The following is a 144,179-nucleotide window of genomic DNA, read 5'->3' on the forward strand; positions in this document are numbered from 1 at the left end:
GCTCTAAGAGCCTGAAGTATTTACTATCTGACTCTTTGCAGAAAAAGTTTGCCAAACCCTAGTGTAGTGGGTTTGTGATTTGTTGGTCCAAAAATGTTGTCTTTAATTGTTGAAGGCTAATTAAAACAAGAAACAGAATTCCTCAGAATGAGAACAAGTTTTAGTCTTTACAGCTTCTGTTATAACCCAGTTTCCATCTCTCCCCCTTCTCCCTACTTTCTAAGAGAAAGATTCTCTCTTGGCAGCTGCGGGGTGATGGAAAATGGTTTCCGATAGATCCACATTTCCCCTGTATTATTCTCAACATCTAATCCTGGATTATCCTTCATACCTATAGAATCGTACATTGTCCTTTCTTTTTCAACCACAGGGAAGAAACAGTGTGTTACGTCATTTAACTTGACTAAGTTACAAAACTTCTTGACAGATACACCTGTTAGCTGTGCAGCCTGGTGATTCCTCCTTGATTCTATTCCTTAGTGATCGTAAAATAAATCTCACACCCCCTTCACTTAAAATATTAAATAATTAAATCATTTCAGCTTTCCAGTTTCAGAGCTGGGAGCATGTTTGGACAAGTATTTTAACATGGTCTGGTTAACCATTTTAACCTTCCTCATTTAAACTGTACACGATGAATGATGAGACAGAAAAGAAGTAGAGATTCTTCAACAAAGAATGGTTGAGTACAGCACTGTCATTATCTGATAAAATCCTCCTACCCTTGCTGATGGAGTTGGGGGGCGGAGAGTGGCAATGAGTGTCCCTTGAACCACAAAATACTGATTAAGCAAGCACCTGGCTTCCTGGCTGAACTCTATGACATGCACTCTAGAATAACTTTGTGTATGGAAGGAATGCCAAGTAGATCTCATTGAAGACGGGCTGTCTTGTTGAGAGGTAAGGGGCATTGACATCTGACTTTTGAAGATACCATTTGGACTTATGTTCTCGATGAGCAGTGGCTTGCGTAAAGGCTGGAGGGAAGGGTTTTAAGCCTTGCTGCTCAGCAAGGAAGAGGCTGGGGTAAGCACGGAAATGACCACAGGCGGGAACTTCCGAAGCCTTGCGGAGTGCACAGCACATACCTTCGAAACCTCATCCATGTTAGGTTGCAACTGACTGTCTCCTGTAAGCTGCTTAGGGGGGGAGACACGCACCGTTTGAAAAATAAGAGTGATAATTTGGAAGATAAATGCTTTGGTTTCTCCTTGCATTGCAGGAAAGGGGGAATCTGAACATCCTGCTGCCACAAAAGTTGCATTCAAGGATACTGAATATTGATGGGGAGGAGAGACATGGCTCCACCCATCACAGGTGAGCCAAGCTCACTTTGTCAGTGGGAAAGGGGGTTAAATGCTCCTAGGTGCGGGGGTTACTACCAGGAAGCATCCAATTTAATGTGCTACCATGAGTTGACTATGTTTACAGGTAAAAATGATGAGAAGTAGATAACGATATAGTGATTTAAGGAATTCTAGGGCATTTTGGAATTAAAACTTAAATCAGAACTGATAGGCCATATCGTGGGCGTTAGGCCAATTACAAGATTGCTACCCAGACTCCTTGGCGTTTTAAAAACTTTTCATTTCAAAACATCCTTAGCATTTCAAGTTTGAAAAGTGAACGCGTAGGGGCGCCCGGGTGGCTAAATTGGTTAAGCCTCTAACATGGGCTCAGGGCATGATCTTGCGGTCTGCGAGTTGGAGCCCCGCGTGGGGCTCTGGGCTGATGGCTCAGAGCCTGGAGCCTGCTTCGGATTCTGTGTCTCCCTCTCTCTCTGCTCCTCCCCCTCTCGTGCTTTGTATGTCTGTCTCTCTCAAAAAATAAGTAAACATTAAAAGGAACTTTTTTAATTAAAAAAAAAAAGAAAATTGAATATGTGTTTTTCTTCGTCCTCTCTGGGGCTATTATTCCCCATTGGTCTGGCTACCTAATACTCATGGTATTTTACCAGGGGGTAGGAAGGACTGGGCCAGTGTTTGGTGAGTACTCATCTTGTGGTGCACCTCTTTGGTGAATCAAGAGGTGGCTGGCTTCACAGTGGGCACCACAAAGCAAGACAAAGATGGTTGGAGCCACATGGATACGTGGCGACAGGAATCCAGGGTGACCGATCTAGCTGGAAAAAATTAGGAGCCGTGTTCAGTGATATCCTCACATGAAATTCCTTGTCCCCGTCTCATGGTGTAACTTAAAAGTCCCCGTTGACCTTCTGGTTCGCCTTTTACCTAAAGGTCCAAATAAATTAATTCGAGGCTCCCTCCTACTTCAAGTACTTCAAGTAGTACCCCGTCCTCCTTCAAGTTCAGTACCTTTCTCCAATATATCTGAGGAGTCTTGGGTGGGGGCAGATGTGTTGAGAGGTGGTTGCTTTCTGCCCCCTCTTGCTCCCGACTGTGACTCCATTCCTTCCCTGGGTCCCTTCTGGCTTCCCAGCAGCGCCCCACCAAAGAGCTCCAGTCTTTGACGTTGTGCGTTTCCCTACAAACATGGACCCAGCCTCCACATCATTTCCAAGACAGCATGCTGCAAGGCTCTACTTCTCCTTGCCGTTTTTTGCCCTTCACTAAGTGACCTTGGGAATAGGGGAGGGGGAGAATGTGGGGGTACCACAGAGGGGCACCGAAGCACAAAGCGTCTCTAATTAGGAAGCAGAAGCTCCTTTCTAATAGTCCACCATCGGAAGTCTTCTCGTGGTAATTTCTCTGCCTGGAGTCTGTTCTGCAGCCACATTGCTGGGTCCCACTGTGTTTCTCCCACATTCTCCTTCCTCTGTCCAGGGTCCCACCTCCAGTTCAAACATGTAGACTTCTAGAGGAAATAGAAAAATCCCTTAAAAGGCATACACAACTTTAATGGCCTAGGTTGATGGTCTTTTGCCTTATTAAGCAGATTCTGTTTAGTCCCTCTCTTCCTTCGTCTCCCTGTCCTAGAGAGAATAAGAAAACCCTAAAACACTCTATGAATAAGAAAACCCATAGACATCCTATGAGTGAGAAAAATAAGAAAAAGTTTTCTGTTTAAAATGAATCCTGCAGCCATCTCTTAGACCAACCCTCAATCAATAGCCAAATTTGATTTTCTTCCATTAGTCTGCAGATTAGAAAGATAACACTGGTTTGAAGGTTATGGACCCAGCCTTTTTGTCCTGACTCTGTCTCTAATAACTATTGTGATCTCGGGAAAGCTTCCTTTCCTTTCTGACCCTAGGGCTGCCCATCTGTCAGTAGAATAGGTAGGGTTAGACCAGCATTTTCCAAAACATGCTCTTCATGTACTAGTTTGGCAAGATGTTAATGAGTGTTCCAGGGAAAATGTGTTCTGGGGTTGACTCTTGAAGACTGCATACTTCAACAAGATTGAAGTTTTCTTTGCTGCAGGACTTCTCAGATCTCTTACTAACTTAATGGCACCATGACTCTGCAGGAGAGAGATACAATACACAGAATTTCCCAAATACATTTGAGAGAGCTCCCTCCAGCTGCCTTTTTAAGTAAGAAACTTATTAATATCTTGTCAAAATGCTGCTTATTGAATGTTGTCATTCTAGAGAATAATTAAGATGAGGAAATTTATTCTCTTCAAGTTCACATTCAGTTGCAATTGTTTCTACCTGCTCAGCCTGAACGAAGCAATACCAAGTCAGCAAGAAAGTCTTAAATTTTTTTAAAAGTTTATTTATTTTTGAGAGAGAGAGAGACAGAGACAGAGCATGAGTGGGGGAGAGGCAGAGAGAGAGAGGGAGACACAGAATCGGAATCAGGCTCCAGACTCTGAGCTGTCAGCACAGAGCCCAACACAAGGCTTGAACCCATGAACTACGAGACAATGACTGGACGCTTAACTGACTGAGCCACCCAGGTTCCCCGAGGACTGGTTATTTCTTAATGGCTTTATCTCTCTTTGGTCAATTTTTAAAATATTGCTGAAAATCTTCTCACCTTCTGAAAAGTTGCAAAGCAGAGCTCTGGGAAGGTGCAGTGTTCTTTGTTCCGATGGCTCTGGCTTCTATCATGGCCTACCGGAAGCCTGCTCTTGCTACCTACTACACGAAGCTCAGGGTTTCCAGTTGAGGTAGGGCTCTAACAAAGAGATTAAGGAGCCAAAGTCCTAGAAAGTTTAGGTTACTCCCCCGGCTCAGTGTCATTCTCCCACATGGCAATTCAAAGTATCAAATTTTATTTTTCAAAATGATTCAACACTTTTATTCATCCTGAAATGAAAATAGTTCCTTTCTAGATTGTCTGATTGCAAAATTCTAAGTAAGTATATCAAAGTGGACTTTCTTTGTGTGTGGGTAGACGCATGAGGGGTGCATAGCTTCTCCTGTGGGACTGGTTCTCTAAGAATGTCATTGGTCTGCTAGTTGGGTTACTCATTACTAATTAGAAGCAAGGACCAAGGTGGATTCTGGAAAACACTGTGAAGCTGTAAAGGAATCTGGTGTTGTGTAGCCCTTACTTAATGCCCATGACCCAGCAAATGTTCCCTCCCCAGCTCTCTTCAACCAAGTTGCTTTAGGTGCTGATTTCCTTCCTCTCATTTCCTTTTCAGCACACCCATATCTAATGTTCTTTTGCCACCAGGTTGCCCCAGCCCCAAGAAGACATTGTATTCAGTCTAGAGTGTGATGGACTTTGGTGGATGCTCTGATATGCCATCCAGATTTCCCTTCAGGAATGAGAACATATACCCCAGCTGCTGGAAGTATTGTCAGCAAACGTCTCCTAAATGTCAGCCCCCTAAACGAATTACTTTGACCGACGGAAGCCATCTTGCCCACGGTCAGCTGCTTGCAGTGACTGGTGGACAAGGCATTAAAGGCCAAGATGCCATAATTTATAATTCTAAAGGCCATCCCAGCCTCAGAACCCTGTGGCATTGGCTGGGGCCTTTGTTGGACTGCATCACAGCTCAGCTTCTCCCTGTCCCAAACCTGCCTCCTTCCCTTCCCTGACAGCTGTCAACCCCAACAGCCCTCCTTAATAAGATTCCTGCACATGAATTTTTGTCTTAGAGCTAATGTCCTGGGAAACCCAATGTACAGAAGAGGCTTGATACCTTAGTAATATCTGGAGGATACTTGTGTTTTAAAGGAACTCCATCAGGGTTATGTTTAACTTAAAAGGAAGAGTCGCTGATGGTTCAATTGCTTGGCAGTGTGACATCTGGAAAAGAGTGGGAGGGGGTTGGTTTACGTGTATAGAGGGAGTCTTTTAAAAAAGTTACTAGTGCATTTTAGGGGTGCCTAGATGGGTCAGTCAGGTTAGTGTCTACTCTGGGTTTTGGCTCAAGTCATGATCTCACGGTTCATGAGATTGAGCCCCACATCAGGCTCTGCACTGAAAGCATGGAGCCTGCTTGGAGTTTCTCTCTCCTCTCTCTGTCCCTCCCGGCTTGCTCTCTCTCTCTCTCTCTCTCTCTCTCTCTCAAAATATAAATAAATAAATAAATAAATAAATAAATAAATAAATAACATTAAAATAAATAAATAAAATTCTTAGCGCATTTTATGTCTTATTTAAAATGTTGTCTCCCAATTGGAAGTCATAAAGATATTGTTCTGCCTTTCCTTCCAGAAGTTTGGATAGTTTGCCATTGGAAAGTCCCATTTGGAGTTGATTTTTTATGAGTGATTTTCCATTTTCATAAAGCACAAAAAGTCAGGTAAAGGTAAATACATGCTGTTTGGAGATACAAGCATTTGTGACAAAACTGTTTCAAAAAAAAAAAAGGAATGATAAATACAAAATTCAGGTTTATTACTGACTGGCTTCATGGGGGCAGGGGAGGAATGAAAAAGAGTATCCGAATTGCTTCAGTGGAATTGGTAAGTTCTAACAGATGAGTTGGGCGGGATACTCATGTGGTGTCCACTTTCATCTGTAAGCTTTATGATCTACATATACATTATATGTATTCTTCTTTTCTTTCAGACAGAGAGAGAGAGAGAGAGAGAGCGAGCATGGGAGAGGGACAGAGAAAGAGAGAGAGAGAGAATCTCAAGCAAGCTCCATTCTCGGCACAGAGCCCAACCTGGGCTCAATCCACTGATCCTGGGATCATGACCTGAGCCAAAATCAAGAGAGGGATACTCAACCGACCAAGCCACCCAGGAGCCCCTATGTATTCTTTAGTGTATCAATACTAAGTGTTTTAAGGCATAAAATGAGAAGAAAGGAAGTGGGCAGTGCAAGGACCAACGACTCACTGCTTTGTTGTAAAGGGTACTAGAAAAATGGGCCAGTGACAGGAATAGAATGGGGATGTCCTGCAAGGTTATTTTTGAAGACATGGGACATTACAACAAATTGGTATGTAGATAAGAGAATCCAGCAGAACAAGAAAAAATTTAAATTCGGAAGGGAAGGGGGCATTCGGAGGAGTGATACCCAGCTTTCTTTTGCAAAATACTTTTCTTGGGTTATAACTTTTGCCCCTGTTGGGTCATCCGTGCCTTTGAATCGCATGTCTCATCCATTTATTCATTTGTGCTTAATCGCAAGTATTACTGAGTTCCTTCTAGGAGCTCATCCAGGGATGCAGTCAGTAGTGAGATTTGCTTGACCCGCTTATGTTCATGAGCTCCCTACAGTGGTATCTTCCCTCGCCTTCCCTGATAGAACCACCAATGGCTGGGAAGCCCAGATCTGGCTCCGCCCACCTGTCCCTGCTATCTAGGAACCAGCGGCTTTGCTGACTGGGGTCCGGTCCTGTCCACCTTCTCTCTGGCTTTTTAACTTCTCAAACCACTTTCTGCCTCAGGCCCATTGCACTTGCACTTGCTTATGCCTGGGGTTCTCTTTGTCCTGATCGATTCTCATGCTTCCTTTGCAAGTCTCAACTTGCCTGTCACCTCTCTCAAAGGCCAACACTTCAGCTTCACCCTCCTAACTCCACCTGCACCATCGACTTGTATTCTTGCTTGTCTGGCCCTCATTCACAACATGTATTACAATTTCAATGGCACCCGTATATTTATTTGTCAATCTCCCTGGTTGAATAAGCAAACTCCACAAGAGTAGACCTTGACTGCTTGTTTCCTCTGGTGTTAGCGTCTGAACTTTTTACACGGAAAGTGCTTAGCAGACATGCTGTGGGCTCTGTCCCCCTTCGGCTTTCCATTTCGCATTGGAGACAAAACCAGACTCAGCCAGCTGAGAAAGTTGGACACAGACGAGGAACTAATTCTTAATCCAGTTTTGCTTCTATTATAGTTATAGGGTTTGGGTTAGTGGCAACTCGGCTGGTTTAAGAAAAATGAACTAATTGTCAAATCAGGGCATGTTAACGCTGGAAGGGACCCAGGAAGGCCTCATGGAAATCTCTCTAGGGCAGGGAATGACAGACAAGAGGGAAAAGAGCAAAAAGCGAAAGCTAAAAACAACTATTTACCCAGTGCTTAATGTGCATTAACCTCGTGCTAAGAGCTTTACCTACATGACCTAATTTAATCCCTTTGAATTTCCTGAAAAAAGGATCTGTTTGTGTTATCCCCCTGTCAAAGAAACTGAAAATCCAAGAGTTATGTACTTGGTCGAAAATCATACACGTAGAAAGTGGTGGAGCCCAGACGAAAGCCCAGGTCTGTCTGGCTCTGAAACATTGCTTTCCCAGCTTCCGTGTGGGTGCAGATCACCTGGGGAATTTCATTAAGATGGAAATTTGGATGCAGTAGACTGAGACTCTGCGTTGATCACAAGTGGCTGGTGATGCCGGTGATGCTGGCCGCTAGAGAGACGTTTGGAGGACCACAGGTCTATTTTGGCACTTTTCCAACTGTAACACACAGATCAGTACAAATCATCTGGGGCTCATATAAAAAAAAATGCAGATTGTAATCCAACAGGACTGCGGGTTCTCTCTTTTAAAAAAATTTTTTTAAGTTTATTTATTTATTTTGAGAGAGAGAGAGAGAGCAAGCACAAGCTGGGGAGGGTCAGAGACAGAGGGAGAGAGGGAATCCCAAGCAGGCTCCACACCATCGGCGCAGAGCCCCATGTGGGACTTGAACTCATGAACTGTGAGATCATGACCGGAGCTGAGATCAAGAGTCGGACGCTTAACTGACTGTGCCACCCAGGCGCCCCTGGGGATCCTGTATTTTTTGCAAGGTCCTATTTGAGGCCCATTCTGCTCATGGTGGACCATACCTTGGGGTACATGCTCTTATGGACCCCAAATCCAAATGGTATATTTAGGTAGAGCCCGGGACGGGTCTTGGAGCTTCCAGCTGCTGACATTCATTGCACGTGGCATCTGACGCTGCTTTTGAAAATAACAAAAATCCACCCTTGGTTGCTAACCACCTCTGAAAGAGGAGAAAGGCCAGGGTGGCCTATAAAGCTCATGAAGCCCGAGTGGAGACAAAGTTCTGTGTGATGTCAGTGGGAAGTCCTGTAAGACACGCGAAGTTCACGTGTGTGTCGAGCGTAGAAAGCAGCCCCCCTTCCCTTCCCAACGTTTCAAAGCAGTGTGATGTCACTGGCTCTAAAAAACCCAAGGTTCATAATGAAACTTGTCATCAGGTGAGTCTTGTTTTGTTCTGAGTCCATTCACACTGTTTCTCACAGTCCCTCACTCAGTGACTTCAGGGGCACACTCTGGGGGTGAATTCTGGGAACTGTAACTGATCTTTCAGGTTTACATAAAGTGGGTTTACTCCCCTCAGAGAACATCACTTGCTTTCTTGTAAATCTGCTCCCTTGCTCAGAGGGGAACCTGACTTTCATGACTGATGAACGTGTTTTCGGAGATGCCTCCCCAGGGAAGATACCTGGGAGGCTGGTCATGCATGCTCTTGAACGTCATGTCCCATTATCCCGGCCCTACTGTCCACAAAACCTGATTAGAAAAATGAGCTGTCCGACCGTAGTCCAATCGAGCCCAACCTAGCTTTCCATGGGGGGTTACTTTTTGAATAAGCTAGATTCTCCTTCTTGAGCATCCAAGCAGACAAAGTGAAAGGGCACTTGCTAAAAGCCAGCTCCTCTTGACTACTCAGAAGCCACCAGCGGAAGAGGGCTCCCAGGATTGGGATGGAAGGAAGTGTCACCCCCTGATTTACACCACGGCGTGGCAACAAGGCAGGTGGGACGGTGTGGGCTTTAGGGACTGGAAGACCTGGATTTCAGGTCTGGCCTTGTCACTGATGCGCTGCGTGGCCTTGGGCGGGTTATTGGGTCTCTGAAGATTTGCTTTTCTCGTCTGTGAGTAGAGATCATACACCTTAACATCATATTGTGACCCTTAAGGATTAGATCCCAGGACATATGCAAAGCCCTCGGCGCCTGGGGCCTAGGATGTGCTCCATGAAAAGAAACCTCTCTCCTCCCGTCTTCCTCACTCTTGCCTTTCTAGATTCCAGACGCAACCAGCAAAAATCATCAGGCTCTGCAAAATGGCAGTCTCAGAGTGTTTTGTGCCAAGGTCCATTTAGGTTCCAAAATACTCCCGTTCCGCTGCTTATTTCTGCGCTCTTGCCGTCTGATGTGTATCTGTGCGCCTCTCTGATTACACACTGCTGTCACTCAGCACGCCGCCGACACCAACAGATTCTGTTACAACAGCTGATTGTGCAGGCCTGCCTCAGCATTCGATCAGCGAATATTCCTCCCAGACCCTGAAGGAAACACACGCTCTCGGCCAACTTTCTGCTAAGAAGCTGGTTGCTTTATTTACAGAGACCCTTCCCGAAGGTTTCCCGGCAGAACGTCAACCGGTGATTTCGCGCCAAAGAATTAAGACCCGGGTTCCAGCCGTGTCGTTAACGGAGGCCTGTCGCCATGTGCGATACAGACAGCGCGAGGCCTTGATGTTTTCTTAGATTGGAATCATTTCTGGCACTTAAGCGTTTTGATGAAATTCGTTCAGTGTTCTGGGTGTGTTTTATATGAAAAAATTAAAGGTTTTTTGGCAGTTCTGTTAAATAGACGCCGGTAACATCTCCGCATAGTTCAGTGCTCAGAAATCAAGAATACGACGTTTCAGTTAATCCACCAATTGAGAACTGTATTGTGGTGATTCTTTGTCCTCTGGGCCGCACGCGATCATCACGACTATAAATGAAAAGCAAACCTGAAGAAGGGACTTTTTTTTTTTTTTTTTTTAGCTAGGCAAATAGGACCACACCAAAATCCATTCTGTCTGTGGAAATTAGCAAAAGGCATCACATCTGGGCAGATGTGCCTCGCTGGCTCTCCGCTTGGCACGTAGAAAGGGCCAAATTCTGTCACCCACCCATGCTTGACTAGTCCTTTGATTCAGTGCACCGACTGAACAACAGTACACGGTGTTCCTTAGGGACGCCTGGGGTGCACTGTCCTTACCCAAATGAGAAAAGTGCCTCTGCTTTGAACTTGCTGTTCTTTCCTCCTTAAAGCTTTAGCCTCTGCATTAATTGCGTTCTCCCCACGAATTGGCCACGTACATCTTGATCCTAAGAACAAGATGTATCTTTCAGCTTCTCAGCTTCTTAGGTCATGAGTGTTTACTGATCATCTCATGTATGCCAACATATAGAGGATCTTTGGTCAGTGTTTGTTGCCTGATTCATTGTGAGTTCATCTTGCTCAAATGGATTGAAATATTATAGTAAAAATGAACCCTGTGTTCTTCAGTGTCTGGAGATGACATTTGTTATATTGTGGGCAGAGGGAAGAGGTGATTTCTCTCCTCCATCCATACACTTCATCAGTACCTGGGAGGGTAGGTATTTGTTTCATAGTCTACAACTGCTGGGCAACAATTCTCTGTTGAGGACAGAGGTGTAACTGGTGTACTTACAACAGGCTGAATTTTCTACAAATTTAGTGAGCAGTTACCTTTATCCTTCAGTTCCTCTCTTTCCAGATCCGTCATTGAAATCCTTCATTAGAAGCGATTTGGGGCTGCTTTAATGCTGAGGTGACTCTGGAAAGGGTTTGCCCTTGTGTTTTCACACTCATCCTTTTAACTTAGAAAAAGCGGAAAGAGGGAAATAGGACTCCGTGGTAAATTTTTTTAAGAAGGAGGGGAAAATGTAGAAAAGCTTGCAAATTTCTGAAGACTTTTGTAAAAAAGTATTTCAGTCTTGGGGACACATCTCAGCCCAAATATCCAAGGAGTGAATGACCTATTTTTCTTCCTCTTCCTGGAGGAGGATGCATGAAGGAGCAGAGGACTGGACAACGCAGAGGCAGGGTTTTACATTAACTTGATCCCCGAAGAGCACTTCTCAAAAGTTAGCGCTCGGTTTTTCTCTTGGATGGGATGGTATGAGGGTGAGGGACACCCCTGCTGCATATTGAGTGTCCAGGGAGAAGGGGCAGTTAGTTGAACATCTTCCAGTGGTTCCTGGCCATTGTTGAATTCTGGAACCACTCGCCCTGCCCGCTTTGTCCCGTCTTATTCTGTTTTCAACTTGCTCTCGGCTGCCTGTCTCTACTTTTCCCTCCACCCGTCTACTTTTCATGAGTCACGTCGGTGGGAGGAGGAACTAGGGACACCCAAGAACCAAGAGAATCTTTCATCGTTGGATCACAAAGTGGTCTTAAACAAGAATGAATCCTCAGAACTTCCCTCTGAGGTTAGGAAGCTTATTAACACCTTGGCTTCCTGGGAGATGCAGAGGTTAAGTGTCTTTCTGCCCGGCATCCTGGCAGGGCAGAGAACTTCTCTCATCATTAGGGGCCTCTCCCTAGTTTCTCCCCTTCTCGCTTTCCCCTCCGTCAGAGCTCCTTTGAGGAAGGAGGCGGATTGTTTGCCTCCAGTGGCTGGCACTGGAGAGCTTCACATGGGAGAATAAACCCCAAGCCTCCTATTTTTTTCTGGCAGAAAAAGCTCTGACTTACAACCAGCAGGCCTGGCACTGCTATGTATTATGTATGACAAAGTCCTTCTGTTCTCTGAGCTTCATTTTCCTCATCTGTAAAATGGGAATAAGAGATGCCATTGACATACACACCAGAGGCATTTTCAGCAACCTTAGTGAATGGCTATGTATAGCTACAGTGTGTGGATTTGAAAAACTCTCAAAAGGCCACCCTAGTCCCCAAGTGTCTCCTCAAGGTTCCTTTCCTGGGGGGTGTTCTGAGGCTTAAAAGAAACAGCATACACGTAAGGGCCAAGCAGAGGCTTAGGGCATGCTATACACCCAGTGAAGAGTCCCTGGAGGGGCCCCTGGGTGGCTCAGTTGGTTAAGCGTCTTACTCTTGATTTCAGTTCAACTCATGATCTCATGGTCCGCGGGTTCAAGCCCCTCATCAGGCTTTGCATTGGCACTTCAGAGCCTGCTTGGGATTTTCCCTCTCTCTCTGCCCCCCCCCCCCGCCCATCTCAAAAATAAATAAATAAATAAACATTATATTAAAAAAAAGAGTCATTGGGAAGAAAATAGAAGAGTGAACAAGACATCCCAAGTGAGACCAAGCAAACCTCTTTCCAGGCACATAATGGAAAATTATTACCAAAGATATTTCAATGGAAGGAAATACCTTTATAATGTTCAATGACCTTCTCTCCCTTTAGTCCTTGTGACTAAAATCCTTGTGGCCTGTGACAAAGCTTAACCTCCCTCTACTCCCCGATTTGAAGGAAGTATCACAAAAATCATGGATGATAGCAGAAGACCGCTGAGGGAAGAGACAAAGAAACCAAGAATGAGACAAGGCCAGGAACGCAAGGAAACAGGGCACAGAGAATGGAAGCAAAGGATGGGGGGAGGGCAATTTGATAAGAACTACTCACTACTCACTACTCACAATACTGCCCCGGGCTTGCCCAAAGCAGAAGGGTCAGGATGGTTAGGGCAATGGAGAAGCACTGCCATTATAACCGGACTTTATACCCGTCTGTAGACACCGAGATACTCATTATGGGGCAAACCTTTATAATGGGACCTAGTTTTATCTATTAGGATTAGTGGGTTTGGCTCCAAGCACAGAGAAGTTTAAATGAGAAAGGGCTTTCTGTCCCATGCCACAGACATCCACAGGTTGGGGGGGGGGGCAGGACTCAGGCGATCACTGAGGAAGTTTTCAAAGTCCCAGCCCCTCCCCAGCTTCCGGAGGGGCCAACCTCAGTGTATGGCGATCACATTTAAGATGGCTGCTATGTGTGCGGGCGTCATGGACACACGCCAGGCAGAAGAAAAGCAAAAGAGGCAAATAGGAAATTGTCCCATGTGGGAAAGGAAATTGCTTGTCCAGTAACCCTCAGCTCTTCTCAGATTGGCCAGACTTATGTCACACGGCCACCCCTAGCTGCAAGGGAGTCTGGGGAAGAGCATCTTGTGCCACGTGCAATGTAACCTGTTCTATCTGCGCTAATACAGTTTCAGGAAAACTGGCACTGCTCTCTGTAGACCTGCACTGCCCAGGAGGACAGTGAATAGGCACACGTGGCTCTTTATGTTTAAATTAATTAAAATTGAATCAAATTAAAAGCTCATTTCCTCAGTGGCGCTAGTGGCACTAGATGTAGAAGTCATCTCCACGCTCTGAGAAGGTTCTATTACATGTTGGCAGGCATGGAAAACAGACGGCATAAAAAACAGCTGATGTGAGGGGTGCCTGGATGGCTCAGTCGGTTAAGCGACTGACTCCTGATTTTGGCTCCGGTCGTGAGCTCACGGTCTGTGGTCTGTGGGATCCTGCCCCACGATGGGCTGTGCTCCTCTGCGAGGAGCCTGTTTGGGATTCTCACTCTCCCTCTCTCTCTGCCACTCCCCTGCTTCTTCAGGCATGCACATTCTCTTTCTCTTTCAAAAATAAATAACTGCAGTTTGAAAACACACACACACACACACACACACACACACACACAGAAAAACCAGCTGATATGCTTTGCAATGACCACAGTTGTTAACTGTTGATAGCGTTGGAGGAGGGAGGCTGGGGCTCCTGGATAAAGATTGAATTCCAGAATATTTGTGATCAGTTGCAGCAAAGCCAAGCTAATAAAGCCTGAATGTTCTGGTCTCTTCCTCAAAAATATCTGAGGTTGCCTTTTCAGTTTTGGAAAACAGAATCAAGTTTAATTCCTTTTTTTTTTTTTTTTTTTTACATTATCGATGGACAGAGAGCATGTCCTTTCTTTGAAACCATCATGATGAATATATTTTGGATTTAATTTTCCCCACAGCTAGCTCAGTCCCATCTTCAGAAGCTCCTGAAAGCTGAGGGGTGGAGACATGGTTCGATTCCCAAGAATTTAGCAGCATTATTTGTCTAAGCATTAGAGGGAATTATTCAGCTAAGTCCCAATGACTTGCATGTAAGTTTACCTCTGAGAGTGTATTTCCCTCTTCTTCAGCACTTCAGCCTCATTACTTGTACGATATCTTGGGTTGAATCGCATGCGATGCCCATCCGTCCAAAGGCTCATTCTGTTGGCTCACTCGGAAGGGCTCGAATTTTAACCTTACTTTGAACTTACTGTCTTACCTCTTCCTGCTTTTCCTGGGCCCCCCTGTGCAGTTAAATCACATGCTTATTTCTCTCGTAGATACTGTGAACCCAGAGAATGCCACCATGTTTCATTTATTTTCTTCTCCTGGTTCTGTTTGAAATGGCAGCCGATTCCCTATCTGTGACTCACTGGGACTGACTGGCTTGCGGAGAGAGAAGCTCTCCTGATAAATGCCGTGTATGGTAACACAGCTGAAAGTTTTCCTCTTCCAGCTCTGGTTGAAATTAATTACACTTATTGCTTCTCTTCTCATTTGTCTTCACGTCTACAAAAGTGATAGAAAGTTCTGATCTTCCTTTTGTGGTTCCGCAGCGGTCACAGTTACCAGTAATTAAAGACGCAGGGTCCCTCGTAGCCATGCAGTCGGGATTGGATTGTGAGCCCAGTGAACAGGGACCGTCTGCCTCTGCACGATGCTTTTGTAACTCCCTCTCCGCGGTGGGGACCCAGTTGGCACCCAATAAGTAATAAATAATCATGATAAGTAGTCTCGGCTTGTGCTTTCCAGAATGGTGCCTTGCTTTTTCTAATTTTGTAAAATGGCTTCCTGATAAAGTGGAATGTCTATGTCACCGTCACAGAAAATATGGATTGGTTTTCAATGAAATATTAATGATTATCAACTCACTGGGCTTTTCCTTTGTGAGGACTGAAATAAAAAAAGGAACTGAATGTCTTGATCATGAGTTAAAACATGATCGCTTCAGTGTGAACTGTGTCTGATCCGAGCTTTTCTCTTCTTTCTTTCTTTCTTTCTTTCTTTCTTTCTTTCTTTCTTTCTTTCTTTCTTTCTTTCTTTCTTTCTTTTTCTTTCTTTCTTCTCTTTCTTTCTTTCTTTCTTCCTTTCTTTCTGTCTTTTTTAACTTGCTGTCTCCACTTCCTCCTCTCTCTCTTCTGACTGCCCTCCTTTTGGGCATTTTCACCGGTCAGTAAAATTTCAGACAAATAAGGACGTGGTACTGATGGGTGGGGTTGTGGTGGTAGAATGAACCAGAAGTAGGTCTTGCCTCCATCACATGCCCGTTCTCTGTTACTAAACTTTGGGAGTCGTGCTCATCTGTGAAATGGGAATACTGCTACTGCTACCTACTTCATAGGTTTGTGGGGAGGCTAAATGAAAGAAGGGGTGCGGAGGGCCTTAGCATCGTGTCTGGCCCACAGTTAAGACTGTAAGAATTGTTCATTTTTATTATATGGTGGGAGGGGGCAGCCAGAGAGGAGGTAAAATCCAAATCTGCCCATTCGGTTAGCCGCTTGGGTGAGATGTGGTGGAGAAGTTTGTCACAAGAAGCGGCTGAAATGAGATTTGGGGATTATCTGTGGGTTTCTGCTTCCTGCCCTCTTCTGTTTCCTGATACTATTTGAGAGTTCCTTCTGCTGACTCCGGGCATGCTCTGGAGCTTTCTCCTTCACCTTTGCTGACTCTGTCAGGATTAGCAGCAGAGTAAGAGTCATTGGGTCCTGAATGCCTGAATCCAGGCAGGAAGGGCCCACTAGGCGAGGAGGTACCTCTGAGTTCTGGAAGGAATGGGTGTTGGCTTCGAAATGGATTCAGACTCTGGGAAGTCACCGTGCTGTACTTTACTCCCTCAGCCACTGCCACCTGCAGCCACCAGCCCTATTCCCTCCGGTCCCCCGGCCCCCCTTCTTAGGCTGTCTGCAGCCTTATCTGGAAACCCACGGAGGGCTGAGGTGCGATGGAGCGATAAGCAGGAAGTGCAGTGGAATTTCATTCCTGGAAAAAAAAAAAAAGGGGACCTTGGCATGAGTAGCAGAATAGAGGGTTCGGGATGTTAATCACTGCTCCTTTTATCAGACAGCTTTATTAAGATCAATGTTTTTTGTTGCCAAATTAGAGTGGACCTAGAGCGAACTTCCCAGCAGTTATTAACACAAGTCCACATTTGCTGGAAGGATTGGGTACCTCCACGTGTTCAGCCATAGCTGGAAGTTACACAATATCTATATCATTTTTCACAGCTTTGTCATTAGCTGGTAATGATTTGATTATTTTGCAGATGAATCACAGTATAAATCTCTTTCACAAACACTACCTCCAAGTATTAATCAAAACCATTAAGGCAAAGCAGTCGGTGCAAATTAAAAAATTTGCATGTCTAAATTAAAAATTACAGTAATACATCATAAATAAATCTTTTAAATTCTCTATGGCCTCTATGCACATCCTTTCTTTGGTGTGTGTATTCTATAATGAGACCACGAATACCAAGCTTTTCTCTCACTTCTTTCTCTCTCTATATATATTATACGTATATAGGAGCATTATCTAATTTTAAAGATAGAAATCGGGTCTTTAGGTGGAACCTGGTATTAGAACATGAAAGGGAAGGGGGCGTTTCCTTTCCCTTTTTCCCACTTATTTCCTTTTTTCCTCGCAGGAGATTCAAAGATGGCACAAAAAAGAAGATAATTTGCAGTGTCTTCTGTTGTCGCAAAGTAAATATTTGTAAAAGGTGATGCTTCTTTTTCAAATAACTTTGAACTGTGAGGAAAATTACCAAGTTGTGTTTTAGGTAATATTTCATTTTGGAACTATTAACACATTACTTGCAATATGGGAGGAAATTAGAGGGCTTTGAGTGATGAAAGCCACCTTTGGCATTAAAAAACTATTATTATTCCCTTGAAACGCTGAAGCAAATTAAAACAGGAAAATGAAACTTTCAAGTGCCCTGGATTTCAAAAGGCATTTTTTTTCCCCTTTCATTTGTCAAAAAAAAAAAAAAAAAAAAAAAAAAAAATTTTTTTTTTTTAAATGACTTGTTTCACTGGAAACCTGGAAGAAATCATTTATAAAACAGAAAGGACTTCTTTTCAAAATGCTTTTGCCAAAGAGTTTAGGGGAATGATAGAGCCTTGTGTGTTAAGGCAGTACCACGTATCGTGTTTAGATAGGCCTCCACTGAGCACAGTGCAGACTCTCATGTACTGAAACTCCAGCTCAGCTCCGGGTGATACAATGGCGGCAGCAGTTAGAAGCACTTTGCCTCTGCCCAGGATTTAACCCAATTAACCTATCTGTAACCTATTAACCTAATTAAAGAAAAGCGCTTCTCTGGGAGGGAGGTAGACAGGACTTTATCCATTCGGGGGTAGAAGTTGGGAAGGAGGGCATAGTTTAGGGAATATTATAATTTGGAATCAGATTTTTTTTTTTTTGGTAACAAAATTGGGACATCAAAACACCATTCCATGGTGCTTGGTGTTTCCCTAACAGGAGGCTATGGCATTAAACTAGAAGGGTAGCTCTATACTTCCAATGTCCGTACCTTGTGGAAATTTGACCTGAAGTTATTTCTTACTCACATAGAGAGATTTGGAAGGAGGCAAAGAGAGCCAGCCTGCTTGAGACTGTCACTTGTTCCTTGCTTTATACAGACTCAGAACGAAAAAAAAAAAAATCCTTCTATTGTTTTCCTTAGTTTAACTCAATTATGTGTGATTGTTTTAACATCACAGCTAGGCTTAACATTCACGAAAAGGTGGAATTTATATCTGGCCCCTTACTAGCTTGCGCAACCTTAGCAAATTGCTTACTATCTCTGGGTCACAATTTATTTATCTCTGTAGAATGAGTGGGTTGCCTGTGATGGTCTCGTTAAAGTTTTTCCCAGCTGTAAATATTTTGGGATTTTGTATCATGTCTTCTCCCTCCGTTTCTTCCCCTTTGGATCCCGATTACCAATAAATTTTGTTTCTTGAATGACCTTGCCTAGAACCGTGCCGTGCCATGTGGTAGCCCCGTGTCTCTTTAAATTTAACTGAAATAGATGAAATAAAAAATTCACTTGCTAATCACGCTAGCGACTTATCAAGTGATCAGTAGCCACATGTGGCTAATGGCTACTGATTGGACCACACAGAGGTAAAACATTTCCATCAGTGCAGAAAGTTCTATGAGCTGAAGGGACCTGCAACTGAGTTCTTTTCTTTGCCTTTCACATTTACTTGACTGTGTGGAAGCCGGTCTTTTATTTATCTAGGATGATATGAGAAGCCAAACTCTTGTGGAAAATTTATCTTTGTTCAGCTGAACTTTGGTAATATTTATAGCTTCGATAATGCATTCAGCTAGGTACTCAGCCACTTACGAGCTGTATGATTGTGTGCGAATTATTCATCCCTTTTGAGCCCTGCGTCCTTATCTGTGAAGTGGGTGTACTGTCACCTTCTGGAGGGTGGCTTTCTGGAAAGCAACTATCATAGTGCTGGGCAATAGTAGATGCCTACTTTGTAGGAAGATACAAGTATTTTGCTTCTGAAAAGAAAGATAAGTTGGAAAATGTAGCAGAAGGATAGCCAAACCCCTGTATCATAAATCATATAGGAACTAGTCTAAAGGAGAGAGAACTGGGCATATAAACAAAGACGAGCAGCTCCTGCCGCTTTACCCTTCAGTGCTTTTGTGTCTCCTTCCCTCATCCCCTCATTCAACACCTGACCGGGAACAGAGTACAGTGAGGTCTGCCGGTGGTCTCCACTGGTTTCTGTGAGGATCCTGCTCTTCTGATAGGTTTCTAGAAGATTCTCACTATAGAAGGGGAGCCGGTTTCTACTTCCCAGTTCTAACTTCAGCCCACCCCCGCCATGCTTTCCTGAAGGCTATGGCAGGTCAAAGCATTGATATTTCGGTCTCGTGCAAAACGGTAGTTTTTATGCTGGGAAGAGAATGATACCAGGGAAGGCTCCATAGAAGCAGGGGCCTCTCCCGTGTATTGAGGGCCAGGAATGAAGACGGCGGTGAGATGGATATTCTGGGGTTTGTTTGTTTGTTTTAATATATTGACATTCATCATGGGTGTGTTCTGTGCTCCCACAACCCCTTATACGTATTTCTCTTATTCTCTTACTAGAGGGCAAGGAATGGCATCCTTTCTAATTTCAAGACTGTAATAAACATTTGGGTGCATGAATGGCTCAAATGCTAAACATCTGGAAAAGAAAGAGATTATGCTTCAAAGTATTTCATCGTTATGATTTTGTAAGCTTGGAACATCGCTTAACTTGGGCTTCCCATTTTGTCTTCCTCACACATAGCTCTCCCCACCTTTTATAATATTTATTACAATAATCCAACCACATAGATAACCTCTGTTGACATTTTAAAAATTTATAACAGGAGCACATGAACATATTTAGAAAATTCAAACAAGGCAAAAAGGTATAAAACAGAGAGTAAAAACAACCCCTGTCCCTACTCTTCTATCCAAACCTTCTAACAACGACAACTAATGGTCATGGTTTCTGGTGTGAATTTTGTTGTCGTTGTTAATTTAAAAAATTTTTTAATGTTTATTTGTGTTTGAAAGACAGAGAGAGAGACAGAGACAGAGAGAGTGCTAGTAGGGGAGGGGCAGAAAGAGAGGGAGACACAGAATCCTAAGCAGGCTCCAGGCTCTGAGTGCAGAGCCCAAGGTGGGACTCGAATTCACAAACTGTGAGATCACGACCTGAGGCGAAGTCGAAGGCTTAACCGACTGAGCCACCCAGGTGCCCCATCTGGTATGCTCTTAAAAACCCATATAATCATAATACCTGTAAGTAACCTCTTAACAATGTACAGAATAAAAACATAGTATACACAGTGTTCTGACCCTGCTTTTTTTTTCACCTTAATAATATGTTTTTAAGGTTTTTCCATATCAGAACATACAAAATACCAATGTTATTGTACTGGCTACACGGCACTACTGTATGGATATCCCACTCTGTAATGTATTTAATCCCTCCCTAATTGATAGACATTTTGTTTTTCTCCAGGTTTTTGTTTTTGTTTTATTTTGGTTTTTTTGCAACGCCAGGCCATGTTACTTGTATATATGTTTGCCTTTGCAAATATCATGTCAATTTCTAGCTGTGTTTAATCATTATGTCAAAAACAATATGTGTTTTCATTTCGATAGCTATTGTGTAATGGCTATCTAAAAAGTTTTAGCCTGTTTATATATTTATCATCAGTGTTAAAAATGACTCTCTATAGTCTAACTAATATCAGCTATCCTATACGTTAACATTTGCTTGTCCGTTAGGTGAAAAATGGCTTTTTGTCTTGATTTACATTTCTTTAATTAAGAGTGAGATAAGCATTTTGAAACATTTTTACTGGTCATTGCCATTTGTATATTTTCCCCTATACGCTGCCTGTGCAGCTATCCTTTGCTCATTTGGGGAAGGCTCATCTTTTCCTCGTTGTTTTGTTCAAGCACTTTTCTTTAAATTTTTTTTAAACGTTTTTTTATTATTGAGAGGCAGAGAGAGATGGAGCGTGAGCATGGGAGGGGCAGAGAGAGAGAGAGAGAGAGAGAGAGACAGAATCCAAAGCAGGCTCCAGCGTCTGAGCTGTCACCACAGAGCCCGACGCGGGGCTCAAATTCACAAACCGCGAGATCGTGACCTGAGTTGAAGTCGGACGCTTAACTGACCAAGCCACCCAGGCGCCGCAAGCACTTTCTAAATTGACCGAATTACCCACCGTCAGTGTTCTGCAAATAGATTTTTTGTCCAGTTTATTGTTTCGCTCTGGACCTCACTTATAGTATTTTTCACCTCCAATCCCTATTCCAAATTGTAGTTTCCATTTTGTGCAGCCAGTTTCCTTTACTGCTTCTGGGAAATTTGAACTTCTGATCTTCCTAAAGTTGAAAGGAATAATTTGTAAAATATGTTGCCCCAGTGCGATCATTAATAGTGCCTCCTTTCATTACTAACAATGTCCTAGTTTGCATGATGAATTAATGGTCACTCTTAGCTTTGGTCCTTCTCCACCTCTACTTTAATTAGACCAGTTCCTCTTTGACTTATTTAAAATATTGGGGTGCAAATAAGATTTAATTTAAACAATGCTTGTAGAGATTAAAAAATATGGAAATTCACTGATACAGGGACTTCATTTATTTGTCCAACAGGATTTATTAAAATATGCCAACTTAGGGGCGCCTGGGTGGCTCAGTTGGTTAAGCGTCCGACTCCGGCTCAGGTCGTGATCTCGCGGTTAGTGAGTTCGAGCCCCGCGTTGGGCTCTGTGCTGACAACTCGGAGCCTGGAGCCTGCTTCGGATTCTGTGTCTCCCTCTCTCTCTGCTCCTCCCCTGCTTGCTCTCTGTCTGTCTCTCTTTCTCAAAAATAAATAAACATTAAAAATAAATAAATAAATAAAATATGCCAACTTAAAATCTTGTTCTAGGCAATACGAGCAGTTCAAAGACAAGCTTATAATCTATGAAGAAAAGCAAGACAACCACTGACCTAAGAAGAAAAGTGTGTTTAAACTGAAATACGATTCTCAGCCCAAGGGCACTTTATACGAGTAAATAAATGCAAATTTGCCCTTCCCATAAGCACCAACTCAGGGGAGGGCCTTTTCCCGTGCAGTCAACCCATGAAGTAAAGAACTTGGTTAAGAAGATCTTTTTTTTTTTTCTTTTTCAAGAAGATAGCGCAAAACTGGCAATCAGCTGTTACCAACAGAGAGCAGGTAGAATGACAGGCAGCATCAGTTGGAAGTACTTAGATGTACGAGATATAAAAGCTGTTTGAGTGACGAAGAATTGGTTGGGCAATAATGACTACTGAGTCCTGTATGTCACTGTTTTCAAAGAAAAGCCTTGTTCAGTGTTGCCCATCGGAGTATACATTAGTACCTTCACAGTCAGCTTCCAGTATCTTCTGTCTACTAACCAACAACCAATCATGATTTTGCAAAAAAAAAAAATAAAAAAAATAATAATGATAATAAAAGAAGAAGACAGAAGTACAGAAAAGTGTGGATGAGTAAAAAAACAAATTTGTTTTGTTCTTATAAACAATGTTGATGACAGCAGACTATTCCTTTCCCGTGGGCGCACCAGAACTAATTTAACCAACCGCTTATTGTGGAATATGTAGGTGCGTTCTTTTTATATTTATATTATATTTCGCTTTTCCTTCTGGTTATAGGCACAACTAGGATAAACATCTTTGCACACGAGTCTTTCTTTGTACTGCTAAACAAGCCAGTGGGAGAAATTTCTACAAGAGTAAACTGTGGAGTGGAAGAGTGTGAACTTTTCTAAGGCTCTCACATCCAGAAGCCAATTCTGGGTAGAGAGCTGGCCGTTCCTGCTGCTGGAACCATGATGTTACCTCTTGCTGCAGTCCCACTGTGCAAAGATCCGGGCACTGAAGACGAGGAAACAGAGTCCAACCAATCCGGTATCTTAAAAAAAACAAAAACAAAAACAGTGTTTCTGTGACAATTAAGGGAACAGCTCCCAGTTCTCTGTTCCCATTATGAAATCACTTATCCATGTGAAAGGGGATTTCATTTTTGTCATTTCTGTTGTAAATCTTCACTGTGTGGTACGAACCAGAAAATTGTAATCTGTGCTGACATATGATTTGAGAGCTGTTTGGATAATTCCCGATTTCCTGGTGTAGGTGCTGGGTTAGCTAGGCTACAAAGTCAGTCAAGTGCTTCCTTCCAAATCAGTCCCTGTATATACTCTCTCTGTGGTTTGCCCTACATTTACTTTCGGCTTGCCCCAACTCTCTGGGGAATTTGGCCACAGTCTTTGTAGTATTCAGAAAAATGAGAAGAATCCATAACAATTCTCCCCACTTCGTACAGTGGGGCGTGTTAAGCCCATGTGGAGTTTTTAAGGGTGAGCCAGGACTTACAGAGGTAAGTAAGATTTGTATTTAAACAGGAATAAATGACTGAGTCACTTGGGATGAAAACCTGTTTGGCAATCCTCAAGAAGGGGCAGATTACTTCTGACAGGTCTAAACAGCCCAGGCAGATAGGATCATTTAACTATATTTAACTAACACTGACAAAGGAATGCTTGATTAATGTCTCCCACCCAAATATCCAGGGACGGGCAGGTCACCTTCTCAAACCAATAGGCAGTTGAAGCTACTTCAGAATTCTCCTTTATTATGCATGACTGCAGCGTGCTTTAAAAGGTCTGATGAGGACACGCTCCACCAGGATCTCAGGTTTTCCTTAGCTTTCTGGAGGGGGCTGAGATGCTGTCTGAAATTTCGGGCAGGCCTTTGGGGAACATATACCTATGCTAGAACAGTATTACGCTTATGATGTGAGAATAACATAAATGAAAATCAAAACAACCCTGCCCCCCAAATCATTAGGTGCTGGAAATCACAATGAGTTTTTTGACATAAACTTTTAAAAAGTGCTGTGGACGTTTGCACAGTACATTAACAATGTTTATGCTGAACTATTTTGTGTGGCGCCACTCATTTCGGTGATCTCTTTAGTGTCTATGAGTTTCTCGCTTTTGAGATTGACAATAATACCTACTCTTGGGGCGCCTGGGTGGCTCAGGCGGTTAAGCGTCCGACTTCGGCTCAGGCCATGATCTCACGGTCCGTGAGCTCGAGCCCCACGTCCGGCTCTGTGCTGACAGCTCAGAGCCTGGAGCCTCTTTCAGATTCTGTGTCTCCCTCCTTCTCTCTCCTCCCCGGCTCATGCTCTGCCTCTCTCTTCTCAAAAATAAATAAACGTTAAAAAAAAAAAAGAAAAAAAAATCTGCTCATTTGGAGAAGAACCTACTCTATTCTTAAATCCAGAGGCCAGTTGTGTGTGTGGCATTTGTAATTCCTGGAACTGGAGTGGCAATTCTCTGTCTTGCTGCAGTAACCATCGCTCCAACACTGTGGCAAGAAACAGGACACAGCAAAGTCAATTCATTCTTCTGGCTACCTAGAATTTTGTTCGTGAGGTCTCTGTTGCACCCTGCTCATTGTTTCTTGGCATTTTTTAGACTGTAGAACTTTTTTTTTTTTAATTTGAGAGAGAGAGAGACAGAGAGAGAGAGAGTGGGAGAGAGGGGCGGAGAGAGAGGCAGAGAGAGGGAAAGAGAAAGAATCTTAAGCAGACTCCTTGCCCAGTTCAGAGCCCTACATGGAGCTTGGTCCCATGACCATGGGATCATGACCTGGGTTAGAAATCAAGAGTCAGATGCTCAATCGACTAAGCCACCCAGGTGCCCGAGACTATACAGCACGTTTTAAGATTACATCCATTTGTTTCATGTGTGGGTCTGCTTTTCAACAACTTATGACCAAATAGAGTTCATCTTTTGCATAAAGATGAACCCCAGTTATATGCCACCAACAAGAACATTGACTCTCTTTTTGTCTGCCGTATACTCAGCATGTAGAACAGAATTGGCATATAGTAGCGTTCAATACATACTTGTTGAAAGAATGGTAGAATGCACTATGGATGGGTGGTGGGAAGAGGTCCTGATCAGAGCTATGTGGCCTCATGGAGCCTGCCAGCAATGTGATCTCCTGGACCGGTTGTCTCAGGAGAACACAGCTGCCACCAGAGAAGGCCATGGCCATCAGTGCCAGGCTGAGGGGTGTGAAATGAGGACAGTGGGACAGAAACTAGCAGGCCAGCCACTAGAAGTCCAACTCAACCGTCAAGTCTCAGCTACAGTCCTCAAAGAGCCTTCCACTGACTATTCCCACCCCCTGACCATGAAGTGTAAGACTGTATTAGGTTCCTATGGCTGCTATAACAAATTACCAGAAATTTAGTGTCACAAAATCCCATGAATCTATTATCCTGTTGTTCTGTTGGTCAAAAGTCTCGCTGGGCTAAAATCAAGGTATCCGTGGACTTTCCTTTCTGCAGGCTCTAGGGAGTGTTTTCTTGCCTTTTTCTGCTTTTGGAAGCACCTGTATTTCTTAGCTTGTGCCTCCACTCTTGTCTTTAAAGCAGTTAACGGCAGATTGCGTCCTCCCCACACCGTATCATTCCATATCATTCCTCGTCTGCAATCAAACGTGCCTCTGTCTTCCACTTCCGCTTTTCAAAACCCTTGAGGTTATAGCGGGCCCACTTGGATAATTTAGGATACTCTCTCGCTCTCGAGATTCTTAACTTAATCACATCTGCAAAGTCCCTTTGGCCATGTAAGGTAACATATTCACACAGGTTCAGATTAGGACATGGATGTCTTCTGGGGGACTGTTATTCAACCTGCCACAGGGAGCTTTTATTATATATCCCCATAGCACTCTGCACTTTATAGAGTTCTTTAGAACATTTGACAATCTCATTCCGAGATTAGCCTGCTTGTTTAATGTCTGGTTGCCCCACTACACATAAAGGCCTGCGAAAGCAAGGGCGTATCTGTTTGGTTTACTCGTGTCCCCTCCAGTGCCTGTCATAGCATTTGGTTTACACTAAGTGTCTGATGACGTTTTTGTTAAACGAATGAACATTATACCAACCTTATTTCATGCGTGTTACCATGCTCTTCTGTGGCAGGGCTACCATTCCCATTTGACAGAAGATATTAAAGTTCAGCGAGCAAATACTCTTCTAGTTTCTTCCTAGTCCATACTCTCATTCCATATCTGAATTGTTTCATATTCTGGTATGTTGTAGGTTCTACGAGCTGCCACACCCCTGAAGCCAGTCAGTAGACAAAAAGGAAGCTTCCAAGAAGGGCAGCGGGGATGTCAGCACGAGCTGAGGTCACTGCCAGGGACTGCTTGACTCTTCTGACTGGAAATGGTTCAGCGTTTGCAATTCAGTAAGCGTCAGTATTCAGTACCCAACAGGATTGCTCTGTGGGTCGGGTTTGGCCTCAGGTGCTCCGAATAAAGGGCAAAAATGTGTGGTTAACAGAGTTTTAATCATACGCTGGTGCTTTTCTGCTATTAATATACATTTTGAAAAATCTCAGTGGTTAGAAACAAGTTTCTTTTTCAAATTCACCAAAACTCCTATGTTGTCCATCCATCTATTGGGTTTCTTGGCCATTGTGCAACGAATGTGTTCGGTGATCAGGTCAATCTGTGGCAAGAATTTTGTATAAGGCTCAGCACAAGTGGTTGGCTTCCAGTAGGTACTGGCTAAACATCCGCTGCATTATTTGAATGAATATTGACTGTAGCTGATGTTCGTTGGTGACTACGAGGGAGTGAGGATGGCAAGAAGTTAACGGAAAGGTCAATTTATCTATGTTGTTGGTCTTTACCCTATTCCAGAAAGTATCAGACACAGCTATGGGTATGACGGTGAGCTTATGAAATCTAAAACCAAAAACAAGCTCTGAACCAGATGTTTTTCATAATAATGCATCAGTGGCTTTAAGAGTCACCAATCTAACTAGCTAACTGGTGTTGGAAAAAAGGCAACACAGTATGACAGCGTGAGATCAGACTGCGCAATAAGGTGCTGGATTCACCACTTACTGGTTGTGAGAACTTAGACAAGTTACTTAACTCAGCGGAGTTTCAGCTTTCAGCTCCAAAATAAGTAGCTGCTTTGAGGTTTAAACTAGATACTTTGTGTGGAAAGTACACAACACAGTGACTGGCTTCAAAAATGTTGTTTCTCTGTCTCCCATCTTTCAAAAGGCTTAAAAGATTCATCTTTTTGCCTTGCAAACATTTCTTCAAAGAGCAACCATTAGCCTAAACTGCCCCAGGTCAACATAAAAAAAAAAAAAAAAAAAAAAAAAAAAGAAGCAGGCAATTGCTAAAGGGCCAGTTCAGGGTGACATTAAGTCGTTGAGCACAGTCAGCTCTAAGTTGGGAGCGCAACTCCCAACAGTCCAGGTGTACTATGCCTTGCAGAGTAGACCAGACAGGGTCAGCAGGGCCAGCAGCTTTGGAAGGTGGAAGATGGAAGAAAGAGAGCTGTGCGTCCCAAATCAGAGAAAGAAGCGTTCAGTTTTATTTAGCCACTGTCACTACCCAGCAGGATTTTGATGTGTTTATTGATGTGGTTACCTGTATAAATCAGGATTTGATAAGGTTTTAGGGCCTCTAAATGAGCTCTTTGTCTACATCCCTGAATAGGTGAACACATGCTCGTGGCACCAAATGAGCTCCTGAGGAAGTAATTACTCACATGGTGAGGTGCATGACAATGAGAATAGCTGAATCCTCTCTCAACTTGTGTGAATGAAAAAAACCAAAATGCCATCAACTCCTCTCAGTTGAACTTGAAGACTACAGAGGGATGCCCTTGAAAATTAAGAAAGAAAAGCAATAGATGAGAACAGATCTCGACCTAAAGAGACAGAACAGACCCAGACGGGAGACTGGGTTTGCAAAACTTGACTGCAGCCCTAGTGAATAGATTCAGGTTTCTAAAGAATGAATGTGTCCTAAGAAGGGAGGCTGGCAACACTGTAAAAGGAAGATTATAGGGGCAAACCCTAGCACTGCCTATCCACCCGCTATAAGAGTTCATGGACTCTGGAACTCTGGTTCCATTGACCAGACTACCCCAGTCTGTATAAGACAGCTCTCCATCTGCTGCCATTGCAATTCACTTCAGCCCCTTCCTCGGATTCTCTGGTCGTCAAGCAGACTTCTGATCATCAACTTGGCTATGGCTGCCTCTATAGGGGTGAAGTGGGGACCGGAGAGTCATAGGATCAGTGGTCTGGTAAATGAGACACACTTTATACACACATCAATTTTGGGATCTTCAGGCGATTTTCAATCTAGTCCTGGGCGATCTGCTCCCAGGAGGTAGACTGAGCTGGGAAGTTGTGCTCATAAAGGTAAATTAACTAACTGAGTAACCAATGGCTATCTAACTCATTAACCGCCATTCTGTGAGGCTTCTTATGAGATTATCAGCCTAATTTCCCAGGTAAACGCATACCACTTACACACCATTTTTGTACTTCTGCCTGGGTGTAACACTCCATTAATCTCTGGGCCGTTGCTCTCTATTGCAACCACATAACTCTGCCACTGTGGTGGGAAAGCAGTCATAGATGATGCATCAGTGAATGAGTGTGGCTGAGTGCCAATAAAACTTTATGCATCCTGGTATAGACAGACTAAGAACAAATTTAATGAACAAGCAAAAGAGGAGAACCTCCCCCAAACTGTTTTTGAGGATGTGTTAATCCAAGAAAAACAACAAAGTGGTCATCATGGCGAAACAATCGGAACCCAGCTGGATTTCTTTAATTTCTTAAAAATTTAAGCACTTTTGTTTTGAATTATGTATATATTATAATTATATATTATAATTATATTATATAATTATATTATATAATTATATTATATTATATAATTATATTATATTATATTAATTATATGCCATTATAGTATATATACTATATAATAATGGAGGGAGGTGGGTATCACTGTAATCTCTTTGGGGATTAGGGCCTCTAAAAATCTTAATCTGGCCCTGATTTCAGGGTACTCATCTTCTGTTTGCAGGTGTCACTTGCTTCCGGAAGTGCAGAGCACATCACAATCTCTTCCCTAAAGGCATTCTCCCCAATTGCCTCCTTCCCGCATGGATGAGACCTCATAGTTTCTCTCTTGTGACACAGTTATTTGTGTACTTACTTTATAGATGCATTCTAGATCCACCACATTTCTTATCTTTCTCATGATCAGTTTTCTAATGCACAAATTGGGACCACGGTACATACTTTACAGCCCTGAAGGCGATAGGCTGTGTACCATACCCCCCACACCTCTCCCTGCCACCACATATACACTCTTGTGTGTAGTCAATGCTTAATCAATTTTTAATGAATGAATGAATTTGATCTAAGGTCTCTGGTCTCTTCAGTTTTGAATTTTGTTCTTTCCCCTCTCTGCAAGTGAATAGCCCTCTGTCTTGTCTCTTTGGGTCCTAGAGTTCTCAGTGTGTGTGGGCCAGACTCACTCTGCCCCAGCCTTTCTTGGGCACTTGCCTACCTGTCTCCGAAACTTAAAGAGAATGGAGGAATTTTGCCAAAGCTCTGGGGTTATTTAAATACATAGTACAAGAAGAGCCTGCCTGGGATTCCCCTTTCTTGCAGTTTCGTTTCAAGTAGAAAATAGTGCTAGAAAGATAATTTACAGAAAATGTACTTTAAAAGAGAGAGATGAGGGACGTTACTCACAAAAAAGGAGTGATTCTTATATTAGAAAGATGTGCAAGTCTTTGTAAATCATTTTAACTGCATGAGAGTGTTTAAGCGATATAGCGATAGAACAGTATGTCTGTATTTATCAACTGTGTATGTATGTGATCAAAATGGACTGTCTCACCAGCTGGGGTATACATGCAGTCATTATATTTTGCATTTTTTCTGAACAATCATTCAAGTACTCACCTGCCCAGGTGTATCAGTCAGGGTTTATTAAATATATATAATATATCTGATATATATATATATCTATATATATATGTGTATATTCTCAGAAACTGAGAACTGCAGAACCAAAAAAAATAGAAGGCTATTCACTTAAGGTGGGGGATATATATATATATATATATATATAGAGAGAGAGAGAGAGAGAGGGAGAGAATGATTTTAAAGAATTGGCTCATGCTATTACAGGGACTGGCAAGCCTGGCAATCCACAGGACTGGTTGGCATGCTGAAGCACAGGCAGGATTTCTATAGTACAGTCTTGAGCCAGAATTCCTTCTCCAGGAAACCTCAATTTTTGCTCTTCAGGCTTTCAACTAATTAGATTAGATGTAGACCCACCCATATTATTGAGGGTAAGCATTACGTCAAGTTAACTGACTGTAAATGTCAAGCACATCTACAAAATACCTTCACAGAACATCTAGACTAGTACTTGATCAAAGAGCTGGGCACCATAGTCTAGACAAATCAATACACAAAATTAGCTCTCATACCAGGTTAGGAGAAAATCCAGCAACTTCTCTTCAGTCCATCAGCATGCCCAAAGTGTCAAGACTTCTTGTGACTTACACTCTTGAGAGACTTCATCTTATTTCCAAACTGCACCTTGGAGAGCACTGGAGAGGACTTCTGGATCTCTCTCTGGTGCCCCTTTTAATAGATATGTATTACTTCAGTTGCAGCCACGTGGTTTACTAGCTGCAAACTTCTTACTTGCCTGCTTCCTACTGCATGCTTGCATGTTAGGCTCTTAGTTCACACGAACATGCCGGATCATTGCCCCAGAGCATCACGCCCGTGCCTACGGAGTCTCCAGCTGTGGAAAGATGCTGGACAAAATCTCATGACCCACCTAATTCCAGGCATTATATCAAGCCTCAGTCCAACTTCCCATTTCCATCACCTCTGTTTGGCAGAGACCTCAGTTGCTAAGCTCATCATTTGCAGAGGTTCTTACAATATTCAACCTTCAAAGAGAAGGGACTGTTTTCTTCCAACAAGCATTTTGCTCCAATGCCAGTGTACCCAACTTCCTTTCCAGTTCTCAGCTCAGTATTCTGCATTGTAATTGGGAGGCAGCTATAAAGGGTTTGCTACACCAGGGCAAGAGTGACTCCCAGCCTTATGTTTAAATTACTAACAAAGACCACTTTTGTCTTTAGGGAAGAGCCAAAGATCTGCTTCCAGCCAATTTCTGAATATAAAGCTTGGCTGGTGGCTTCTCCTGCAAAGGTTTAAATTTCTTCTCACTAGGAGCTCCACCACATGCAAAAATATAACGTGTGTGTGTGTGTGTGTGTGTGTGTGTGTGGTATTTTTGGTCTATTTTTGCATTATGTACTCTCTAATTGCATGGACCCTGTTCTGAATTCTCAGAATATAGTACCCTGGTAAGAAGAGTTGGTATTTTGCTCCAAGTTTCAAAGTGGAACTACATATATAAGTAATATATACAAGGGTTCCCTGCTTCTAAATTGCCCCAACATAATCTATAAATTTGAATCACCTCAGTTAATGGAGTCTCTTCCCTCGCCAGATTGTTCTTTGTGTGACATTATTTCGAAGTTACCTGAAATCCTGGTGCCTCATGAAAGAGCCATGACATTTCTAGCTTAGGTAGTTTGTCCCATTGTCCTTGGCTAAATTTTCTTTGTAGCCTAGTTAAAACCTGGACACCTGGGAGCTTAAATTATCCCTGTAGGATATTAGTATATTAGCTACCTATAAAAATGAAGTTTATATGAGGCATCTGTTTACATTGAGCATCCCATAAAACTGTGGCAGAGAATTCAAAAGAAAAGGCTTTCAGATGAAGGTTTCATAGCCAAGAGCAAAAGGCTCTTAGAGTGGCATCTAGATAACGAATTTCCATTTTATATATTACAAAGATTTTTTTTAATAGATTTAAGAGATTTTTCCCCCAAATGGCAATCTAGAATATACAGAAGATTTCAAGAATCCTTCTCTATTTATATTATATATTTCAGTGCCATTTCTTTTATAGTTATTGTTGGTTCCAAGAGCAAATAAAGGAAAAGAATTTTAAGCAGTCATCTGTTGACCTGTCATTGAGCAAAAGGAGCAGCCGCTGATTCACAAGGCATTCCAATTTGTAGCCAGTACTGAGATTATATCCAGCCAGTGAGAAGAGTAATGGAAAAACCCTAAAGTTGTATATGAGGGCAGATCCAACCTACTCATAGGTGTGTTTAAAAATAAGTCATTTGGGGGCACCTGGGTGGCTCAGTCGGTTGGGCATCTGACTCTTGATTTCTGTTCAGGTCATTTTCCCAGGGTCATGGGATTGAGTCCCGTGTAGGGCTCTGGGAGTGGACTGTTAAGATTCCCTCTCTCTCTCTCCCTCTGCCCCTCCTGCTCGCTCTCTCTCTCTCTCTTTCTGAAATGAAATGAAATGAAATGAAATGAAATGAAATGAAATGAAATAAAATAAAATAAATAAAAAAATAAAAGTCATTGCGAAGTTCAACAGTAGCAATTGGGTTTCCAGACTAGTCCAGTCTCTCTCTACCATTCTTTGGTTGCAAATATATGGCAAGTAGCTGTGCTTAACTTAATCTACAAGGAAAAAAAGAGGGAAAGGGAAGTGATGTTTAAGATATGTAACTCACAGATATGAGGCAAGAGCTGAAGAACTGAGCCTTGGAATTAGCAGAGACCAGGGTATCTTAGAAGTGATACTGCAAAATCTTAATGGCAGGTAGAGCATGGATTTAGACCGAATGGAGCAGATAGCTGTGTGAACAACTGGTACAGTCATAGCAGAGCACACCCACTGACCATAAGCCCTGAATGTGAGAAGCGAGTCCCAATAGACCAGCTCTTGAGGAAATTTCCATGACAAGAAGACAATAGCAATCCTTTCCCCTCCTGGTGCCACTTCCATCAAGAGAAAGAGGTGATTGGTTCACCTTGTGACTTCTCCTAAGGCTTCCACTGAGCTTGTAGACAATAGAGTAGTGATAGTTTCCAGGGGACTACTACCAGAAAATGGAGATTGGACACTGGGTAAATAAAACCAACAGATGCTTGTCACATCCACCTAATCCTGTATCAACTCTGGCTATTGCCGGGGAGTTATCTCATTCCTTCCCATTCAGATCAATCACCCATTGCCCCTCATATAGGACTTTTCTCACTTACTTCGTCACTTTCCCTTTCTGCTGGTTTTAGCATTTCCTCTAGTTTTTCTCCTCTTCTCCTTTGCATAGTATTTCAACTGTCATGTGAATGAAATACAGTTGAGGAATGTGGGAAGTCTTAAGCTAAGGAGATAAGCCTCACCACGGCATTCTCTGGAAAAATACATCAGTGTAGTATCGAGGAGGGAAGGAGGCATTTCAGGGAGAGTATGTGTCTCTCGGTGCAGGTGCACCGGCTCCAAAGTGGTTATTATAGGCCACCATGGTAACGCTCCTTGGTGTTGTTCCTTGAAATAGTGCGTCTGCCCCAACGTAGTAAAAAGGAGATTCCACAACACAGGGGAAGACTTTCCTTTGAAGTTGAGCTTCCCCATCCCTTTCAGGCATAGACCAACCTTGTCGTTTATATCTGCAGGTACCTACACGTCAGGAAGTATCAATAGACAAGGTGCAAAATGGGAAGATTACCAAGCGCAAACATGGGTTCTTGGGGAGTGCAGATAATACTAGCTACCAAGCCTTGCTCCAAGAGCTTGACGTACATAATATCAACCCTCAGTCATACTCTAATTTCTTCCACATCAAATCTGCCGGATTTAACTCCCCTTCTCAAAGCAGCTACCACTCCGTTTCGTTTCTCCCTTTTACAGCAAAACTCCTTGAAAGCACATCTCTGCTCTCTCACAAATTCCTCACAAATTACTCCTACTATCTCTTAAACTTGGCACAGTTAAGCTTCCCCCACCACTGCACCAAAACTGCTCCTGTCAAGGTGGCAGTGGGATGTTCGTGTGGCCAGATCACTCCTCGCCTTACATGACCTTACGTTGGTAACATTTGTAGTCATTGATCATCCCCCCCTTCTTTTAGATGCATTTTTTTGACTTGGCTTCCAGATGTGTTCTCCAGCCTTTCCCTTACCTCTCTGGTCACTGGTCTGTTTTCCCGGTCCTTAGTTCCCTGCCCCTCTCTAGCTTTATTCACTTGCCTGTTGGTCTTACTTAGTCTCACGGCTTCACATATCTCTAAGTGCTGATGACTCCTGAATGGAAAAAGCCGCCCAGGCCTCTTCTTGGAGCTCTAGAATCATAGATCCAACTGTCCTTCGGGCATCTTTACTTATGTATGCTGTAGACATGTAGGGGAAGCTTGCTATGCCTAGATTGAACTCCTTCTCTCTCTGCCTTGAAACTGGCTCAACCCATAATCTTCCCCACCTCAGCTGATGGCGACTCTATTTTTCCTGTTGCCTGGTCCAAAAATCTAGAGACCTCGTTCAGCTCCTCTCTATCTCTCACTCTTAATATTCAATTCACTAAGAAAAATCTTGTGGGCTTTCTTTCAACTTAAATCCAGACTTTTACCACTCACCATTCCATTGCTATCACTTGCTTTATTCCTCTCCCAGATTCTCCTCCTAACTGGTTGTTCTGCTATTAACCCATGTCGCTACAGTTGAGAAATCTCAACACAGCAGCTCAGAGATCCTTTTAAAGCGTTTATTAGATCATGCCATGGCTTTGCTCAAGACCCAAGGGGTCTCCATTTTGCTTGAAACTCAAAGTCCTCACAATGGCCTTTAAGCCTCTATGTGCTCTGGTCCCCGTTGCCCCTCTTGTCTCTCCTCTACCGTCCTCCCTGTTGCTTCTTTCCAACCGTATTAGCCTCTCAGTGGTTGGGGCTTTTGCTTTAGCTGTTCTTGCTGCCGAGAATGCTCTCCTCATCACACTACCACTTGACTGACTTATTGAACCTCTTTGAGTGTTTAGTCGAATTTTACCTTCTCAGTGAGCCCTGCCCTGATCATCATATTTAAGCCTCTAACATACTTTCCCATCCCTTCACCCCACAAAACTTCTTGCCAAACTCCCAATCTCCTTTACTTCTACTTTCTGCTACAGCACTTATTTTTTTTTAATGTTTATTTACTTTTGAGAGAGACAGAGCATGAGTGGGGGAGGGTCAGAGAAAGAGGGAGACACAGAATCTGAAGCAGGCTCCAGGCTCTGAGCTGGCAGCACAAAGCCCGACGCGGGGCTCGAACCCACAAGTCATGAGATCATGACCTGAGCCAAAGTTGGCCACTTAACCAACTGAGCCACCCAGGCACCCCTGTCCTATAGCATTTATAACTTTTAGCATATCATATACATTGTCCTATTTGTTTTTTAATCTCTATCTTATCCCACCACAACTAAAACCTGCATGCGACAGAAATTTCTACCTGTTGGTTGATTTCTATCTGTTCACTGATGTATTCCCAAGTGCCTAGGACAGTAGCTGTCAAAAACTATTTTGGTGCATGAATGAAACAATACATTTTAAGTAAATGATCTCATGTAATATGCAAAGAAATCTCAGTGGATCTGAAGAGAAGACTGAGACTCAGAGAGATTGAGAATCAGAGTTCACAGAACTCGTAAGTATGGAGCTGGGATTCAAAACAGATTTATTTACCTCCTAATCTTTGTCTTTATTCGAATTTACTATGAATGTGTGTGACTTCTATCTTTAGGTGATTTTTTAAAACACAGAATGGTTTTGTTTTCCTCAATGGTTTTAGATGTAGTTCTTCTCATAAATGGATTAAGGAGTAATGGGTAGGTAGGCATGATGCTGACATTTAGTGTGTGTCTTTTCTGAAATTTAATTACAACATCCCACTTAATTCCCAAAATGACCCTTGAAATTACAGGCTTATTCCTATTTGCAGATAAGGGAGCGATCTGAAGTTCAAAGAACTTAAAAAGTTAAGTGACTCAGGTAATGCCATCATGAATGACATAGGATTTTGAGTTTGGGTTTCGATTCCAGCTCCGTAATGGGTAACTTGAAATGACCCTTCAGGTCATTCCAGCCTTATGAATTTGTAAAACCTAGCTGTGAGACAGGACATCTGAATGCAAGGAGTGAAAATATGGAAAGCCTTCCTCCTGCAGCTTCTCTTAATGAGCCAGAGGGAAAAATGTGAACCTTGGCTTGAAAGTGGACATATGTTTAACCAAAACAAAAGCAAGAAAAGTTAGATTGGAGTACAAGGTTTGAGGACCAAACTTCAACATTGCACAGCGAGGCAGTCTGGAGTGACTCATTTTCATTAAAACAGTACTATGACAATGTTTGCTGCAGGAAAGAAGGAATCATAAATTTTAGAGCTTTTATGTCTTTCCGTTATTTCGAAGGAGAGTGTTAAAGAAGGTGGGAGAGAGAAAAGATCAGATCTCATTCAGAATTCAAGTAGTAAAGTACTCGGCTACATTTGCATGGTGGCTCTGTCTCTCTCTCCTTCTCTCTTTCTCTCTCTCTCTCTCCCTCCCTCTCTCTTCTCGCCTCTCTGGTTATCTCAGCTGTAGGTGACCCTGCGGTGGCCACACTGCAAATCTTCACCTGCTCTGTCATCTCTGAATTCAGGTTGCACTTTTTGGTATCGGCCCCAGTGATCTTCTCTTTCTTTTTCTTGCCTAGCACCTCTTTGCTCACTCACTTCCTGACAAAATAAAACGAATTTTCATTCTGAAACTGTATTTAACCCTCTTCACTATTGCCAGTAATTCAAAACCAATAATTCCCCAGCCTGTTTATATTCAAGGAACTTTATTAACTTTCCAGGTTACCGTGATTTTCTTTGAGAACACTAAGAGGAACTTTCTCACCATGCTTCTGCACATGGAACCGCCACCTTCTTGCATATTCCACCGTCTCTGCAAACTCTTAATCTCTCCATAGATCTATGGCAATCACTACTCTCAAGTTTATTTCCTGGCAGTGAACTCGATAAGCAAAAACTCCCTTCATTGTGGAGGCTGTGGGAAACCTGAAAAATAGTCACTTTGCCGAATGGAAAAGGTTTAAGTTTTGGACGGCACGGGGTTAATAAAGGTGACCTTTGAAAATTTGCTCTCTCTTTAAATTATCGCCATCACAGTTATACTGCTTCCAGCAAGGAAGATTTCTCAACTGCTGGGACACAGGCGAATAGCAGAACATCCAGATTTCATATCTTTCAGAAGATACGTCCATATCATGCCCTTAAGCAAGTCAGGGACACTTAGGTGTATTGCACATCGTAGCTGTTAGCTTGCTAACTGGGCTACCAATACCGGTTCTGGGTTAGGTAGATGTGTTTGAGTTGTAAACTGACCAACCCCAAATCCAAAAAGTCCACAAAAACTCTGAAGTGAATAGAATATTATAGAATTTCAATACTCCTGGGAGAGCAGAATTATTTAGGACAACATAAATAAGGAAATAATAATTAGTATATTAATTGCATCATGCTCAACAATTTTAAATGGTTTTACATAATTATTTTACTTGATTTTTACAGTAACCTTGGGGAATATCTCCAATAGGCTTTATTTGGGTTCTAATTTTACTGAGGAGGAAATGAAGGCTCAATGTGTAAATGACAAGCCTAAGGTCACACAGATGTCAGTACCAAAGATGAGCACAAATAGATATGTTCTTAACTCAAAATTCAATGCTCTTCCTATTACATAAAATTGGCATTTTTATGAACCAAAATGAAACAGGGCATTAAATGAATAATAATAAATATCAAATTAGAGCAAATACTTGTTATTATAATTATTATATTATTACTCTCCCAGAAAAATCCAAACATGAACATTAGTCTTTTGAAAAGACTGACTTCAAAATGGACTTGAACAATATTATTCCTATGGATTAAGTACGAAAATGCACAAAACAATAAGGAATGGTCAGGGCCTTTTTCTATAGTTTGGAGAAAAGGATGCAATCATGTTCCTTTGGCCTTTGGAGAAAGGAGAGAAAGAAATTGCATTTTTCCCATGGCTAGCAAAACTGCTGAAAATGGATGAGTCGCCAATTTTGATAAGATCCATGACTGGTATCATAATTTGCAGTGATTCATCTGTGATTTTTTTTCCCTTTCCAAAATAAGGTCTGAAACAAAACCAAAGCCTTAGGAAGAAGATAACAACTGGCATTTTTATCTCTTGTGTGTGTGTATGTGTGAAATGGAACTTACTTACGATAGATTTAGAATACATTTGATTCTGGCACAGTAAGCAATCTTAAAGATCATCTGGTCCACCCCCTCACGGCGCTTCTTCCAAATTCTAGGGCTGAAGAAAATGAGGCCTCGGGGAGGGTCCTTCAACTAGTTTACGGTAAATCTAGCACCAAAATCCAATTCCCTCTCTGCTACGTTAATTGTCCTTGTGATACAATATTTCTTTTTCCTGGCTCATTTTTAAAAATTAGAGAAAGTAGGGGCTGCTTCCCTCCACCCTGTGATAATTCTTTCTTATTGTTTGCCCAACATTATTAGTCATCCTTTATTATTCTAACTGGTATGCAATTTGACGTTGTAGTTTATACATAAATGTGCGGTTCCCAAAAAATAGAAATTGTTCCATATCATGATGCTTTATTCTCTCTTTTTATTGAGCCCGTATTTCTTATAAAACTAAAACCAACATCCTCATGTGAACCTAGATCTTCAGGCATTTAACTCTGTGGCATACAAGTTTGTAAGCCATATATATATATATATATATAAAATGTATACATAACGAAGGCTTCCCTCTTCATTCAATTTACAGATAAAAATAAGTTCTGGATCCTTGTGAAGTTTTAAAAAGAAATTTCAAAGGTCAGAAGGATAAAAACAATAGTACTATGTTGTTTTTCTTGTCACTTTTTGGACACCAGTTGGCCAAAGTTTTAAAGGAATCTTTCTGACTGCGGGTGATTATTTCTATCGCAATATTTCTCAAATGAACTTCTCTGTTGGGATATCAAGTTATCAGATTCAATTGCATTTTTGAGCAGGGTCTTATCTGTTTTCCTCATGTTTGGGGATATAATTTTAAATTGCTTTTAATATTTATTTATTTTTAGGAGAGAGACAGAGCATGAGTGGAGGGGGGGCAGAGACAGAGAGAGAGGGGGAGACCCAAAATCTGAAGCAGGCTCCAAGCTCTGAGCTGTCAGCACAGAGCCTGACATGGGGCTCGAGCCCACAAACCGTGAGATCATGACCTGAGCTGAAGTCGCAAGCTTAACCTACTGAGCCACCCAGACGCCCCTGGGGATATCATTTTAGATAGGGACAAATCTCAATCAGTGCTGAGGAATGTCCACACTCTGGATTTGTGTGTGCACGTACTAGTTATTTGCTCTCTGCCGGCCACCTCTGCTTTTCATAATCAGAAAAGATAAAAGAAAATGGGAAAATAAACATTGAAAAGGTGAATTTTTTCCTTAATTTTTCCTTCTTATTTGATTTGTGGCTTTTAGGAATGAAAGTTTTTTGTAATCAACTATTTTTGCCTTTCTAGACACTTCATTCAGCACCAAGAACCCTTTGGATGTCCAGAGACCAACAGTGGCACTAACGTAGCCATACTAACAATTACTTCTCTGTAACTTTGCAACAAAGCAAATCCCCAGCTCCACATTTCTATTGGTTAGAGTTTTGGACCCATTTTGAAACTATTAATATTTATTGGCTCACTGAAGTTTTAAAAATCTTTCTCTTCTGGATCATGTGGAAAAGATTAGGAAACTTCTCTTATCAATGCTTATTCATAACTACCATATGTGGTGCTAAATTATTATAAGAAATTGAGCTGAGTATGGGCAGTGAATATTAATTTGCTGCCTAAAATCTCTTCATTTTTGGATCTCAGTATTACCTTGACAAGCATGTTTTTTTCCTTCCGTGAGGGGCTGACAAGGTGGTAAAACACAAAAGCAGAGAAAAATCAGGGGATTGGTGAGTGGGATACTTCCTGAAGCCAAACAACATGCGAGAAAGTAGCAAGTATGAAATATAAGTTCATAAATAAAACTCAGGAGGCTTGTGGTGATTTGTTCACAACCATGATCTACAGCCAACTGTGGCTTCAGCACTTCTAGGAATATATATTTCTAAAATGATAACATGAAAAGTAAATAATTTGTAAGACAAAGACCAGGGAGCTGGTGGGAGCGGACATTGTGTAATGGATTATGACAATGAACGCCTACACTGGAACTTCCTGGCCCTCCAGGGATTGGACCAAAGTCTTAGTCCTCAATTGCTGAGTGGCAGAAATGGGAGTATTTCTGGAAAAGAAAGAAATAGCACACTCAAGCAGGGTAATTGAGAAGCATTTAATAAAGGAACTCTTTACTGAGGGCAGGGTGAAGGAAATCAATGAAGGTAGACTACTCAAGGACTAACAATACTGGGGAGCCATTGCCACCCTTAGATCCTAGGGACAAGTGGAGGAAATGATTGATTGGAACCCAGAGAGAGCACCTGTAGCTGTGGAAAAGGTTGACATAAGAAGAAATGTGGCTTCTCAAAGAAGGTGCAACAAAACTTTGGTGACCCAACAAGGATGGAACCAAGGGACTCTAGTCCCTTGTCCCCAGTGGCGCCTCCTATTGGTCAAACTCAACTGGAATCCAGAGGACAAGAGAACTAGTTGATGCAGTCCGTATAGGTCAGCTTCCTGGGACACAGAATAGGATATATGGATCTGAGGAACAAAGATAGTATGTTAAAACCAGCTCAAGGAGTCTCTGAAGGATGTGGTGAATTCCAATGCAGGCGGAGAACTTTGACAGCTTAGATCTTTCAAAACACCATGCAGTGGCACAGCAGTGGGTTTGTATTTCTTGTCATGTAATTGAGAGGGCTGGATCAATTCATCTCTAAAGCCTTCAGTGACTCCTTTTCAGGGGTAAGATTTGCCCAAGCTAAGGATCATGCTGGGTGGGTACGCATGCTATATAGGACGGTGGTCCTCCAATTTTAGGATTGCATGTTCTATGTGTTTCTCTGCTACAGATCCTGGATCTTATGATGAAAAGGATAGAAGAAAAATAAAGCGAAAAGAAAAACCCCAGAACGTTTTCATATTCACCAATATTCTGCTTTATATTAATCATTTTGTACAGCATGTTGAAAGTCACTTTTACTAGTGTGCCTTAAAAATACAAACAAAACTAACAAATTAATAGTTAAAAAATTGTTATAATGCTGCTGAGTAGTTTTTACTGCGCTGATACTAAAAGTCAAAGATGATAAATAAAGCATTCAAGTTATATTATTTGTAATGGATTTTTATTGCTCAACTAAAATCTAACAAACAAAAATAATAACTATGATACATGAACTATAGTCATTAAAGTGGGATTGGAAAAAAGTGATGTAAGGGCTGCTAAGAATATTCTTATCCAAATATTAAAGCATCTCTGATAGATGCACCACGCATAAACACAAATTTATAGTAACAACTACTTTTCATTCATGACAATTAAATGAAATGTAAATAATTAGGTTTTTTGGTTAACATTAGTATTTACTTTGTTAGCCCAGGTGAGCTTGTTCCAGGAAGAAAGAAGTCACATATCCCTAATTAAAGAGAAATATATGTCTGCTTTATCAACAAAAGTATATACCAGAAGACCCAATTCAACATAACCACTGACACAGAGATGATTAGGACAATAATGTCATAATGCCTCAAATAATCTGTTTTTAAAATTTTTTAAATGTGTATTTATTTTTGAGAGAGAGAGACAGAGAGACAGAGCATGAGCAGGGGAGGGGCAGAGAGAGAGGGAGACACAGAATCTGAAGCAGGCCCCAGGCTCTGAGCTGTCAGCCCAGAGCCTGACCCAGGGCTTGAACTCACGAACCGCGAGATCATGACCTGAGCTGAGGTCAGATGCTTAACCGACTGAGCCACACAGGTGCCCCACCTCAAATAATCTTACAGTTAGGTCGCACCTCTCGCCTTTCAAGTCGTATTGCAGAATTTCCCGAGGAGTCCTTTGAGACTCTAACACGTTCAAGTTTGTCATCAGCAAGGAGCACACCACAGTCCCTTCTCCACTTTTGGAACCATCCAGCCCTATGCAAGCAAAAGCTGGGTGAACAAAAGTTTGGGATGCTGCAAAGGGTCTCAACTTGTATATGGCACCATCACAGGTTAAATAAGCAAGGCTGATCAAAAATGGCCGGTGAAATAATGATTAAGGCTGTGCTGGTAGAAGAGACGATGTCAGTGACTCTAGTAGATGGGGAGAAGGATAGAGGAGTAGAAACTCAAAGGACGGACTCAGGCCAGCAGGGAAAGAACCATATCAATGATATGTATGGGTGGGCAAGAAAGGCGGTCATTGGCAAAGACACAGTGTCCATGTTTGTTTTCTGCTGGTCTGCTGAAGGCCAGAAGGCTAATTCTTTGCGCATAGGCTCAGCAGAAGATTTTTTTAGGTTATCATGGGAACCGAGTAAGAGGATTCATCATCGTTCTTAAAAATGAACAAACAAAACAAAACAAAACTGTGTTATATGGATGCCATTTCCCTAAATGAAAGTCCAATTCCTGTGCCATAGGCTGGGGAGAGAAAGTAGAAGCTGCCCTTTGCTGAACTCATTTTCTCCTTCCGTTTGCTTCACGAATCCTGCCCATCCTGTTTCCCCTGTGCAATTTTTTTGTTTTGTTTTGGCTACTTTTCTTGATTCCCAAAGAGGCCACATCCTTTGAGTAGCTCAGTCTGCTCAGCCCATCACATACAGTTATTTATTTCCTCCTTTACTATCATTTTATTTGACCTCCGGAAGGAACAGAGATAAACACTGTGAGGGTTAATTTTATGTGTCATCTTGGTTAGGCCGTGGTACCCAGGTGTTTTGTTAAGCACATCTGGATGTTTCTGTGGAGGTGTTTTTAGGTGGAATTAACATTTAAATCAGTAGGTTTTGAAAAAAGAAAACCCTCCCGTAATGTGCATGGGCTTCATCCAATCAGTTGAAGGCCTGAAGAAAACAGACTGACCTCCCCTGAAGAGCGAGGCATTCTGCCAGCAAACTGCCTGTGGACTTGAACTGCAGCATTCCCTCTTCCCTGGGTCTCCAGGATGCCAGCCTAACCTTGCAGCTTTTGGACTGGACAACCTCCACAGTCACGTGAGCCCATTTCTTAAATTAAGCAATCAGTCGATCTCTATTTTTATTGATTTGTTTTTGTTTTTGCATTTTATTTTATTTATTCTTTTTTTAATATGAAATTTCTTGTCGCATTGGTTTCCAGACAACACCCAATGCTCATCCCAACAGGTGCCCTCCTCAATGCCCATCACCCACCCTCCCCTCCCTCCCACCCCCCCATCAACCCTCAGTTTGTTCTCAGTTTTTAAGAGTCTCTTATGGTTTGGCTCCCTCCTTCTCTAGCTTTTTTTTTTTAATCTTTGTTTTGAGATTTATTTTGAGAGAGAGAACATACACGTGCATGGAGGAGGGGCAGAGGGAGAGGGAGAAAGAATCCCAAGCAGGTTCCATGCTGTTAGCACAGAGCCCCTGCCACGGGGCTTGATCTCACCAACTGAAATCAAGACCTGAGCCAAATCAAGAGTCAGACACTCAGCTGACTGAGCCACCCAGGTGCTCCTCTCTGTTTATATTTATTTCACTTATTAATATATAATATAATATATAAATGATTATAGTATAGAAATTAAAATGATAAATGATAAATAAACACATAAATACACAAACTAATATATACTATATAGTAATATTATACATTTATATGTAATTAAAAATAAATATATTTCTTTTTTTTATTTTTATTTTTTTTTAATTTTTTTAATTTTTATTTTGAGAAACTCTGAGAGAGAGAGAGAGAACAAGCAGGGGAAGGGCAGAGAGAGAGAGAGAGAAAGAGAATCCTGAGCAGGCTCCATGCTGTCAGCACAGAGCCCGACGTGGGGCTCGAACTCACGGACGGTGAGATCATGACCTGAGCCGAAGTCGGCCGCTTAACCGACTGACCCACCCAGGCGCCCCTAAATATATCTATTTCTATAGAGAACCCTAAAACAAACACACGTGCTCATTCCTCCACGTTTAACTGAAAGTCACACTTTGTCTTCCTTTAGCATGATAAAGATGTCAATTCTCCTTCGATTTATTATATTTGCATGGATTTACATATTTCTTTTACTGACATAAACGTGGCATATTTACTTTTTTTGTACCTTTTTCAAACCTAAAAATCTGTGAAGGATCTCTCCGTCTCAGTGTGTAACAATTTTTGTTTCTTATGACTGCCTGCTATTCCCTTGTTTGCCTGTGTCCTAAAGAAGGACATCTGGGGGTACTTGGGTGGCTCAGCTGGTTGAGTGACAGGCTCTTGATTTCAGCTGGGGTCATGACCTCAGGGTCATGGGATTGAGCCCTATGTCAGGCTCCACACTGAGGATGGAGTCTGCTTGAGGATGGAGAGATTCTCTCTCCCTCTGCTCTTTGCCCCCACTTGTGTTCTCTCTCTCTCTCTCTCTCTCTCTCTCAAATAAATAAAAAGGGGGCACCTGGGTGACTTAGTTGGTTAAGCATCCGAGTCTTGATTTTGGCTCAGGTCACGATTTCACAGTTCTTGAGTTCCAGCCCTGCATCCAGCTCTGTGCTGATAGCACAGAGCTTGCTTGGGATTCTGTTTCTTCCTCTCTCTCTGCCCCCGCCCCTCAAAATAAGTATATGTAAACATTTTTAAAATATTACAAAATAAAAATAACATTAAAAAAAGAAGAACATCTGGGTTGTTCATAATCTTTTGATATGATAAAAATTTCTGCAAGGAATGACTTTGTGCATAAATAAGGGGGGTTTTCTGGCAGCTTAACTTTTGGATAGATTTTTAGAAGTGGAGTATAGGGTTGGAAAGATAATGCATGTTATTTTTCTAGTTATTAACAACACTGCCTCCATTAGCCTTTTACCAGATTAGATTTCCATTGGTAAAGTAAGAAAATGCTAATTTCTACAGTTTTCTAGCCTGTATTTGTCAAACTGTGATTTTTCCAAATCCAGTAGGTAAGAAGGAGAACTTGATGCTCTTTTATTTTTATTTCCCTGATTAGGCATTAAGGTTGACTATCTTTTCATATATATATTAAAGAGTATTTTTATGTGTTAACCTGTGAGCTTTCTGCTGTTGGCTTTTCCTCGTTATCTATCGGTTTGTTCATTCTGTCCCTCAGATTTTAGCAGTCCTTTGTATATTAGAAATACCGATATTAAGGGGCGCCTGGGTGGCTCAGTCGGTTAAGCATCCGACTTCGGCTCAGGTCACGATCTCGCGGTCCGTGAGTTCGAGCCCCGCGTCAGGCTCTGGGCTGATGGCTCGGAGCCTGGAGCCTGTTTCCGATTCTGTGTCTCCCTCTCTCTCTGCCCCTCCCCCGTTCATGCTCTGTCTCTCTCTGTCTCAAAAATAAATAAACGTTAAAAAAATTTTTAAAAAAAAAAGAAATACCGATATTTTGTGTTATAAATTTTCCAATAGTTTTTGTTTTTTATATTTGCTTGATTTGCCTTCACATTTTTTTATGTAATAATATTTACCTATCTTCAGTTGCTTGTAGATTTGAGTCATAGTTAGGAAGAATTTCCCCATGTCCAAATCACAAAATTCTCTCCCAGGATTGATACTTATGTGGGCCAAATGTATCCATGGTGTTTGTATGAGGTATATATCTAATTTCACATTTGCATTTTTCCAAAATGGCTATCCAGTTAACCCAACACTGTTTATTAAAAATTCCATCTTTCCTGCACTGATTTATGTTGCCCTTTTTATATAACACTTCATTCCCATAATCATTTGTGCCTTTTTCTTTATTGATCTCTCCATCTACTTATGCAACAATATTTATGCAACGATATTTACTATATTGTTTCAAATGTAGAAAGTTTTTAGAATTTTACTTTTAGGTTTTAATATCTGGTAGGGACGGTAGCCCTTTATGGCTCCTTTATTGTATTAAAGAAATATCCATCGATTCTCATTTCAGTGAGTGTTTTATCAAGATTGTTGTTTTTTGGGGGGTGCCTGGGTGGCTTGGTCGGTTGAGCGTCCGACTTCAGCTCAGGCCATGATCTCGCAGTTTGTGAGTTCGAGCCCGACAGCTGGCTCTGTGCTGACAGCTCAGAGCCTGGAGCCTGCTTCGGATTCTGTGTCTCCCTCTCTCTCTGCCCCACCCCCGTTCATTCTCTCTCTCTCTCTCTCTCTCTCAAAAATAAACAAACATTAAATAAATAAACAAACAAACAAACAAACATAAAAAAAATTAGGGGCGCTTGGGTGGCTCTGTCGGTTAGGCGTCTAACTTCGGCTCAGGTCAAGATCTCATGGTTTGTGGGTTTGAGCCCCACGTCCGGCTCTATGCTGACAGCTCAGAGACTGGAGCCTGCTTCGGATTCTGTGTCTCCCTCTCTCTTTGCCCCTCTCCCATTTACACTCTTGTCTCTGTCTCTCTCTCACACAAAAATGAACAAAACAAACAAAAAAAAGATTGTTGAATTTTCTCCAATGTCTTTTCATACCTATGAAGATCATCATATAATCTCTCCTCTTAGGGGCACCCGGGTGGCTCAGTCGGTTGAGCTCCTGATTTCGGCTCAGGTCATGATCTCACAGTTCATGAGTTCCAGAGCCTGGAGCCTGCCTCAGATTCTGTGTCTCCCTCTCTCTCTGCCCCTTCCCCGCTCATGCTCTCTCTTTGTTTCTCAAAAATGAATAAACATTAAAAAAAATGTATAATCTCTCCTCTTAGTTCTATTAAAGCAATAGATTACCTTATAGATTTCCTAATATTCAACAATCCTTGTATTTCTGGAATGATTCTATCCTGATCCTAATGTACTGTTATTTAAAAAAAAAAAAAAACACTTTTATTAGGAAATAACTTTAAACTTACTTTGTATTATTGTAAAAAAAATGTAAAAAAAAAACCCATAAACTTCTTTATACCCTAATTCAGCTTCTCCAGCTTCTCCAATTGTTAAGATTTGGCACACTTAATGTATAATTCTCTCCGCCTCTCTCTGTATGTCTCTTTACACAATACACACACAGTTATCTATATCTACACATATCCAACTACATATACACATACATAAAAGTTCTTTTCCAAACCATTTTAGGGTGTTAAATTATACTCCTTTACCCATAAATACTTCATTGTGTATTTTTCAAAAACAAGAATATTTTCTCACATAATCTGTTATTATCAAATTTAGGAAAAATAACATTAATGTAATATTATTATCAAATTTTTCATTAATCATTTGGTACACTGCAACAATGAGGCAATCTAGGCCAGTGCTTTCCTAATGGAAAGATTTTTATTATTTTATTTCTTTACTTTGATATTCATCTGTCCAGATTTTCTATTTTTTCTTGAATCAATTTTAGTAGTTTCTGTCTTCTGAGGAATTTTTTCATTTCGTCTAGATTATCTAATTTTTTTAGCTTACCATTATTTATAGCATACCTTTATAATCCTTTTTATTTCTGTAAGGCCAGTAGTGATGTCCCTCTTTAATTCCTGCTTGCAGTTATTTTAATCATCTTTTTCTTTTAGACAGTTTAGCTAAAGTTTTATTAATTTTGTTGATTTTTTTTCCAAGAAACCAATTTTGGTTTCATGGATTTTCTCTATTTTTGTATTTTCTATTTTATAATTTTCCAATCTAATCTTTATTATTTTCTTTCTTCTGCTTACTTTAGGTTTCATTTGCGTGTGTGTGTGTGTGTGTGTGTGTATGTCTTAATGTGGAAAATTATGTCATTGAGTTTAATTTTTACTCTTTTAGGGTAGTGTTTTGAGCTATCAGCTTTCCTCTGTGTGGTGCATAGCTGCATTCCGTAAGTTTTGGGAATTGCAAATACATTTATTTCAAAGTATTTTCTAATTATCTTTGTGATTTCTTTCCTCACCCATAGTTTTTAGGATTGGGTGTGTTTTGATTTCCACATATATGTGAATTTCTCAGGTTTCTTTTTGTTATTCAGTTAATTTCTGTTATTCATTTCGTTGTGGTTGAGAAACATATTTGAATGATTTCAATCATTTTAAATTTATTGAGGCCTATTTGATGGCCTGGAGTATGATCTGTCTTGGAGAATGTTCCATGCGCACTTGAGAAGACTGTAAATTTTGTTATTATTGGGTGGAGGGTTCTACAGATGTATGTTAGATATTTGGTTTACAGTTGTTGAACTCTTCTATTTTCTTTTTTATTTTTCTGCCTAGTTGATCTCTGCATTATCAAAGGTGGGTATTGAAGCCTCCAGCTATTATTGCCAAATTGTCTATTTCTTTCTTTTTTAAAAAAAATTTTTAATGATTTTTTTATTTTTGAGAGAGAGAGAGAGAGAGAGAGCCAGAGCATGAGCAGGGGAGGGGCAGACAGAAAGAGAGACACAGAATCTGAAGCAGGCTCCAGGCTCTGAACTGTCAGCACAGAGCCCAGTGTGGGGCTCAAACCCACAAACTGTGAGATCATGACCTGAGCCAAAGTTGGAAACTCAACCAACTGAGCCATCCAGGCACCCTTGTCTGTTTTTCCTTTCAATGCTGTCAGTTTTTGCTTCATGAATTTTGGGATTCTATTTTTAGGTGCCTATATGTTATATGTTACATCTTTGTGATAAATTGACTCTTTTATTATTAAAAAGTGTCCTTTATGATAACTTTTTTGTATTAATGTCTATTTTGTCTGATTATTAGTATAGCCATTTCAATTTTCTTATGATTGCTGTTTACCTGACAATTTTTTTCAGGTGATATTTGTAAGTGAAATTGATCTAAAAATTCCCTTTTCTTGGGCATTCTTCATCATCTGGTATCTATCTTATACTTGTCTTGTAAAAAAAAGTTTTCTTTCTTTTTTCTGTTCTGAAAAATATAGTAATTATAAATAAATTTTAAACAATCATGAAAATTACATTATGGACTTGAACATGAGGTGATTCCAGATAAATATGGTTAATTTTATGGCATTATGGTTACATAAGAAAATGTCTTAATTTTTAATGATGCATATTGCAATGTCTAGGGACAAAATGATACAATGTCTGGGCATACCTTAATATACTTCAGCAAGGAAAAAATATCTCAAAACTTGATAATTATTAAATCCAGGTGATGGCTACATGGGGATTTATTATATTCTTTCTATTTTTTTGGTACTTCAATTTTTTTTATAATACAAGATAGACTTAAGTTCCTATCCAGATTTACTTTATTTGAATTTTCAAGTAGTAAGCCAAGGAAGCTGTATTTTTGAAAAACCTCTTAAGAAATGAGGACTATTGCTTAAAGCCACAAGGGCAAAGAGAGTGGAAGGAAGCATCATCAGTTGAGAAATTTCAATAAAGTTTTAGAGATGCAAAGCATTGGACGTGTGGGAGGTGATAAAACAGATTGAGGGAAGGTACAGGTTAGAGTTTTTACGAGGATTGCAGAAAGGAAGAGAAATGATGTGCACTACAAGCTCAGATGCATCAATGTGGTGACAGACAGGAGTGCACTGAGGGGCTGAAAACAAGAAGAAATTGAATGAAAATCTGTATTTGGAAGCGCTGACCTCCCTACCTTCCCCTAGAGCGAGAAGAACCCTGGTAGCCAGATATCTACCCCCAGAAGGGATATTGGAGCTTTTCTCTCTTCAGAAATTCAGTGGCCCCAGATAAAAGACATCGGCATTGAACAGACTGTTCTGTGTCTAGCCCTGTAAAAATGTGAAAGTTACTTCAGGAGGAACTTAACCTTTAGAAGTGCTCATGCTGACTTTTCTGCAACAATAACCACAAGTATGTCCAACTTTCAAAGGGCTGTTAGCTTTGCTCCTGCTGTGCTATCATATCCCCACAAATGCCACCTTCTGAGGGAAGGTTACTTAGAAGCCCCATGTACTTGTCCCCCCCCCCCCAGCTTTACTGACATATCATTGACATACAGCATGTGTAAATTTAAGGTGTATAACGTGATGATGTTTTGATACACGTATATGTTTCAAAATGCTTACCGTAATAAGATTAGCTAACACCTCCTTTACCTCATGTAACTATTATGTTGTTGTTGTTGTTGTTGTCACGGTGAGGACATTAAAGCTCTACTCTCGTAGCAACTTTCAAATACATGCTACCATGTTGTCAACTATAATCTCCGTGGTGTACATCAGGTTCCCAGAACTTACACATTTTACAACTGAAAGTTTGTGCCTTTTGACTGGTATCTCCCATTTCCCCAGCCCCTGGCAACCACCATTTTACTCTCTGTTTGAGTTCATCGTTTTTAGACTCCATATATAAGTGAGCCCCATGTGCTTTGAGCCAGCCTCCTGACACTCGAAGAACGGGTCTCCAAGGTAGGATTGCTCTGGTTCCAATCTTACCTTTACTACTTACTAGCCTCCGTTTCTCAGACTCCTTGCGGTGAAGTACCACCGGTGGAATGTGGGCAGAAGGGCGTGCTCCTTTGAGACTTCCCATGTGGAGTCTTTCCCCCCCCTTCATCTGGCCAAAATGGAGTCAACCATCAACGCGAACTTGGTAGCCTCAAAATGAAAAGCCCCACAGTTCCCTGGGAAAAACGTCTGGCCATTAGTAACACCTAGCTTAGACTTCAGATGAGCGAAACGAACTTGTATGGCATTAATCCACTGCGATTCGGGGGGTTGCTCTCTCAGAGAAGCCAGCTTCACACCCCTTCTTTTTCTGCTTTCTTATCTGTCTTAGCAAATAAAAACACAAGTCCAGTTGCACCAGAAGAAACGCAGGAGAAAGCAGTGCCTCCGCTTTTACCCTTTGTTCCCTTGCAGATAAGTGACTGGCTATTCCACACGCTGCAGGAAAAGTAGTGGAATGTTTGAAAAGACCGCAGAAGGCTCACTTCCAATAAGCAACGGATAATAACAACAATAACAGTAATAGCATTAATGGCAATAATAATAAACATTAATCTCTCTTCGGGTGAACCCTGAATGGTGTTCGGTGGCCCCAGGGCCATTATGACGCGGGCGTGACTAGGCCCCGCTGTGGGCTTTTCTGAGGCAAAGAGAGGGACACAAACCTCTAAGCCCAGCGCACAATGGAACATAACCTCCTTCTCTCTGTTGCTTTTCACAAGAAGCCAGTGGAGGTCTGTCAGGGCAAAAGCTTTCTGCAGAGCCTCCCAGAATGAGAACGCCTGGTGCCGAACCGCTTTTACTGGAGATCACCAGGCAGGCATAATAAAGCCAGTAATTTCTCCTGCCTGCAGCCTTGAATTAGGCCACATGGTAGAGCTTTTTAGGCTGATGGAAAAAAAAAAATACCACACAACTTTAGAAAAATGGTTACGCCTTATTAAATTATCTGAAATCTCTGGAGTTGTATCTCTTTTATGGCCCCCAATTGGTGTACCTGTTAACTTCGAGTGTTCACATTTCTCTAAAATATTATTGTATTTAAGACATAGTGCCATCCCCAAACTGCATGTGAATTACAGCGCATCAGGGAAGGAGGGAGAGAGACTCACCATTTCCCGGCTTAAAAACCTTCACCACAATTAGTAGTTAGTAGCTTTCAGAAACATTTGCTGGCTAAGTAACCACGGTCAAATCGCATAATTTCGCCCCACCCCCTCCTTCTCTCTTTTCTTTTATTCCAGGGTTTTGAGTGCTGGCCTAAGAGCTATAATTTCATCTTTAGGCATATTTCTTCAGGCATTCTTAATGAGGTATTTGATTTGTCCAGTCCTGCCTTCCTGCATTCAGCCTTTTAGGGATTTGGGTCTGGGAGAGTGTGGGAAAAAGGGAACGTGGAATACCACCATGCTGCCGAGAAGATACAATGTAAAGATTTGAAGAGATTGTGAATTATCTTCTCTCCCCTTTAAGCAGGGCTCTATCTAAAAGCATTTTAGACAGATAATTTTCCATTCTCAAATATTGACTTCTATTGTGTTCTGTACATATTCTAGGCATGAGACAAAAAATGAATTTAGATTATTTTTTAATTTTTGAGAGACACAGTGTGAGCGGGGTAGGGGCAGAGAGAGAGGGAGACACAGAATCCGAAGCAGGCTCCCGGCTCTGAGCTGTCAGCACAGAGCCCAACACGGGGCTCGAACCCATGAACCCTGAGATCGTGACCTGGGCCAAAGACGGATGCTCAACCAACTGAGCCACCCAGGTGTCCCTATGTTATTTTTTAAAAGCTTAAAAAAATGGGGAAAGCTTGCTATCGTTATGAACTTTTTATGAACTCAGTCTCACAGTAACTAAATATTCTACTTTTCTTATGTAGCAACTTCAGACATGAAAACAAGGAAGAAGGAGAAGTAGGAATCTATTAAAAAATAACTGGCTTTTTGCCTATATGTTTACTTAGTTTTGAGAACCCTAAATATGTGCTCATTAATATTTGCCCTGCAAATAAGAGAGTTCTGAGGAAGAAAGTCATTTAAATAATCATCCGATAATTGAAATAAAACAGTTATGCCGAAATGAAATATTTCCAGACAAGTTAAATATTTCCATACCAGGATTATGAATTTTTGTTTTTATCACTCGGCTTTGTGTTTATGGAGTCACCAGTGGTTACATCTCTAAAGTGTACTTCCTCGTGGCTTTGGAACCCCATCGCGTCAGAGAAATAATGTCATACGTGGTGGGTAGGTCCCCAGTCTATTCAAGATCCTGCAATACAGCTTTTCAATCAATGAAGTAGAAACTTCTTTTTTTGTAAAAATGGATATATTTGAGCAATGAAATTCAGTCAGAAACCGTACTCTTCTGCTTGGCTGTTATCGGAAAAGAGTAAGTATAATTAGGAAGTACAGAAGACATAGGTGTCAGTAGCTCTGACAGAGATTTGGAGATAAGGGTTTTCAAATCCGTGGCTGGCTTGAGTAGGGTAGGGCATTTGGTTGTTTGTTTTGTGTTTCTTTTTGTGAGGGATGGGTGGGCAAAAGGCTTAATGCTTCAAAATGTATTTCATTTTCCTTTTCTCAATACTGATGTGTTGGTAGAAGCCCCCTTTGATTCATCAGTCATATTTTGGTTCACCAAGGAAATACAAGGCAGGAGGAGGAAGGACAAAAGAGAAGTGCTTTCTGAGGGGAATAGAAAATGATTGGAATTATTAAGAGATCAAAAATACAAGAAAGAGACTGTGTGGCGGGAGCAAGAGCAACAAATGATACACAGAGTAAGATGCCAGGGGCCTGGCGTCGATTCACTCTACCTGAGGAGGACAATACATGGCATTAGAAGAGAACCTTCTGGAAGTGGCTGTCACGAACAGCCCAGATGAACGTCTTAGGAGAGTGTGGTCAACAGGCACAGTGGGTAAACTGTATTAAGGGGAACAAGATAACCGGTCTGAGAAATGAGTGGTCTCTTGTTGCCTTGGCTGTGAGCAACCAGGGGAAGAAAGAAAGATACTTCTGTGTTTTTCTTCGAGGGTTGGCGGAACTTATTATCCTGAATGCGAGCTTTCCTTAATATTGGAGGTGGGGGGAGTTAAAAAGCCTTTGTGTGTTAAGCTAGTGACTGAGGACTAGATTGCCCCGAAGTTGGAGGTTTGGGATGAGGAAGGAGCAAAGAGAAGGTTTAACCCTGGGAAGAATGAAATTTGGGTGGGGGAGGGGGGAGGTAGGTCTTCTGCCTTGTGTCTAGGTAATTGTACCAAGGTTCCCGGGGCCTTCGGGGAGGGGGGGTCGCAGGGAAACTGGGACTGAACACTAAGTGTTGGTGACACCAGGAGCTGTGGAACAGGTCCTAGAGGCACATCTGGCACCAGCGAGTGGACTTTATGGAGGTTCAGCCTTCCTGCTTTCAAGAGGTCTGTGTAGATTCAGACAAGATGTGACCCCAGTGAACTGAAAGTTAGCAGTTCTCTCCAATGTCTCCGAGTTGCGGTGGCAGAATTCTTTTGAGATTTCAAGTGAGGAGGAGACCCATTCTCCAAAGTGACGGAGATGTGATTTCTTGGAACCCCTGATAGGCGGGGATTGAACTACATTTCATCTAAAGTAGAAAAACAAAAAATATGTTCAGCTGTTGGCATGTCCTCGCATTCTTGTTTTTATAATTTTACTACATATGCAGCGGTCCTTAAAAATACATAGAATTGTTTTGAATGTTTTAGAATTTTATATAAATGGTATCATACGGTTAAGAGGAACAGGATGGAGGGAACAGAGCTGTGTGTGCACAGTGCTATTTATTTTAAAAAAGATCTAAAGCAAATATAGTAAAATGTTAACATTTGTTAAATCTGGATGGTGGATATACAGGTGTCTTACAAGTTTTTATTCCTCTACTTCTCTGTATGTTTAAAACATTGTGTTATTTTTAAAAAGAAAAGAAAAAAAAAAACAAGACAGAAGCCAACATAATGCTTCTGGACTCCAAGCGTCATGGAATGTTTAATACCGATTTCACTTAAAATGTTGTTGCGACTCTGGAGTTACTTTTACAGCTTGAGTTGAAGCCTTTCCAATTCGATGACATAGTGGCCTTGCATACTGAGCGTGTCCCAAATGGAGCTCTTGAACTTTTATCACCATGTCTCGTTTTCTCTTCTCCATTTTCGTAAAAGTTCCAACCATCCATTTGATTGCTCTATCCAGAAACCTGGCGCTCATCCAGGATTCTTTTTTCCTGATTTCCCATACTCAAGTAGTTGATTCTGTCTCCACATATATACAAGAGATCCGGACTTTTATCTTTGGCTTTACCGTTGCTATCTTATTTGGACCATCTTCTTCCCCACAGAGTACCTCAACAGCCATCCAACTAACATCTCTGGTGTGACCCTTCTCGTACCGACTCCTTCCCCAGACAGCAGCAAAAGTGATTTTCTTAAAAAAAAAAAAAAAAAAAAAAAAAAAAAGGAAATTAGATCACTTTACTCCCCTACCTAAAAGTCCCTCCATTTATGCTCTAGCTATTATTCGTTACAGGAGCACACCAAGCTCCTTCTCAACCTTACGTTGGTTCTGTCCTCCACCTGTGACCAGCCTTGCCAAAGCCAGATCCTTCTTTCTTGAGGTCTAGCCGACTTAAGCCCCTTGCTGACCCCTGTATTTCGAGTAGATTACACCTTTTTCTTCCTTTATTAACCCCCATTTTTGCTTCTTTCATAGAAATTTCTGCAACTTCCAGTTATTTCACAGTATTTACTTATTGGTTGATCGATGTCACTTGTCATTAATTTTTGACTGCCCTGGATCTAAATTCCCTCCATGCATTTGGGGAATCTCCCACCTGAGGAACCTAAGCCTATCTCCAGTACAGAAGTTGAAAATGGCTGATGTACACTTTCTCAGAATGCCTTGCATCTTGGACACATCGTCTAGACTGTGCCATTCAGATCACTTGCCCAGATTTTGACTGAGAAGCTAGTGAAGTTACAAAGCAGTGACTGCTCAGGATCCACAGTGACAGCAGCAGCGGCAGCGGCAGTGGTTAAATCCATTTCCAGAAACAATAGGGACCATGGTTACTGTGGAACTGTTCCACTGTCTAGTCCCAGCGTGGTGAGCAGTCCACGCTTGGGTGCATCTCCAACAGAGCAGTCTGGGATGTTGTCACTGCACCTGTGGCATGATTTGGGGCCTTGTTCCTCACCGTATAGCCTCCAAACCTATTTCCCCAGCATCCTTTGTGATTCTATGAGTCACCTTCAAAAGGTCTTTTTAACAAACACCTTTTCTGCTTAAATTAATTCTGGTTGGCTTCTGTTTGCTTGTCAAGATTGGGACTAGAGGAAGCAAACGAGGCTTGTGGGGCATAAAATTTAAGGAGGCTCACAATCAGGTCATGAAGTGCCAACGCCTTACTTTCACATCCCTATGAGTGAAGCCTCTTTAAATTGTGTACCCTAAGAGTCTCACATGCCTCATCCAAGTCCCAGCGCTGTGCTTGCAATGTAAGAAGATATTAAATTCGTTTTTTCTTAAGACCCGGAATTTCTGCAAATAGGTGATGAATGGTCTATCTTGTAAAACTAGGTGGTGGAGTGTTTCCACAGGACCTACTAAGAATGGGAAGTTTGTTCTTCCAGAATTAACCCATCACTGTCTCCCAGTTTGTGTAAGGGAAGGCAAGAAATAAACTGGAATTGGGAGAGGCTGGTAGGGAAAGTCTTTTTTAAGGGAATTGTCAGTGTGCTGTGTTTCTCCCTCCTTCTACCAATAGGAAAGGGGAGGGTCATGCTTGCCCCTCATCTCAAAGCTTCAAAAGAATGGCTTGAAGTCCTATATATCTCCTGTAAAGACTGAAGGACACGGGAACCAGTATTTTGAGCTCATTATAAAGATGAAAGGCTGTGGTTGGTTTGTTGCCCTTGGATGGCAGAATAGACGGGGCAACATTAGAAATGGCCAGAACTTCCTGGGTTGGGCAGGACAACTGATAGTGAGTCTCCATTGGGGAATTTAGACATTATAAATGGGAGCTGGCCTGCCTATCCTGGCCACAGAAAATTGTAGAGGAGCTGAGGAGTTCAAACCAAGAGATGCAAAGCCAGAAACCACAAGCTGGTGAAGAGAGTCATACATGACCAGCTAGCTGGTGGGGCCTTGACTCTATCAATGGAAATGCAGGTGTGAGATCACCAGCAACAGGAAGTCCCTACCAACCCACAAAGGTGCCTTAGGAGAGAAAGATTCAACACTTGACCTCTATCACATCCAGAGGGTATTCTGTGAGGTTCCAACTGTTGCAGTTGGGTAAAATTTTTTCTGCCCTCAACCCCTCAGTTGTATCTCCTCCCTCACCTCTGGCTCTGGCCCTGAGAGGCTTGAAACATAAAAGGATTCACAACGTCTGTGCCACCGACGCGTCTCACTTGTATTTCTCCAGTGGTCTCCCGATTGGTTTCTCTTGTCCTGGCATTGCCCTTTCTCCCATCCATTCTAATCACAACAGCTAAATGATCTTGATAAAACCCACACCAGATCATGCCATTTCTCTACTCGGAGCCCTCCAGTGTCCCACAATGATCTACAAGGCTCTGTAGGATCGTGGCCTCTCTTTACACTCTGGCCTCACATCGTTCTATGCTCCCCACCTGCCATTGCTCTACTAACAGAACTGTCCTCCTCATTGAGCCAGCCACGTCCCACTCCAGAGCTTTTGCATTTATTCACCTTTGACTCAGAAACTCTTCCTCCATTTATCCATTCAATTACCTTTATTTTTACTTAAATGTCATTGTCTCTGGTGGACATCCCTACCCCAATAGCACTTCCTTGACACTTCTTATCCCCTTTTCTACTATAGCTTTTCCTCTAAAACTTATCACTATCATATTATACAATTAATTGGGCTTTTATCTACCAAGACATAAACTCCTGGAAGATAGGAAACCTTGTCCACTTTATTCATTTCCGTATATCCAACATCTAGAACAGTGTCTGATGGAACAGGTGCTTAATAGCTATTTGTTCAAAGAATGGGTCAGTAACGAGTGTGGGTGGAAGCATATCCAGAAAGAGAAAAAGTGATCAAGCCTTAATCTCTCATACACAAACACCCTCTGAAGTCTTCCAAAACCAACCTGAATATGCAGTGAGATTTTTAAACCAAATGGAGCTTGGAGTTCTGATATTACACTAGAATGAATTATTTGCTACCACAAGACAGAGACTATTTATTACCCAATAACGACCTGAGAAGTTATGGGAAAACCCAAGATGACATGTTGGGGAAATAGAAGTAAACAGGTTATTCATAAGTGCAGTGTAGCAGATAGTTTAGTTTTCTGCTTCTGGGCACAGGAAAGAATTGCACTTCCCCTTTTTCTTTAGGCATCAGGCATGGCCATGACTTTCTTTGCCAATGAAATGTGGGTGTAATGGCAAGTGTCATTTCCAGACAGAAACTTTAAAAACTAGTACATAGTGTACCACATTCTCTTCCTTTTACTACAATGGCTGTGAAAACATGGGTTGAGACCATACCTCAGAGGTCACTAGTAAGGTCACCGGGTGACTCCAAAAGGAAAACCCTGCCTCCAACTCACGAGGGGCACGTGGTAGACGTGAGAAATAGACCTCTGTTGTGATCAACCTCTATGATTTGGGGGTGGTTTGAAAGGGTTGCATATTTGGTGGAGAATGGTGGTCATCAAATTTTTCTAGATTCCTGCCTTGGAGGTACGTGGTAGCTTTGAGTAGTTTTGAATTTCTTGCTTGTCGTGGTTAGTTGGGCCGTATGACTAGTTCTGGTCAATGACCTCTAAGTAAATGTGACATAGATGCTTTAGAGATGAGAACACTAAATGCTGAATGAACCTCAAGAGATCTCATTCCTCTGCTGAAGGGCCAAAAAGTTCACGTTCCCAACTGAAGTTCTCTGAAATTTAGAGACCCAAAAGAGATCTTTGAAATATAGTAATGATTTGTAAAGCGCGAGTTTGTCAAATGAGAAAGCGAATTCTAGCTTGTTTTTCCTTCCTTCCTTCTTTCTTCCCTATTTGTTCTCTGCTTTCTCCTTTGTAGTAATTATTGTGGCTGGCCCCTTAAAATTCACTCCACCCTAAATCATTAATTTTAACCAGTTTGGTAATCCCATTCCCCTTGACAGTAATTGGCTTATAAATAGCATGTGACCTAATCCTGCCAATGACCCATGACTAAAGCATTATGGGCAACTTCTGTGAAAGGTTTCCTTCCTCCAAAATGAAAACACATGAACTAGCAGTTTCCTTCTTTCTTTCAATGTTGTTTTGTCTAGTATGATGCCTGGAATTACTGTGGCCATTTTCCCACTGGAAGACAAGGATGAAGCAAACACAGAGAAGGACTGAGCCAAGAGAATTACTAAAAAGCACATCAGAACTCATCCTGCTTCTGGACTTTTTATTATGAAAGTGAATACATTGCCATATTATTTATTTATATCAGTTCGAGTTAGAGCTCACTGCTGGTTGTGGCCCAAAGAATCTTACCTGATTCACCTTTACTATTTCCTCACTGTACTTAAAAAACTGGATTTTCATCCAAGTAAAAACTAAGTCAGTAAGGAAATAAAGCCATTTAGTCACTAGACCCATTTGAGAAAGTATCTAGTTAAGGAATCAAGGTGAAGGTCACAAATTTAGGAGAATGGGGTAAGAGAAATGGACCTGGTGGTAAACAATAGTTTTGAAAACCACAGTATTTGGGAAGACACAGAATAGAGAAAATATGTTAAGTGGAGAGACGAATACAGATGGTAGTTCAGGATGAAATCCGTGCCCGCTAGTTGCCTATTGGAATGTTTCTTTACCTGAAACCCCAGATAGCCTCGGCCAGTAGAGCTTTCAGACTTTAAAGAACCAAAATGGATCATGCAGTAATGACAATGCCCTTCATTGTGTTCCATCTTGAACGTACTTTTATGAATTATGGGAATTAAAGATTATTTCAGTATTATCACAACAAGTCTCTCCTTCCAGGGCTTTTGTATCATGTTAGAGCAGAAAATGTATGAAAAATCTTACATTTCAAATTTTTGTATCTAGCCGTTACTAAGAGTTTCACAAATTAAGCTACTGGGTGCGTACCGAGTACACTGTATTCGATGCATTGAGGTTGGTGTCATAAATATAAGGGGATTAGTCTCCACTGCGGATCTTCAAGGAGCAAGCAGTCAAATCAGGAAGACAAGCCCTCACATCGTTAACGTGAAACCCCCAGAGGAATGAATAGCGTGAAATAAGAGTTCTTTCAAACGTGCTTTAGGCGCTCTTTGTATCACCATTTCATGCCAACTAGGTGAATCAAGAAAGGTGTAACAAAGGAAGGGACATACTTAGTGGGGTCTTGAATAACAGGTAGGCCTTCGAAAGGTAAAAATATCGACTGGTGGGAGACCATGCATAGAATAAGAAAATTTCCAGGAAAATGAGACATCCAGTTAGGCTGGATAGAGTTATACATAAGGAGGTCTATGGGAGGTAAACCTGGACAGGTACGTGAGCAGCTGACCGCACCTGATAATCATGCAAGGAACACAGTCCTTATCCTACAGGTAAATAAATTGCTTTCCATCAGGGGAATCAGTCTGTGAAAGTTAATGTAGGCAGTAGTGTGGGGGATATGGGTTCAGGGATAGGAAAAAAAGAGAGAAAGGAGGCAGGTAGATCTCTTAAGGAGTTACTTTGGTGGTATAGATAAAAGATGAAGAGTACCTGAAAAGGGCCAGTGTCAGTGAGGGGGGAAAAAAGGGACACAGTTCAGATGCCACTGAGGTAGAATCAACGGATCTGGGGGCCTTGTGACTGAGTTCTGGTTAATGGAATGTGGGTGGACGTGAGATAAGCCACTGAAAGTCCTGGTTCTACAAACATCTGAGGTGACTTCCCAGTCCTCCTTTCCTCCTGAAACAAGCTCGGAAGGTGTACGTGATGGGGTGGCCACACAGTAGAGGGAGTTCAGATACTTCTGTCGTGAGATGCTGAGGAGAACCACCTGCCCTCTGCTGGTTGGTGACATGAGGTTTTTGTTCCATTTGTTACAGCAGCATAGCCCAGCCCACCCTGACTTACTTGTTTTTGGAGAGGTCCATGATCCCCTTTGAGGTGTGATAGGTTGGTGGTAACTACCAAGCAGTTGCGAAGGCATGTGTGGGGTTCAAGAGGATGTTAAGAATACAGTTGCCATGTTCCTATTTATCCACATAAAAGTTTCATAGGAAATGATTCGTATATAGAGTTCAAATGGTCCAAGACCCTTTATTTTTCTGCTTTGAACAAAAGATCTATAGCTAAAGTTAGCTCCAAAATTTGAACTCTTTCATCATTTATCTAAATAAACTTTCTCACCACTGCACTCAAGACCAACACTTCCGAAGGAAAGCCTACTCCATCCTTCCAAAGTACTCTAGGGTTGTAGGACACAAGAGAGGCAAACATCTATTTGTGTGTTACGGAGGTCACCAAGGAGGGCTAAAAGCTTCTAAAATCTCTCCAGACTTTAAAACAGAGCTTTATATCACCAGGCAAACCCCCTTGTTTAGGGATAAAAGCCCACTCAATCAGATGTGTGCTCACTCTTCTGACTGAGAGTAAAGAGCTTCTGGAAAGGAGATTAACAGAAGAAGTGTAGATTCCTGGACTCTGCCCCACGACTAGTAGGGAGCAACCCTATACAATCAGGTCATAAAATCAAGGGCTTTCTTAGGGCTCATAGTAATGACAATAGCAAACATTTATCAAGATCCTACTAGATCCCAAGCCCCTGACCTTACACTTGTTCTCTTATTTAATGTTCACAACAGCCCTTGGAGTTAGACTGTGATAATAGTCCCATTTTGCAGATGAAGATAGAGGTTTAGTGATTTGCTGAAGGTCAGAGTGTGTAGGATGACCTAGATTTCAAATCCAAGTGATCTAAGAGTTCCAGTTCTAATTACTATATTCTATTGATTTGAGAACTTTTTTTTTTAATCTAAGATATCAGAATTGGTTGCATGCTAGATTTTCACTGGGAGTGTTTTTCTTTCTTTATGGTACATAAAATACGAGTACACCTTACAATTGATTGTGTCTTAGATTCCATAAATATAATACAATGCTAATCGGCCTCTACTGACTATTCAGGCATGTGTAATTAGGCAGGAGAGCAGGGACTGACTTAGTAAGAAGCTATATATATTAGAGAAGAGGCTTTCCAACTTTCTCACAGAGCAGAATGCATTATGCAAACGAAATCTGACACAGAACTCCAATATGTAAAGCAGAGAAATGTGGCATTTTATTAGTATAAATGTACTTCATGTTTAAATATATAAAATGTATTTATGATATGATTAATCAGTAAGACTACTAGTTAGCACATTGGAGACATCTAGGAGGTTGGCTTTCCATTTGAATGTGCGGGGTTTTTTTAATGAGTGTTTTAAAAATATTTAAAGATATAATTTAAGCCACTACATTCGAATCAAATATAAATGTGCAGGTTTTTTAAAAAAAATTAGGATTTTTAAAATATTTGAGGATATCATTTAAGCCATTATATTCAAATCAAATATGGAGGAAATCAGGACACATCTTTGTGAATCCATAGCTTACAAACCATTCGTTAAGGATGGTTTAAGTAACCACACAATTGTCTTCATAAGGCCCAAAGATGACTCCAGTTCCTTTTTTGTACTGCACATTATTATGTTGAAAGCTATTTGAAATGAATTAACTATCCAAGGATTAGCATCGTCCTATCACAGAGTTTGAGGGAGGCAGGAGAAACACCTTCTTCAAGTTCTCTGACATCATCACCCTAATGGTTACCATCTCCAGGCATTTTTAGCAGTAGAACAGCACTTCCTGAGGCCCGCTTTCTAGGCTTGAGTCCCAACTCCATACCTTACTAACTACGTGAGCTGGGGAAGATTTAACCTTTCCTATCTTTGAATCTCATCTGTAAACAGGAATCAAAATACCCATAGTTGTTTTGTAATACTGTTTTAAGAAACAAATGAGATAATATGAATAAATCATTATCCACAATATCTGTAGTACACAATTAATAACTTTTAGTTTTTGTAGTTATTATGGTGCCTCTACAAGGGGAAAATTACCACGCTAGGGACTGGAGACAGAAAGACACTCGAGGGATGGTTTCTGCTGTCCAGGAGGTCTCATCTATTTGAGGAGATTAGAAATAAATGTGAAAGTTAAAGAGCAATAAAAGTCAACACAAAGTAAGAGCCAAATGAGTGACAAGGACAAGATTGCTAAAAATCACAGGAGTGAGGGCACCTTGCCTTCAAACTATATTTATGAAGCAAGTTTCTAGACCTGATGGCAGTATAAATATGTATGATGGACGTTGTAATCTAGAGGTCTGTGTCACATATCTGTGCCACTGCTATGCTCGTTCTAGACTATAGCGTTTAGAAAGGTTTGGAGTCAACTTTCAAATATCAGGATATTTCATACATGAATGTGGATTTCCATAGAACTGTGGCTCCTGTCAAGTCTAGAGACCTCACCTCTTCCTGGCAGAAGTGTGGGGAGGGGACGTCCATCCTGAGCACAGGAATCAAAGGGAAAACACATGCAAGCAACTGTCCCCAAATCTACTAGCCATCGGCAGGGGACAGTGATGTGGTCCTAGACTTCCTCTGTGAAGTGTCACTTAGGAAGAGTACTTCCAAGTGGAAGAGGAAGATGGCTGGCCCTCCATGGGTTGTACTGAGATCCTTTGGAAGCTGGAGAGGAGACTTCCAGAAGGACACCTTCCTCTTGTTCAGAGCCATTTTGTTAGGAGATGGGAACCAACAATCCTTGTGGGGAGGCCCAGTGCCTCTCAGCACAACCAGGCATCAGATCAGAATATCGTAATAAAAAAAAAAATGTGAATGAAGGTTAGATTTAACTTCTGAGGGAGCAGGATAAACTACCACCCCACCATATGTGTGTGACTTCTCCATTTCTTACTGCAATTTCCATTTTTTAAATAGGAATTTTCAACCTTCTGTGCTTGTCTAATGTCTGCTCGGAACAGTTTGAGACCCTGTTACAGTTTTAAAATGCATGCATGTTAAGATGAATCTCCAACCCAAGGAAAAAAATAAAACTCAAAAAGTTTTGTTTAAAAATAAAATCTGAATTTCCAAGTTTTTTTTTTCCTTTTAACCAAGAGATCTTATCCAGTGGACCTTCAATTCTGTACTTGCGACCAAGCAGTGGTTGCCCTTCTTACAAAAGTGAATGAGCTCTCTGCTAAGCCAGAGACCACATGGCTCCCTATTGCTCCCCTAGGCTGTGGTTAATCATGTACTTTTTTTGTTTGTTTTTACCTCTTCTTTATGGAACTAAAGAGTATAGTTGAACTTTGAATTATATATGTTTTCTTATACACAGATTTTTTTTTTGGATAAATACAACATAGTATGGTAAATGTATTTTCTCTTCTTTAGATTTTCTTACTTTTTTTTAACATTACATTTATTGATTTTTGAGAGAGAGCGCAAGTGGGGGAGGGGCAGAGAGAGAAGGAGACACAGAATCCAAAGCAGGCTCCAGGCTCTGAGCAAGCTGTCAGCACAGAACCCCACGCAGGGCTGGAACCCACAAGCCGCAAGATCACGACCTGAGCCGAAGTCAGATGCTCAACCAACTGAGCCACCTAGACACTCCCAGATTTTCTTAATAACATTTTCTTTTCTGTAGCTTACCTTGTGGTGAGGATAAAATATTTACACATAACATACACAAAATATGTGTTAATAGACTCTTTATGTCATCAGGTCAACAGTAGGCTATGAGTAGTTACATTTTGGGAAAGTTATATATGGGTTTTGGACCGTGAGGGGGTCGGTGTCCCTACTCCCCCCACCCTCTGCAATTGACAAGGGTCAATTGTCATGTTTACGATGCAAACAAATGTCTATCCTACCTGGTTTGCTTTCCTCATTTACCATCTGTCTGTCTCCAGTAGGTGAATTTCTATCCTGAATGATTTGCAAAGACTTGGATACAGAATGACACTTGAAGAATGCTTACACCAGGAAAAAAATGTGCAAGGAGAGAAGTGATAACAGGAGAAAAAACAAATGCTACAGGGACCAAGGAAGGGAATTGGTATTATCAAATAAGATTTCATAGGGGAGCTGGGTCTTGAAGAAATTGCCAGTTTTTGGACTAGGAGGAGGGTGTTTGGGCAAGTAAATGTCTAAACTATGCAAGATAAATAGTTGTCTAGAGACTCTTGACATATTTTTTCCAGTCCCCAAATATAATCACACTACTCCCCTCCCTTAACAGTTTTTGATGACTTCCCATTGTCTTCAGAATAAAATCCAGGGGCGCCTGGGTGGCTCAGTCAATTAAGCATCTGACTTCAGCTCAGGTCATGATCTCACAGTTTGTGGGTTCGAGCCCCACGTCGGACTCTGTGCTGACAGCTCAGAGCCTGGAGCCTGCTTCGGATTCTATGTCTCCCTCTCTCTCTGCCTCTCCCCTGCTCACACTCTGTCTCTCTCTCTCTCTCTCTCCCTCTCTCTGACTCCCCTACTCCCCCCCCCCCAAAAAAGATAAAATCCAAAGGCCTTGGACTGATTGGCGTGGGAAAGTCATTGTGATGTGTTTCCTGGCTACCTTAATAGGCTTGTTTCAGGCAGAACAAATCTCTCACCTTAACTTCTGGGAGTTAGCCATGCTCAACCGTTTGCTGTTCCCTCAAAGTACCAACCAATCTCTGGTATTTCGAAGGCACTGTTTGTTCAAATTTACCCCCTGCCCCACCCCATGTAGCCTCTTCTAAGAAACCTTCTCTGACACCGTCTTCCTCTAAGGCTGAGTCTGAGGCTCCTTCTGAGGGTTCACTTGGCATGCTAAGCAAGACTGCAGTTTCACAATAGGGCCCCTTGAGTGGCCATAGTCTTCTCACTCATTTGTCCCCAAAGGGCACCAGACTGCAGCTCTGTGACAAAACACAGTAGGGCTTATCACCTCTGAGGGAGTTACCGAACGAGTTAGCAGAGCACCGTAGAAATAAATGTTCTTTCTCTTGTGCAACTTAGCTGTCAGCCAGGGTTTCCTGTCCCTCAGGGATTTCAGCCAACTCCTCATGAACTTCTCTGAAAGTCCAGAGGCCTCTCCGTGAGTGTTGCAAATTCCTGACAACTTGGTTCCTCATGCGTCTGTCCATCTACATTCTGGCTGTCACATGAATCCCCTCTTCCCTCCTACGTAGTCTGGGAGGCAGCATCCAGCCTCTCCACCAGTCTCTGTGAAAGACCCTCTAGAAATTAGCTTTGTGCTGGTTTAATTATTTTATTGGAGGGTTTGAGGGGGCAAAGGAGAGGTCACCACACATAGATGAATATTCTGTCCACACATAATTCTCTGTAACGCTCACCTTTGTCCTCAAGCCCTTGTCAGGGTCTGTCCCTAAGCAAATGTTGCTCCCTTTCTACGAGCGAATAGGATGCCAGCTGCTAATACAATGACGTTTTGCACCATTAACTCATATTAACTCTGAGTCTCTCTTTTTATATATTTCTATCCATTTTCTTCAGTTCTACCCCATGGAATGACCCAAAACAAGTTTATTTTCTACAAGACAGATTTTCAAGTCCTTTACATTGTACTGATCTTTTATAGGTCAAACATCCACATTATCTTTATCTGGGATTGGGGGCTTTGGAAAATATTTTTTGTAATGAGAAAAAAGCTCTCAGGTTTTCGTCGTAATATTTTTGAGAGTTTGTAAGGTGCAAACTTTTCTCAAGGTTATCCTAAATTAATCCTGTGAAATCTAAGCTCTCTCTTGCCTTCAGGTGGATGAACACTTTGGGGACAAGTAAAATGGATTATTTCACCTGACTTATTTACACAAAGTAAAAAAAAAACAGGTCACAGCCTTTTTATTTAAGCTGATCAACTTAATTATAACTCTTTGGATGCAAGCATTTGCAATGTTTTCTGTGGTTTGGGTGTAATTTCCTGCCAGAGAGGGATGTGGGGGCGGAGGGGGAGAGGAGGGGCTGCTGAGTTTTGGCATCAAGTTCCCCAGTCCAGCTGCTCTCTGTTAAGTGTCAATGACCTTACTCAACAGCACCCAGACAGTCAAGGTCCCTATAATGAGAAAACCAAATTACAGGTATGTAATTCTCACAGCTTTCTGCCAGAATCTCCAAGCTGGTGACAAATTGATATACTACTGTCTGTACGGAAGGCTGGCTTTCAGAAAACAGGCCGCTCTCAGTTGAAATGCTGTACCTGAAGGATTGTGCAATTTCGAACCTCTGAGATATAAAAACCATCCTTCTTCACCCCAGTCTCTTGTAGAATGGTGAACTGTATTTGTTTACACTTGGAAAGTCCTGACCAAAAAACAAAATGTGAGAAAAATCGTCAGGCACCGGGAACCAGGAGATCGTGGCAAAGCACGATTTAACGAGGGGAAGATAACGTAGGTCTCAGGATTAAAGTCTGAAACTGAATTTTATTATTCAGTTCCCTGCCTGACTTTTAAATGTTGACAGTTGTGCAATAGCTCCCTTATCACTACACGTTTCCGGAAGGTGATTTCCTAAAACAATAATAAAAAATAGTAGTCATAATAGTAATAGAAATAACCAACATTAATTAATATTTTCCTACGTGTCAAGTTCAGTTCTAAATGTTCCCCATTCACTCATCTGACCCTCACAACCACTTCATGATGCAAGGACTATTATTGTTTCCATTCTGCAAGCGAGGATGGGGGGATGCATTGAGGGCGTAATTTGTCTGAGGCTGGACAGCCAGAGAATGGCAGGACCAGTAGTCAACCCGGGCAACCTGTCTCCATAACACTCGGGCTCAGTCACCAAACTGGATCTTTGGAAATCACAGTATCTTTTCCCACATGAGAAAAAAACATCATCAGTTGGTGTATTCCTGACCACGAGCTCAGCCTTGAATAAAAATGATGATAAAATGAATGTCAAAAATGTGAAGACATAACTAAATGTATCTCTTCTCAGTAGAAACAGTAAATCGTCAAGCTGAGATTTTAGTTCCCAAAGGCAGAAATAGGCCCTCCCCCTTGAACCCCAGTTGTTCACTGGGTTCAAGGTCAAGCATGAGAATCTGTACCTCTAACGTTTCTCCAGGTGATTCTAACGCACGTACATGTCAGGCTATCACTGATCTAAGTTTTATTTTCAAACGCTTATTGAGCATCTACTATTTGCTGGTTAAACAAAAGTAAAAGAAAAATGCAGCCATGACTTCAAGGTGCAAAAAAATCTAGGTTTGTGTGGGGGTGGAAGGAAATAGGCAAGTAAACAACTATAACACAGTACAACAAAAATCTCTGATACAGTAAAGGGGTGATAACAATTCCAAGAAAGGGAAAGAAAATACTTTGCAGAGGACATGACCTTCAGGCTGAACTATCTGAGAAGATGAGGAAGAGTTACTCAGGGGAGGGAGGTTGGAGGAAAAAGGGCAGGGGAATTTCTTCTGAACCCGAGGACATATATTCAGTCAAAAGCAACAACAGCAACAACATTTCTTGCACATTTTCTGTGTGGTTGATGTGAGGGACGTAGAACGTGCACAAAAGAACATAGAGGTGAGAGTATGTGGGCCCTTCAAGGGACTGAGAGCAGGCCATTTTGTTTAGATAGGCCACCAGGTGAAGGTGTGGTGTGGTGAGAGAAATCTCAAGTTTTGTCCCCCCCACCCCACCCCCACCCCGGAGAAGGGGACACTAAGACGGAGATTAGCAAGTAGGCTGTTCATCAGGGAATGCCCCCAAGGGCAACAATGGTGGAAATTCTTTTGTAGGGAGCAAAGTGAGTCTGTGCCAAGGCAGCATCTATGCCGGGATGCAGCCCCTACTGAGACAACCCACAGGAAGCTCTGGATCTGGGGTGGCCAGAAACTTAAAGATCTGTTTAGAACAGAAAAAGGAACTTTTTAAAAATGGTAGCTGGTTCATCTGTAAGTGGACAAAATGATGGGTGGGATTCCTGCCTGTTGCCATAATGGGGAGAACGGAATAAGACTGATAATTCTGTTTCTGATGATTGCTATTCTCTGAATACTTGACCATGCCTTTCTAGCAGATTCCCCTTTCTTACCCCTTAACCCCTTCTAATTAACACAGGATCATGCATGGAGAGACAGAGATGGAGCTTTATTTTCTGCAACCCTACCATGCTGCTTATGAGCAGAAAGCAGAGCTGCAGGTAGTACTCTTGCCCCATGTCAGGGACAGAACATTTGCTCTATGGCTGTGAAGTTGGCCAAGAGACCCATTTTGTTTCTATTCTATTAAGTGACAGTCTAATGCTAAGACTTATATAGGATAATAAGAACAATCACTCCAAACGGGTGACCTATGTATTCATAACCAGAATATTGATTTTATTGCTGATATTAATAACAATCACGTAGGCCATTGCTTGCAAAACCACTTTTATCTTAATGGATTCATTACACCCGTAATATAGTCTTAAGAGCCACATGGCAAGAATTTTAGTTCCATTTTGCAGAGGGACAAATTGTGGCGAAGCAATGTTAAGTGTGTTACTTGGCCTGATTCCTCAGGTTGACGGAATGGCCCTCCCTCATCTGGACGCTTGTATTTTCCCTTTGCCATCTTGGGTGGCATTCATTTGTGGTTGGGGTCTCATTCTGCACCATTAGGTGGTAAGTCCTCTGAGAGCAGGAGTGTTGTGTCTCAGTCACCTCTATATTCTTCAGCACATGTCCTGTAGTTCTTCTACACCTTCAGTGCTCATTTGGCAAGCTGACGGGGGAAGGAAATGAGGGAATTTTATAAAATACCACTTGAACTCAACATTGAGATAGGCATGTGCCCGGGTTGGTTGCCTCCCAGATGAGTGCTCATTCCTAGATTCCCCTGTGACTCAAAGTCTAGTCTATAGACCAGCAACAAGGCAAAGACTTGGGTCACCAAAGACCTACTAAGTCAGAAAGTACATTTGCACAAGATCCCCAGGTAATTCCTCCCAGGAACATGGACACTTGAGAAGCAAGGCTCTAGACTATACTTCTTTGTGGTCAAAAGTACTAAGTTGTTTGCCACAGGTAAACGTACTCTCCCTGTCCTTCATTTTCTGGGGCTAACCTGTATGGTTCAACCATGACCCAAGTGCAACAGACCAGAAACATATGTGAGAGCACCTGAGGAAATGGATGTGAAACAAATTAGTTGTGAGAATCAGTATTTCATTAAAACACAACTACTACTACTAATAAACATAATATTTGGGTGTCTGGTTGGTTCAGTTGGTTAAGTGTCTGACTCTGGCTCTCAGCTCAGGTCATGATCTCACGGTTGAGATTGAGCCCCGTGTTGAACTCTGAGCTGACAGTGTGGAGCCTGCTTGGGATTATGTCTCTCTGTCTGTCTGTCTGTCTCTCTCTCTCTCTCTTTCTGCCCCTTCCCACCCCCCTCTCAAAATAAATAAATAATAAACATAATACTGAGAGATAGCATTTTTTGAGACTATGGTAGTACTGTATTTTATTATATACTTCATTATATATCTCATTTACTGTATGCCTGGTACTTTTCTAAATATATATACATCTATATGTGTGTGTATATATATATATATATATATATATCTCCAAATTTTCATTTATCATAGTTTTCCTGTTGATTCTCATTTATTATTAAATACAACCATATGGGTTAAGTCCTACTATTGTCTTCACTTCTAAGGTGAAGGATCAAAACACTGCTGTCCCAGATGTCCTGGCTACATGTGGAGAGGCCCGGGCTCGCACTTAGGCAGTCTGGCTCTAGAGCCCGTGCTCTTAATCACCAGTTGAAATAGATTTAGAATGACCTTGGTCTATATGTGTAGTGTTTTCTCGGTCCCTAACATCTACAACAAAGAGACGGCTTTGGCAAGACAGTGCTCATACCTAGAAGAAGAAGAAGAAGGAAGCACAAGTTGGGAGATGCAGTGGGTCCACTCTGCAAGGATTTCTGACACCAGATCTTGACTCAGTCTGGGACTGAATGTCCGGACTCCAGCACCAACCTCCCACGATTTGAGCAACATCTTATTCCCTTAAACTCCTAGCACAGCTTAAAAATTCCACCCCATTGTCTTGTGTTTTTCCTCCCCCTTGACCCCTCATGCTTATGTATCTATATAAAACTAATAAAACCTTGAACAGGAAATATAAAATCACCGTGAAACCAAAGCAAACCTCAGCAAGACCTCAGAGGGCCCCGTGCAATCAGAGCCGTGTGAAGCTATTTTCTGGGAGCTGTAAACCTAATAGCTCGCTCTGTGCGAGGCACAGCTGCAGGGCTCCGGGGACAGATATCCCCCTTGTTGGAAAACAGAAGGGCTTGTAAAATTATTTGCACAAAAATTTTTCCTTTAATATTTTCCCAGCTACCTCAGGCACTCCTTCCCCTCTGCCCTACTTAGCTAAATAAGTAGGAGTCTGGGAGGAGCAATGATGAAGGAATAATGATTTTTTTTCCCACTTACCATTATTGATGAATAGAAAATTATTTTGATAATCTTTTCTCTTCAGTGCTTGAATAAATCACTCAGAAGGAGTTTTGTTTGTTTTTTTAAAGTTAGGGATTTTCCTTCTTTTCGTGTGTGGTGTGTGTGTGTGTTTGGGAGGAGGTCATCCTAAGTTTGTGGCCTTAATTTTGCCACAGGAATATTCTGTTGCTTCAAACGACCTTGCTTATATCCAAAGCAGTCTTCTATTGCTTTGTACCAAGCTGTCCCCTCCTCACCTCACGTAGACATGGCTCTATCCCGACCCTTCCTTCTTGCCCACCCTCACAGAAGCCCATTCTTCTCCAAACCTATATACCTGCACAATTCTCTGTGTTTCTGGATACTGGGATTATCTTTTGGTGTGGGTTCCTAAGCCTGTTGTCCTGTAAAAAGAGATTTGATGCTTCTTTTATTTGGCTTGAGTTTCCACTCCCTTCGGCGTCAAAGCTTTGGAATCAGCCCCAGCCAGGTTCAAAGCTTGTTTTGGTGATTAGTACACATGTAAAATCACCCTGAATGCATCATTCCATCTCTCTCACACTCAGCTTCCTCAACTGTAAAATGTATTCAGCACTATGCATCATTTTCATAGGTATTTACCATGTGATCAGTCTCTGTCCACATATTAACCCATCTGGCCCTCACATGACCGTCTATGGGAGGTGCAACCAATATCCTGTTTTATGGAGGAAGAGAAGAGAGGGTAAATTCATGCCCAAGCTCACAGACATAGTAAGTAAAGACCTGTTATGACTCAGGAGTCTTTGCTTTTAACTACCTTGTGATGAAATCTTCCAAACTACAGTGTCGTTGTGGAAAATGACGAATGCTGATTCCACGGAAGGCCAGTGCCTGGTTCTGAGATCATACATAGTGAATGCAATTTTTCTTCCACATTTACACTCAATAAAGCGCTCAGAAAATCACTGTTTCTTCTGTCTGTTGCTTCACTCCGACATTACTTAACTTATTGCGCTTTGTAGTCTCTGTAGAAAGCTCAGCTGGTTATTCTGTAAGGTTATGTTATCCTAAGTCCATAACCTTCAGAGTTCACATCAAATATCATCCGCAAATATGTGGTTATGTATGCATATGTCTGAGTCTTGTCTAAGACAAGATGAAAACTTTCATCTTCGAAAGATGGAGAAGGGAAAGGCACTAAGGGATGGAGTAGGCAGTGGAGAGAGGGGCTGTCAATCTATGTTCAACATGCATTATAACTCTCCTTCTCACTCCTCCCTCTAGTTCCTCATGCACACTCCCTCCTCTTGGACATACAATAAACCAAAGAAAAAGAGGAAATAAAAACAGGAATTTGATTAAAATTAACAACCCAGGATGCTTGGGTTCTCTAAAAAGGCAGCAAGATAGACTGAGGTCTTCAGAATGGGGTTGGACCTTAGAATCATCAACTGAAGTCCTGTATACTTGTAACAGTGGTTCTCAAAGGGTGTGTCCTATTCCCGTAACATTGTATGTTGGAACTTGACAGAAATGCAAATTCTTGAACACATCCTAGACCTACTGAACCTGAAACTCTGGGGGAGAACCCAACACTCTGTGTAACAAGGCCTCCCTCCACGTGATTCTGATTTGAGCTCAAATTTGATCAACATTGGTTTGCGGGGATGGGGAGACAATGGATGAAGTTTTAAAACTATAGGTGCAAGCTAAATACAGCCCACCATCTGTTGTTATAAATAAAGTTTTACTGGAACAGCGGCACATCCATTCATCCATTTATTGCCTTTGACTTACTGTGCTTTAATGGTAGCCTTGAGTTGTATGACTCACCACTCAAAACCTACAATTTTATTAGTAAATAAAAATATTTACTAATACCTAGCACTTTAGAAAAAAAAGTTTTCTGGCCCCTGGCTTAGAGAATTAGAGGAAAAAAATAAACCACTTGGAAAGAGCTGTCACATATATGCTTTCTGACTTTGGAAAATTTCCTTTTGATCTCTAGGTTTCCTCTCAGAATGTAGGAACAATACTCTATCCACTTTGCAGGTTGCGACGATCAGTTAATCTATGCAAAGGTATGAGCGGAATTCCTAACACTTAATAGTCACTGAACAAGTGGTAATTATAATGGAAACAATACTGGATAAAATTTACTAATTGGTTAGTTTATAATTAAATCTGAGCAAAAGTAGAAAAAAAATACCTGATATATCAACTAAACTAACTGGTTTGATAGAGACCAAAAAAAGTAGCTTAGGCCTATAATCCTCAATAGTAATATCATAGGCTTAGTTTTATACTTCAATTTTAACATGTATTTGTGTACTTAATGTCTTTAGGGTCCAGCACAGCCAATTAATAAATATTTATCTCTCAATACGTCAGAATTTTGTAAGTCTGCATCAATGCTTTTATTTATCTTGAGTAAAAATATGGAGAAACATACTTTTGGAAAAGAGACGTTAATTCAAGCATAATTTACACTTGACAATTTGTCTGTCTTGCCTACTATGGGCATCAGAGTTGAAAGCCTATGTGAGTAATAAAGGCAACAACAAGAACTACCATTCATATTACAATGTTTATATACATACATTACATCTTGTAACATACATGTACACATGCACATTATATAGATATTTTTTTATTAACTGAAATGTGGGGTGAAAGCTATATAAGTAACATTATAATTCCTTATATATTTCCCTTGAAGTTTAAAATAACAATGATTTATTGTTCTTCATGAGTCTGTGGGTTGACGGGGCTCAGCTAGGCAGCTTTCTATTCCACATAGTATAGCTGAGGTCACTTACTTGGCTGCACACAGTTGGGAGCTCTGCTAGAGGCTGGGACTTTCAGGACAAGCTCGCCTCTTCCGGGGCCTCTCTCTACATGGCTTCCCACTACATGGCCTCCCATCAACCAGCAGTCAGACTGAGCTATTTTCAGAACAGCAGTGGGCTTCCAAGGTGGGCTATCCCAGGAGGATGAGACTCAATGTGTAAGCACGTTTCAAACTTCTGTTTGCATCAAACTTCTTAAGGTCCCATTGGCCAAAACAAGTCACATGTTCAAGCATAGAGTTAATGTGGGAGGGGCATGGGTATGGGTACACAACGGCGTGAATACTGGGCGGTTGGCTCATTAGGGGCCACGATGCAAGCCAACCACCATCAATACCTTCTGAATAATGAGGAGTTAGTGAATCGGGAAGACGGATTGGCCGACTAGACTGCTTCCCGTTTTGTGGATACTGGAGAAAGGCTATGCACGCGTATTTATTTCAACATGTGCTTGGAATCCATTTATAGACGATAAATTTGTTTCCGAATGTTTGTTTAAGGGCCTAGGTTTTGAATAACTAAAGCACATAGGGAAGATCTATTTTCCACTATCCTATATCCTCTTTTAGGGATTTTGAGCACAAAGTGCAGGACAGATGTTTTGGATTAGCTTACCACACTACACCAGGCAGACAGAATTTGGAGTGCAGTCATGTAATATACAAATTATGCCAGATTATCCCGAGATGAGTCAAAAGCCAAGCTTTGGTAATGAGAAATTAAGGTAGCATTTAGCCGGTATTATTGGTACAGTTAAAAAAAAAAAAGTAGAAATATCTTCTACCCAAACCACCTGGCTATAAACAGGATCATGACTACAGTCAGATGCTACAGTGACAGCCGATTTTTAATCCATGGGCAAAACCCCTGATTCCTTATTGCTTGTGCTGAATATTTTAGGAGGTTTACACTTCTTTTATCAAACGATACTGGATTCCATTAACATTATTCAAGAGAATAAAGGTAATAAAAATAATAAGGTGATGCAAATAATTAGAAAATAGGAAGATAAATAAGACGATGTCATCATCTCCTGGAAAGGACCAATTAATTTGAATGAGTTAGATAGATATCCTTACAAAGCCTCCTGGAAATCTGTACCAAACTTGAGTAGAGATTTCATTTGGGGTTCTTGAGGGAATCTGCTCAGATATACTTGAATTAAAAAGTGCCCTCCTCTCTTTGGGGAGACCACCCTCTCTGAATAAATACAGAACTTTGGGAGTGAATACATGCCAACCCAAGCAGCTGAGGAAACCCCGGTGATTAGTGGAGTGACTGATGTGTTCCTGAAACATTCTCACTTCCATACCTCTGAATTTAGTTTCTATGGGGGATGAACCAATCCTTAGAACTTAATAATGCTATTTAGTTTGCAGATAACAATAAATGCAAGTGGATATTCAATAAATAATTTATTTTGAGGGATGATGATGTGACATAGACTGCATTTGTGAAGACAGAGAATATAGAGTTCATGGGATAGACTCTCTCAAGGAGCATTTTTGAGCACTAATTGCATGCTCATCGTGGGCACTTAAAAAAAAATTCCCCTTCTTTTTTTGAAAAACAATTTTAATGTCTTTTAATTTTATTTTTGAAAGACAGAGAGAGAGAACAAGCCGGGGAGGGGCAGAGAGAGGGAGACACAGAATCTGAAGCAGGCTCCAGCCTCTGAGCTATCAGCACAGAGCCTGAAGTGGGGCTCGAACTCACAAGCCGAGATCATGACCTGAGCCAAAGTCAGATGCTCAACCGACTGAGCCACCCAGGCGCCCTCCCAAAATTTCCCCTTCTTACAGAGCAATAGGGAAGGGGTTTCTGGAGTAGGGAAATGGGTTGGGGTCAAGTCTGTAAATCCCCTGGATTACTTCCAAAATTTCTGAAGCATAAACTTTTTCCCCCCAGTTTTTTTTAGATTCTCAAAGGAACCCGATGACCCCAAAATGTTAAAGCCAGTAGAGCATTACGGATGGCAGGAATCATGACTCTTTGTCCTATCGCTCATTTTCTAGTGTGACCCCTTAACTGCTTAAGTGAGAAAATCTAGGCTCAGAAAGCTGACATGAGTGCCTTGTTTAAAAATCACTCATATGGTTACTGATAGAGCTCCATTTAAAACTCCATAGTTTTCAAGAGGTGTTTGTTATCCTAGCGGGAAGTTTCCCTGGTTTCCCCATTCTCTACCCCATCATTCCCAGGGAGAGCACAGGGGCAGGAAAGAGAATTACTTGCTTGGCACAGGGTCTGGGGATCTGTGAAGAATGGTTGCAGTGAACTGAAGTCCCGGGTAGAGCCATTCTACCCTCTGGCTTCCATAAAATGGCAGCTGGGAGCGAGATTGTGCCTTCTCCCTTCCAAACTCCTCTTTCCTAGTGTAGTGTATTGGATCTGTTGGTTAGAAAATGACCCTTGATAGCAGCATACTCAGTAGACAGCATGTTAAATCAGAGAATTCAGGACTCCGGAGGACTTGGGAGAAAGAGACAAGATACAGATGTAGGAAGGAAGCTGCACATGGCTTACGTTCCTCAGCCATAAGAGTAAGATGAGTTTAGGGTCCAGTCACAAGGAGTGGAGGGTCCAGTTGTGACTGAGCTGTCAGGACCCGCTTCTAGCCACGTAATTCCAGGGCCCCTCTTCATATGAATGTTGTCGAGGAAAAGAAGAAAAAGCCACAGATAAATTAAGTAAGCCATAGTTATGGGTGGAGTAGCCCACTAGCTACCAGGACTTACGGTCTTGGGAGAGTTCTTGCAGTTGACCGTGCAAAAATCCGCTTGAGCTATCAATGAAAGAGGTCGTATTAAGTCTGCTTACACTGGAAATTCTCAGGCACTGTATGTCTTTTTCATCGACTGCTGACCTGATCCTTGGGAGTTTGAGAAGTGAGTGCGCATCCACATGACTTTTCCCTCTTGCCTGATGGTCATGGCAAGGTGGGAAGGTAACCCCGGTGGGGAACCTGTGGAGCCACTTCTCCCCATGTGATGGTGTTTCCACACTGGTCTCATTTATTGTGTGGATCGTGTAGACTCCTTTTTGTCCTTTGTAGCCATGCGGGTGGGAATACTGTCTCAATACAGCTGCTTAACTGTGTCGCCATCAGGACCTCAGCATTGAGATCATCTCTTTCAGGATATTCAACTTCTCTAGTCAGGAGTCCAACTCCACCCAGTGTGGATTCATCTCTGGTCTGAGGGACAGACCAGACAGAGGGAAGGGGGGAAGGGTCCAATTCCAGGTTCTTTTTAAAAACGGAGACCACAGCAAGTTCAGTCATTACCCCTAATTTCCCATGTTTTCACCACATAGAGAGAGAGATTTTAAAAATGCATGTTTGTTAAAGCTTTGAGAACCCTGGCTACAAAGCTGCCTTGTAGGCATAAAATATTAATGCTGTTGGCAACGCCTGCTTTTACTTCCACCCACACCAAGAGTTTTTAGACCAGTTAAACTCAGGAGACTTCTTTTGTGGGAAAAGAAGGTTAAGCTGTAACTGCATTCCCTAGACCCTATTGCTCAAGGAAATGTGTCCCCGGAGGACTCCTGAAGGATAGTTTAATTAGCCCCAAGGTAGAGCAGTGGCAGAAAAATTGGGGCCAAATTGGTACTTGGCTTTGTATTAGTTCATCATGTTTGTCTGACAAACTGTAAACTCCAGAAGAAAAATTTGGCTGCCCAATGGCAAGGTGCGTGGACGCTTGGATGCGTGTCAACTCCATCCATTTTTTTTTACATAGGTGCACAGCAGTATTTTCAAAACACAGGTTCTAGATTCTGCCACTCCTTTTCTTAAAACTCTTCGGTGAGTCCATGTTACCTACAAAAAAAAAAAAAGCCCAGTCTTCCTAGGATAAAAGTCAAGGCTCTCTCTTACCCTAATCTACTTTTCCTGGCCTTCTCTTATTTTCTATAGTCCTCCTTCTCCAGGCATAATTGATAATGTCTCTATCTCTGAAATTGCTACCTCTAACCACACCACGTACTTGTCTCTCCAACTGGGTGTCTGATGACCCTTTACAATCTCTCAGGGGTCTCCTTCCTTTGGAAGATTGTCCTGGTCAGCCTTTTTCTGAGTTAGGAAAATTTACTCTCTCATCTGTAATTCCTCTCTCCCTCTGTACATGTCGGTGTGGGCATCTCTTACTACCAGTATTTGAGCTTCTTGGGAATCAATATCTGATCGCGGGCTGTATCCCTACCATTTGTGTCGAGGACATAGAGAGCGCTCAATAAGGCATGATGAGAGAGTAATTGGATGACTATTGGTCAGACTTTGGAAAGCATTGCCACTGAGGGTGTTTCAAATGTCTCACCCTTTGACTGAGTGGGAGGAGTGCAGGTCAAATTTCTCTTCCTATGTAACAACGCATAAAACATCTTTTTTATTGTAACAACTATAATTTCAGTGTTATTCTCATTCCATAGCACCAACTCCTTTGCAGAAAAGGGATTGATGACATCTCCCGCCATTTATAAAGTCTCCCTAAGCATTTGAACACCACCAAAAGAACATTCGCGTTGACTCCTAGGGTGTCAAGGTCTAGTACTGCGGCTTTTCACGTCGAGAGGCAACAGGGAGTAGTGTCTGGGATCACCCACTGCATTGAAATCTCAACTTTGCCACCTGCTAGCTGTGTGACCTAGGGCAAGTTATATAACCTCTTTCTGCCATTTTTCTTTTCCCACATACCAAAAAAAATGAGGATAATGATTATACCTCCTCATAGATACCATGAGACAAGGAGTAAATCTGTTGATATTAAAAGCCTAAACAATGCCTCGCACAACACTGCAGGAAGCAATAGAAAATAATGGCTAAAATCAGGGGCACCCGGGTGGCTCAGTCGGTTAAGCGTCCGACTTCGGCTCAGGTCATGATCTCACGGTTTGTGAGTTCGAGCCCCACGTCGGGCTCTGTGCTGACAGCTCAGATCCTGGAGCCTGCTTCGGATTCGGTGCCTCATTCTCCCTCTGCCCCTCCCCGACTTGTGCTGTCTCCCTCTTTCTCTCAAAAATAAATGTAAAAAAGATTTTTTGGAAAGTAATGGCTGAAATTAGTGATTTGAGGGCAGATAGATCTGAGTTTTTGTTCTCCCGTTTACTAGCAGTGAGATCCTGGGCAAGTTGTTCAATGTCCCTGCCCCTTACTTTGCCTTCTCTCTAAGTTGGAGCTAATAATTTCACTTCCTTCAACTTTCACCCATAAATGAGAGATCTCACTGAAAGCACTTAGCATAGTAAGTGGTCAACAAATGCTGCCCACTATTGTAATGCCATCAGATTATCTCTCTACAAATATTTGGGGCTAAATCTCCATTTGGGTTCATTTCATAAACTTATTTTGCCATTAGAGTTGAAAAAAGGTCGTTTGCGTCAACAAATTGGCTATGGATCTAGAGAGTCACGGAATATTATACTTGTGGACTCTTAGAAGAGAAAGCTCTCATAAATGTTAACTGCTTTATTTTATACCATTGGTTCTCCATTGAAGGCAATTTTGCCTTCTCGGCCTTCCTCAGGCGATATTTGGCAGTGTCTGGGCGCGGTCACAAATGGGGGTACTCCTGGCATCTAGTGGGTAGAGGCCAGGGATACTGCTGAACATTCTACAGGCTACAGGGGAGTCCCCATATGACAAGAATTATCTGTCCTTAAAAAGTCAAGAGTGACAAGGTTGAGAAACTCTGGTTTAGGCTAAGAAAATTGAAGCCGGGAGCGGCTTTATAAATGACTTGTCCATGGTTGTGGATTTGATGCCATTATTTCTGGCTCTGTCTGATCTCCTACAGGATATCCAAACAAACCCAGAAGCCAGAAGCCAGCCCGGCATCCAGACTCTTTTCTCGGCAATCCAACTTCCTCTACTATAGTATGAGAGCACAGAATCCTTATTCTTCCCACATATCGGGCTTCCCCCCATAGCCTCCCTTCCCCCGCACACACATGCACACACAATTTCATCACTGGAAAAGTAAAGCAGAGAGTGTGACTAGCTCAGGCAAAGGCAGATTTGCCCCTGATCACATCTGTTTCAAACCCACCAGTTTCGTTACAACTGAGAGCACAAATGGGAGCATAGGTGAAAGGCAGTCCAGGCTATCGGTCTTTGTTGCTATAAGACTAGAACTGGGCCAAGGTTCTCACATATGATAATCATGGTTTGTGGTAAGCGGGGTCCACAGACAATTGCAGAAACACTGTGACTACAGGATAAAGAATCAGAATAAAAAAGGGGATATGACTTGACGAGCAAGCCACACAAATTCACAGGAAGTAGACTTCATCAGTTCTAGTATCTGTGGTTTTCTTGAATTCTCTTCAGATCTTATTCTGGGAAAAGAAAGTTATCAGGTCAATAGTGTTAAGGTGCTTTGTTTTGTTTTGTTTTTGCTCTGTTCTCCAGGAGCTGAATGAGGAGGTACGCACACTCACAAGGGCCTGGGAATAAAGAAGGAGAAGACATCCCGAGAAAAACCCCCTGGTACGATTCAGGGAGGAATAGAAGAATGGGAACCAAGAGGAGGAGATGCATAGTTTTTCGACACGAAAAGAATGACTGAAATTAGTTTGTTCTCCTCTAATATCATTAATGAAACCACACAGTGATGTCACTTCTGATCACGCTGTAATTTGAGTTGCTGATCTTGCGATAAGCAGCTTCCTTTTTGCGCATTCACAGCGTGTCTACAGTGGAAAAGACCTTCAGGTTAACTGTGAGTAGGTGGAACTCGTCAAGAAAAATAACTTCACCACAACAACAACAAATGACAGGAGAGACAGAAACTTCTTTGGGAGAGCAGAGGGAAAAAAAGTGAAGTCTAAGTATTATTACACATGTACAAGAAGAGTCATTTACTTAATAGGAAGTAACTCATTCACACAAATGTAACTTTGTGGTCCCTCAGAAGTACGTAAATACTACCAATCAGTCCTCCACAGATTGTCATCAAAATTTCTTGGGAAATGCCTCATTAAAGAGTCTTTAAAGATGAATCTGAGTGTGCATTAGTCAAATAACTTCAGAAAGCCGTTCGACACTATCAACGGTAATAGAAATTTCTCTCCCTTCCACGGGCACCACATTTTGCCAAATTTAGTATGGGTTTTGAATTGAAGCAACACATGAACCCTTTGAACAACATTCATCTTTGCAAGAGAAAGCTGTTTCCTGTTTCTAAGAGAAAAGCCTTACACGAACTGAGGAAAAGTGTTCTTTGGCGTTAGATAGCCCTTCCCAGATATGTTTATTGGAAATGCTTCTATCTCATAAAACTTGGTGGAAAGTGATAGGGAAAAACCAGTTAAGGCTTCGTAAATCCCAGACTTTGAAAGAGAGTTTTTTTTAAAAAATTGGTACTCTCAAACCTACCCACCCAATGTGCGTGCTCGTTTCTGTCTGTGGCTTTATCTCTGGGGTTGTAGACTCTGTATCCCTTTATTAAAAGACGTCACTGGTCACATCATGGTTCTTAATTACACATGTCATCGGAACGATGCATGTATGACATATTGGGAATGGTTAATTAGTTCATTCTCTGCTGTCCACCAAGTTTGTTACCATCAGTTGCTGGTCTGCTGAGGGCTCGAAGGGTCCCTGTTTTGGTTTTAGGCCAATGTGCCTCTCAAAGTTGAGGTTCCTGGTCCACCTGCCTCATAGGCCTTCAGATATGCTTACGTAAGAAATGTGTACTTCTGTGCCCGACCCTAAGCGTGACGGTTCTGATTTAGAACCTTTTGGTGGGTGGAATTCTGAAATCTGCACTTTCACCTGTTTCTTAAATGGCTCTCGTCTGTTTAGGAGTGAATGTTAGAGATTTAAGGCAAGAAAAGACTAGTATGCATCTTTACAGACTGAAAAGGGAGAAAAAACAGATCGCGTAGAGAGACATTGTGGTGAATCGGGTTTTTTTGAGGAAGCAAAAATTATACTGCAAAACCATGTATGTGCGTGCGTGCGTGCGTGTGTGTGTTCACAGCTAATGTCTATATTACATCCTTTATCCAGGCTCTTCGCTTAGCTAAGTTTTCCTCACTTCCTGTTCCCCCCCTCCTCATTTATTCTGTTTTAACACCTTTGCCACAAGAGAAGAAAAACAAAGCGGAAGAATGGGTGAAAATAGGGAATTTAATATGCCCTTCCAAGTAATGTAACATTTTGAAAGTATGTCTATTTTGACCTTTGTAAGGCCGTGAACTGGCATTATCCAGTTTGTGTTTTGTATGGGATCGTATGTTGGGAAGTAAAAAAGTAGCTAGAATTATTTTTCAAACCTCACCTCCCATGATTCGCTCTATTAAATTGGTACAGTTATTTATTTAATTATTTTACAGGAAGAGCACACACACACAAGATACAGGTCACTTCTTAAACACGAGAGAAGAAACGTGAATTTCTAAAGAAGGCCTTAGGCTTCACCCTCATTACCCTCCAGTGACTTGAACACTTCTATTTTCCATGCCGTAACAGGAACCTGTAGGAATTTTTTAAGCATTTCAATATGTTGAACCTTCCCCAAACTGCTTCTTGTAAAGCAGAAATGTTTTACCGTCACCAAATTCCAGTCACAACAGCAATCTTGAATCTGCTCTCGACTTGGTTTCCACCACGAGGGAAAACTCATGGCTTTGTGATCGCTGTGTGCCCTCTGCCTCAGTTCCCTCGACTTCTAGGCCCAGATTTAATTGCCAGCCTCTTGGGCTTAAAACCTGAAACTGTGTTGTTATTTTAGTTTAGAATTCTTCGGATTCTCATAATCCTCATTAGCGAGATTCCTGCTTTGTTCGGAGAGTTCCTGTTATAATCAGTAGTAATGACAGCTATTACTATTGACAATGCAGGGCAGACAAAGAGCCCTGGACCCAGCGGAAGGCTCGGACCCAGCAGAAGGCTCAGCCCCCGCATCGCTCTGGCCGCTGCACACACAGCTCTTGGAAACCGCTGGGAAGCCAGTCTGGTGCGGTCACACTCACGCCCTGTACATTCACGGAAGGCCGTGGCAAAAGGGGACTGGAGGCATCAGCAGGGTAGGGAATTTGGGGGCTGGTCCTCCAGAGACTTGAGGAGAGAGACGCCTTTCTGAAGATGAATATGCTTACTCACTAGAAGGTGAAAGACCAGGCTCGAGTTAGAACAGTCGTGAAAATGTCGAGGATGGCCAGGTCGAAGTTCAGGCAGAGTTAAGACAAGGTCATGTGTAACAAGGCTGTTAAAAAAAAAAAAAAGCGGGGGGCGGAGGATGAGTTCTGATCCAGCGGACGGAGCGAAAGGATGATGCAAAGCTCGCTGGGTTTGCTTTCAGGGTAAGAGGCACACTCTGTAGGGCAATCCTTGCTCACGTCTCTGCAGACACAAGCTCTCCTCTACTCCCGGGTGCCCTCTCTGCCTACCTGATACCCCGAGCTCATCCAAGAGCGGCTTTACCCTAATCGCCAAGTGATCTCAGACATGCTCATTCTCCAAAGGCCTGGCGCAGCGCGGAGAGGATGTGGTGGGCCGGAGGGGACACTGTGGGGAGGCAGGCCCCAGCAGACTACTTGTCTACAAACCTGTGAGTTCATCCTGGGAGGGGTTTAGTTAGGGTGGCTTAGTGCTGGGGCAAAACAAAACTCCAGCCTCTCATCTAGAGCCCCGGCAGCCTTTCTTTGAACCAAAATTCTCAAAGTTTGTCGGGGATTTGCCCTTCGCCTTTAACCAAAGTTAGAACAGCAATTTTTGCCTCCATGTTATTTTAGTACAATGATAACAATAATCCTAAAATACCCTGTCTTCTTTGAAAAATGTAGACACGTCCACCCTCCCTTTAGGTATCGAATGAACACACACATAGTCTCTCTCTGTCACGCACACACTCCATCTCACATAGGCACCGTCCTGCACTCACACACTTCCCACTGTGTCTCACACACATTCTCTCACACACGCTGTCTCGTGCACTCTCTCACACACTCACATACACTTTTTCACGCATACTCTCATGTACAAACACGCACACATTCTCATGCGTATCCACACACACACACACACACTCACACAGTCTCTCCCTGTTACATGCGTGCACACACAATCAGCCACAGTATTTATTTCACCTGATCTCCAGTGAGCCCATGTTTACTCCCCTCTCTTCTGAGAGGCGAGCATGGCAAGAGATGGAGGTAAGGAGCCACGTTGGCAGAAGTGACAGAGAACTGGGACTGTGGGAAGGGCAAGGGGGAAGAACACACCTTGTACCAGCACTCTCTGCTGGGTCGGTGGACCATAGGCTTTTTTGTCTAGAACAGAAGTGATGACCAGTGACCCGTGTTACCAGTATCGGGACGCTGAGCTCTGGCCCCTCCACCGTGACCTTTGCTACGGCTCTCAGATCACACTACCAATCTGTGTTTTCAGTTTTCTCACCTGTGAAATGTGTTTAATCATATGGACTTGTCTCCCAGGCAAGTAAGGTGATATATTAATATTTGCGAAGCACTCTGAGATCTGACGGTAAAAGGTGCATCATACTAAGTATAATATTCTCCTTGTCCCCCCACCGCCCCCACCGATCATCTATCCCCCCCATCGTGAGCCTAGTTTTGCAAAGTTCACGGAAATGATTCCGGGCTGTGTTAAGAAAAGTTAATGCTTGTGATATTTTTCAAGAAGGGCCAGAAAAAAGTCACTACGAAATAAAAAAATAAAATAAGAAGAATAAGTGTGACATACAGTGAAAGTTAAGGTTTAAAAAAAATCCATAAGAAAACAGATTTCAGTTCTAGGCTCATACGGAGTTATTATAAGCAACAGTGAGTAATAATGATTACAGAAATGAGGAAAAATACATTGACAGTGTCATTTGAAAACAATTGCGCTAAGAGGCTTTTTACACACATTTTACACAGTGTGGATATCCAAAATGGGTTTTAAATATTAAGAGGATTGTTTTTCAAGGTATTAAATGCACGAAGCACAAGAATGGAAAACATGGAGAGCTGGTGGGTAGCACCCAGCCCGGAGGAACGATGGAGCCAGCATGGACAGCAGCGGGACCCAGAACAGTTGCTGCCTCTCTTTCAAGAGTTCAAAAGTCTTTAAACAACATCGTCTCCTTTTCACATACGGTCACGCTACAATGTTTCCCTTGCTTTTCCCTCTCCTGCAGTTTCTTTCTGTATCTGCGGACTCCTGTTACAGAAAGTGAGCCGCGTTTGATTGCCAGCGACTCGATGGACAAAAGTTGGGGCGGCACGTTTCCTCTTCTCTCAAGCTGCGTGGCATCGGTCTGCCTCTCCCTCACTCCCGCTTCAAGCCAGTTCATCTCATCTTCCGTGTTTTAGTCCGCGTGACCATCATTTTCTTAGTCGCCCAGACTCGAAATCACAGCCTTCTCAGACATCACCCTTGCGCCCCGCCGAGTACCTAACACATCACTGGACGCCTTAAATCCTCAGCCTGCGATTGTGCTCAGTGCCTCTCAGAACTCTACACGCACACAGATCACCCGGGGATCGTGTTCCAAGGCAGATTCCGATTCTGTCAGTCTCGGGTGGGGCCTGAGATTCTGCACTTCTCTCCAGCACCCCAGGGATGCCCATGGGACTGGTGCACGGATGGCATTGCCACCGGTGGCAAAGCATGAACCTTTGTTTTCAGGCAAGAGGATGGCTTTATGCGGATATGACTCTCCCCTTTCTGCCCCCCCCCCCTTTTTTTTAACAGAAATTCCCAGCCCAGGCAGGGATGCACCGATGATCCTGAGCATATTATGCTCTGAGTTAATTTTTTTTAAGGGAATAAAAGAAGAAACAATATAAGATAAAAACTCCAAACAACTGGGAGCAAACGAAGCTTCTTTATCTGTCATCTCCTCCTTGCCGACAGGCGTTTGTAATCCGTTCTTTTAGTCTGTTTTATCATAATTTGTTTCTTCAACCAGTATTTTTTGAGGGTCCTCTATGTGTGAAACACTAAAGTACACTCAGGAATAAAAAAAAAAAAATGAAATGATTTCCCACCATCAACAGCTTGCAATCTTACATAGTTTCGAAAGAGCCAAGTAAGCAAAAAAATGCAGTGAAGTTCAATATTTTCCTGTGCCTACGATGTTCTTTTCATTGTTTTTGTTTTATTTAAAATTTTTTTTAATGTTTATTCACCTTTGAGAAACAGAGAGAGACAGAGTGCAAGCTGGGGAGGGGCAGAGAGAGAGAGAGAGCGGGACACAGAACCCAAGGCAGTTTCTGTTAGCCTAGAGCCCAATGCAGGGCTTGAACCCATGAACCGTGAGATCACGACCTGAGCAGAAGTCGGCTGCTCAACGGACTGAGCCACCGAGGTGCCCCTCTTCTCACTGTTTTGAACTCCCTTTCCTATCTCAAAAGCCTCATTGCTACCTGTACACTTTAAACTGTAGCCATACTGAACTACATTCTGTAATACTCTAATGTAAGCCACAGTTGTAACCATCCTATAACCATAGTGCAAGAATTGTTGCACGATCAATGATCCGATTCCTATACATTTTCAAAAATTGTGTTGTGATACTTATCTCAATGGAAGAGGTTGTGATTTTGAGCTTGGATTGCTTTCAGGTTTACAAGGACTGAAAAATCAAAAAAAAAAAAATAGAACTCTAAGTATATGGTGCAAAACATAAAAATCACTGAGAAGATGTGGTAAGTAAAATCTAGCAGTACCTGTCATGGTAACAACGTAAATTTGTATGCAGCGTGAGCGGTGATTGGTTCACCTGGTCATCGTCATCCCAGGCCCTGTTCTCAATTAGAAAGTCCTAGAGGAGCTGAAGGCAGTGTAAGGGAGTCTTACACTGCAGGAGGGGAAGAGCCATCAAGGCAGCTCCATCTTGGGGAGTGCGGGGCTTGGGGAGTGCGGGGGGGAGGGTGTAGATCTCAGGGAGCCCCCACCTCTATTTCTTCAGAGTAGGATGCTGACATAGGCATTTAGTACCCAGAAGCCTCCCGGAATCTCTGTTGCTGTTCTGGACATTTTGTGTCACCCCAAGACCCCCAGGACCATTCCTGAGAAACCGCTGCATTGATATTCAAACTACCACTAGTTAGTGCTAACTGTAATCGGAATTAGGACAATTTACGATCAATCGATCGATGGATGGATCCTGCAGCTAGACCAGAAACTACGGAGGGCACCAGGAATGCAAAGATTGCCCAGCTGGTTTCTTTGACATTACGCTGGTGCTCCCCCATGTTTCATACACTGGAGAGTTTCCTTGATTTGATTCCAGTAAGTCTGTTACCTCTACTGACGGCATTTCTCTTTCTACTTTACCAGCCCAGAGCTCATTCATTTTATCTCTTTTTCATATTTTTTTTTTGTGATAAAGCCCAGAGCCACTCATACAAAAGTAGCTTGAGCACTGCTGATTCCTGATCAAGGCAACCCAATATCCAGCGGCAATCTGCTAATACACCTTACCAGCCCATCATAAATCATAACAAAATATAAAACAGAGTGTTGATAATGTGCCAGACATTATCCTAAATGTTCTGCATGAATTGACGTATTTGGTCTTATGAGTCCATTCTTACCATAGTTCACATGTTACACATGAAGAATGTAAGGCACGGAGAGGTTGAGTAACTTGCCCGAGGTCACACAGGACGAAAGTGTCAGAGCTAAGATTCAAACCTAAGCAGTCTAGCTTTGGCATTCATACACTATACTGACTTTTGATCACGAAGACTCTCACACGTCCCAGAGGGCTGTGTTTAGATATTATTCTGGACGCAACAGGGAGCCATTGAAGGATTTTCGGAGAGCGGTATGACCAAATTGAATACCTGAAAAAGGTGGAGAGGAGCTGGAATATGCAAGACAGACATTGGAGGTAGAATTAGTAGGACCAGTTGATGGAATGAGAATGTCAGGAAGCGGAAATTAGCTTTCTTTTGTTCTTTTTCATGAAGCCTGTAGCTCCCTTTCTCCTTAAATGTATACCTTCCAGAATCTCCTTCCGGATGTATATTTTGCCTTGCTTGTGGAGACGTTCCGTGATTCCAAATATACAAGAACAGCTTTTCAAACGTTTATCATCAACATTGTGATGTGTGTTTGTGTTGAGCCTCCCTTTCCAGTGGATTCCCAGATAAATTCTGGAACACTTGTGTGGGTGAGGGTTGGGGTTTACTTATAATAAAAGAGAATCTTTAAAGATTGATATGTTAAGAACTGAGGTGTGATAGGCCTTTGCTTCTGGTTGGGATTCAGTCTTCTCTTCCTCGATTAAGAGTCCATGCAAACAAAAAAGCCTTGTTTCTGAGACTGTGGTCTTATTTTCAAGATAATTGCAAATATACTTAAGTGTAATAATATCAGAAAACCATTTCCACATTGTAAGTTTCTCACATTAATTTTCTAACATTAATATTAATAATAATCCTAGTAGTAAGATTCACGCTATCAGTAGTATTAGCCCAGTTATTAGTCAGATTGTAGCGTTAATGACCAAACATTCAAAAAAAGAGAAAGAACTGAGATTCCAAGCGGTTGAGGGAGCTGTTCACGATCATGAAAGAAGACAGAGGCATAACTAGGTTAAAAATTGATGAACAGAAGCCTGGCTCCTGTTCTCCCTGTATGAAACAATGAATTCTAATAAAAGGACTCTTAATCACTGCCCGAATAATGACATCTTCAACAATACTGTTAATTGCAAAGCAACTTCCATGTGTTTGCACAGAGCTGTTCATCCAAACGGCGAGGTTTACATCATTTCTCCTTTAGCTTCAAGTTCCCATCATCCGCTACTTCATTCATTCACGGAGCAGGTGCTTCTGAAGCCTGTGTGCTGTTCCAGGCGCTGTGCTAAGTACTAGAAACTAGAAATGAGTAAGTCACCATCCCTCACACAAGGAAGCCAAAACCTTCAGTGTTTGTTTCACATGATACGTTTCTCAGTTTCCATTTCCTCTTATTTCCATCTCCTTAAAGGCAGCCCCAAGTGCTTATGACAACTGACCCACCTCATTCATTTATTTATTTAGCCATTCATTCGGCAAATATTTATGGAGAGCTCATTATATGCTATAGGGATAAAGTGATGAATGAGACAAACACGTCCCCTCTCTGATGTACCTTAAATTTTGTAGTAGAATACACAGATTAAAAACAAACAAATAATTACGATGATAAACACTAGGAGAGAAACAAATATGAGAGAGAGTGGGGGACCAGTTTTGGAAAAGATGGATCATGAGGCCCCACTGGGGAGGTGACATTTATTCTGAAACCTGGAAGATGAGAAAGAGCTATCCACACGAAGCCTGTAAAAATCAGCTCAGAAACAGCAGACCTGGAGGCAGGAAGGAGCTGGGAGTTTTTCTAAACAGAAAAGAGCCATAATCTGTTTTTGTTTTTAAGACTATAATTTTGGCTGCTGCGATATTATAGATTGGAGAGGGGAAAGAATGAAAGCTGGCAAATTCTTGCATGGTTAGGAGATGGTTCTGATTGTCTAGGCAAGCAGAGGTGGTGGTGAGGGTGCTGGGAATGGAGATGGACAGGAGCTGGAAAACACAAGATCGATAAGCAGAAGCAGAACCCATAGAACCTGTGGATGGACTGAGAATGGCAGGAAGGTGAAATTAGCAATCCAGAATAATTTCTACATTTCCAGCTTGCAAAACTGGATGATCACTGTTGTCATTGGCTGAGATGAGGAATCCCGGGCATTGGGAGGTAGGTTTCGGGGGCGGGGGGAACCAAAAATGAAATGCAAAGGAAGAAGACACCTTAAAAGCATTCCTCATATTCATAATTTAGAAATTCAATAGAAATATATAGATGGGAATGAGCAGAGCAGTGTCTCCGGAAGGATATTTGGATCTCATTCTAGAAGTAAGAGGTGCTTGTGTAGGACCATCACCCCAGAATATCTTGGTCGGAATGTATTGTTGTCAACGCTCTTCCGATGCTTGAATCTCGTCTGTTACATCCCTGCCAAGGGATCACACAGCCTCTGCTTGAACGGGCACGGTTAACAGAGGGTGCAAGATTGACAATAGTGGCTGATGCTTACGTGGCATGTAATATGTGTCGGGCACTCTTGTGAGGAGTAAACAAAAACAAACATTTCTTCTAGGACTCAGAAGGAATCTGCTTCCTATTCTCTTCATTTATCAATCTTTGAACCTTAGTCTTTTTAAGAACAGAAGTGCCGTTCATTTTTATGTTCATTTTGTATGTTTGTGAATTTATTGACAAAATCCGGCTTAAATACATTGTCTCCTATTAACAAAATATTTTGGGGGGGGTACCCAAAATACCTTTTATGGGATGAATACCAAAATATGGGATGAATACCTTCCTGACTCCTAAGACTCAGTTTACCTAAATTTATCTCTACGGGCAAAAGTGTATATTTTCCGTACCTGTTTCAAGTGCCACGCCTTAGTGGAATGCTATCCCAGAAGAACCATTGATGGAGAAGGGAGAAGATGGAAACCAGCCAGGACGTCCCAAAGTGAAGGCAAGGAAAATAAGTGTTCTTCCACTTCCCCATTCACCCACCCCCTTCCTTACTTCATCAAGAACAAAGGAGACATATGATAATGATAGCCATAAAATTACCCTAGTGTCTGGAGATCTAACATAGGAACCGCAAATTAATGCCATGATTTATGTCACTAATGAGAAATCTGAAAGATGATATAACAGTAACTCCACAAGGCCCCCTCTACCCCATTTGTTGGTGGTGAGGACATAAATAATCTATCTCCAAAACCAGTTCTCACTGAGTTTGAGATGGCTCAGAGCCAGGGTGAAACAGGCTCTTTACATCATGGGTCAATGGAGTGGAACTCTAACAGTAAAACAACATGTTTCCCTTTTTGACTTTACTGCCAGGGCACTCAAGTCCCAACTCCAATTAGCAGGTCACAATAGGAGCCCAATAACACGTATGCCTTTAGTGTAAATACTTATTTATGATTATTTATTTTTTTTTATGTCTTATTTATGATTATTTTCTTAATTGACACTATTCCATAACCAGTGTGCTGCATTAATTGGTATTCTCCAGTTAGTCTGGAAAAAAATTCTGAGTGATGTGAGCCTGTGAGTTTATGTCCCCAGCAGTTGAACAGAATGTTTACGAGGAGGCAGTTATGCTTGATCCTGAGCTAGTTTATCCCAGTTGTATTATAGCAATTATTATAATACAAATTTTAATTAAATATTTCATAAGGTTTGAAATATTCGTGCAAAAAGAAATGGAATCATTTTTATGAAAACAAAGTTGTACGCTTCGGAAAGATTCAATAACATTAAGTTGCTAAAAATAATGGTGGGGAATTAGGCATCAGTGAAGAAAGTGAAAATGCTTGGGGAGAAAACCAGTTACCTACAAGAATTCCATATCCTGGTTGTTTTGAAAGTATCTTTAAGTTGTTCCTTCATTTTAAGGCAACCAAAACTTGAAACTGCAGGCAGTGGTCAATTTTGAGTGGAGCCACATATTCAAAGAAAAGATTTCTATCTTATGTTCAAATATTAGTGAATGAATGTGCATTTGTGTATTTAAGGTAAAATGAAATGATTAAGCTGTCTGACTGTTGTTTATAATTTCCTATATTAACTGACCCTTTTCCAAAGAAACCAACTAACTATTATATCAGAGACTACCTACCCTATAGGTCAATTTTGATCAGTTTGTGAGTAGAAGGGGTATAAATCTAAAAACTACATGAAAGATAGAAAAATTAATACTAAGTGCCTAGTGAGTCCAATATCATTACTTCAATTTGGCCAAATCATCCTGGTACTAGCGTGATGAGATGAGTAGGGAAAACACATGTTCACTTACTTCCGGGTCACTTTAGAGAAGAGCTTCTCTGCTCTCTATAGCTAACACAGGTCATGAAGCGTATGGATGATCTTAAGACAGGCTCGGAGCTACAACCTGGACATCCTCAGAGACTGTTTTCAGCAGGTTGCCATGGTAACAGAAAGGTCTGGAGCTACAGAGTCAGCCAGACCTAGGTTTCATGGCCCAACTCCATCACTGGCCAGTGTGTGATCTCAGACAAGTCCTTTCATCCTTTGGAACCTCAGTTTCCTTACCTGTGAAATGGGATTACCGTTCCTCTCTCGCAGACAGGAGAAAGCGCAAGAATTCACGTACAAGCATCTAGCACGGGAACGGTCTTCAGACACACGGGGAAAGAGTGTGTCGCTCCCTTTCCTGTTTCTTCTGAATGCAAAAATTAGCATTTGGGGTTACTGAATAGACGTATAGAACATACAGGCTATCATCCTGTTTCTCTGTCTGTTGTTTTAACCTCAGAGCTTGTATTCGTTCACTCAATACACATAAACATTACCTTGAGGAAATCCATCAGCTATGGGCCCTTCGGTGCATCACGACATTTAAAATTTACAACTCTTTGGAATGACATAAAGGCATCTCTTGGCGACTGTTGCCTTTGATTCCTTCACATAATGTTGCAGAGGCTCTTGGCTTATCAACCAGGTCCGACAAGAAATGGCAGAGGGCCTCTGCTCTTATTCTCTAGGTCTACATGAATAAATGCGGTAAACTGAGGCACACATTCCCCTTAGGGCCTTAGGCTCAGCCTGAGGAGCTGTAATTACAGGGCAATATTTCAATGTCTTGGTCTTTAAGTTTCTAAGAATTCCATACTCGCTCACCACCTTCTTGGAAATGAATTTGGAATCGTCGTAAGCGAAGACATGTTTTTAAAAGACCTCTCGATAGGACTTCGTGGGGCATTCTGTTCTCTGGGCTGCGGTGGTAAATCTAGGCCAGTAAACTGCTTCGAGTCGTTGACAAATTCCACTGTTGCTTACTTTTTTTTTTCCCTTCCACGAAGTTTAAAATAAACAATTAACCTATTTCCAACACAGTGTTTGGTATTGATTTAATTTAGCATGTGTTATTCATCTGCATGCCTCACAACGGTTGCTTAATTGTCTAAATCTTCCCGTGTAGAATGCTGCCTATGGAATCTCTTCCCACAGAACACTCTTAGCAGAGTGTGGCTTACTATTTCCATAACATCTGTCTTTTCTACTAAAGAGCAGATTAACAATTATGCTTCTTTAAAGGTGTGTGTGTGTGTGTGTGTGTGTGTGCACGCAAGTATGCATGATTGTATGTGTGTGTTTAGGGGAGGCTGGGCCAGATACTCGCTTTTGCTACCATTGGCTTTCTGGTACAATCGTTTGCAGTCCTATCATGAGGTCATGAGTCCTATCATGAGAGATTTTACCTGTACCCATCATGCAGCTGGCAGGATGGCCCTTTTCTTTTGCCTCAGTGTGCCACAGAAAGCTGCATTATTTCCATCCACGCGATTGTCTGCAGAGGAGACAACATATGCACCCCCCTCCTTCTGCTGCCGCTCCCCATGTCTGTCTGTCTGTCTCTCTCTCTCTCTTTCTCTCATACACACGCACGCACACACACATGCACACATGCACACAAAGCTCCTTTCAATTGTGTTAAGCAGTAAAGCAGAAGGATTTTTTAAATTAGTGTTTTGTTTTGGCAATGGTTGCTGATGTGTTCATGTAATACAGTTTTAATCAAATCCCCAAAGCTGAAGACCTTTCAGCGTATCTTAGGCTGCACTGTGCAGGGTTTATTCCACTTGAAGTGGCCACCAGGGAGGTACAATTAGCTGTTCCCATGGAGAAGTTTGTTATAGTAATAAATAATAAGTAGCATAGGTAGCGATGGAATCAATTAAAGATATTTTTGACCATCTAATGGTTTATGGGAATGCTAAATAATTGACGACAAGTTTTTGACTATGTTTTCCATCTGCGCGTCTCCTTGTAACTAAACCTTGACCGTGCACATAGGATGGTGGCTGAGGTCACTACTTTTTCTCTCGTAGAGCCACATCGTCAAGGGTACTATGTGAAAAACAGTTGCAGCTCTTACATAACCGAGCTGATTTTGAGAGGGTTAAAACTCTGCTGTAAATATTTGCTGCAGGCGGAAATCTAACATATGAAGCCGGAGAACAAATTGTGTTATCAGTTTCAAAAACAATCTGTTTCGCCATTCATTTATTTATTTTTTTAACCCGTGTAAAACAGAACAATAGGAGTTGACTGGCTGAGAGGGCTTTGTGCTTTGTCTCTGGGTTCCAACGGCTTTGATGTTAAAATGGAAATTTGGCAAGTGGGACGTTGGTAAAGCACTCTAAACGCTTTTGGCATCTTGACAGGGGAAAAAAAAATTGTCAGGCTACCTTGGTTTGAAATTGGTGGAGTGCGTGCTCACGAGTCAGGTTATAAATAAAATCTCAGAAGGAAATAGGGTGGATGAGCCCGTTGTGTGTATTCGGGGATGAATTGACATGCCACACATCACCTAAAGCAGGTCAGTGATCCATGAGCTTAGCAAGATTTACGTGAAAAGACACAATGGTTCCTTCAAAGTTATTGGATCAGTGACATACGGTCTCGATGCCAATGTGGGTATCAGCGGGGATTCATCAGACCAAAATTTGGGCTAAATAAGCTTACGTGACAATTTCCATCATTTGATGACGAAAAGTAGTTCTATCTGATGCTCTATTTTACAAATGTTATTCCATGTGTAAAAACCGACTCTGTGGATTGGTTTCCCTTAATGCGGAATGCTTCCGCTCTTTCCTGAGGGTCTCTCTGAAGTCGAAGTGAGCAATACATTACACGAGACCCACAGAAACTGCCTCTGCGGACTGCCGGCGTGTGAAAATTTTTGATAACTTAAGTAAATTGTATTTAATGTAACTCTACCTTTACTTCAGCAGAGACTGGCAAACTACAGACCATGGGCTAAATCTGGCCCACCTTTTTTATAAATAAAGTTTTATTGAAACACAGTGACATCCATTCATTTACCTATTGTCTATGGCTGCTTTCATGGTATGATGGCAGAACTGAGTAGTTGCAGCAGAGACTATATATATGACCCACAAAGCTGAAAATATTTGCTATCAGACCCTTTACGGAACCCCTGACTTACAAGGATTCCATAATCTGATGATATAACATTTACCTATCTTCACCATATTCCTTTGAGAGGGAACTTTTCATCTCATCTCTCCCATGCTCCCTCCCTCCGGTCCTTCCTGTGGAAGATGGACAATGTCTGCATTTTCACAGTAGCTCTAGTCTGTAGAAAAAAAATGCATGCTGGTCCCTTTCTCCTTTGCCACATACAGGATGAGTTTCAGCAAGCAAGTTAAAAATGACGAGACTAGAGACCGCAGAAAGGTGGTCTTTATTCGCTCTGAGCTAGGAAATCACTCAACTCTCACCCACACGGTTTAAACCTACACTTACCAGTGTTTCCTTTGGGGACAGAGTGTAGAATGGTATATATTCTAGAACTGGCTCATTTCACAACTTCTACATGTTTTCTGACTAGGTAGGAATTAGCAAATGTGACCTGGGGTTAAGATTCCTCCATTCAGAAGAGAAGGACTGTTTTATTGGTACTATTTTTTTTTATTATTTAAAGTTACTTGGTAAAGAGAGAGAGAGAGAGAGAGAAAAGAATCAAGTGAAGAAAAAGGATTGAATGGCTTGACCATCATTCTTTAGATGCAAAAGGCTGAAGTCACCTCATTTCCATGTCCCAGCTATTCTGCATTCTTTATAGACCGGCAAGCTCGCCATCCTCTTTTCCCTCAACGCCAGAGTTTTTTCCCGCATTTTGCCCAAATAATTCATTCCCTCTTCCTCTTTATTTCTTAGACTCAGGTTAGTTCTTCCTGGACACGTGATTGGCTACTCAGACAGATAAGGAAGGGTCTTTCTGTTCCTTGATTCTGTCATACCCTGTGCTTCCCACTGTATAGCATTCCTCGTGTCTTTAAACCTATTAACTTACTTCTCTTCTAGACTGTAAGGTCTATGGGGGATTATTCACTGCTGGTTTCATCATGATGATGTAATGGTTACTCAAATTTGGAGACTGGATCTTTAGTTTGAAGACCAAGATTCCTTGGTCATGAATTTCAGTTCCTCTAGGTTGGGTAATCTTCACAGTTCTATTAATAGGGTTGGTGAAAGCTACAGGACTAACATTTATTGATCACCATCTTCGTGCAGCCACTGTACCTTGACCTTAAGCACATTATCTCATTTAACCATCTCAACAAGACTATGTGATTGGCGCGCCTGTGAATGCACAAATACAGAACAGATCCAGAGAGGTTCAGTGACTATGCAAGGGGCATGTTACTAGGAGGAGAGAGGCCAAAACTTGAATCCAAGCCTAACAATTTATATCGCCCAGTCTTTCTCACAACTCCATGCTACTTCTAGTAAACTGCTATTTCTGGATGAGAGTCAGAGAAAGTCAACAAGTATTCTTGTTCCTTCTCTCTTTATTCCCTCTTCTTTCCTTCAATCCTCTTTTTATTTCTTTGTTCCTTGTCCACTGGCCAAACCTGAGACCTCTCAAAAATATCTATAAGCACTCTTCACCTTAACTATGACCTAAAGGTTGTTGGCCTCTGCTTTATTTGCTGGAAACAGCATATCAACTTCTCATTCTGTTTTTTCCCAGTCCATACCATGCATTTTCAACCACCTAAAATGCTCGCAAACTTATAATTAGGTTTTGTGTAAATATTTAAGGGTTTTATTTTCCTTTCAGAAAGGGGTGTTAAGTGAGATTTGGCACATCCAGTCTTTATTTTTTCAAATGACTTATTAAAAAGCAACAACCCACATACTTTTTTATATAACACAAGTAGGAATTCAGCCCTCCAAACTCATCATCCTTACCCAATCTTCTATAAAATTAGCAGAAGATTAGATAAAATTATTAATCAAGGAAATAAAAATGGGACAAGTAAAACAGGTATTCACACAAAGCTGTTTTGCCTTTGTTGTCGTGTAAAGAACTCAGAGATGTGCCTGTCAAGGAGCTCTTTTGAGGCCTTTCCATGAACGAATATTTAATCTTCAAAATTAAAGCCTGAAGAAGGAAAACTTGTTGTTGGGAATCAAGCTAAATTTGAAGTTGAAATTATCTTTGAATATGACATTTAATTTTTGAGAACCTGTGTTGCCTAGTAATTCATATCTACTATTCTTCTGCTAATATAATGGAGGCGATCTTCCTGAAAGAATAAGACATAGATTGTTGTCCTTCGAGGTGGCTGGCTTTTCAGTTGTGTTTTCACATTCTTTCAGTCTCCTTGATGACTGACGCTTGTCACCAGGTCGGTAGAGCCTGAATAACTATCCAGTTTTGTGAGTTCTGTACTCCTGATTCCCTCTGTAGCCTGTTCCCAGGCCTTAGTCCAGGATTCTCCACTCTCGGTCCTGTGCCTTTCTCCTCAGCTTTACTTGTATGGCCTCCCTGTCACATCATCTTCCAGCAACACAAACAAAGGAGCGTTACTTAAACAGGTTGTTCTATTTTGTACCTTTTCGCATTCTATTTCCTTTTTGTCCAAATCTCTTCCTTCTTAGTTACGCTCAGGCATTATTTCTCTTTGTGAAGCTGACCTCAGTGCCTTAGTTCAGACGAAGTTCATTGCTGCTCCCTCTAAACTACTTCAGCACCTCATTCACATCTCTTGTGTCACATGGATCACACTGTCCAGTAATTATTTGTTAAATGCCTATCTATCCAAAGGGCAAGTGCCATGACCTGCCTTTATCCCTAGTACTTAAATTAGGAGCTAGCGTGTATCTCCTTTGTTGGGTCTTCCTACCCCATGTATGTGTTGAGCTGAACTGATGGATAGATAAAGGCAAAATTATCTCATTCCTGGAAGATCAGACACAAAGCCTGGGATTTCTAACCTGCCAAGACATTTCAAAATTTTAATATAGATTGTCAGTAGGTCTATTAGTATTGCTTTTGTTAGCTCCTATAAAGTTGACTGCTGGGCTAAGACTTTTGGAGGTAGTGATTAGGAGATAAAGTTTAATTAAAAAAACTAGCTGAATTCCAATTAGATTCATCAGTGTTTCGGAGCCATAGGCCAAATTTACTTATATATACATATATACATATACATATATATATATATATATATTTGTATTTATATGTGTGTGTGTGTGTGTGTGTGTGTGTGTCTATACACTCTGATATAATCTGGTATCTGCAAAACCAACAAATACAAACAAATCCCTCCTTCTAGTGAGTCACTTGAAGGCAAAATCAACTGTAATTCAAGCAAACAAAAACACTAAAGGGTGAGTTTGTCAGACTGGACCAACTTGTTCTACCTGTTATGAACAAAAAAGGACAGATGAGGGCTCAAGGTACAGGGAGTTATATCTTGGGTTACAAGGAGCATTCTGTGTCTCCCCCTGCTGGTGGGTGGAATAACTAAAGGGGACAACCCCCAGAAGTCTAAATGGTCATGACCTCACAGCTCTGCATCACCCAAGTCAAATGGACACTGTGAACTTTTAATAAGAAAGGTTGATAAAGAGTTCATGGCAGGATATTTTATCTCATCCCCAGCTTTTAGCTCTAGTTAATTAGCATTCTGCATTTCTTAACAATTCTAACTTCACATCCCATTGAAATAAACCATTAAGAAACTCAGTTCTTGCATATTTTAATTCCAGGCTATAACTACATTTTGATTAGATTAAAATGGTTTTAAAAAGGTTGTGTTTGAAAATAATCTTAAGTGTTACCACAAGGGACAACATTTCCTCTAGTCTTCAAAAGATTGTTTTATATTTGGAAATATGAAAAGAGAAAAGTAATTCTTACAGACAAGAGCAGTAGATAAAGTAAATCCATGGAAAATGTGGGGGGGAAAGATTTACCAAAATTCATTTGTATTATTCTATTACCTTTATTTGGTGATTATATATCTGACAGACTCAAATTTCAAAAGAATTTGAAAAGGCTTTTTATTCTGAGTATGTGGGTATTCATGACAAGGGCTGAGACAAGCCAAGAGTCCACAAAGAATATATTGTATGATAGATGGTTTACAAACCAGAAAACGCTCTTATTCAGTGGTGACAGCTCCAACATTCAAGCCTTGCCATTATCAGCTGAAAAGCAAAAAGTCTGCAACAAAAAGTGAGGGGGAAAATGAGAAGGAAAACCAAAAACGAGAAGAAGTAGGGATTCTCGCATCTAAGAGTAGATATGAGAACCAACAATGAAGCCCCCGAGAAGTCAATGCAATACTAAGCAAAACAAGGTAACGTCAGAAAAAAAGGAACCATGATAAGTAGAATGGTTTTTAAAAAGTATAAAGGGTATACACAGCAGTGGATATTGCAAAAGCCTTTGTAGACCTGGTTCTGTAGCATAGAACAATATTTGATACTGATGATTAACTTGTGTGCATTGTATTCTGTTGGCTATGTTAGAGAACACATTTTCATGTCTTGAAAGGAGGGTTTGATTTACAGTAACATAATTTTTTACTTATTCATTCACAAATATCTATTAAGTGCTATATTCCTTCAGAGTATGCTCATTGTTGAACAATTCTAAAATATCAGTATTTAATGCAAGGACTTAATTCTTGCTTGTGTCACAGACCAATGCCAGTCTCACTAAGACCCATGTTCCTTCTACCGAAAGGTGCTCCCATCTATAATAAACGGCCTCCAAGTTTGCTGCACCAGAGAAGCACGAGGAACATCACTCATAAAGCGTTTTATGGACCAGGCCTCGACGTGACTTCCAACTCATCTGCCCACATCCTACTGACCATAAATCAGTCATAAGACTCCAATCTAACTGCCAGGGGACTCTGGAAACTCTTGCCTCCCTACTTTCCAAAGAATACAATGACATGGATATTGATTGGCAACAATATTGCCTGGAGATTCAGCAGTGGATGGTGGGTTGGAAGAATAGAAAGTAATCCTGCCTTTATGGATAGAGAGGGAATAAAAATACTAAACAAAATAGAAGAGTTACCTGAATGACATACTAATGTAAGCGCTAGGTAGAAAACTAAAGCACCCAGGTAAGGAGGGTAGGAAGCATGGCAGGACTCAGTTACCATTGAAATAAGGTAGTCAGGGAAGGCTTCACTGAGGAGACGTTTGAGAAAAGATCGAAAGGAGGTAAGGGAGATAGTGGATATCTAGTGGAGGAAATTTTGGGCAGTAGATATTGCAAATTCAGGAGCCCTGACCCAGGACTGTGGCTGTCAGGAAACCATTGCAATAATCGAGGTGAGACTGGGAGCAGTAAAAGTGATAGGGAAGGACTGGCTTCAGGGTATATGCCGAAAGTTAAGTCAGTAAGATTTGCTGATTGATTTGCTGGTGAGGACAAGGAGAAGAATCAAGTAGGAGTCCAAGCCTGTGTGCCTTAGCGAACAAAAGAGCGTGGGAGGTACAGATTTTTGGAGGGCGAGTGGTAGTCCGATCAGGAACTAAGTTTTGACATGTTAAATTTGAGACGGTTGTTAGGTAGTCGTGTGAAAATCTGGGAAGGTTCTCAGATAGAATTAGTCTGGAGATTGGTGGCCAAGTCTGGCTGGAGACAGAAATTTGTAATCAGACCCTGGTCAGATGAGATTCCTCAAGCAATGAGAAAAGAGCTCCAAAGGCTCAACTTTAAGGCACTCCAGCATTCCAAGGTGGGCTAGATGAGGAAGACCTACCAAAGGTGATGGAGAACAGCAGCTAGTGAGTACAAAGAAAACCAGTTGGCCACAGAGGGAAAGGCATGCTTTAAGAAGAAGGGAGAGATCAAATGTAACAAGTTTTGCTGATAGATCAAGTAAAATAAAGATTAGAGATTTGATCACTGGATTGAGAAATTCCCTCTTGACCTTGGCAAGAGCTTTGTTTCCATCAAGCCATGCAAATGAAACCTGGCTAGAGGAGTTCCAGAGGACGTGAGCAGAGAAATCGGGGATCGTGAGCATAGATACTTGATGTGCTATGCAGAGAAGGGGAGAAAGAAGGTGCTGGTTGGAGTGGGAAGTGGATTAAGGGATGGGCTTTTTTCATGGGCTGATGAGAAACATTTGGGACAGGAGTTGTTGCTGCAGGAGAAAAGGAGGAGATTTCCAGAGTAATTTTCTTAAGTAGACAAAAGCAGATAGGATCAAGTACACAAGGGGAGGGATTGGTCTTTCTGGCAGAGGGGACACTCATTCAGTAACAGGCCAGGAGAAAGAGTTAGATGACAGAGATGTGAGTAGGTGGTGGGTGTGGGTGTGAGAACGTGTAGAGCTGCTCCTCTGATTGCCTCTACTTCCTCAGTGAAATGAGAGTGACAACAAAGGAGGACCAGTTAGGCATTCGAGGAGAGAGTGGAAAGCATAAAACAGTCATCTGGGAAAGCAGGAAGGTGAATAGATTGGGGGCACGTGCTATGATTGTCCAGCCACATTAAGGGCTCTTTCATGGAGCATGAATAGGAATTCAAACTGAGGCGAGTGGCGGCCCAGTGTTTGTTTCCAGCTTCATTTAGTGTCATGGGTGCACGTGAGCGTACGGGGAGGGTGGGGTTTGACTAGAGATGCATTTTTCGAGTGAGCGGGCCAAAGAGAGCACAAGGGAGACAAGGGCATATGCAAAGAAGCGATATTAACAATTGACTTTAAAATTTTACCTGGGTAAGAAGTGAGGTGGGGGTATAAAGAGTGAAGAGGTAATTTCAAAGGTCAGATCATTAGCTTGTAGATGCTCATGGTGAGCCGGAGTCGTAGAGGGTGTCAACTGGAAAGACTGAAGATGATGAGCAGAGAAGGTGAATTAAGAAGAGGTTACACGTTTTGGTAACTAAGGGTCTAAGGCATTGGGGCTTCAAGAAGGGATGACCGAAGTTGTGTGAAGAAGAGCTTAAATGAGGAAAACAGGTTTTGAAATTCTCATCTGCGTGGATGTCAAACTCACTAAGAATGATGATACAAGTGGCTTTGCAGTAAATGACACCGTGCCAGAAACTACAATCTTCAACGCATTGGCAGACAGTGACCCATTCCCCTTACATGCCCAGAATAAGAAAGGGTGGTGTAATGATGGCAAGGAATTCAAGCTGGAGATTGTTGGGAGGCGGAAGGGAGAAGGGTTTGATGTGGTCAGAGGATGGAAGAGGGCGCCCAAATCACCACCAGTCTGGTCACATACAAGAGGTGGGAAAGAACAGGGTGCAGAGGAAATGGTGTCCTCGGGAGAGAATCTGGTCTCAGTTTGGAAAACACGATAAATGAGAAGAGATTGAGGATGGTGGCGATTTTGATGATGTCCAACAGTGGGGAAGGGCACTGCGGAAAGGATTCCGGTAATCCAGAGAAGCGAGAGAGCTGGGTTCAGAAAGGCAATTATACAGATCTATATGAGGATTAGAATATAGGGACAGGATTCCCGCTAAAATCAAGAGCACTGAGTTCAATTTGAGGTAGATAGACAGTAGATACTTCCTGTATTTGTACCCACTCCCATCTCACCACTAGCCTCTCCCTCATCCTTGTCCCCTGAAATCCACTAATCCGTTCATCTCTATAGTTTTGTCATCGTGAGAATGTTATGCCAGTGGATTTGTACAACATGTAACCTCTTATGATTAACATTTCTTCCTAAACATCATGCCCTTTAAGTCCATCCATGTTGTTGCGTATGTCAATCATTCACTGCTTTTTATTACTCAGTAGGATTCTACTGTATGGACATGACAGAGTTTGTCCAGCCATTTGCTGAGCTAGGGACATTTGAGCTGGGTTATGAACTGAATGTTTGTGTCCTCCCAAAATTCATATGCTAAAACCCTAACCTCCAATGTGATGGCATTTGGATGTGGCATCTTTGCTTCAGATGAAGTCATGCGGTTGGTCAGCCCGAGCTGACGAAAACAAATTATTTTAGTATTTTGCGGTCATCCATGAAGTTGCTATGAACATTTCACATACAGGATTGCAGTGGTCTTCTTCAAGTTCGTTTTGTTCTAAGCTTCTTTGAAATCATAGGCTTGGTGTTCTTTGTTACGTTCTTTTGCACCCCTCAAAATAAAGAAATCCATAAATGTTAGAATTATTTTAAAAAGATCATCCATGGAAACAACATTCTATGGGGCACACCCTATAGAATGAGTCGCACACACAATACAACACGGATGGCTGTTGCCCACATAACGAGAAGTGAATGCGGTCAGTCACAAAACTTTGATTTCACTTATATAAAGTACAACCAAGCAAAGTTAAAGGACATGGTCAGAAGTCCGGTTAGTGGTTGTCCTCGAGAAGAGGTCATCACTGGCTTTTAGGGTGCTGCTAAGGTTCTATTACTTGATTTGGTCGATGACTTCACTTGTCTGTTGGTGAAAATTCATAAGGCTGCACACTTGTAAGAGATGCACTTTTCTGAATGTATGTATACTCCAATAAAGTCCAAAAAATAAACTTCGCATGTGACTCAAAGACTTCCCTCATACATTCCTTTGTTTCATTGCTCATAGTCAGCTGGAATCCATGGTTCTACTTAAAGTTGCAATCATCAATAACATTTTATTTTCTCAGGCTCTCTGGGAGGACAGGGGAGAGAAGTATTTCAAGCTTGGTGGCTTGAACAAACTCTCACTAATTTACTTATAGTGGTAGCATTGATTTCATCTGTAATTCTTTTTTTCCTGTAATCGATCTCCCTGTCAAAACCCAACCTGAGAACAATGGAATGGGTAAGTGGAGTTTTTTATTTATTAAAAGGGCAACATCTCAGAAATGAAATTACAATTTAGTTGGGATAAATTGTCTTATAACTTCATTTTTTTACATTAAAGCTATAATTGAGGGGCATTATATGCTGTTTATCACCGCAATGAAAATGTAGTCAGAATGAACTTCTCGAGGCTGTTAAACTGCCTCTTATTAGCATTGAAACTATACTCACAGCCCATTATCTTGGGCTATATTTTTTGGTATAAGGGAATTGCTATCCAAGTGTACTTAATCTGAAAGGAATTGGGTTATAATTGGAGTCTTTGTGAAAAGGGAGTTAAAATTATTTGGTATTGTCGTGAGGTAACAATGCACTGTTCAAATATTAAAAGAATGTAGCAGTGGCATTGGAAGGGCACAATGGTTATCATCACTGATGCCAAATGATACTCTGCATTTTTGCTCCTAGTCAGTCTGGGCAGCAAAAGAGAGAAAACATTTATTTATCAACTCATCTGACAGATGCGGTTTTTTCAAGAAACATGGAGGAGTTTTCATCATGCTGCTACCCAACTATGGATATCACTTGGTCCTACTTCAGAAGGCGTGTTAAGATCTGAGAGTAAGAATCTCCATTTTTGGAACACAGTAGGTGTTCAAATTTCAGTTAAATAAAATCAAGTCACCAACAGGTCTGGGTAAAGAGAAACAGAATGTTCCCGCTAACAGATTATGTCAAAGGTAGCAAAATAATGGATATAGGATGATTCTTTAAATCATTTTTGTGTTATGATATGCCAGCCTGATTATTGCCAGGCGTGCTCGTGAAGATAAAACAAAGAAAATTAAGCGCTGTCACATAATCTAGGTCAGATGCTGGCAACTTTTTCAGTAAAGGGCCTGATAATAAATATTTTTAGCTTTGTAGGCCATACAGTCACTTTCTCAACTACCCATTTCTGCCACCGTAGCCTGAAAGCATCCATACTTGGTATGCTAACAAATGAATGTAGCTGTGTTCTAATAAAACCATAAAAACTGACAGCCAGCTGGATTTGGCCTGTGGGCCGTAGTTTGCAGACCCCAATCTAGATGATTGCTTGGGAACTTTGTGGTTGTAAATGGGAAAACAAACCTATGCCTGAAGTCTCATGTCTGTATAGGGTCATAAGTTGGCCCTCCGGTTTCAAAATATGGCTTTTTTTCAGTTATAATGATATTTATCATATTAGATTACTGTTAAAGTATAAGGTAATTGTGATGTAACAATGTGATTTTAATTATAATATTCTAATAACACCTACTGTCATCATTAGAAACAAACAGCAGTTTATTCTTTTCTCTTCACGAACACTGAAATACGAGCATCTCCTAACCTTCAGTAGAAACAAAAAGCAAGTCAGTATGATTTCTGAACAAAGAAGGAATTCAAAAGTTCATTTTCAAACTTGCTTCCTCTCCTTCATTGATATAATATGCAACCCGTGTGTGTGTGTGTGTGCGTGTGTGTGTGTGTGTGTGTGTAGCATTGATTGAAACGCTTCTAGCTGTTCCCCAACTCACCATTGCTTTCCCAAAGTCTTTAAATAGGCAGACTGCGAGTGCGTTTGTCTTTCTCCTGACTTAGGAGCAAATTTGTTGCATTACTGAAACAGTAGTTACAACAGGATCTTGCCTAAGCTTTGAAGCATTGAAAACAATCCAGAGATAACTGAGGGGATTTCTTCCACCAGTGACAGACACAGGAGGTCTCACTGCTGATCCATGCGCTAGCACTGAAATTTGGCTCAGAAAAGAGCCATTAAGGGTCGCTGATGTCATCACTTGAGAATGGCACAAGTTACCTTGTAACCAGTAACTTAACCTGTCCCATTGCCAGAAGTGAGATAAGATCCCCACTTTCCAGGGTTGAGATGAACATTGATCCAGTGCTTGGGACACTCAACTAAGAGCAATTTCACTGTCCAACATTTTGCTACTCGGTTTGCTCAGTGCTTCCCTCAGTTGTTACTGCCTCTTTTGTTTATGCATTCACCCAGGTGAATTGCAGGCGCTGATAAATAATCACCAACTTCTTTTCCTACCTCCCAATTTGTATTCCTCTTCCGAATCCGCCAGACTGACACCAGAATGCCAAACCTGAACCGAGGTGCCTGACATCTTCCTCTCCGTCAGCTACGCAAGCCATCTAGGGCAGCAGTTGTGGCCCGCTTCACAATACTTATATTTCCAGTATTTTTTGACATTTAACACCATTAGAACATATAGCAGAATCCAAGCACAGTTTCTTCGAGGTAAAAATGTGAGTGTTTTTTCATATCTCAGTGTGTTGAATAACCTTTAGATGTAAAGTTAGCACAGCAAACATTGACATGATGCAGGCAGCTCAGTGCAGAGTGCCTAAAAATAAATATAAGAAGTTCATATGCTGTAAAAAAAAAAAAAAGGAGTTACACATTTAAATGGAAAAACAGCTTTGAGGCTTACAGATTCATGAGATACCACTATTGTCTTTGATCCCACCGATGCAATCGCTTGGAAGACGCTAAATGTAGTTGTACCCATTATATATACATTGCTTAGATGAACCTATCAATCTGCTTTGGGGTTTATTGTGGTAAAAGTATTCTAAAGGCTGTGAAGTTTGGTTATTTCACGTGAAGCCTCAATTTATGCAATTCTACAGGGCCATATGATTTTTAAGTCAGAGTTTTTGGATTTGAGCTCTAAACTAACCTTTTTAGGCAATGTAGATGATCTTTTATATCCTTGGTTTTCTTCTTGGTATGGTTATTGTGACATCCTTTTTTTTTTAAGTTTATTTATTTATTTTGAGAGAGACAGAGACAGCACAAGCAGGGATGGAGCAGAGACAGAGAGAGAGAAAGAGAATTCCCAAGCAGGCTCCACACTGTCAGCGCAGAGCCTGATGCAGACTCGAACTCACGAAACTGTGAGATCGTGACCTGAGCAGAAACCGAGAGTCGGACGCTTAACTGGCCGAGCCACCCAGGTACTCCTATTGTGACATCCTTTAAGGAAGAGCCTCTACTGCTCCTGCAGAATGATACCCTCCTTGCTCTCTACCCTTGCCTCCACTGGGTATGGTCTTGGGATGAAGCCCTGAAGACTGGTTTCATGATGAAGCATCATTAAAGACAAGTTCTCTTCTGGGTCCTTCAAGCATCATTATTGGCCGGCAGGCATCCGGCAGGCATCCGTTCCCTCTCTTTAATGGTAATACTATGTCTAAGGTCTTTGGAAAAAGACTCCTCTCTCTTATTTTCAGCCTTGCAGTTTAAGGGGATTGAGCCTAATTCCAATTTCACTAATGGGTTCAGATTAGTTTAAGCAAATCAGTATATACTGTCTCCCTAATCACAGTGAGTTGATTAAAGGACACTGACCCTCTCACTGGGACATTTGGAGTCATGTGACCTTTCCTGGAACCATCAGTGTATGTGAGGACTTTGGCTTGAATGCTCAGATAAAGACTTCCTCTTCCTCTTCTCCGAACATGAAGACACATGCAAGTCCCATGGAGAGCCTCTGGCAGTCATGTTTGGAATTAGATACGAAAATAACTGGGTTCTTGGTGACATTTCAGAGCCGTGGGTTCAAGCTTTGCTTGAAGCCAGTGTCGTCTCTCTATTGTAGTTACATGAACCACCAAATTCATTTTAGTGCTTAAGCTGTTTGATTTGCACTTTCCTTACCAGTCAAAAAGTGTCCAAACTGATGTAGATAGGCCTTCCAGATAGACACGTGCCTATTTGAACCTGAGGGGGGCACGGCATAAACTCAAATGGAACCTTAGCTACATATCAAAGCTCCATGCAATATGAAGAGCTACACCAACATTCTTACTCCGGTATCTTCCTGTTCTATCCAGATATTCCATCAGAAATAAAGGGAAGCCTATGCCATGACTTGATAGTAATTAGCCAGCTGATGGGTGAGTGAGAAGTATTGTAGAGTGAGGGAACAATCTAACCAAAATCCTGGAAAGAGCACAGTAGGATCAGAGAGCCAAAAAAATATTGAATCATGTAGAGAAAGTGGCCAGAAAAGAAGCAGGATAGGTAATCTTGGGAGGCAAGTTACAGAATTTAATTTTTTTTTTTTAAGAATGGTGACAAGGATGAAACACTCAGGCAAGTCTTGATCAGAGCTGCTCTTTAGAAAATCACGCTGGCTGTTTTGGAGAATGGATCAAAGTTGGGTGAGCATGACTGGGACCTGGGAGACCAGGTAGGAGGCTAGGCAATAACACGCATGAAAGGCGGGATGGTCTCAACTCAGAGGCTGGGAATGGACAGAGAGAGAGAGACATGACAAACCTGAGACCTCTTTAGAAAATGGAATTGGCTTCACTTAGTGGCCGATGGGACCTGAGGTGTGAAGAAGAAGCAACATTGAGAATGACTCTTGGCTTGTGTCTAGGGAAACTGGGCAGACAGTGACCACATTCACTGAAGTGAGGACTACAGGTTTGCAGGAGAAAGATGAAGGCATCCCTTTACTATGTCAATGGTGTCTGAACTCCGAGCTACAGGGCCCTTCTTGATTTAATTTTCTCCCACTTTTTCCCTCTGTGATGGCAACTATAATCACTCTACAGATCCTCCTCGACTTTAGGTGGAGTCAGTATGTTGAAAATATAGTAAGTCAAAAACATTTCATACACCTACCCTACCTGATATCAGAGCTTAGCTTAGCCTACCTTACACATGACAAGTATACTCCCAGTAGCTTACAGTTGGACAAAGTCATCTAACACAAAGCCTACGTGATAAAAAGAAGTGTTGAATATTTCATGTAATTTATTGAATACCATGCTGAGAGTGAAAACCAGAACGGTTGTGAGTGTGTTGGTTGTTTACCCTCACGATCACGTGGCTGACTGTGAGCTGTGACTGGTGCCACTGCCCACATCATGAGAGAGGATCATACTGCACATCACTAACTGGAGGCAAGAACAAAATTCAAAACTCAGTGTATGGTGTCTACTGAACTTGTATCACTTTTGCACCATCGCGAAGTCAAAAAGTCGTACGTCGAAACATCCCTCAGTCAGGGACCATGGGTACTTGGTCACGTGCGTGGTCTTTCTCGGGAGACAAAATTTGGAATTGCTGCTCTCGCCCTGTACAAGAGCCACTACGGTGAGCAGGGAATCAGTAGCTCCTCCAGACCAGAAGCTCGGCATTCCCAGTGAACGCAGACTTTTTGTTTTTATTAGAGACAGACATTAAATAAAAACAAATAACTTAATGGTACTTGAAGGTTTAGACAATTTGGGGAGCAGACAATAGATTTCATGTGGGTGTTCACATAGTGGTGCGATAGAAATAAAGCTATAAGCCACCACTTCGACGCCATTTTCTTAGGCTTTTAAGCAAATTATCAACAAACCTTAATAAGGAGCCCACACAGAAGAAACCTTTTGATGAGCCCAAATTATAGGAGAAAAACAATGGACTTTTTGAAACCAATTCCAGAGTTAGCCTTGCAAAAAATTAAGCTTCTTTTAGCCCAACATTTGCATTTAGTCCCCCTACACTGATCTGCCACTTTTCTATCTCCTTAGTATTCTTAGTCTAAATCCCAGACTGGAGAACAGTGAAAAGGAAAACAAATAAGGGATATGGGACATTGAACCTGTGACAGGGCTACTGACCAGGGATGTTTCGTAAACTCTGGGATTGTTGACAAATAGTTGCTTTCTTGATTCCCCTAATCTGATTCCAACTCTCTCTACAGCTTTCTGCTATGTCATCAGATATACCACAGACTGTGAGAGGCATGGCAAATTAATCATGGCCCATCTTTCAATGAGCCCAGTTGAAACTGAGATGAGCTCAGTCGAAACTTCAGAATCCTTCTCAACACAGTGTTCCAGAAGGTCACTGGCAAGTGGTGGAAATTGCCCAATGCAGTTCATTGAGTTATCGGTACCTGTTGTTTACCTTTCCCTGTGTTTGTGCCCTTTGTCAGGTAATTTTGCATTTCCTCCCATTTCTCTTCCTGTTGACTTTAGAATTGGCCATGTAACTTGATTGGCTGATGAGATGCTATTAAACTAATGCAAACAGAGGCTTGAAATGTGCATCCGTGATTATACTTCTGCCTCATCCTGTTGGTTAAGGGGAATAACAAGGGCCAAATGGGAAGATCCTGGAAAGTTACACAGAAAAGAGCCTGGATACAGGGAAGGGTAAAAAAAAATGGGCAGTGATAAAATCCACCACAAACGTATCATTGCTTTGTTTGGCTGCTAAGAATTGCATAGTGGGTGACAGAGAGTATAAGGGAAAGTGCGTGTGTTTGGAGTGAGCAAAGCTTGGTGAAATATAATGGCCAGTGAGGGCTTCTCTGAGGGGCGAGATCTGAAAGGTGGAAAGGAACCACACTCACTAAAGGCTTGAATAAGGATGTTTCAGGCCTAGGGGCCTCCGTCTGCACACACAGAATCTCTGTGTCAACTGAAGAAAAATCCCCTTCTCTGCAGAGTTGAATTTCAAGGGATGTCCTCCCATGGGTCTACCTGGATTGGCCAGGGAAGCTAGGGCTGAACTTCAGCTTCCATTGGCTGAGCTGTCCCAGAGAAGGGCACAGACAGGGAAGTCTCTGGTGCATTATAAGAAATATCAGAAAGACACCCTGGCTTGCAAACACGGTTAGCTAGGAGTGATTATTTATAACGGAATCAGAAAGATTCTATATCAGTAAAGATTAATGCTGAGGGCACTATAAACACTTGGGGTTGGCAGACTAGTGTGTTCACTGCCCCAAGAGAATGCATTTAACGTCAAAATGTTAAGAATCATGCTGCCCAATAATCAATCACCGATAAAGCCCAAGAGCCTCTCAAATAAAACTGCGCATTCGTGAGAAAATACAATTCATTTTTTAAGGTTTATACGTGTTATTCTTAAAATCTGTCTGTGAGGTAAGACAAGTCATGACTCAAGACAGGGCGAAGCAGAAAACCATTTCTGTGACTCAAGCACTGAGAAAGCAAAATAGCAAAAAAAGAAAATGGAACTGCCTAAAATGGTTTTTGAGATCATCGAAGCCATTCCTTCATCTGGTCATTGGAAAATAGGATACAGGTAGATTAGTGAGGTTGGCCCACGGCTCACCCCATTCCGTGAGGTGTCCAATCAAGGAATCGTGATTGTCTCTAAGCACTAGATAGAGCCTGCTCGTTCTCCTTTGTATTTTAGAAATGGTTGGCTTAGTATCATACTAGAAGTAGAAGGGGAGGGTGAAAAGGAAGGCTAAAATTCTATGCTTCTTGCCCCAATACCCCAAATCTTGGTTCGGGAGTTCATGCGGGATTCTGAGGCTGTGTTAACTACCCTTTTGTCGTGGAAGAGGCAGAGGGGAGGGAAACCAAGAGAACAAACATTAGGAGGGATGAGGGTGTGGAAGTTGAGCATTCTGCAGTGACTAAGCAAGCAGCTGGTGTGTGGCTGGACAGCTTGAATTCTCTGCGGGTAGATTGGATATTTGGATGGAAGGGCATGAGTTGCTTGGCTTGGGCTTTCATTGTGAGCAGCAGGTGTTATAATGGGCAGCCTGGATAATTTTTTCTGAGAGGCTGGAGAGGGAACCAGACTTTTGCCATTGCTACTTTTGTAGCAAAACATTTTTTGCTATTGTTTCTAGTACATCCATTCGGAAATCTCATCTGATGGGGTTGGACAGAATTAAGCCATTTTAACAAAATTGGGCAGAGCCGGGTATTTTTGGAGGGTCACGTTTGCATATTTGAACACTTGGATTCTATTTTATCTTATGGCCAGAGGCTTTAAAGCAAGCAACTTTCTTTTCAGAGAACTATCATGTAAAAATGTCTTCATGTTATTTTCTTTAAGAGAGTGAGAACCTATGTTCACGTGTATTGCTGTCACTGCCTTTGGCAGATTCGGAGTAGGATCCATTGTCACTGTGGAAGCTGTTTTTGCTACTGAGGGCAGCTATTCATTGTGTTTACCTGTTTCCTTTTGAAGGCTTCTGCAACTTACGCACACTGACACTAGCTCCAAATCGTGCAAAACAGAAATTCAGACAGCTTAAAAGTAAAATGCAAAAATGGAACGATGGCAGCCTCCCCCACCACTCCCCTGCTCCCCAGGAAGACAGGCGTGCACATGGCAACCTCCCCTGGGAAACACATTAAATACTTCAAGGTCCAGCTGGCTTTCCATGGGATGTGCAAGAAGGTTCTCGCCCGTCTCACTCCTGCTCTCCTCAAATGACCGCTTTACTGCACTGACATTTCCTTCTGAAATCAGGTGGGAAGGATTTTCCCCGTCTGCCTGCTCCCTTTTGAACAGAACGTCCTCTGCCATTGGTGCTGCAGTTGCCCATCCACAGCACGAGCCAGGCAAACCAGCAGAGCATTGCTTGAGCACCAGGACGGAATGTCTGACTGGTTGGGTAATGGTGACAATCTGGGAACAGGCAGTGACTTATGTTGATCAGCATCTCCCCTGCCCAAACTGATGGCTGGGAATCGAGCCCCTTGGCCCGCAGAGAGGACAGCGTGTTCCCTCTCTAGCTGGCTGCAGGGTGGGAAGTGCTGCGAATCGGAGCAATGTGAGCCCGTTAATCTTGGAATTATCTAAGAAAAGGCAATTGCTTGGCACTTCCTCCGCCTCCAAAGCCTAAGCCTCTATCAGTACTGCCGTCAATAGGGTCTAATCGGACAGAGGCTTCAGAACAGCTGGATAATGTACACCCGGATGTCTGTTGGTCCTCAAGATGCCCACCATCTGAGTTCCAGATGAAATGCGCGGAGGCTGAATAAAACCCTACACAAGTGATTCTCAAACCTTGCTTGGAGAAATTGTTGAAATGCCTAGCTCTGGGCCCTTCTTTAAGAATTCCGCATTAATGGGTCTGTAGTGGGGCCTGAGCCTTTGAATTTCCAACTAACTCCCAGAAAATGCTAAGGACGCAAGTCCCCGGACCACGTGTTGAGTTGCACTGCTCTACATGCGAGAGGCTTCAATTCATTTTCTGGGAAGTTTCTGCTCTGCCCATAAATGTCCTGGAACCTCTGGAATTTCCGGCCACTGGTCTTTGAGCTCTGGTTGGCCCACTGCTTCATAAATGGATCAATGATTACTAGGTTCAAAGGTGAAGAAATCTGATAAAAATGTATCCATTAGGCACCTGGTATAGTTGCCCGTTGACAGGATTTGTCCCCTGTAGTAAGAGATACTTTATTAGGGGTAGAGAACAGGAGTGAGAGAGAGCATCAGAGAGAGACAGAGAGACAAAAATGTGTAGCTATATTTGTATTTCTATTTTATACTAATGAAATGGAATTTTAAAAGTTCTCCCTCTGCTTCTGAGAGAAAGATGTTGCTTTAAATACAAGTGACGAGGGATCCTACGAAGGCCCCTGAGGGGTTAAACACAAGCCACTTTGCATTTACACACCTCACAAATGTTGATAATTTTGAGATGATCCCTCGATATTGAAAACAGAGGTATGCATTGATTCCTGCTGTGACCAGGCTGCTGGAACATTTGACTGACTCAATAATAATTATCCCCATAGTGTTCTCAGGTAACTATTGTGGAATTGCTGGCTCCACACTCAGACCCCCCTCCCCCAATTAGTTTTACTCTCAACACTACTTAGACTGATTTTTAAAGACATATCATACTTATAAGCAAAATCATATGTTAATGACCCTTGTTATACATGTACTTATAATCCAGATAAATAATTATCTGTAGTCAAGTCAGTTTCCAAAAGCGTGCAGTAATATTAGATGAATAAATAAGTTTGATTGCACTTTCAAGGTATATATCCACAGAGAAATAAGTTAACAATTCTTATCTTGCCTGAGTATTCATCATTCAACACATGTAGTTGTCTAGCTAACTTGTGGATTTGGGCGTACGCGTTTTCAAATCCCATAACAAATCAAGAAAAGTTTCATTTGGTCAAGTACTATCATATTAGTCAGGGTAGGACTAGTAATTTTGTAATAACAAATGACTCCCAAAATGTCGGTGGCTCACATTACATTCCCAACGGCCGTCAGTTCTGTTCATTAGAGTCACTCAGGGACCATGCTCATGGACAGTCTATTTTGATATGTATACTCTGGATGAGAAAGACAGGGAAAGGGCAAGGTTTAGGGTCTCACACCAGCAATACAGTGATTTGGCTTAAATGTGACACATGTCATTTCTGACCACAATCCACAAGCTCCCTGACTGACCAGGAAGTAGTCATGACCTTGCCTGTCTTCAAAGAGATAATGAAGCACAAATTCCCATGAGGGAAAATGGGTATTAGCGAACAGTAGAAAGGTTGGCTTCTGGTGGAATCTGTACAACAGTTTGAATATGAAAAAAAAATAAGATCGGAATTCTCTATTAGTCTATAAACTACATATGCAAGTCAGTTTCATGGCATGAATCCAGGCCTAACTAGAGACTGCTCTTAGAGAAGGTCATAGCTCTTTTGGGAAAGTGGTGTAATTAACAGTTAGATCAATTACTTTAAGACAAAAGATTCAGATCACCAGGTTAAACCTCTTGTGCTTTTAATCTATAAGATGTGGCGGGAAGTGCACTGTATGGTAGTGAGACCATGATTCTAGCCCCGTATCTACCGCTCTATAACTTCAGACAAATTGTGACATCGCCTCTGTACATGAAGTGGTTCGATGAAAAGTCCTCTTATCTTCCTTTCATTCCAAGATTCTGTGATTCTATGAATTATAACCTTCATTTGGATTTATATAATATTGACCGGCATATGGTGTGGTGGAAAAAAAATACTGGGAAATATTAGTGATAATAGGGCTAGCCTTAAAATGGAACATGTATAAGTTATGTAATGAGTTCCCTTTAATACTATACATATTTCTCTTTGGTGCCAGAGTTGAGTTACCACCCCCAAATTAGCTGAAATGCCAACATCATGGTCTGGATGGAAGTCCCTTACGTGGTGCTGGGAGGGAGCAAAGCAGTAATGATAAATCGTAAAGGACAGGGACTCTGGCTTTTCACCTGCCTGGTCTCTGTAGCTTTCGGGGTCCTGTCTATTTGGATCGATGGTTTGCTAATTACAAACTGTCTCTGGAAGGCTCCAGCATACTCTCTGGTGATTCATGGTTCTGCATTGATTTTCACATAAGCTAAGATGCAGTTGCACAATTTAAGCACTTGGAAATTGGTCATCAATGAACTATCTGGGACTTAATAGATTTGATAACACTTGAAGACCCTTTATGTGTTGATTTTTGGATTATGCTACCTCATATAATGGAAGCTGATGCTTATGTCCTATTTCTGTACCTTTATAAAGAACTCCAGTAAGGATAGGTTCTGATTTATGGCTAGACTTCTATAGGCAGCCTGAGATGAAACAAAGTCTAAAAATCAGTTCAGTTTGTCCCAGGCTACTTATTCAGAGAACATTTATGTTACTTAGACCTGAAGTTGACCCACTAGTAAAGTGGTCTTCATTTTAAATGGGGAGTCCTCTACACTGTGAGAGGATCTCAATCACCAAACTGTAAATCAAGTTGAGTTCTTTCGATCATAAGTGTTAATTTAAAAAAAAATGTTAGGTTGTCTAATAGATACCTGGATTGAATGATCTAAAACTGTGTGTGTGTGTGTGTGTGTGTGTGTGTGTGTATATACGTGTATATGTATATATATGTATATATATTTGTATTTGGAAAGCAACATGTTCTTGATAAACAGGGTGCTTGATCTAGCTGATGGGGGCTTCCTGGCCTAACACCCCAACTCCAGCTCCAGCTACAACTTCTTCTGATCTTCCGAGGTTGTCCCGAAAGCAAGTTGGTGCCATGCCAAGGCACCAAGGAACACATGTAGGAACTCTTTCAGAAACAACAGTCTCTGGAATTGCACTTCAGCATATTGGTTGAGAATCTGGACTTCAGAGGCCCTACACTGAGACCTAAATCCATTTTGAACACTTCCATTTATCATTGGTATTATCTCTAACCTCCTTAATCCTGCTTCCTTATATGCAAAATCAAGATAATTATACCTAACTTAAAGAGCCCTCCTGAGGAGAAAATGAGAGTAAGGAAATTAGTGAGGTGGCTTGGCATGTAGTAAGCATACAATAAATGTTAGCTCTTTCTCCTCCTTCTAATAAGCGACATGTCTTATTCAAACTGCACATTTTAATAAATCAATAGGAAAATTGGTGCTAGTTTTGGTCAGTCATTGATGCAGTGATATCTAGTTTTACATCCTAAATTTAAGAAATGATTCATATACAAAAGAAAAAAATCAACACAAAAGGAGCAAATATTACAGATGGAAGGAACATTATTTCATTCATTACGTTTATTCCTCTCTATGTAACTTAAGTGTCATTTGTCTGGGTGACAAATCTATCCCCAAATCTTCTGGTACTGTGAGGCCATTCCTTCTTGGATACTTAAATGAAAATAGTTTGAAACCATCCCATCAATACTCATGGGAATCCATCATGGGGATTCTTGGGCTCTGATCATTTCTCTTCATTAACTCTTTTTTTTTTTTATTTCTTGCACTTGCTGCATTCTCCAAATCCTTTACATTTCTTGCCAGTGATTATCTTCTTTTACTTAGATTTGACCCAAGCCTCTTGTACTGGCTGTCCCTAAAGAATCACTTATACAAAGCAGATGTGTGAAGGTATAAGCGGTTCAAGACTATGCCCAACACATGCTTTTCCTTACCAGCCATTGCTTAAGCCCTGTGATGGCTAGTTTGACATGTCAGCTTGACTGGGCTATGGTACCCAGTTATTCAATCAAATATTAGGTATTGCTGTGAAGGCATTTTGTAAATGTGCTTAATGGCTACGATCGGTTGACTTTGAGCAAAGGAGATTTTCCTCAACAAGATGAGTGGTCTTCCTCCACTCAGTTGAAAGGTCTTAAGAGCAAGAGTGAGGTTTCCCTGAAGAATAAGAAATTCTTCCTAAGACCGCAACATCAGCCCCTGACTCAGAGTTCCACCCTGACTCCTAGCCCAACACACAATTGTGTAATGCCAATTCTTTGAAATAAATAATCTACTGATATATATATGTGTGTGGTGTGTGTGTGTGTGTGTGTGTGTGTGTGTGTGTATCCTATAGCTTTTGTTTCTCTGAAGAACCCTGACTATTGATGGAGGCCTTGTTCTCACTTGAAATTTCCCACCCATATTATTTTCTTTCATAAAGCAGGTTTTAGAGAAAAAAACTGATAACAATAATTTGCAACACTTCTTATTATTAATAATATAGGTCACCACTTACTCAGCACCGGTATGTGTCAGCCAAATCATTATTCCTGTACTTTGATGCCTAATCCTATTCAACCACCTGCCTGTAGGCTCTTGGTCCATCAAGGCCATGCCGATTTCAACCGGATGATATACACTTGGAAAGGACACTTGTCAGGGTTGCTTACCCAAAGAGCATCCAAAAGTGTACGACTTCAGTACTGGAAACTCTACTCCTTCTTCTGGACCAAGATTTTGTTATAGAGAATCCTTTGGAGGAGAGAACTTGAAGGGGAAGTGATAATAATTCAGCCACTAGGACACCCAACATTTTATCAAAATTTTCTTGATAGATAAGCAAAAAACAGTGACCTAAATTTTTAATAAGTACAGTCTTGAGAAATGTCCCCAGGGAGCAGACCTGGGATGTAGTTCCCCAGTGGGGGGCCACTGGGCACCTGCAGGATGTGGTAGAAAAAAGAGTGCAAAGAAAGGCAGGAGCCTGCCAAAGGAAGCGTCAACTCCTTCACACTTGAACTGGTTCCAATCACACCTGCTCCCTTTAGGGGAAGCCTTTCCATTAAATAATGATTGTGACGACTTGGCAGGCAGACTAAGTTTGGATGCAGGTAGATTATCAAAAGGAATTTTTTCCCTAATAACTATACTCTCTCTTGCACTGCAAAATATTTTCTCCTTTCCTGGCTTTTTTCTCCAGGGTCTCATAGAAAGGAAAAGGTGATTATCTTCCAGCCTAATGTTAGTCCCTGCAGTTGTTCCTTTGGCCTCATCATCTTCTCTTGCTTTCTCAAGAACCCTTTTCCATCTGTCTTTCCTTTCATTGTCTTTTCCTCAACCTTGGGTCTTCCTTTTCTAATGTACCTAAGTGCCCTCCATCTTGCCAAAAACCTTTCCTACATCTTGCTTTCTCTGCTCCCAGCTCACTGTCAAATACGTTCATAGTTTCCCTCCCTTTCTTTACTGTCCTTAACTCAAAGCAATGCAGAATCTGTATGTTTCAGTGCATTAGAACCCTCCAAGAATCCTTTAAGCCAGGTGTGAAAAGCAACAGTCTTTCTTCAGTTCTTGCCTTACTTGGCCCCTTTGCAGCTCAGCACATCTAGCCACAAAGTACTTTGCACCCTTTCGCACTTTGGTGTCCTTGACACTTGCTGGTTTTTCTTCATCTCCCCTTTACTGGTTGTACTTCCTCTTCCCATCCCCTAAATGCCAATTTACTTAGAGATTTAGATCTTCCTTTTCTGTAATTGTATTCAGTCAAGATTTATCCCTACGTCAGAACTTCATCTATTATCTCTAGATAGATCTCTGACTACTGGTCTAGAACTCCCTTCCGAATTCCATTTTCACAAACATCTCTAGCTGCCTACTGGATGTTTCCACTTGGAAGTTTTCCTACCACATCACACTTAGAGCATGTGCAAACAAAGGGCTTGTCCATAGTCACAAACTAGTATCTCTCCCCCAAATATCCCTTATTTTCGCCTAGTTACTGGGCTTACACACGTTAGAGCGCCTCCATTGGGACCCACGAAATCTTCCTGACTCATCTTCAGAATGACTTTTATAGTAGATACTTTCATTTCCCCATTACCATTCCACCTCTAATCTCCAGCATCCGGGTCTAGATTACCGTCCTCTTCCCTCCCCTGACCCGTCCAACAAACTGGTGCCAGAGCAAATAGTTTGTAATACCATTTTTTTTTTGCCAGTTATTCCTTCCTCCATAAATAGCAGTTGAGGAATAAGGTCCAATTTCCTTCCCCTTGCATTCAGTAACCTCTTGCATTCATCTAATCTTACTCTAAACTTCACGTTACAGTGACCTGTAATCATTGGGTGACATATCATTTCCTTACATTATCGCCTCTAGGCATGATATTTTTACTTCTTTGGAATACTTTCCTCCTGTTCTTTTCTCCCATTCATCCTTTGGTGTCTACCTCAAATTTTGACACTTATTTGCCTGCTTCAGTTGCCAGGAAGTCCTATTTTTTTCTGAATGTCTGAAGCATTTCTAAGCCCAAAAGTATTTCTATCTAGATATGTTTATGTCAATATATGTCTTGCTCAGCAGACCTTAAACTCTTAAAGTCAGGAACTGGAAATTCTCAATATCTAAAAGAGTGTTTGTTGCTGTTGATACAAAAGAATCTTGGATAGCTTTATTTCTACAACAAAAAGGAAACGGCATTTTGTAGTGGTTAAGAGTGCAGCTGTCAGGCTTGGGTTTGTACTTCAACTCTGCTGTGCATTAGCTGTGTGACCTTGGTCATGTTATTTCAACTTGCTAAGCTTTATCTGAAAAACGCAAATAATAATAGCACCTGCCTCAAATGATTGTGAGAATGAAAGAGATCATGTATGTGAAGTGTTCAGAATGCTGCCTGGCACACATTAAGGAGTCAGGAAATGTTAGCTATTTCATAGTGGGTACTCAATACATGCATGATGAAGGACTGAATTAGTATTGTATCACCAAAATTAGAAAATTATGCCCTTTATAATTTTAACATGTTCTTGAAGTCATATTTCTACATTAGTTTATCAAGACTTGGATTGGCAGACTGAAATTAAATGTGTATTGCCGAATTACTTTTTACCAGGCTTGAGCTGAGAAAAGTCAGTAATATTTATTAAGTGACTGTCGAATGTACAATGTTGTAAGAAGTTTATAGTGCTTTGGGGTTCATATTAGACTGGGTGCATATTTCGATAGAAAAAGCAGATTAGAGAAATTTGAGTCTTAACTCTGTTAATAATTAGCTTGCTGATTTGGGCAGGTGGGGGGGGGGTGCTTTACTTCTGTGAGTTTTCGTTTTTTAGCCTTTCTGAAATGTAGTAAAAATTAAGTAAAAGGATATATATATATATATAATATTTAAATATTATGTTCTGTAAACAAAAATGCCATATAATTGATGCCCTTCCTTGCGTACTTTACCTTTAAAAGGGTTGTAATGTAATTTTTAATAGGCTTTAAACTATTTTTACTTACTTCATTACTTGAAATATATTTTCTTCTGTTTTCTAAAACTCTGGGTCTTTGTTTACTCGGAGCCTTTTCTCTGGCTAATGCAATATAAATGTATTGATTGCTTACTATGTGCCAGGAACTATGCTAGGCATACATAAATATACACACACATGGGCAATGTGATAGTGTTTAATGAAAGTATTACTAAAGTGCTAAGTGAACACAGAAAAAGGAGTAATTAAGCCAGACACAGAAAAGCAAATATTGCATGATCTAACTTACATGTGAAATCTGAAATAGTCAAACTAATTAGAAACAGAGTAGAATGGTGATTGTCAGGGCCAGAGTATAAGAGAAGGAAATGAGAAGATATTGGTGAAAGGGTACAAAGTTTCAGTTATGCAAGGTGAGTTCTGAGATCTAATGTACAACACAGTCACGGTAGCTAATACTGTGCATATAATGGAGATTTGTTAAGAAGATAGATCCTAAATTAAATATCCTCATGACCTACACATATATACACACAATGGTAACTGTGTCGAGGTGATGGGTAAGTTGTTTAACCTGATCTTTTTGCAACGCATGCGTATGTCGAAACATCAAGTTGCACGCCTTGAATGTATACAATTTTATTTTTAAGGAAGCTTCATGCCCAGGGCAGAGCCCAATGCAGGGCTTGAGCTCAAGACCCCAAGATCAAGACCTGAGCTGAGATCAAGAGTCCGACACTTAACCAACTGAGCCACCCAGGCTCCTAAATGTATACAATTTTTGTAGGTCAAAAATATTTCAATAAACTTGCTCTTTTAAAAAGGAGTAATTAATTCTTCCCTTAGAGGAAAGCAGCAAAACTCTGAGAAATTGACATTTTTCCTGGACTTTAGTGCTTACGTAGGAGTTTGCCGGATACATATGAGGGTGGGTACACTTGGCAGGAGTAACAGCATAAGCCAAAGCAGGGAGGTTTGCATGTGCTGTTGTATTTAGGAAATCATAAACGCTCTGCTGTGGTTAAAGCACTGAAGTGTGTGTGTGTGTGTGTGTGTGTGTGTGTTAGTGGCAGTGGTGTGCTCGAGTCAGCTGGCACAAGCTTACTCACGAAAGTCCATTGTCTACATCTATTCCTGTTTTTGCATTCACTGATATCACATTGGTAACCTGAGATTTGCCACCGTGGGAGTATTTACACCAGGAAAATTGGCAAACACTGCAAAGCAGGGTTGTTGTTATGGCTGTTGGAATTTTCTTTTAGAGAGCTTGTTGTTAAACATTCATCAGTACACGACTTGCTACAAGTGGCCGTTTTGACAAGGTTGATCCGAATAGTTAAATAAGGCGATATTGTGAGTGGTTTGGCAGGATACGCTGAGTTTGAATCTTAGATAAGTGCCATTTATAATTTATACTGACATGGGCAGAACCTCTAAGGAATAAGGGAATGTTGCAAAGGGGTAACAAAAATACATTTAAACATTTTGATACATTTAAATGTATTTAAAAATACATTTTAAAAGGAGGTTTAGAAACCTAATTTTCAGGCACATGGTTCTAAGCTGGGTGAATAGATCAGCATTAGCAATACGCAGGGTAAGATGTAAAAACCTTTGGAAAATACTTGATTGTCTTGTCATCCAAAATAAAATATTCTCTGCAGTTGTAAGAATTCTAAGAGTCATTTCTACTATGTAAACATTTCTTGGTACTGCTGACATTTCCTCTTGACAACACTTCATCTTTCAGGCAATAACAGGTAAACATTGAGCCTATAAAATTATTTTTATAAAACCTTTTGTCCTTGTGTTCTTTTAGAAAAAGTGACTAGTGAAGCCTTTAATATGTGATAAGAAGTATACTAAAGTGCAGAAGTGGCAAATTAGGTAACTTCTTTTAAATAGATGATCAATCACAGTTCTGCGGGGCTTGGTTGTTCTCAAAATAAGATAGTCAATGAGGGCAAATTAATTACTGTGCTAATCTTGAATATGTTTTAACTATGGATATTAATCTGAAAGGAAGAACAAGAATAAGGAGAGATCAGAAGACAGAAGAAAAGAGAAAGACATTTTTAAAATCCAGTAGAGGAAAACGGTATAAGTTGATACATGTCCACAATTGATTTTTAATAGATGATCCATTTTATTTTTAATTTTTTTTAATTTACATCCAAATTAGTTAGCATATAGTGAAACAATGATTTCAGGACTAGATTCCTTCGTGCCCCTTACCCATTTAGCCCATCCTCCCCCCCGCAACCCCTCCAGCAACCCTCTGTTTGTTCTCTGTATTTAAGAGTCTCTTCTGTTTTGTCCCCCTCCTTGTTTTTATATTATTTTTGTTTCCCTTCCCTTACGTTTATCTGTTTTGTCTCTTAAAGTCCTCGTATGAGTAAAGTCATATGATATTTGTCTTTCTCTGACTGACTAATTTCACTTAGCATAATACCCTCTATTTCTATCCATGTAGTTGCAAATGGCAAGATTTCATTCTTTTTGATTGCCGAGTAATACTCCATTGCATATATGTGTGTGTATGTATATATATATATATATATATATATATATATATATATACCACATCTTCTTTATCCATTCATCCATCGATGGACATTTGGACTCTTTCCATACTTCGGCTATTGTTGATCGTTCTGCTATAAACAAGGGTGTGCCTGTGCCCCTTCAAAACAGCACACCTGTATCCCTTGGATAAATGCCTAGTAGTGAAATTGCTGGGTCATAGGGTAGTTCTATTTTTAGTTTTTTTGAGGAACCTCCATACTGTTTCCCAGAGTGGCTGCACCAGCTTGCATTCCCAGCAACGGCACCATTCTTAACTACCAATCTATAACATAGTGCTTCTCAAAGTGTGAGCCCTTGAACAATAGCAGCAGCCTTACCAGGAACTTGTTAAAAATCCAGATTTTACAACAGGAGGGAGGCTGGAAAATTCACAAATAGATGGTAATTAAACACCACACACCTGAACGACAAACAGATCAAGAAGAAATCCAAAGGGAAATTTAAAAATGTCTTGAGACAAATGATAATGAAAACAAAAAATACTAATACTTAAAGGATGCAGAAAAAGCAATTCTAAGACCTAAGTTTATAGCACGAATGCCTACCTCAAGAAAAAAAAATTAAGTGAACAATTTAACTTTACACACAAGGAACTAGAAAAGGAAGAACAACTTAAACCTAAAATTAGGAGAAGGAAGGAAATAACAAAGATTAGATCAGAAATAAATGAAATAGAGAAGAAAAACAATGGAAAATATCAATAAAACTAACAATTGGTTCTTTCAAAAGATAAACAAATTTGACAAGCCTTTAGCTAAACTAATGAAGAAAATAATAGATGAACCAAATAAACAAAATGATAAATGAAATACAAGACTTTACAATAGAGACCAGCGAACCATAGAGGGTCCTAAGAGATTACTAGAACAATTATATGTCAATAAATTGGACAACCTTGAAAAAAATGGATAAATTCCTGGAAACATAAAACCTGCCAATATGGAATCTTGAAGAAAGAGAAAATCTCAACAAACCAATAATGAGTAAGGCGATTGAATCAATAATCGAAAACCTTCCAACAAAGAAAAGCCCTGGACCACGTGGCTTCACTGGTGATTCTTTCAATTAAAAAAGAATTAATGATAATCCTTCTCAAGTGTTTCTAAAAAATTAAAGAATAGGGAACAATCTCAAATTCATTTTATAAGGCCAACATTACTCTGATATCCAAGTCAAATAAGGAAAAGAAAAGAAACTGTTTGAAAAGAAAACTGTAGGGCAACATTCTTGATAAATATAGATGCAAAAACTCTCAACAAAATACTAGCAAACCTAATTCAATAGCACATTAGAAGGATCTTACAGCATAATCAGGTGGGATTCATCCCTGGGATGCAAAGATGGTTCAGCATACATCAATCAATAAACGTGAAGCCTCACATTAATAGAATGAAAGGTAAAACCTGTATGATCATCTCGATATACAAAAAGCATATGACAAAATCAAAATCCATTCCTGATAAAAAATCGCAAAAAAATTGATATAGAAGAAAAATACCTCAACATAATAAAAGCCATTATGACAAGCCCATGGCTAACATCATAGTCAATGGTGAATGGTTAAAAGATTTTCTTCTAAGATAAGGCACAAGACAGGGGTACCCAATCTTACCTTTTCTATTCAATATAGTACTGGAAGTCCTACCCAAAGCAGTTGGGCAAGAAAATTAGCATCCAAATGGCATCCAAATGGCATCCAAATTAGAACCAAATAATATTGTCTCTGTTTGTAGACGATATTGTCTTAAAAAAAAATTCCTGAAGGCCACCAAAAATAACTGTTAAAACTAATAAATGAATTACTGAAGATGTAGGGTACAAAGTCAACATACTAAAATTAGTTGTGTTTCTACACACTAACAATGAATATGTAAAGAAGAAATAAACAAAACAATCCCATTTATAATAGCATGAAAGACAATAAAAGATTTAGGAATAAATTTGAGAAAGAAATTTTTCTTTTGTGCACCAAAAACTAGAAGATGTTGATGAGGGGCACCTGGGTGGCTCAGTTGATTAAGCCTCTAACTCTTGATTTTGGCTCAGGTCATGATCCCACAGTTCGGGAGATTGAGACCCAGTCTGGGCTCCACGTTGAGAGTTCAGAGCTTGCTCGGGATTCTTTCTCTCCCTCTCTTTCTGCCCCCACCCTTTCTTGCATGTTCTCTCTCTCTCTCTCTCTCTCTCTCTCTCTCTCAAAATAAATAAACATTAAAAAAATAAAACATTGTTAAAAGAAGATGCTGATGAAAGAAATTGAGAAAGACACAAATGAATGGAAAGAGACATATCTGCACTTCCATGTTCATGTAATATTTAATATTGTTAAAATGTCCATACCATGCAAAGCCATCCATAGACTCCATCTAAACCCTATCAAGATTCCAGTGATATCTTTTACAGATACAGAAAAAACAATACTAAAATTCATATGGAACCACAAAAGATCCCAGATAGCCAAAGAAATTTTGAGAAAGAAGGGCAATATTAGAAATATCACATTTCCTGATTCAAACTATATTACAAAGTTATAGTAATCAAAACAGTATGGTATTGGTATACAAACAAAATAGATCGATAGAACGGAACTGAGAGACCAGAAATAAACCCATGCATATACAGGCAGCTAATATTCGACAAGAAAGACAAGAACACTTAATGGGGAAAGGAAAGTCTCTTCAGTAAATCATGTTAGGAAAACTGGTTATTCACATACAAAAGAATGAAACTGGAACCCTGTCTTAAGCCATTTACAAAAATTAAAAATGCATTAAAGACTTAAATGCAAGATTTGAAACGATAGCACTCCTAGAAGAAAACATAGAAAAAAAACTTTTTGGTAAGGGTCTAGGCAATGATTTTTTTTTTGGATATGACACCAAAGCACAATCAATAACGACAAGAATAAACAAGTGAGAGCACATCGAAATAAGAAGCTACTGCACAGCCAAAGAAACCATTGACAAAACTGAAAGGTAACCTTTGAGATGGGAGAATACGTTTGCAAACCACATATTGATACGGGGTTAATGTCCAGATATACGGAACACATACAACTCAATAGCATGAAAACAAATAATCCAATTTAAAAGTGAGCAGAGGACTTGAATAAACACTTTCCCAGAAAAGATATTCACGTGGCCAAAAGGTATATAAAAAGGTGCTCCATATCACGAAGCATCAGGGAAATGCGAAATCAAAACCACAATGAGATATCACCTCATACCTGTTAGCATGGCTATCATCAAAAAGACCAGAAATAACCAGTGCTGTCAAAGGATGCGGAGCAAAGGAAACTTGGGTACACTACTGGTAGGAATGTAAATTAGTGCACAGCTATGGAAAAGAGTATAGAGATTCCTCAAAAAGTAAGAATAAAACTATCGCATGATCCAGCAATTCCACCTCTGAGTTTACGTATATCTGAAGGAAATGAGATCACTATCTCAGAGACATATCTGCATTTCCATGTTTACTGCGGCATTATTCACAGTAGCCGAGACATGGAAACAATCTAAGTGACCATTAATGGCTGAGTAGAGAAAGAAAACATGGTTTATATATCTACAATGCACGATTATTAAACCATAAAAAAAGAAGAAAGTCCTGCCACTTATAATAACATGGATGAAACTTGAGGCCATTTTGCTAAGTGAAATGAGTCAGACAGAGAAAAACGAGTACTGTATGATCTTGCTTATATGTGGAATCTAAAATTAAAAAAAAAAAACCCTGAACTTATAGAAACAGAGTAGATTGGTGGTTGCTAGAGGTTGCGGCTGGGGGGGGTGGATGGGTGAAGGTGGTCTAAGGGTACAAACTTCCAATTATAAAGAGGAATAACTTCTAGAGATGTAATGTACAGCATGGTGACTATAGCTAACAATACCTTATTGTATCTTTGAAAATTTCTAAGAGAATAAAGGTTAAAAGTTCCCAATCCACGCACAGAATTGTACTGTATGAGATAATTAATGCGTTAGCTAACCTTATTGTAGTAATTATTTTGCAATATATACATATGTCAACGCATCAACTTATACAGCTTAAACTTACACGAGGTCATTTGTCAATTATGTATCAATAAAGCTGAAAAAGTTAAAAAATAAAGAACAATCGAACAAACAAAACCCCAACTTGAACCACGTGACTATAAAAGAGAGAGAGAGAGACGCAGATTTTATGCCCCACCCCAGACCTCCTGAATCAGAAAATCTGCAGTGGGGCCCATTATCTGGATTTTTAACAAGCCCATCAGATGATTCTGTTTCCTGATAAAGTTTGAGAACCACTACCCTATAATATACTAAAGATAACTAATATTCTAATGAAGATGATCTTATATTCAACCACCTGTGGATGCATGTCGCAACGAGTAGAGTGATTAGAAAAGCCTCACGTATGTCGAAAAAGCAAAAACTTTTTGTTTGACTTCCACTACGACTGTGCTCTTCACATTCCACAGCAAGAAAAAAAAAATGCACCCTGCGACAAACTAAAACCAACAGGATCGCCTTGTTAGGGTTAGTTATGGTACAGGCAGGTCTTCAAAAGAATAAAGCCTTTACTATTTCCCATTCTCCTGGACTCTTAAGAAAGGCAATCATTTGATGCCTGCTTGTGGCTATGCTGATGTCTGCAGATACATGATAATCTTCTTGACTCGATAACTGTCAGAGAAAGTTGCTGTTTTTCTACCATGATAAGAACAATATGCTTACATTGGTAGGTGTGTGTGTGTGTGTGTGTGTGTGTGTTTAAATATCTGTTATGTATTTTATTTGGTGACATGGTGATGCAAGCCTTCTGAAGGCTAATTCTGCTCCATTTATCTGTTGCTTCATAATAACCCACCCCACAACTAAGCAGTTTAAATAATCTTATTATCACTTACGGTTGAGCAGGCTTAGCTGGGTGGTTCTCACCTGAGGTTTCTCATACAGTTGCATTCAAGTGATGGCTGACACTGATGTTATCTGGGAGCTCTACTGGGCCGGATGTTGAAGATGGCTCATTTACATGTGAACCAAAGCTCAGTAGGGCCTGTTGACCAGTGCCCCTAAACATGGCCTCTCCATGTGACTTAGATTTTTCTTAGATTATGGTAAATGAGTGAGTTGTCCCCAAAGGGGTTGTCTCCAAAGAAAGTATTCTAAGAGACCCAAGTAGATGCTAAAAGGCTTCTGGTAATTTACTTTAAGAAGTCCTAGAACAGGGGTCCCTGGGTGGCTCAGTTGTTGAACGTCCGACTTCAGCTCAGGTCACGATCTCACGGTTCGTGAGTTCGAGCCCCGCGTCAGGCAGCTCGGACCCTGGAGCCTGCTTCAGATTCTGTGTCTCCCTCTCTCTGCCCCTCCCCTGCTCACACTCTGTCTCTCTCTCAAAAATAAATAAACATTAAAAAAAATTTTTAGAAGTCCTAGAACATAATTGCTGCCACACTAAGACCAGCCCAGATTCAAGGGGATAGGAATTAAACTCAATCCACTGATGTGAGGAGTAGAATGTAAGTAAGGAAAGGACTAGACAGGAGCCATCTTTGGAGACTATCATAGCCTCTTTTATACTCTTTGAAAGTAAATATTTTCTTTCCTTTTCTAAATGCATCTTTCTTTCAGTTTTCCTTTGACAATATAATCCTTCAGCTAAGTCTTAAACTTAAGCAAAGGTTAGCCATTATCAAGAACTGCGTAGTCCAAGATTTTACCCTTTTGGCAAGTGAATGGACAGTGGTAGAAAACGTGACACACCTGGATTGGAGATAAATGACAGCGTATTACTCCACACACTAGAAATAGCCAGCACATCAGCAGATTTTCCCTTTGGTTCCTTGTGCCCCAATTCCCACAAGGAGACATGAAGGGGACCTGAAGACACCTGAACACATAGCAGTTTGCGTTACAGGAGTGACACTTTGACCTTAGGCAGCCCAAGTCTTTTATCATGAGCAGCAAGCAAACTTACCCTCTGCTCCAGAGGGAGACACTGTCTCTCTCTTCTAAGGCTGTTAGCTATAAAAATATCCTTGAAACTACTGTCAAGAAGAAAGACAGTCACACCTCACTTGTAAGACATGCAGATATTTGTGAATTATCATCCAACAGTCATGTGATGATGGTCACGGTAGGTGTGGATATAGTGGGGAAAGGGTGGGCCCCCCCAGTTAGAGAAAGGAAGCTAGAGAAAAATATTTCTGTTTGGGGAGATGTTAGGAGTTCAGATGTAAAGATGTGGCTGGAGAAGTAAAGGGGGCTAAAACAACCTTGAAGAAGTATCCACGTATGTTTAAGGTTTAGAATTTATTCTGCAGGCAGTGTTAAACAGCTCAAAGCCTTTTATGAGGGAAAAGACATAGTCATAGCTGCATTCTTATAAGCTTACTCTGATAGGATCTGTGGAAGATTTAAATTCCTGGAGGAAGCACTGATTTAAAGGAACATAACTGAGGTGAGGTTGAGCTGAGACAGGATGATGGGAGTGGAGAAACACTGGTACCTATGCCAGATGTGAAGCAAATAGACTCCTTATAGATAAACTAGGCCACCGGTAACACCTCTTAGCACAATGCATTGTCATTATCTGATAAACGTCTCCCCCGTTAGCCTCTTAACTTCTCCGGGGAAGAATCACGGTATATTTTTCTTTATATCCCCTGTGTCTGATTCAGTTTTGTCTGATGGATCAGTTCATGTTTATATTGCATCATACATAGGATAGGGTTTAGACTGCACCAAAACTGTAGAGATTAGAGGCAAATAAGGAAAGCACTAGTCCTTATGGAACTCGTAGTCTAGTGGAACAGATAATAAATTAATGAACAAGTAGATCTCTAGCATTATGCCAGGTGGTAATATATGCCATGAAGAAAAGTAATATTGGACCAGGGATGGTGGAGGAGGTTGCTATTTTAGATAGGGTGGTCAGGAAAATCTTCCTTGAGAAAATCATCTCAGGGATTCTATTCCTTCTTTGCTAAAGGTATATGGTAGGGGTAGGTGGCTATTTTGGATATGCAGAGGTAGTCCAGAGGCCAAACGGAGGTCTTAATGAACCTACATGGAAGTCCCCAGCAGTGTCTTAGTTTGAGTTCATCCAGCAGCTGACTCTTAAACAAAGATTTATTCTGGGAGTGATCTCAGAAAACCTCAGCAGACAAAGCAAGCAACTGAGGCAGAGACATGCAGGTACCCAATCCATGTGGGTAACTAGAGCTGAATCCCACGGGGGAACCCTGGGAGCCAGTGTGTAACCTCAGAGGTGTCCGGAGGTATACTGGGAAATGTTTAGTAATTGGCATGCTGGGGATAAACAGAGCCCTGATTTGCAGTGTTTGTCAATTTCTTTGGCGTAAATGCTCCCACCATGGTCTATTTCAAGCTACCAGTGTGACACCATTATGCATGGAGTTGGGACATAATGCACAGCAGCACATCACGGCACAGAAGTCCCATCATCCAGATCTAGTACACGCAAATAACCACAGGAGCGTAATAATAGGGGTATGTTTTTCACCCTGCTTGATGGATGCTTTTAAGAGGCTTGATTCTCCTGCACTTTGGGGTTGTACCCAGTGAGGGCAGTGCCAGCAATGGCACCCAGGGATAACCTTCAGAAGGTGGCACTGGTAAAGACCTGAGGGTTGGAGTAGAGGACTAGCAGGTATCTTCTTCCAGTAGATAGAAAAGATCCTGGGTCCTGATAAGGTGAAAGCAAGTGAGCTTTAAAACTGACCACCCCTCTGTTTGGGCTGGTAGAATTTTTAAGAGTTTAGGGTTCACCTCTAGGTTGGATCTTGTTCAGTGCTACCTTGTCTTATCTTTGCAGTAAAAGTTCCATACAGTAGTTCCCCCGTTATGTGTGGTTTTGCTTTCCGCAGGTTTTAGTTACCCATGGCCAACTGCACTCTGCAAGAAGACGGTCCTCCTTCTGACCTATCATCTGAAGGCCAATAGTAGCCTAAGGCTATGTCATTCACCTCACATCGTCTCATCACGTAGGCATTTTATCATCTCACATTATCGCCAGAAGAAGGGTGAGTCCGGTACAGTCAGATATTTAGAGACCACGTTCACATAACTTTTATTACATGATATTGCTGTGATTGTATTAATCATTAGTTATTGTTGTTAATCTTTTACTGTACCTAATTCATAAATTAAACTTGATCGTAGGCTTGTGCGTATAGGGGAAAACATAGCACATATAGGGTTCCGTACTCTCATGGCTTCAGGTATCCACTGGGGGTCCTGGGGTGTACCTCCCACAGATAAGGGGGGACTGCAGTACGCACAGCAGCTGAGGTGTGTTTGGGGAAATAAAAGAGAGAATGGCCATTTCTTTGCAGATAGCAAGACAGTGAAAGAACAGTAGCTGTAGGGCTGAGAATCAAGGTATTTATTAGTACTGGGAAGTCAGGAGTAGCATAGAAGGAGACACAAGGGAATGGGACTCTGAATCAGTCATGCCAAAATACCCCTTTTCCACAAACACTCCAGGCAGAGGTGATTCCTGCAGGGGGTGCTGGTGAGATCCTACTGTCCTGCACATGCAATCAAAGCGGCAAAATGCTGGGTGACACTGGCATTTTTCAAAAATGGGCAATTGGGGACTTATCAGCACATTGAGGAACTCTCCTGGCCAGCTTTTTCATTTTTTTACATATTTAAACATTCTAAGTGTCGTTGATACTTTAAATCTAATATATACACATTCAACACCCATTTTTTGAGCCTTCCTTTCCGAAATACCAGACACTAGCCTGGAATTATTGCGACATGGAGGAAATCAGTATGATCGCTTTACCAATTAAGGATATGGTACCTTAGCTGCATTTAAATAACAGAAAGGCTTGCATGGGTTCAAAGCACATTTCTATCCCGTTTGCTTGCCTTTCCCAAGAGATGCAGTTAACCAGCCCCACAGAACTGATGGCATGCCTAAAGGTACTGGGGTCTGTACTAAGGCCAATTTCAGTTTTGAAAACGTGCCCAGCCCTAAACCAAACCACTGAATATGTCATTGTCTTATTTTTTTTTTAATTAATTTTTTTTTTTTTTTTTTGCGAGAGAGAAAAAGACAGAGAGGGTGAACAAGAAAGGGGGCACAGGGAGACAGAGAATCTCAAGCAGGCTCCATCCCATGGCTCTGGGATCTTGACCTGAGCTGAAATCAAGAGTTGGACGCTCAACCAACCGAGCCACCCCGGGGCCTCTGTCATTGTTGTATTTAATGCAAATTTCCCCTATCTTCTAGAGAGCCAGCTTCCTCATCACAATAGAGGAAATTAGAGCCACACAGGATCTCAGAGCTGGGTAGAACCTCAGAAGCCACTGATTGTCTTACTTGCACTTTATAAGTCAGCCAGGGCCAGGTATCTGGCTCCTTTTTTTTTTTTTTTTTGGAATGCTGAGCCCCATGGTGGAAAAAGTGTCAGATGTGAATAAGAAGACCTAGGTTAATTCCAGCTCCGCTTTTGTTTAAACATATTTTTTTTAAACAAGAATTTATTCATCCTCTACTCTCCTAGGCCCTATTCTAAGAAATAAAGCTATAGTGTTATCCATAATAGAAAAAGTTTCTGGCATCACGTAGCTCAGCTTAATTTGTGATGGGGGAATGAAGTAATAATACTACAACTAGTAAGTGCATTGATAAATAACCATGATTATTTTAAAAAGCATTCTTGCTGCTATAGCAGAGGTAAATATCCACTAAAACCTGCTTTCTCTTTGCAGGCTGCACTCATAGCTGGGAAGTTGGCTGGACTGCCCTTATAGCTGCTTGTGTGGTCAGGGAACTCACTCTCCCTGCATGGGATGTAAGAGAAAACAAAAAACAATGTGTGTCCCTTTCAGGCCAAGTCTCTCTTTCCCTCCCATGGAAGCCTTAGAAAAGGGCAGAGCCACCCTATGGAAGCATCCCGGGTCTTTGCGTTACTGCAGGGAGAAGAGTCACAATTCAATTAGGAATACCCACCTTGGACTGTTACATCTGAGAAATACACTCTTATTGCCTTTGAGTCATTCTACCCTGGGAAGCATCCGCCAGCCTTCCCTACCTAATATAGCAATACAGCCTTGCAGAAAATAGTTCAGAGTGGTATGCTAGGGATATGCCTTGGCTGGAGCCCAGGGCAACCTGGGAGTAGAATGATAGAAGGCCTGCCTGAGATGACATCTGTGCTGATAATGTCTGTCCAGTCATGTTAAGTCATGTCAAGTCCAGTCATGTTAAGATCTGGGGAAGAATATTTTAGGCGGTGGGAACAGCAAGTGTGAAACCCCTGAGGCACGAAGAGGTTTAACACGCCAGTAGAACAAACACAAGGCTCATGCGACTGGGGCAACATGAGCAACGGGAGACAATTTTGCAATGACGTCAGAGAGGTGAACGGGGGGCGAGATCGTGTAGAGCCTTCTAGGTCATGGTAAGGAGTTTGGATTCTTTCCCGTGTATGAGTGGAGTGTTTTAAGATGAGGAGGAAACAGGATAGGTAGGGATGGATGTTGTAAAAAGAACACTCTGATTGCTGTGTATAGAATGGATTATCCTGGGGCAGAATAAAAATGAGATTTGTTTTTTTTTGTGTGATGGTTAATTTTATGTGTTGACTTGGCTGGGCTGAGGGATGCCTGGATAGCTGGTGAAACATTATTTTGGGTGTGTCTGTGAGGGTCCTTCCCGAAGAGATTGGCATTTGAATCTGTCAGTAGACTGAGTAAAGAGGATCCACTCTCACCAATATGACTGGGCTTCATCTAGCCTACTGAGGGTTCAAACAGACAAAAAGTCAGAGGAAAGGTCAATTCTCTCTCTTTCTCTCTCTCCTTGACCTGTTCATCTTCTCTTGCTCTTGGACATTAGGGCTCCTGGGTCTTGAGCCTCTGGGACATATACCAGGCCCCACCTGCCCACCTCACCTCAGGCCTTTTAATTCAGGCTGAATTATACCACTGAATTATGGCCCTGGATTTCCTGGTTCTCCAGTGTGCAGATGGCAGATTATGGGACTTCTTGACCTCCATTACTGTGTTAATCAGTGTTTTTTTAAGTTTTTTATTTTAATTTATTTTGAGAGAGATAGAGCAAGTGGGGAAGGGGCAGAGACAGAAGGAGGCAGGGGACCAAGCAGGCTCCGTGCTGTCAGCTCAGAGTCCAATGTGGGACTCGAACCCACCAACGGTGTGAGATCATGACCTGAGCCTAAATCAAGAGTTAGTCGCTTAACCCACTGAGCCACCCAGGTACCCCTAGCCAATTTCTATAATAAACAAACAAAGAAAAAACCAAATCCTATTGGGTCTGTTTCTCTGGAGTATCCTTACTGAATACACTGTTAGAAGAGTTCAAACCCTTTAACATGGTTTACAAGGTTCTGTGTGGTCTGGTTCTGATTCCACCCTCAGTGCTAAACATTATCCTTCTTGTTTCACCAGGAATAGTCAGCTTTTTCAGTCCCTGCTTCTTTTTTCTCTGGGACTGTCTATATTGAACTTTTTGCCTAGAACACCTTTCTTCCACAACTCTCTTCTCTCTATCTCTATGTGGGACTCTAATCAATCCTCTCGACTCCTTTCGAGCTCCAGTCGTTTTGAGCTACCTTTAGATCTGAGATTTTTTTTTCAAGTTTTGTTTATTTAAGAAATCTCTGCACCCAGTGTGGAGCTTGGACCCATGACCCCAAGACCAAGATTCGCACGCTTTTCCAACTGAGCTATCCAGGCACTCCTAGATCTGCTATCATGCCATAGAGTATCTTATGCCTGGGCCTTTGAACATGATATTTTACTCCATCCTGTTAACTTCTATTTATTATTCCAGTCTCAGTTTAGCTGGTACTTCATTTAGAAAGCCTTCCCCTCCCTCCTAAGTATGGAAAAGGCATACTTTTCCCAGATGCTCCCAGAAGCCTGTAGAGTTTTGGAGTTCACGTTTCATTACAACCACTTGTCTATTGGAATACAAACTCTGTAAATTAGGAAGCTTTGTTTCCATAACGTCTATTGCATATCACACATTCAACGAATACTGGTTCAATAAAAAAAAAACAAAACTAGAGGACTTTCTCTGTCCAGAGGACTTTCTCAAGGCTACACATGAGAGATGAAGCCATGACTCAGAAGCTGGGAAGAAAAATTCATTTGAAATTGGATAAGGTCAGGGATGAATGGAGAAGGGTCATTGAAAATAATCACATATGGTGAGGTACCTCCTTATCAGTTATTGGTGCAAGGGCATATTTGGCATACTTCAAGGTATAGAGTTGAGCTCACCACTGCCTCGAAGAGAGGAAATGAACTGTGACAGCACTTTGTAAATTGGAAAGCATTACACATACATTGCATGATATTTTAATAATCTACAAATATATTACTATTATTACCTTAGCACTTGTGATGGAGTTGTTTTTCCATCCAAAAGAGAAAAACAGCTTGAGAGTCTTCTTAAACATGCAAACGTTCTTGTCTGGAAGAATATTTGGTGATAAAGGTCACTGTGAACTTATTGAGGAGCTCAGTGGGAGGGAAGCAGCATTTATTTATGTGTATTTATGTGCTTATTCACTGATGGCTTTGCTGAGGAAAGCTATATTGTCAAGTGCCCTAATTAAGAAATAATAATGTAATTGATTTTTTATGGATTATCTTCAATTGAGTCCCTTTACAACAGCAAACTCTCATTGACTACTCGGGATAATTGATGGCTTCTTAGCACAATGCCCTTGGCTGATTGCAGAGCAGTTGATGCTGCGTCTGACAATGACTGTGAGGGATCCCTGTTCTTGCAATGGCGGCCCCTTAGAAAGGCAGCAAGCTGAAGTGAGTAACACAGGTCAAATCACTTTCCTTTTTGTAAAATGAGGGGGGTGAACTAAATCAATGGCTCGAAAAAGAAAAACACAAATTCAGCAGAACCCCATCATCAAACAAATTTTATGTAAGAGCCGTGTTTGTAGAACAGGCCCAAGAGGTGTTCAGTCTGCTTGAGGCGAGGTTGGGAAACGCACAGGTTTCCTCCAGCTCTTGTCCCCCCACCCCCAGAACAGACTCTGAAAGACTCTGTTTGAGGTGCTGGACGAGATGATCTCCAATTTTTAAGTTTTTACTAGATTCCAGTTTTAAACCTCCAGGATTCTGAGATAGGACTTCAAGGGCTCCAGGATAAACCAAAATAGCCGCTTGTCTCACCTTTGGAGCAGATGTGTCTCAAAGCATTTGATACCACGGTCCAGTCAGAATACCAAACTGGACTCAGAACACCCTGCCGTGGTTTAAGCAAGGTGAAGTAGTCTACACCTCTGATTTTACTGATTTTGTGTCATGGAGTGTGTGTGTGTGTGTGTGTGTGTGTACACAAATGTATAAAATGGTCTGCAATCTTACAGGAGCTCTGAGTTTTCTCCTTTGAGAAGATTTTGGTGGTATTGTGAGGGGTTGTAGCTATCTACGGGAGAGAAACAATAGCTGTTGAGTACCAGTGAGTGTCGTGCTAGATACTTTATGAAAGGGGATTTATTATCCACATTCATTGATAAACGAATTAAAGTTCAGAAATGACGTCCAAGGTCACAATAAGTCTCTATGACTTCAGAGTTCATACTTCTTACTAAATGGTGATATCTGTTTATGTAGAAAGAGACCTATCTGTTTATATTGTTTGGGGAGAAGGTGATTTAAACATACAATCATTCTGAAAAGCAAAAGATTGTACACTTTAGTCTTTGAAGGCCTGGAGGAAGGGGGTAGTTGAATCAGATACCATTTCAATTACAGTGTATTTATATGGCCTGGACCTAGACTATAAGTGTATTTGTAGTACATGTTGTGGGCAGAATAATGCCCCCCATGCTCCCAAAGATGTCCATGTTCTCATCCTGGAAATCAGTGGCAAAGGGACTTTGTCGATGTGATTAAGTTAAAGACCTTGAGATGGGAAAATTATCCTGGATTATGTGGGTCATCCCAATGTAATCACAAGAGCCCTTAAAAGTAAAAGAAGCAACAGAAGAGGTCAGAATGGTTTGATGTGAGAAGAACTTGACCTGTTAATGCTGACTTTGAAGGTTGAGTAAGGGACTATGAGCCAAGGAATCCAGAAAAACTTGGGGAACTCAGGGTATCTGAAATGCTACCTGAGGAGCTGCCCAAAAAAGTGCCACAAGTTGGGTAGAGGACACATCTGCCCATTTTTGCATGGACCTACAGCAGATCCAGTTTTTGCAGCATTGGAGGGGAGGATGGTTCCATGAAGGTCACACTAACAGCCTCATGATCCAAAGACCTCCCTCAGATGAACGAAAGCAGTCTCCCTCACTGGGGGACTCCGAAGGAGGAATCCTCTGAACAGAGAAACTGTTTCCAGAGCTTTGTTTATATACATCCACATCTTATCTTGCATTTTTTGCTGAGTTTTAATTGGAGAAGGCCCCTGAATGAACTTCTAGAACATTTTTCTCATGGTAGGTGATCTACAAGTGTGTTCTTGAAATGCATTAATCATCAGGCAAATGAATTTGATTTATTTAAGCAGACTAGGAAGATTTCATTATTTTCTTACCATAAAAACTAGCAAAAAGCCAGTCAAAGGAATTTGTCTGGAATTTTGTTTTATTTAATCTTGTGTCGGGGCACCTGGGTGGCTCAGTCGGTTGAGCATCCGACTTCAGCGCAGGTCACGATCTTGCGGTCCGTGAGCTCGAGCCCCACATCGGGCTCTGGGCTGAGGGCTCAGAGCCTGGAGCCTGCTTCCGATTCTGTGTCTCCTTCTCTCTCTGCCCCTCCCCCGTTCATGCTCTGTCTCTCTCTGTCTCAAAAATAAATAAATGTTAAAAAAAAATTTTTTTTAATTTAATCTTGTGTCATAATTCCCGGCATATAGTAGGTGACATTTGTTTTTAGAATAAAATATCTGGCTTTTATTCAGAGAACAACCTAGTGCTAAAACTAGCTGAGCAACTTATTGTATGTTTGGCTAATGGAATGTCAGCATAGAATATATTTTTTTTTAATGAGAAAGGAAATGGTTCTATTACTTCCATGGAAAAATACACCAAAACAAAAAAAATCTAATACAATATAACTTTGTACATTTTTCTATTAATAGCCCCAGTGAGTGCTGACAAATGTTTGGAGTTTACCACAATGCCCACATCAAAACCCTCAAATGGTACGACCACAGAGGCTGTGAACTCTCAAGCCAGTAAGCTAATGGACAAGATGCTAAATATCAACCTAGGACCAAGATATATTTTTAATTACTGTTGGCATTTTGCTTCTGCTTAATCCATTACATAGGAGCCAACACCATGCCTTTTCCTCCACTATCTGACTTCATCCATTGCTAGGACTCAGCTTTAGTCCGTAACATTAGGTAGGAGGCCAACCACTTAGGAGGTTGAGCGACTGACCTGCCTGACACATCTGTACCACAGACAAAACCAAATGCAACCAAAGCAGCACACAGACAAAGTCCTTCGATAAGCACTGCTAATGTTTTGCAGCATTTTATGGTTCTTAGGCAAGATGTTATATTGAATTCCAGGTTGGGATAAGGTCTTTATTTATACTTCTCTCATTTCCTGATAAAAATGAGATGAAAAGCATTGCTGTGGAAAGGGCCAGGCCTGCGAGACAAAAGACTTTAGGGTAAAATCTTTGCACCGGTTGCTAATAGATGAGCCATTTAACATTTTTAAGCTTTGTCCGTCTAAGTTATGAAATGAAGATAAAACATTTCTCCCCTGTTTTCTTCCTTGGCATGTTGTGGGGTCACATGACAAAAATTGATATATATGAGAAAGATTTTTTTCAGGAAAGTGTAATAGAAGTGTTGAAGTGTGATATAAATGTCAAGTTACATTTTTGTGATCAACATAACTCTGTTAATGAGGTATAACCGGACTATGTCTGTTTGTCCATGTAACTTGCTTATTTTTCTGAACACATTTGTCCCTCTTCTGACACTGAGCCCAGCCAGAATTTTTTTTTGTCAGATGCTTATATCAACTCCCCTTTATACTTTCTCTCTGTCTAGTGTTTGCTTAAGTAGAGCCAGAAATCAAAAGTATAAACACAGAGTATTCAGCAAGTGGTCTTCCAAAATCAACTTAGCCCATTCTCTCCAAATCTTCTAAGATTTTGTCAAATGTTACCACGTAATAGGGATATAATCACAGAGACATACACCGGGGGCTCGAAGTCACCAACCACAAGATCGTGACCTGAGCTGAAATCAAGTCAGAGGCTTACCTGACTGAGCCACCCAGGAGCCCCAATACTTAAGTATTATTAAGACAAAATATGGATGCAGGGATATCCGGGTAGGAATAGAGGAATCATTTTTCACTGGGTGTGAATCAGTGAATGTGCCTGAGAATGAAGTTTTATGTGGGGAGGCTTGTGGCCTCCTGAGTCACATTTATACCCCAGTTTACAGGGCAGTATTCACTGACGACTCTAACCAGGCCATTTGTTTGCCTTAATGTTGTCATAGTAATTCTTAAAATAAAGTGGACTCTATTTTACTGAGGAGCTCTTTGGCCATTTTATTCAAAAATGCTTATGAGTTAAACTGCATGTTTCATCATTATGATATTGTGTTTTACGCGAGGCATTGCAAAGATCCTAGGGTAGATAGTATATTTGGGTTTCGTGGCAGAGAAGTTCAAGATGATTTCTGATAAAATCCAGTTAAGAGCTATCTTTTTTTTTTTTTTTGAAGAAACGCTCAAGTTAACATTACAAATATCTAGTAAAAAGTCAGACTCAGGGGACACCTGGGTGGCTCAGTCAGTTAAGCCTCTGATTCTTGATTTCAGCTCAGGTCATGATCTCACAGTTCATGAGTGTGAGCCCTGCACCTCACTCCATGCTGACAGCATGGAGCCTGCTTGGGATTCTCTCTCTCCTTCTCTCTTTCTCTCTCTCTCTGCTCCTGTCCCCAACCCTCTGTCTCAAAATAAATAAATAAACTTTTTTTTAAAATCAGATTCAATGAAGATAACTGCAATCATCTACACAACACACACCTGTGCATACATGCACACACACACACACACACACACACACACACACCTTATTAAATATACTTTGTAAAAAGACTTCCAGTTTGAGCCATTTCAACATTAAGTGAACAGTTTATAGATTTTAGGTGATTTCTACAAATCACCTAAGGTTTACTGGCAAAGTAAAATTGAGGCTTTTGGGGGGCCAAGAGGTTCAGTTCTCACATTGTATCTAAATGAATAGGTTTACCTTTCCTGGCCATAGGGGGCTAAACTCTTATGCCACCATAACCAAAGGTTACATTAATGGGCCACATTGGAGATTTAGTACTCTCTCATGGTATCATTTTCATTGAGGAGACTATATGAAGACTAACTTAGGGCTGGCATCCAGGCTGCTCAAAATATAATTCCTGGAAGAAGCATTTCCAAAATTCTACCATTCTTGGTGTAGCACTACTTGGCAAGTTAATTTATTAAAAATAAATAGCATAGGGGCGCCTGGGTGGCACAGTCGGTTAAGCGTCCGACTTCAGCCAGGTCACAATCTCGCGGTCTGGGAGTTCGAGCCCCGCGTCAGGCTCTGGGCTAATGGCTCAGAGCCTGGAGCTTGTTTCCGATTCTGTGTCTCCCTCTCTCTCTGCCCCTCCCCCGTTCATGCACTGTCTCTCTCTGTCCCAAAAATAAATAAATGTTGAAAAAAAAATTAAAAAAATAAATAAATAAATAGCATATAAATCACAGCCTTCTTCTTCTCCACCTCCTTTTCCTTCTCTGTCTCCCTCTGTCTATCTGTCTGGCTCTCTCTGCCTGAGTAATTATTTCTAAATTTTAGTTTTAAAATTTTAAATGATTAAAATACAGTCACATTGTTTAAAAATATTTTGAAGTGATAGTGACATGTGTCTCATTTGTGTTTCTTTTCTCTCTTGTTTCTATCTCTGGTATATCCTTGTTTATTTATTTTTTACAAATATACAAAGCTAATCTCTCATTCAAAATTTTATTTTGCATTACTTCTCTTTAAATTTGTTTTAATGTTTATTTATTTTTGAGAGAGGAGAGAGACAGAATGGGGTGGGGGGGCAGAGAGAGGAGACACAGACTCTGAAGCAGGCTCCAGGCTCTGAGCTGTCAACACAGAGCCTACAGGGGGCTCGAACCCACGAACCATGAGATCGTGACCTGAGCCAAAGTCATATACTTAACTGACTGAGCCACCCAGGTGCCCCTGTATTAATTACAAATATGGGCGTGTGTGTTTTATATGTTTATACACATACACACACGATATCCATAATCTGTGTAGGTTATCTATTGCCACACTACAAGGCACCTCAAGACACGGTACTTAAAACAAAAACAATGTATTCTTTCTCAACATCCTGTGGGTTAGGAATTTGGACAGTGCTGTTCTGGGCCGTACTTCTGCTACGCGATGTCAGCTAAAGTCCTTTATCTAGCTGCATTCAGCTACTGATGGGGCTGAGTTGGAAGACCTAAGAAAGTTTCACTCATATATCAGGCACTGCAATACTCCTGCACGTAACTTCTCTCTTTCCGAGTAACGTGGGTTGCCTTGCAATATGGTGGTCTAACAGTTGAACTTTTTGCATGGTAGCCAGCTTCCTAGAGTGAACGTGCTAAGAGGTAAAGGGGAAAGCCCTAAGGCATTAAATCCTTATGTGATAGGATCAAAGGATCTAGCAGCCACCTGTGGGTCATATTTGAGATTTAATCATCTTTCATGATTGCTTTTCCATTGATGAGACTAGTTCAGGATTAATCTTAGGGTTAATATTTTAGGATTAATAATCTTCAGCTTAATCTTAGGGAAACTTAGAGTCACTCCTACCACATTCCACTGGAGAAGTCCGCAAACCACCCAGATTCAAGGGGAGGGAAATAGATTCTACCTTTCGGTGAGACGAATGGCAAAGAATTTGCCGCCATCTTTGATCACAGTATCTGTTTCCTTTTACACAAGTTTTAAAGCCCACAGACACCAGTGAATCAGTGATTGAAAGATGTCTGCTAATATACCATGAAAGATTAGATTCCTGTTTTCAAAAAAAATTATCAAATTACTGAGAAATGTTGATGTAAGATGCAGTACTTTTAGACATAAAAATAGTTTTTCGATAAATGAACTTTTCATCACAACCTCGTAGGTTTGCTGCAAAGCCTACATTTTTGTAACACAATATGTTGTTAATTAAAAAAAAACACCTCACCAAAGTATTTTTAATCGTTTGGACATATCTTGACTGCCAATTTGTGGAGAGGCTAGTTTCTTCATGCATGCTTTGACATATACATTAAACCCTCTCTTACTATTCTCTTGAGAATCTAATTCCCATCAAACCTGTGACATAACCTATAACTATCACCAGCTTCTTTGTGGAAGTTTACGATCTTCATGATATATGCCTTCTGAAATATACGTCTGTAGGCTTATGGTAAAATTAATAACACCGAAATTAAAACTGACAACTCTGAAATGATATGCTGCCCTTAGCATATGGAATAACTACCGTGAACACTTATGGGGTTTGTTGCAAGATTATAGACAGTTACCCAATAGGGGATAACTTCTGAACTGTGTTGCTAAATCTCATTTGACAGGTTTTGGATTTGGTATAATTTTTCTATAGCATCGTAGTGTTGGGTGAGCAATATGTTAGCTATGATTCAGATGACATTTTATGCCTAAGCTCCTCGGTCTTTCTCCTCCGCGTCTTCCCTCTCTTCCCCGTCACACCCTCCTCGTCCTTCCCCTCCTTCTTTATACACTCAATCTTATCTAAATATTTTAGCAGTTAGTTCATGGCTAGGGGATTCTTTATGAAATATGATAATAAAAAACCCTTTTGTCTGGCTGCGCGTCTGAGTGTGCACATCTGCAAGTCTGAGGACACATATCAGAGGTTTATCTACCTATCTGCCTGTCTATCTGTCTGTTGATTTATTATGTTTATACTCTTATTTTTTTTTTGTTATGGTAGGAATGCAAGTTGCAAGGAGTTAGTCCCGAACACTCTGTTCAGTGATCCAGTCTTTTGTGCAACCTATCTTGGCCCCACTTCATGGGTTCACATGTATACACACACACACACACACACACACACACAGTCTTTTTTCATCATTGGCATATTTAACTGTTTTTCTGGTGAATGAAGGACTGCTGTCCAGATTTTGACTTTGTAAAAAATAGCACCCTCCCTGTAAAAGAAACGCTTATGCAGTTTGGAGGAAAATAACTAAGAATTGGTTGCTACGATAGTAAAGAAATACTCATCTATGGTAATTCTGCTAACACTCGATGATTCTATATACCGGAAGCTATGTGGGATTAGTAACAGATGAAACTAGGAAATGGGGCCAGAGGGAATTTGAGGTGCTTTTAAATGTATTCCTCCTCCTCGATTCTAGTTTTATCTTGAAAACAGAACTTATATAAACATGCTTCAAACAAAGTAAATAAAAAATGAACACATATGTGGTTTTGAGCAGGGGCGTGACTCCCCGTTCAAACTCACGGGCCTTTCTAAAGTTTGTCAGAAATAAGGCAGGCTCTTGCTTCTGATATAGTTTAGATTGGGTTGCCATTAACTTTCTAGTAACTGTTCGTAAAGATTATCCTTTGATGTGAAACCGTTTTATAAATAATAAAATGCAACCCCCATGCCGTAGACATTCCTGGTTATCTACTCAACTGTCCAATTCACTCTTCATTTGTGGCAACAGAGTTTCAGCGAGCCATATTAAATGCTCGTGTCTCAAGCCTTTCTTTCACTTAAGAGTGAGTTTAGTTTTGAACAATGAGTTTTGTCAGCAGATAGATATCCACTGGCAGAGTCTTGGGAAGATTTTTCTTTCTTTACAGAAGCGATGGTGCCACTCTCCTAACACTTCTCCTTTCTTCTTGCTGCCTTGAATGAAGGGATGGTTACCTTGGAGCAGCCATATTATTTTTTTTAATGTTTTTTTTTTTATTTTTGAGAGAGAGAGAGACAGACAGACAGACAACAAGTGGGTGAGGGGCAGAGAGAAGGAAACACAGAATCCGAAGCAGGCTCCAGGCTCCGAGCTGTCAGTGCAGGGCCTGACATGGGGCGCTAACTCACAAACCGTGGGAATCATAACCTGAGCCAAAGTCTGACCCTTAACTGACCGAGCCACCCAGATGCCTCTGGAGCAGCCATATTGTGACCACATGGAAAGAGATAATATATTTAAGAGTCATTGGCTCTGACAATGTACAACTGCTATACCCATGCTAGTAACTGTCTTCTGTAATTTACTATAAACTAAAAAAATAAAAATAACTTTTTACTTGTTTCCGCGATTGTGTCTTTTGTTGCTCTTAGCCAATTCTAACTACTTTAAATGGCAAATAGGTGAAAAGACTCATTTGTGGACGTTAAATTAGTAATTTCAATGGTCATTTTTCTGTTGTTACTGTTGTTTTGCCCGCATTTTTCTCTTTGCTTACCTCCAATTCAAATAGGTCCCAGATTCTGCGCTTTGATGACTAGGGATGTTTGCAGTATACTTCCTGGGTATTTCCTTCAAAAGCTTATATCCACTGAAGAGTTTAGAGTTGGAGGCAGGGGTACTCCTCGGTCTAAAAACAAAAGTCCCTGGCTTGGGGGAAATCAGAGGGGTCTGCAGATCTAGTGAACCCTAAGGACCAAGGGTTGGGATGATGATTTGGTGCTCACCCTCCATGACCAGAGGCATAAGAGGCCTCTGCAGGGCTGCCCAGACCAATCCGCGTAGGAAACAGTGCACATATCCCTTTTCTAGGTCCCTGATCTATGGTATCCAGAACGTGCTCTGATGAGGCTTGATATCACCTGGACAACTAGAGTAGGTGTAGGACCTAAGGCTCCTCTATAATTAGAGCCACACAATTTTGTGGGAGTTCTGTTGTTCCTCTTACTCTCTGGAGATAACTCTGAGCGTGCAGGGCCAAGGCCCCCTTTTAGAAATATTGGCTAATTTTGCATTGTGCGGCATAATTCCCATATAAGAAGTGCATAAAACATAAACATGCAGCTCAGTGAATTCTCACAAAGGGAATAGCCATGTCGCTCCAGAAATAAAACATGGCCAATCCCCAAAACCTTTTTCACGGGCCCTCTCAGTAACCATTTTATCATTCTTCCCCAAAGAGAATCCTGATTATTCAGTAAATTTTTTCTTGCTTTTATTTACGGCTTTGCTACTTAAGTATGAATTACTAAACACTAGCTGTGTCTATTTTTAAATGTTTCATAAAAGGGATTGTACTTTTCATTTTGGTTTGTGGCCCTTTTCACTCGAA

Source organism: Prionailurus bengalensis, chromosome C2 (genome assembly GCF_016509475.1).
Source record: "Prionailurus bengalensis isolate Pbe53 chromosome C2, Fcat_Pben_1.1_paternal_pri, whole genome shotgun sequence".
NCBI lineage: Eukaryota > Metazoa > Chordata > Mammalia > Carnivora > Felidae > Prionailurus > Prionailurus bengalensis.